General features: G+C 32.9%; 15 protein-coding genes, 2 long non-coding RNA genes and 1 other non-coding gene across 34 annotated transcripts; 8 read left to right on the plus strand and 10 right to left on the minus strand.

Annotated features, from left to right (window-relative positions):
- Nucleotides 1-978: 978 nt before the first annotated feature.
- LOC100813613 (uncharacterized) lies at nt 979-5,794 on the minus strand. Its single transcript, XM_003523240.5, has 3 exons — nt 4,550-5,794; nt 4,100-4,372; nt 979-1,588 (listed from the first exon to the last, which is right to left on the minus strand). The coding sequence occupies exons 1-3, from the start codon at nt 5,018-5,020 to the stop codon at nt 1,319-1,321; spliced, it is 1,014 nt and encodes a 337-aa protein (XP_003523288.1). The 5' UTR covers nt 5,021-5,794; the 3' UTR covers nt 979-1,318.
- Nucleotides 5,795-6,078: 284 nt separating this feature from the next.
- LOC100815571 (60S ribosomal protein L10) lies at nt 6,079-8,602 on the minus strand. Its single transcript, XM_003523244.5, has 4 exons — nt 8,449-8,602; nt 6,891-7,392; nt 6,514-6,595; nt 6,079-6,323 (listed from the first exon to the last, which is right to left on the minus strand). Exons 1-4 carry the CDS (start codon nt 8,456-8,458, stop codon nt 6,246-6,248), a joined length of 672 nt encoding a protein of 223 aa, XP_003523292.1. The 5' UTR covers nt 8,459-8,602; the 3' UTR covers nt 6,079-6,245.
- Nucleotides 8,603-11,185: 2,583 nt separating this feature from the next.
- On the plus strand, nt 11,186-15,257 carry GLYII-2 (glyoxalase GLYII-2). The gene is made up of 7 exons (XR_003266850.2): nt 11,186-11,328; nt 11,519-11,641; nt 12,403-12,564; nt 13,279-13,357; nt 13,566-13,679; nt 14,458-14,634; nt 14,965-15,257. It is a non-coding gene; the product is annotated as a glyoxalase GLYII-2 (long non-coding RNA).
- A 2,186-nt stretch (nt 15,258-17,443) lies between these two features.
- On the plus strand, nt 17,444-24,203 carry LOC100816630 (E3 ubiquitin-protein ligase RNFT1). 2 transcript variants are annotated; one of them, XM_003523246.5, is made up of 8 exons: nt 17,445-18,503; nt 19,459-19,535; nt 19,660-19,828; nt 21,680-21,768; nt 21,871-22,035; nt 22,156-22,233; nt 23,001-23,104; nt 23,808-24,203. In XM_003523246.5, exons 1-8 carry the CDS (start codon nt 17,897-17,899, stop codon nt 23,911-23,913), a joined length of 1,395 nt encoding a protein of 464 aa, XP_003523294.1. In that variant the 5' UTR covers nt 17,445-17,896; the 3' UTR covers nt 23,914-24,203. The 2 variants fall into 2 exon arrangements, with proteins under 2 accessions (XP_040870952.1, XP_003523294.1); XM_041015018.1 differs by having other exon boundaries at nt 17,444-18,503; nt 21,680-22,035.
- Nucleotides 24,204-30,681: 6,478 nt separating this feature from the next.
- LOC100817169 (autophagy-related protein 18c) lies at nt 30,682-41,828 on the plus strand. 9 transcript variants are annotated; one of them, XM_041015024.1, is made up of 8 exons: nt 30,682-31,031; nt 31,878-32,142; nt 32,789-32,952; nt 36,077-36,161; nt 37,205-38,049; nt 38,622-38,880; nt 39,640-39,763; nt 41,391-41,828. In XM_041015024.1, exons 5-8 carry the CDS (start codon nt 37,267-37,269, stop codon nt 41,482-41,484), a joined length of 1,260 nt encoding a protein of 419 aa, XP_040870958.1. In that variant the 5' UTR covers nt 30,682-31,031; nt 31,878-32,142; nt 32,789-32,952; nt 36,077-36,161; nt 37,205-37,266; the 3' UTR covers nt 41,485-41,828. The 9 variants fall into 9 exon arrangements, with proteins under 9 accessions (XP_040870958.1, XP_040870957.1, XP_040870959.1 ...); XM_041015023.1 differs by having other exon boundaries at nt 30,682-30,974; nt 31,878-31,974; XM_041015025.1 differs by having other exon boundaries at nt 30,682-32,518.
- MIR319I (microRNA MIR319i) lies at nt 32,031-32,224 on the plus strand. The gene has a single exon (NR_048890.1). It is a non-coding gene; the product is annotated as a microRNA MIR319i (primary transcript).
- A 1,336-nt stretch (nt 41,829-43,164) lies between the features above and the next one.
- LOC121174805 (uncharacterized) lies at nt 43,165-44,501 on the minus strand. Its single transcript, XR_005891209.1, has 2 exons — nt 43,404-44,501; nt 43,165-43,313 (listed from the first exon to the last, which is right to left on the minus strand). It is a non-coding gene; the product is annotated as an uncharacterized lncRNA (long non-coding RNA).
- A 1,790-nt stretch (nt 44,502-46,291) lies between these two features.
- On the minus strand, nt 46,292-50,294 carry LOC100817700 (quinone oxidoreductase-like protein 2 homolog). Its single transcript, XM_003523248.5, has 6 exons — nt 49,709-50,294; nt 49,517-49,625; nt 49,311-49,402; nt 48,763-49,021; nt 48,249-48,392; nt 46,292-46,684 (listed from the first exon to the last, which is right to left on the minus strand). Exons 1-6 carry the CDS (start codon nt 50,050-50,052, stop codon nt 46,592-46,594), a joined length of 1,041 nt encoding a protein of 346 aa, XP_003523296.1. The 5' UTR covers nt 50,053-50,294; the 3' UTR covers nt 46,292-46,591.
- A 2,696-nt stretch (nt 50,295-52,990) lies between these two features.
- Nucleotides 52,991-54,599, minus strand: LOC100818230 (uncharacterized). The gene is made up of 2 exons (XM_014774911.3): nt 53,826-54,599; nt 52,991-53,610 (listed from the first exon to the last, which is right to left on the minus strand). Exons 1-2 carry the CDS (start codon nt 54,280-54,282, stop codon nt 53,066-53,068), a joined length of 1,002 nt encoding a protein of 333 aa, XP_014630397.1. The 5' UTR covers nt 54,283-54,599; the 3' UTR covers nt 52,991-53,065.
- A 154-nt stretch (nt 54,600-54,753) lies between these two features.
- LOC100792685 (uncharacterized) lies at nt 54,754-56,754 on the minus strand. The gene is made up of 4 exons (XM_014774912.3): nt 56,152-56,754; nt 56,011-56,069; nt 55,314-55,370; nt 54,754-55,239 (listed from the first exon to the last, which is right to left on the minus strand). The coding sequence occupies exons 1-4, from the start codon at nt 56,647-56,649 to the stop codon at nt 55,140-55,142; spliced, it is 714 nt and encodes a 237-aa protein (XP_014630398.1). The 5' UTR covers nt 56,650-56,754; the 3' UTR covers nt 54,754-55,139.
- Nucleotides 56,755-61,691: 4,937 nt separating this feature from the next.
- LOC100818766 (cytochrome P450 714A1-like) lies at nt 61,692-69,182 on the minus strand. The gene is given in 6 exon segments (XM_014774913.1): nt 61,692-62,278; nt 62,896-63,280; nt 63,826-64,022; nt 64,024-64,080; nt 65,508-65,734; nt 68,588-69,182. Coding segments are annotated over 6 exon segments (1,599 nt in total). The 5' UTR covers nt 68,895-69,182; the 3' UTR covers nt 61,692-61,852.
- A 4,275-nt stretch (nt 69,183-73,457) lies between these two features.
- Nucleotides 73,458-77,974, plus strand: LOC100819305 (uncharacterized). Of its 2 annotated transcripts, none has more exons than XM_003523250.5 (8): nt 73,458-73,946; nt 74,632-74,779; nt 74,886-75,036; nt 76,061-76,186; nt 76,288-76,368; nt 76,595-76,787; nt 76,865-77,135; nt 77,433-77,974. In XM_003523250.5, exons 1-8 carry the CDS (start codon nt 73,746-73,748, stop codon nt 77,702-77,704), a joined length of 1,443 nt encoding a protein of 480 aa, XP_003523298.1. In that variant the 5' UTR covers nt 73,458-73,745; the 3' UTR covers nt 77,705-77,974. The 2 variants fall into 2 exon arrangements, with proteins under 2 accessions (XP_003523298.1, XP_006578853.1); XM_006578790.4 differs by having other exon boundaries at nt 73,459-73,946; nt 77,436-77,974.
- Nucleotides 77,975-80,269: 2,295 nt separating this feature from the next.
- LOC100793207 (protein stum) lies at nt 80,270-88,073 on the plus strand. 3 transcript variants are annotated; one of them, XM_006578791.4, is made up of 11 exons: nt 80,270-80,529; nt 81,282-81,389; nt 83,171-83,356; nt 83,445-83,556; nt 83,637-83,670; nt 83,853-83,893; nt 84,045-84,079; nt 84,165-84,317; nt 84,448-86,933; nt 87,426-87,515; nt 87,661-88,073. In XM_006578791.4, exons 2-11 carry the CDS (start codon nt 81,319-81,321, stop codon nt 87,726-87,728), a joined length of 3,276 nt encoding a protein of 1,091 aa, XP_006578854.1. In that variant the 5' UTR covers nt 80,270-80,529; nt 81,282-81,318; the 3' UTR covers nt 87,729-88,073. The 3 variants fall into 3 exon arrangements, with proteins under 3 accessions (XP_006578854.1, XP_006578855.1, XP_014630400.1); XM_006578792.4 differs by having other exon boundaries at nt 80,273-80,529; nt 87,444-87,515; XM_014774914.3 differs by lacking the exon at nt 80,270-80,529 and having other exon boundaries at nt 83,136-83,356.
- Nucleotides 88,074-89,569: 1,496 nt separating this feature from the next.
- On the minus strand, nt 89,570-101,077 carry LOC100794609 (SET and MYND domain-containing protein 4). 2 transcript variants are annotated; one of them, XM_006578793.4, is made up of 14 exons: nt 100,845-101,077; nt 100,468-100,767; nt 99,702-99,906; nt 99,195-99,313; nt 97,742-98,131; nt 97,506-97,640; nt 97,130-97,270; nt 96,844-96,999; nt 95,681-95,893; nt 94,785-94,945; nt 94,459-94,573; nt 93,700-93,780; nt 91,010-91,414; nt 89,570-89,915 (listed from the first exon to the last, which is right to left on the minus strand). In XM_006578793.4, exons 1-13 carry the CDS (start codon nt 100,971-100,973, stop codon nt 91,190-91,192), a joined length of 2,370 nt encoding a protein of 789 aa, XP_006578856.1. In that variant the 5' UTR covers nt 100,974-101,077; the 3' UTR covers nt 89,570-89,915; nt 91,010-91,189. The 2 variants fall into 2 exon arrangements, with proteins under 2 accessions (XP_006578856.1, XP_006578857.1); XM_006578794.4 differs by having other exon boundaries at nt 91,019-91,414; nt 100,845-101,060.
- A 1,737-nt stretch (nt 101,078-102,814) lies between these two features.
- LOC102659580 (uncharacterized) lies at nt 102,815-110,529 on the plus strand. 2 transcript variants are annotated; one of them, XM_041015017.1, is made up of 6 exons: nt 102,815-103,363; nt 104,287-104,868; nt 105,247-105,426; nt 105,823-106,179; nt 106,720-106,839; nt 110,480-110,529. In XM_041015017.1, the coding sequence occupies exons 1-6, from the start codon at nt 102,946-102,948 to the stop codon at nt 110,512-110,514; spliced, it is 1,692 nt and encodes a 563-aa protein (XP_040870951.1). In that variant the 5' UTR covers nt 102,815-102,945; the 3' UTR covers nt 110,515-110,529. The 2 variants fall into 2 exon arrangements, with proteins under 2 accessions (XP_040870951.1, XP_006578858.1); XM_006578795.4 differs by lacking the exon at nt 110,480-110,529 and adding an exon at nt 107,472-107,899.
- LOC100795129 (uncharacterized) lies at nt 108,103-110,461 on the minus strand. 3 transcript variants are annotated; one of them, XM_014774917.3, is made up of 3 exons: nt 109,831-110,461; nt 109,664-109,739; nt 108,103-109,205 (listed from the first exon to the last, which is right to left on the minus strand). In XM_014774917.3, exons 1-3 carry the CDS (start codon nt 109,896-109,898, stop codon nt 108,417-108,419), a joined length of 933 nt encoding a protein of 310 aa, XP_014630403.1. In that variant the 5' UTR covers nt 109,899-110,461; the 3' UTR covers nt 108,103-108,416. The 3 variants fall into 3 exon arrangements, with proteins under 3 accessions (XP_014630403.1, XP_006578860.1, XP_014630402.1); XM_006578797.4 differs by having other exon boundaries at nt 108,103-108,381; nt 108,471-109,205; nt 109,664-110,461; XM_014774916.3 differs by having other exon boundaries at nt 108,253-109,205; nt 109,664-110,461.
- Nucleotides 110,530-112,816: 2,287 nt separating the features above from the next.
- Nucleotides 112,817-113,536, plus strand: LOC100820369 (protein RESPONSE TO LOW SULFUR 3). Its single transcript, XM_003523252.5, has one exon. The coding sequence runs from the start codon at nt 112,986-112,988 to the stop codon at nt 113,349-113,351; it is 366 nt and encodes a 121-aa protein (XP_003523300.1). The 5' UTR covers nt 112,817-112,985; the 3' UTR covers nt 113,352-113,536.
- A 9,848-nt stretch (nt 113,537-123,384) lies between these two features.
- LOC100775460 (chloroplastic import inner membrane translocase subunit HP30-2) lies at nt 123,385-127,361 on the minus strand. Its single transcript, XM_003523253.5, has 6 exons — nt 126,935-127,361; nt 126,681-126,796; nt 124,377-124,503; nt 123,916-124,064; nt 123,771-123,833; nt 123,385-123,685 (listed from the first exon to the last, which is right to left on the minus strand). The coding sequence occupies exons 1-6, from the start codon at nt 127,220-127,222 to the stop codon at nt 123,646-123,648; spliced, it is 783 nt and encodes a 260-aa protein (XP_003523301.1). The 5' UTR covers nt 127,223-127,361; the 3' UTR covers nt 123,385-123,645.
- Between the last annotated feature and the right edge of the window lie 1,742 nt (nt 127,362-129,103).

A 129,103-nucleotide genomic window follows, 5' to 3' on the forward strand; every position in this document is an offset into this window, starting at 1 on the left:
GGATGCTTCTAATATTATGTTTGAATTACATAGAGTAAAATTTTAATTTGCTTGTAGTATTTTTTTTAATCAATATATTTTTATTGATGATTAACTTTATACATAAATAAAGTCTGAGTCATGAGTGTTGGCTAATATGAGTATATAAGTATCCCATAGATACAAAAATGATAATTAAAGTTATTATGCATGCAAAAATAAGGTCAGATATAAGTATTTTTTTAAAAACACCAATATAGAAACAAATACTATATGAGCCTACTCATATTCTATCCATTATCTTTCCTACCTATGAAGCTGTTGTTTAATGCTTATCATTCGTTTGATTTCATATTCATTGATAGTTAAGTTTTTTTTGTTCAATATTGATATTTGAAGTTATGTCATACAAATTAAGAAATAATTAAGTGGCATATACTTGATAAAAATACCTTTATTTAATCTTCTTCCAACTAAATCATAAATTGCATTTCAGATTTTCATATTTTTTTTATTTCCTACTAAATCATAAATTGCAGTGTAACATCAATTCTCTTTATTCTAAATAGGACTATATCTGGAAAATTATTCATTAGGTCTTTAGGTTTTTTGTTTCGACCGAAGGTCTTTAGTTTTTAAATACATCAAAGTTTCAAACCAAAATGAAAAAAGTTAGACATCAATAGATATGGCAAGAAAAAAAAAAAAACCTCTTGCTATGTTTTTCATCAAAGGAAAGAAAATAAAGAAAAAAATTAAATGAAAGGAGAACCTAAAAGAAAATCTAGTTTTTTTTATACTTTTCTCTTCAATTAAACAATGAATTTTTTCAAATTTTCATTATTTTACCATTTTCTTGCTTTACACCCAAACATACGTGAGTTACAATTTTTAACGCTGCACTGTATATTTAAACCTCTTGCTGAAATTCTAAGTGTGAGCTACATTTTTAACGCTGCACACTGAGAATCCTTTGGATATTGGAGGAAAGTATAAGAGTACTAGAAACAACTTTCCATTCAAGGGGAATGGGCCAGGTGGGTCAAAATTTAGGTTCCTGAAATGACATCCAACCATGGCAGATAGTAACTATATCGTAGACAAGGATTATCCACTTGAGACAAGGCTACATCGAAACCAACAAATGCCGAGTCCATTCCAATGCACGTTGATCCCTGTCAGCTTTATTTTCAGATAAACTTGGTCATTTGTGGTACAAGGGTTTCTAAATCTAGGGAAAACTCGAACTGATACAAAACAAAATGTGTTTAAACAACATCAACCTCCTGTAATCAACAAGAGAATAAATCACAAGAGAAACATCACGAAAGTCTATCCACTAGGTGCCACTACTCTTTTCAAGCTTTTCAATCTCTTCATGCTCCTTTCTTTCAGCCTCTTGCCGTTCTCTTTCAGCATCTTCCTCTTCCTCAATCTCATCAAGATCATCAAATTCCTTGGTTGCTGCCATTGCTCTCACTACAGGGTCTCTTAGCTCAGATATTATCCCCCCACCGACCCTGTACTCTTCTTCATTCCCAATTAGATACAACCGCTGGTCTGGACCAGAAGCCATGGGAACATCAACAGCCAGCAGCTTCATATGATACTGCGTGTGAACATAATGGTAAAGGCTAAGTAAGCAAACCCTGAAGTACCAATTAACTCTTTTACATTTATTTTTCTCGAGACTAATTCTTACTAATTCCACCATATAACTATTGCGGGAAACAAAGAGGCTAGTTATGTTATGCAGAAAACAACAAAACGTTCTATAGGTAGTACTTAGATAAGGGATGGGCACAAATATAGGCAACTACCTAGGGGGATGAAGACAGAAGGACCCAGTTGAAAGAGGAGCCAAAGTCGAACACTAAAAAATGTTATGCAGCCTTTCAAATTCTATAAATTGGTACAAATTTTCTCTGTTTTTTAATAATCACTAGCATCACTTCAGAGAAAAGCATTATCATAATAAAAAATAAATTAAAAAAAATCTAAAGCTAAAATCTACTTGATTGCACTAAGTTTTTCTATTTGAATTGAAGGTAAGTACTAAAATAATATTAAAAATTGGCATTGTACGACTGCCATCAGTAGAAGCCAGAAAAACCTCATTACAGTGAGTGCATAGTGTGAGGAGGGCGGTAGAATTACTGGATACTTAAAAACAGTTTTTTTTTCCAGGAGGGCTGCCAAAGTGCTTCCTAAATTATGAGTGCAGCCATTACTAGCCCATGCTAGATTTCCATTTTCTCTATATAGACAGAGCAGATAATTAAGCCCATTAATTCTGGTTAATATTCTTAGGCCAAGCACAATCCTACTTCGGAAATGAAAAGAGAAATTAAGAAGATATACTGAAGATCAGAGATACTACCTAAACCTGTTCTAAAGTAACTCGGGGGACATTGCTGGAAACAAACCCATGTTATTTGCACATATAACAAACTTCTTAGGGAATATCTAGAGCATGCATTTATCTTCAAAGACTTGGACTGTACTTTCAGTTCGGCGAGAATTTTAGACTAGAATTAAACACTATTTCATCCATCCTAATCATTAAACCAAAAATAGGATTTAATAATCACAAAATAATATATGTTGAATTTAATTTTGTATTGTGAAAATGTTATAATCACAATAAAGCAAATATCAACAGAAACATTGGCATCAGGAAGTGAGATACTTCAAAACAATCAACCGATCCATAGAAATAAGACATCATTCACTGCATTTGAACCCTTTAGAATGTAACTTCAAAATAGAAATCCCATCACAGTTGGGTCTTTCAGTATCGCCTCAAAAGCTTTAGTTCTCATTAAATTTCTGCTCTGCTCTCACTTCTTTTAGATATATCATAACATATGCATACACAAAAAATTGAAGCAAGTCATATTTACAACACAAAATGATCAACATCATGATACTTCTATAGATATCTAACTATGTCAGTGTATTACTTCTCAGCTCTGGGTGATTTGATGAACACCAGAATCCAGATCCCCCTCCTTCTGCCAGTAATGCAAGATTCAGGTTAAAGCATGTTTTTTTTCTCATTAATATTTCTTCACGAATCCATCCTAATTGAGGTAACAGAGAACCAATGGCCATAGCATCCCTGCACAGAAAACTCTTCTGCTATCCTATGATTTTTTTTATAGATATAAAAGAAGAAATTTCTAAAGACAGAGAACTAAATTACAAGGAATTTAGACCATAAGGAATCCTCCTGTGGGAAAAAGTATGTAGCCGACCCCATCTAGTGGGAAAAAGCTTGGTTGTTGGTGTTATTGTAAACAGACACACACACACCTGTTAGGTAAATGCTTTTAAATAAAACCTGCTTTACACCAAATTAGAAGCTAAATGCCTAATAAGGCCCTAATCAGCTGCAGAGCCAAAGAAAACTCCCTCCAAACATGAGCATTATGCTCCAAGACTCCAACCGAATGTGCCAAAAAGTACGTACCATATATTGCACATTACCTTAAAGATTTAGTTCAATCTATGCTCACTGAAGCATATACTATTATCAATTTATCATATGCAACATCAAACTCATCCACAACAAGCCAAGTTTTGCAAAATAAACCACCCAGATACATATACATATCTTCCTGTGCGGACATACATAAAAGAATCCCTCATTTACATTAGTAACTACTGTATCAATCTATTGATTAATTTGATTTACAATATGAAAAATAAAAGTAGAAACTCTATATAAAAATGTTTGAAGCTGAGATTCCCTGTACATACTCAAAGCGAGATATTTTGTATGTTTATATTTGGTTGCTTACATAGATCTTGGGTTGGGAAATTTATCATCTGCATTCATAGACTGAACGAAATCTGATGTAGTTATTTTACACAGATGAAGGTGGAAATACTAATCACCAGGTATGAATTTTTGCAAGAAATCAATCTAGGATGTAAGTATGTAACTAGCAATTCTCAAAGACATGGAACAACAAAATGTACCTAAATCAACAACATTAGTAATATTTGAAGTAAATATATGATTTTGAGACAGATAAGAGAAACAACAAATGCCAACGTAAGACTATCAAATTCTGTTAAGTAATTTACTAACATAAACCGAGGTGAGTTGATTTACCTGGCCCTTCTTTTTCTTGACTTCAACACTGACTAGACCCTTTTTCTCAGACCCTCTTATGGGGAAAATGAGAAAACACCGTCGGCCCCTAACACTTGGCTTGAACTTCTTTACAGTGAGCCCACCCCCTGACATGACATAGGCTCTCAAATCAGTTCCAGAAAGAGGGGCACCCATAACTTCAAGAATCCCAGCCGACGTGTTAAGTTTCGTCATGGCCATTCTATAGGCTTTATCCGGGTTGATCGTGAGCCTCGCACGGATATACAAGCCCTAAAAGACACAACACACATATAACAATTAGACAATGCTGCATCCCATACACCATTCATTCATTCATAACAAGTTCCACCAGCAGCAGCACTTTCAATCCAAAATGAAGGAGCCTAGAGCATGTATTGAATAATAATAATTGAAGTAGCCTAGAGCATGTGAAAGAACTTAACTTACAGTAAAAGCAACGATAGCAGATGAAAGGGCAAGGAAGCCATACTTGGCCATGCCTTCGGAGAGTCCAACGAAGAGGTTAGCGATCCCGAAAAGGATCCTCCACAGAAAAGCGCAGAGGACAACGCCACCGGCGCCCCACAGAAAGAGAGTATTCCTCTTGAAGAACGCCTCGATTTGCAGCCCAATTGCCTCGCGGTAACGCGAGAAGGCCGAGGTCACCGCGGCGGCCGGTTTATCAAATACCTTCTGCGCAAAGCCTTTGTCGAAATTGGATGAGAAGAATCGGAAGGTGCTATTGCCGAGGCGTTGTTGCGGGTGGAACACAGGCGAAGAGGCGCGGAACGCGGCGGCATTAGAGAATGAGGGTTTTGATGCAAATGAAGAATCGGCGACGGCGGGGCGGCGGAGAGGGGAGCGCTGGTTGGTGGTGCCGCGGAGTAGTAGAGCTCGGAATTGGGTGATTCTTGACATTTGCGTTTCTGATTATTTTTTTTTTCCAATTAAACGCAGCAGTGCACTTCACAAAGCCACTCCTGTCGGGTCAACCCTTTCTATCTAAATCTAACTAACATCCCCGGCTGCGCGACCCGACCCGTTAACAGCCAGTAATAACTTCAATCAATGGAGGTGGAAGAAAACGTGCAGAAGAAGACAGGACTATTTCGTAATCGTGCATTTCTACCATGGGACGGTAACTTGGTTTAAACATTTTTTTCTTAATGGTAACTAATTGGATTTCTTTCATGGGAAGGTATTGCCTCAAAAGCCAAGATTATGGTCAATATGTGGCTATTTTTTTGGAGACACTGATCTCTTGGACAAGTTCCTAAGTAACTTCCTATTACAAAAGAAACTGTAAGCTTTTAATAAAGAACTAAATCTTGTGATGATCCAATTGGTTATTACTTAAGTTGTAGTCAACCATGTATGATTAAATACCAATATAAAATTTTGATTGCTGTAACTTTTTGCTATTTTTATCCAAGTCCAAGCAACCTGCTAACTGTTAAGCTGGAGCATACTATTTGACTGCAGAGAATTCTGTACTTCCTGTTTTTTTTGTCATGCTAAATGCTCTCATCCTCGCTTAACTACGTTTGCACTTTGCAATCTTAAAATAAAATGAAAGAATTTATTTCATTTATTTATAAACGAATTCTTGTATGTAAGTTTTGGGAATTATATATTCATTTAAAAACCCAACTAACTATTGTCTTCTAGTATTTCATGATTTGCATCCGTTTCATAGAACCGTGTCTGAAACACCTATGGATGCATTGAATGATTCCTGATGTGGACTGTGGACTTGAACCCAAATTTCATCCTCTTTCCCAGACAAACTTTCGTTTTTTCTAACCTGCTCGGTCACTACATCAATGATCGCTATTATGTTAATAGCAAAGAGGATGAGCAACCGCTTGTTTTCACTGGAGATACAATGGTGGTAAGCTTGTCTGATCGGGTCTTAATCTTAACTTTCTCATTAAGCAATTATCAATCGCCAAACAAAATCATCAACAACAATGAAATACCAACAAAATATGACATTCATTCCATTTAAGATGGTTCATAAAAGATTAGATAAACTTAACATAGTTTAATAGTTTAATACTACGAGTAGAGCAATTAAGAAACTCAAATTGAGTCAAACACAACTATTGTGGTCAAAGCCCACTGTTTCCATGTAACAAGCCATCTAAGCAGTAGCAGTAGCACTAGATAGAAAAGCTTGTCCTGGTTGACGGTTTGCCAGTGGTCCATGGCACCCAAGAAGCTGCAAGGCCACGAGAAGGAACTTGTAAATTAGATAAGCTAAAAATAACTTTTAAAAAGATCAATTGAATGCAAAATATGCTTCAAACAAATCCAGATCCAAGTATAAATAAACAAATAAATGTCTTCAAGCATGAAGAAAACAACATGCAGTGAAATTTCATCCACATGCAGGTGCAGCTTTCCATTACCTTAGCATTCACACCATCAGGCACAATCCTGCTCTCTGACTTGTACTTGAGATAATCAGCACGGCTAAACTTGGTGAAACCCCTGAACAAGCATTTAAAACAACTACAGTTAAACCAAATATGTAAAAGAGTCACGTAGGACAAAGGACCAAAATAAAGAAACTAAAATCAAATACTTGACAAAACAGGTAGTAATCACAACCCAATAAAAATACAAGTTTTTTTTTTCAGGAAATATAAAATATATTGCTCATAATTCAAATCAAGGTACAATGGCAAAAACCCAACTCAAGTCTAAAACTGATTTAACTGATCTATAAGTATTCATGTTCAGAAACAAAAGCTTACTGTCAAAAGAATTAATAATTAATACATACCATTTCCGGCTAACTATGATCTTCTGACGACCAGGGAACTTAAACTTAGCACGACGAAGAGCCTCCTGTGCATGATGACTGTTGCTGTCCTTGCAGCGGACAGAAAGAAGAACCTGACCAATGGCGACTCTAGCACATGTTCCCTGTGGCTTTCCAAATGCACCTCTCATTCCAGTCTGAAGCCTATCAGCTCCAGCACATGAAAGCATTTTGTTGATCCTAAGAACATGGAATGGATGTACTCGGACTCTCAAGTGGAAAGCATCTTTTCCAGCAAATTTCGCCATATATTTGTTGCATGCAATTCTAGCAGCTTCCAATGCTTCACTTGAAACATTTTCTTTTTCCCAGCTAACCAGATGAACACAGAAGGGAAACTCATCAACACCTTTCTTCTTCATACCAACATCATAAATTCTGATCTTAGGATCAGGAACACCACGGCAAAAGCGTGATTTGGGGTATGGCTTGTTTTTTATCTGCCGATAACACCTTGCAGGCCCTAAAATCATACACCATTCGTCATTCCCATCATGCCATGAATATGACACATAAAAAGTCAATCCTTTTCATTCTGACACCATTTTCAATAATTACAGTATACAAACACATATTATCATTCAAGTGATTCAACCATGATACATAGGACTGCACTGTAGTCACAGAGAGAACGCAATTAAAAAGAAGGACCTCCTAACTGATATCAATACTATAAAGCTCTAAATACAAATAACATTGAGCAAAACATACGAGTCATAAAAGGATTGATAAACAATATACCATTGTAAGACTAAGTACTACACAATTGACTTGATAGTGGTTTTTCAAGGAGAGAATAAAAACTGTGTAAAGGAATAAAAAATGACATGTTCTTGAAGCATGAACCCATAAGCAACAGCAGACATATACCAATAGTGTAACTCCTCATGTAGGAGTCTATGATATGTAACTTTCAGGCAAGGTTATCAAGCAAGGATGACCATGAACACAAAATTAAAGGGTATACAAGCTTCAATAAATGGACTTAGAAATCACAAAATATGCGTTTAAAATCTTAAGAAAACAATTAATCTACTTGAATACATTGATTAAACCCATACAATATATGGCCACAAGACGATGTATTCAAGTTACAACCACCTCCAAGTTATGTCAAATTTTAAATAAACAAAACAATCAGACTGCCAAACCAATTATTAACCGGTTTTCTAAATCAAACAAAAAACATGGAATTCCTCGGTAAACAGAATTGCACATATCATAAATTTCATTTACGCTTATAATCAACGCGCTGCCTATCATAATATCCACCAACCACAAACCAAATGCAACAAGGGAGCTTCCAGGTTCAAACAAAAAAACTAAAACGGCTAAAATTATTCTCGCTTTGCATACAAAGATTCAACATATCGTTATACAAAGCATATTTCAATCTAGCTATCCTTCGAATCGAATGAATCCTCAAGATCGAAGAACAAAAAAAAAAACCCAAAACGCATACGCAACTACGAATGCAATATCATAATCACAATAGATAACAAGGAATAGAGATGCTTACTCCTCCCCATTGCGACGTCTCTCTCCGAAACGCGGTGTGTTCAAGCTGTGCACGGAAGAGGGAAGACCTAAATCTAATAATAACCCTCGCAACGATGCTACATAAGTAAATTTGATCTTTGCTTATGGGCCAGCTTCTGTTTCGGCCCAATCTAAATAATGTTAAATTTCGTTGCTTGCCTGTGAAAGAAAATGTTGTAACCAAAAAAATAAAAAATGAAATATTAAATTTATTTTATTTAAAACTAGTGCAAAATGAAATTAAATAGTATTAATTTTTTTTACTTACGTATAAAAGATGACACTAAATGGGTTATTTCCTTTATAACAGTTATAGATGATTTATTTGAATTTTAATTAATAATTTCTTTAAATTTTAACTTAAATATATTTGTAATTTGTAATTGTAAAGTTCTAACTTTGTTTCTAGTTCTTATTTGAACATTTCATTTAAAAATTAAAATATCTAATTTAGTTTAATCTGTTTTAAACATTAAAAACAATTTATTTTATTAAAATGAATATTAAGATTAAAAATGAAAAATAAAGATTAAGGGATTGTTTGTTTTATAGAATCATATTATATTCACATGAATCATATCCCAGGTATGAAATGACTAGGAATATTATTCCTGCATATATTTAAAACACATGTTTGGTTATATTTTAGTATTCTTAGGATTATTTTTTAAAATTAAAGATAACGTAGGTAAAAAATAAATAAAAATATACTAGCTTAATATCTTATGTCTTGCACGGGTATTAAATTTATTTATTTCATTTATAGGAGTAATTTTTTATATTATTTTAAATTTTAATATATTATTAATTATTTAGTTTAAATTTTAATAAATATATGCTAGTATATATGCCAATTTAAATATATCTATATATATATATACTTTAAAAAATTGTTATTATTAAAAGTATTGTCCTAGATAGAATTTTCTTTACTTTAGTAATGTCTTATATATTTCATTTTGACTTTCTAACAATAAAAAATGATTTTTAAGAATTAATGGATTATTTGTTAACGTCAAAAAGTTTAAATTACGATTTTTTAATAGTGATTGAACCAAATATTCAAGAAACGTATAATTAGACTAATTGAATAATTATTTTATATTTATTATAATAGAAAAAAAATCATTTTTAATATTTAATGGGTTGATGAACTGATTTTTAATGTGATTGTAAAAAAAATATTTGAATTGATTGCAGAGAAGAATAAAAGAAATAAAATAAATTAATTGCATTTAGTATCCATTAAAATCTGAATATTCACAGAATGGAAATTAAAAAAATAGAATAAATATAAAATCTAAATGTTCTAATTAACATGGTTATATTAATTATCATAGTTATATTTGTTTGAATTAAAAATAAAATAATTTTATTTAATATATTTTGGAGGAAATAAATATGCAACTATCACACACCAACAAGTCGTTTGTTTCGAGTAGTCATGAACTTGATCTCTTTAGATCTTAGGTTTTAATCTTATGAATGAGAAAAATATGTTTGGAAAAAGAGAACTAATATGTATTAAATTCACAATTTTCATGAAAATATTTCCATTTCCATCCCTCTTCATGAAAATAATTAAGAAAAACATGAAAAGATATAATAAAAAAATAATACATTTTCAGAAATCAACAATATTCAAAATTAATAATTTTTTAAATTTTATAATAAATATGAGAATGTTATATTTCTATGCTTACATATCAAAAATAAACTTTCAATTCACCGAAGATAAAACACTTTAAAAGTAAAAAGTAGAAGGTACTCTATTTTCAATTTTAGAAACCAAAACCATGTTTTGGGTCAAAAGGGGACAATAATTTCAAATTAATACTCATAAAGAGGTAAGTTATACAATATTCTATAACTTTTGAATATAAAATCATAAATTAATTCATGACTTTTATTTTTATTTATTTTATTTTTTATTAAAGTCATAAAAAAGTAAATAACTTTTAATTCTTTTAATTGTGACTTTAAAGTCGTAATAGTTTTAATTTTTTAAAATCGTTATTAGAAGTCATAAATGATTCACTACTTCAAGTCATAAGTTTTTAAAATTAATTATTAACAAATTTAAATTTTTTTTAATTTTTATTTTTATTTAATATTTTTGTATTATTTCATTTAATATTTTTATATTTTGTGTATTATTTAAAATTATTTTTTAAATTATTATTAGAAGTCAAAATTTATTTTAAAATTAATCATTAAAAAATTTAAATTAATTTTATTTTTTAGTTTATTTTATACTTTATATTGTGGTGGGATGATATCAAATAAAAAAAATATAGAAAATATTAAATAAAACTATAAATTAAAACTAATTTAAATTCATTAATAATTAATTTTTAAAAAAAATTATGACTTTCAAATCATAAATTATTTACGACTTCTACTAACAATTTTAAAAAAATTAAAACATTTACAACTTTAAAATCACAATTAAAAAAATAATAAGTTATTTACTTTTTTACGATTTTAAAAAAAAATTATAAATTAATTTATAACTCTGTATTCAGAACGTCAATGATCCTACAACTTATTCCTTTGTAGGTTTAATATGAAATTTATCCCATTTAACAATTTCCAAAAATTATTTACTCTTTTGGTAGTTTAGCCCCCATGTTTTGATTATTTTACAATTACGTTAAGTTGCCCATTATTTTACAATCACAAAGTTACAGTCCTATTCCACCTCAAAAAAATTAAACTAGAAAGAACCCGAAGCTACGTTGTGTAGTGATAGTGATTATCGTTGCTTCTAAGTGCCTACACTACACACAGTCTATTTTCCTTCTCTTCGAACCATGAAAATCTATCACGTTCCTTGTCTTCGAGACAATTATTCCTACTTGTAAGTCTTATATATGTTGTTCTCTGCAATCCTAAACAAATTTAACATAAACACACGTGAACATGTATAGTTACAGCACAACTTGCATATTCTAGTACTTCTGGCCTTCCAAATGATGCTTCAGTGTTTATTATTATTATTATTATTATCAGGCAATCCTTTAATATAATTTGGTTTTGCACTGCTGCAGAATCGTTGACAAGAGCACCAAAGAAGGTGCGGTGGTGGACCCTGTAGAGCCTCAGAAAGTTCTAGAAGCTGCCAATTCACATTGGGTCAATCTCAAGCTTGTCCTCACCACACATCATCACGGGTGCTGCTGCTACTAGTTTCCACTTTTTTTTTTTTTACCATAGTTAATTTCATTTTGGTTGGTCATGTGTAGAATCATGGTTATTTGTTTAGGATATTTTAGAGTCTCCTTTTAGATAGATGCTGTAATTTGGGTCCATATAGTTTAACTCAGGGCTCTTATTACTTCTAAATTAACTTTACCTAGCTTAGAACTGTGGTTAATATCGCCACTTTGGGATTTTAATATCCGAATATGTACTACTACTATCTATGCTTAAATAGGGCTTCTTTTATCCTAAAAAAATGAATGTAGACTGACTTGGTCTTTTTCATATAGATTTTTTTTTCATGTTATTTCTGCTTGTGTTGATAGTACAAAATTGTGTACGAATAATATAAATGGAATTACTCGGCTCAGAATTGCAGTTGATAATATAAATGCTAATAGCACCTGTATACTCTGGCTTCTAATAACTTTTGAAGCTTAGTAATCTTCATATACTTTTGCTTCCAATAACTTTTAAATGCATTTATTTTCTGTACGATTATTCATTTATCATTTGAAATATCTGTACTTAATTTGGTGCATTTTTCTGACTGTTGTCACATGGATTAGCTGTTATGTATTTATCAGTTTCTTTTTATATTTTTTATTTTATTTTCTGATGTTGACTGTTGAGAAAGAAATATGATCAATGTACAGTTTATGCAGCTGTACTTGGTTATGAACATCAGATATTGGCTGGTTATGAACGTTTGTAAATTTTGTCATCATGGCAGGGATCATGCTGGTGGAAATGAAAAGATAAAGCAATTGGTGCCTGGAATCAAGGTCTATGGTAGTTTAATTGATAACGTCATAGGTTGCACTGATAAGGTTGAAAATGGGGATAAGGAGTCCCTTGGGGCTGATATTTATATATTGTGTCTTCACACACCTTGGTATGGTTAATAACTTGTCAATTGGATATTGTTGTTAGTCCCTTTTCCACAACGTAAAACTGGGAAGTTTGGATTTACCTACCAGCATTTCTGGAATAAGACTGTAACTTTGTGGTCTTTCCTCCATTTTGTATGAAATGACAATAGTCTAAGTGCCTTGATAATGCACTGCTGGAAGGGGTTTGGAAAACTCATCAACCCGCTACTATTTGTTTGCAACAAATTGTGCTGCAGTGCTGCTTACTGAATTTTGTCGTGCTGCTGCTAAGTATGCTCGTCCTTGGTTGCAAATTTACCTTAGTTGGGAATCCTTAAAATGAAAGAAGTGATTTTGTTTATAAATGAATTATTGTATAAAAGTTGTAGGGAATGATACTCATTTAAGAATCCAACTCGTAGAGATCATTTTGAGGTTTATGATTTGACATCTTCGCACTTCTGATAGGTTCTAAATCATTTCATTTTAATTCAAAAACTATATTCCTCCAAGTACAAGAGTATTGTTTCATAGCATTGTCTATGTATGGAAACCAATAGATGCATTGAGTTTAGTTATAAGCCACCAATGAGGCATTACCCTGCTTCATTGTCTTTATTATTAAATACATGTTGTTGCTTGATGATTCCTTATGTGGTTGGACCTAAATTTCATCTTTTCTCAAGACACATTTCGCTCTTTCTTGTTAACACAAACCATTTTTCTGCCTGCTTCAGCCACACCAAAGGTCACATAAGCTATTATGTTACTGGCAAAGAGGAGGAGCAGCCTGCTGTTTTTACTGGAGACACACTGGTAAGCTGACTGATCAATCTTACCTTTCTCATTTATTAAATTGTCATGAACCATGTTCAAAAGATAAGAGTTCTTAGGAAAGGATACAATAAATTGATTCTAAAAGCTATGCCAAGTGCTTGGAGCCAGTGTATATATGACTTACCTTTTGGCCTCTCTCTATGTGAATGCTTAGATTTATTTCGTTATTACCTTCTTTTTTTTACAGTTTATTGCTGATTGTGGGAAATTTTTCAAAGGAACTGCAGAGCAGATGTATCAGTCACTATGTGTAACATTAGGTTCATTACCAAAGCCAACACGAGTTTACTGTGGCCATGGGGTAATGTAATACTAAAATCCCCTCTACCAGAATTCTCTTAGCATCATGGTTCTATTCATGAAACAGATGAGCATATATTTAGGATGCATAGTGCCCCAACCTAGGAATGTTTGGTTGCGAAAGTTATTGTAGATAATCCCAAATAATTTTAGGCCAGGCCTTACTGGTAAACTTGTACAAATGCAAGGGTTACATCTCCACTTGGTTGCACAGATAAGTCAGACTGATTTGAATGTAATGAAACAGAAATTATTGACACTTGATCCATGTACCAAATTTAGGTGTAAATTAAGACTATTAATGGTTCCAAAACTTATTAATGCTGGAGTCCCTGTATCCATGTGCTTAAAATGGACACTTAGGTTTCTTGTCAAGAAGCAATTGCTTCAGGAATCCTTACGCAGTTAAGCATGACAATCCATAGATCTTTAATAACACAAGGTTTTGGAGATCCAATAGCCAACTTCATAATTATAATTGGAAAAAGGAGTGGATTTCTCTTGATACTCCTTACTCAATGAATGTAAATAACAGGTGCATTTGTACCAAACCAGTTGTACAATACCAAACTAATTATTTAGATTTAATCAGAAGTTTATAACCTGAGGCATTCAAAACGTACAAGGGAAGAGAAGCGGATACTCTAGATTATTTTATTATGTGCTTGTGGACTTCTGACCTACAAAAGCTTAAATTCTTGTTCATTTATTATGCTGCGCCTCTTTCTTATAATTTACATTATTAATCAAATGTAGGAGTTTGAATTTCTTGTGTCTAGTATGCAGTGAGGAACTTGTAATTTGCTCTGACAATTGAGCCACATAATTTGAGGATACAACAGAAATTAACATAGGCTAAGAATCAGCAGCAAGCTGGTCAACTTACAATTTCCTCCACCATTGAGGAAGAAATGGAAACCAACCCATTTAAGAGGGTTGACCAACCCGACATTCAGGTTTACCTCCTCCCCACTTACCAACTCTTCAAAAGAAAAAAATTACTATTAGGTAGTTCAGGATTAATTGTTCATGATCTCAATCTTTTACCTGACATGTATTTAAGTTTTTTTATTTAGGAGAAAAAACTAATGACAATTAGTTAAATGTTATGTGATAGTAATTAATTAAGGATTATGTGGTTTAGGACTATCTACTAATTTCTCTTTCAAAAGGATATACTTAAGAGAGTACAAATTGATAGAAAGAAGTAATGAAAAAGATGTACCAATAGATGTACATTTTTATTTGTTTGTTTTACACACTGACAAATGTTATAATCCTTGAAGGAGAAGGTAGGGTGCAAGTCTCCCGTTGAAGCTTTAAGAGAGTTACGGAAGCTGAAAGACAACTGGAAGGGGTAGTGGAATTAACTGATTACTGCATACTCCATGTGAAGGTGTTTTTATATGCATCTTGTTACTGTTGCTGAAACTGATCGAAAAGAAAGATATGAGATAATTGTCTTGTCATGTTAGGGGAGCGGATTGTGATTAAAATTTCCAATTCCTCGTATTGTCATCTAGACACGTATGTTACGTTGGTTAGTCTAATACTAAGATGTTCCATTTCATTCATGTCATATACCTGTGAACTTGAAAAACATTATTTTTTTCCTCTCTCTCTCTCCCTCTCTCCAACCGCGAAATTTTAATAAAATCAAGCACAGAAATACAAATATGATTATTTTTTTTATTTCTACCTGTGGTTGTCATAGAAAATTATGGCCTGCTTTTTACTGATTTATTTTGTTTCATGCCATCTTTTTTTTTTAATAAAGTGTTAATGTTTATTTTGGTACTAATAGCTCTCGCGTGCCGTGATTGCGGGGCTCCTTTTATTTTTGTTGGAAAAAATTTAAATTATATTAAACCCAAAATGATATAATAATAAATGAGACATCAAAAGTCTCTTTAATACAAGAAAACCTATATGAAGATGTTAAAACAAATGCAACAGGGTGCGCCTGTTTATACATAAAAAAACTTAATTTTACTAATAATCTCTATTACAGAAAATTGATAATATTCACAGGAGGTCCTCGTACGGAGTCGCACACTTACTTGAGCAGTGCGGAAGACTGGGGAATGGGTTGAGTAAACTCCCCTGGGGCCGGAAAAATAACAGACGAAGCTTTACTTAGATAGAGCTTTGATTGGTATTTTTTTTTTTCTTAGTGATTGGAAAGGAGGGCGTCTGGGTATGTTACAAAAGGGGAAGGCAGAGGTAGTACTTCGAATGGCGAAACGAAGGGCTAAATAGCGCCAGTGATTCTCTGAGCCGGTCTGGATTTTCAATTCCTAGAACAGATGTAATAAACTGTAATTCCTATACAAGAGGGGCTCCTTTTATTTTTGATTGGAGTAAGTGTGGCTCAAACGTAGCAAAGTGGACATTAAATTAGTGGCAAAACGCAACTAGCAACTGCTGAGGCGGTGCCCATTGTGATTTCAAAGTCGGCAATTGATTAATACTAATTTTGCAAGTAAATACAAATAAAAAGGACATTTTATTAAGTTCATTTTTAATAACAAATAAATATTTTTATATTAAATGATAATTTGGAAAATGCAAAATATTTCTAGTGATTAATAAAATGAAATTTTTATCTATATATAATAAAGAAATCAATGTGATTACATAAGATGATTTTGTTTTAACATGTTTCCTAAATGCGGGTTTGTATCTTAATAACTGTGTGATTCCCTACGAAAACCATATTTACCTAATAGAAGTGTTTGTGATTTTAGTGTAACTGCAAATAAAATTTATATATATATATATATATATATATATAGTCTAGAGCATCACATACAAACCTAGCCTCTATGGTTGGTTGTATCACATAGTTTAGCAAGACTTGGATAACAAGTTGGGCAAGAGTCGTCTTTCTTGCTAAAGGTGGCAAAATGGGTGGCCTCGGTGGACCAACCCTAACAACTCGTAAAAAAGGTTGAGAAATTTGAGCTGAGTCAAACGTTCCATTTTATCACTTGTACTTCTCGCATCTTATAAATCTCTTTCCAAATTTCCACGAAAATACTGATTAAAATTATTTATGTTTCAAATTCTTCACCATAATTTTATTTAAAATATTCAAATGAAAAGAGTAATTTGAGAAATTTAAATCAATAAGATTGACAAAAGAATCACACTTGCTTACTTTAATTCAATTAGTAAAAAACTTATAAAATTAAGATCGTAGGCAGCTCAGTTTCTTTAATTTTGAAAATCTAAAATCACAATTGGATTAGTCTAGATAGAGGGAGTGACAAAGACTAAAATCACACCTAATGAGAGACCCGTAATTAGGAAACATGTTTAAAATGTATTACCAAAATAATCACCAATAATGCTAAGAAAAAAGTTATATTTGATAAAATTAGTTAAAAATTAAAAACAAAAAAATTATTTTATTAAATCATGAGTGTTTGATAAGATGATTTATTGAAGTGGTTAAAAAATTATAAAACTACATAAAGAATAAACCTAATAAAATATTACCTAGAAAAGATTAAAAGAAAATCTAATAAATATTTAAAGATAAAAAATGAATAAATATAAAATTATATAAATTAAAAACTAATATTTTAAAAAATATTACTTTAAGTAATATATTTAAAAAAGTTATAAACTACTAAAAAAAGATTATTTATCAAATAGATAAAAAAAAGTTAAAAATTAAATAAAATATGTTATCAAATACAATAAAATAGTTTGGTCGAAGGACAAAAAATTCTAATAAATACAGCTTTGGTCCTTTGGAATAGGAGGAAGGCAAGAAAAGTAATAATATCCAATCAAACGCGTTTGTCTATCATCAATGTCAAGCTTGCGTCCTCTCTCTCACAGGCTGCGACACAGTCACACACAAAATATCGAAAGAGAAGGTTTCAGCTTCCTGACCTTGACTTTTCTCCTCTCTTCCTCTTCCACCATGTCCATCGCACGATCCGCGTTCACATTAAACCCTCTCATCACACACTAACCCTCTCGACATCTTCTCTTTTCTTTATTCACAAAACTTCATCCCCTTTCTCACAATTAATTCCGCGCCAAATAACCTAATCCTAAACCGAAATCTTATATCATCACGAATGCTTTTGCTTTTCCAGTATTTGCGATCGGTATAATCAGAGGACGCCGTACGGAAAAAGGAACACGCACGGTAGGTGAAGCGAAAGCGAAAGAGGTTAGTTAGTTAGTTAGGGTTTCGGCGAGATGGAATCGTCACCGTCCTCGTCGTCTTCTGGAAGCGACACCAGTGGTGGTGGTGGTGGTGGTGGTGGTGGTGGTGGCGGCGGCGGCGCTGTCACGTGGTTCGGGATGAGTTTCCCATTCCGTTCTCCGCTCTCTCTCGTGATGGATTACTGCGTACGCGAGGATTCTGCGGAGCCTGTGATTATCATTCCCCGCACGCGCCCGCGTTTTCAGGCGCATGCCGAATCGGACGCTGCTTCGGCCTCTGATTCCGATGAGAATGCGTGCAACGGCGCTGCTGAGGAGGTTGCGATACGCATAATTGGGGTCGGCGAGCAGGAGAGCGGTTCATCGCCCTCATCGTCCAGGGGCCGGGGCGGGGAGCTGGGCGGTGAGGAGGCGGTGGTTGGGAGGAGCGGGATGCTGTCGTCTCGCCGGCGAATGGCGGAGGAGAGGGTGCCGTTGGTGTCTTTGGATGATGGGATTGTTGGCGCTAGGGATTCTTCTTCTTCATCATCGTCCTCTACTTACCAGAGGTATGATATTCAGCAGGTTGCGAAGTGGATTGAGCAGATTCTACCGTTTTCTCTCTTGTTGCTGATTGTTTTCATCCGCCAGCATTTGCAAGGTATCGCTTCTTCAGTTTAGTTTTGTTGTCTCGACAATTGGTTTTTGCATCAAATGCAAAGTACGTGTTCAACTCGTTGGATTGGATTGGATTTATATTGTATGTGCTAGAGTTTGAGGATGTGGGTGGAGCAAGTTGTTTAACTTAGATATTAGAGAGATTGTATATGGTTGACTTGTTGGCAATATTTTGATGATATTGTAACTTGTTTGGGGTTATGCTTTTTTGCATTATGCTCTTGATACAGATACTTTTTTCTTCGATATAGCATTCCTTTGTCTGCCTCTTGTATTTGGAGGCCTGTCAAGGTTTTCTCATGGGATGTGCTTAGGGGAATAATAGTCTGTTAAAGAAAGGTTGCTTGCCTTGTGGAGGGGATGAAAACTATGAAATTAGCATTCACTAACATACGTGCTACCCAATTCCCCAATTAAATTATTTTTTGATGTTTCTGCTGCCATGTGGCTTTCAACACACTATGTTATTGCCAAGGAAAGAGGTAGAGTGAAAGAAAAGATTACCCGAAACAGTTTACTGCTTCTCCTACTTGGAGCCTGGAGGTGCCTCTCCTTTGTAAGGAAATTGGACTTTCCCTATCATAAGAGATGTGAAGATGATTTTGTAGAGTTAATTCAGAGATAATCTTGATCCCTTGTGTTTTTTTAAGATACTATTTGATTATGTCAGTTTTACTTGATGAAGAATACTGCACTGCATGCTTTGTATGTTCCCTGTGACCGTGACTGTATCTTATCTTCTTTAAATTTCATCCCTTCTGAATAGGGAAAGAAGCAATGTGGTTAGTTTTTTGTTTTTAATATGTTGAATTGGTTGACTACAGTTTAGGAGAGTGGCACACTGGTTCTCATGCATAGTTTCAGTTTGTTCTGAATTTCTACTTTTGATTTGACTCTTTCCACATAACTTTGTGATATTCATTTCTGGGAACTTGCAGGTTTCTTTGTCACAATTTGTATATCAGCTGTGATGTTCAAGTCAAATGAAATTGTTAAGAAGCAGACTGCCCTGAAGGTGCTATACCTAGAATTTTGCAAGTCCTTTAAAGTTTCATTTTCTATCTACATGTTGAATCCCATCATCCTCATAAAGAGATGAAAATAAAACTGGAGATCTCATTTTAAGTTCTATTTTGCAGGGAGATCGGAAAGTCTCTGTTCTTCTCGGTATCTCTTTTGCCTTTATGCTGCATGTGATAAGCATTTACTGGTGGTATCGAAATGATGATCTTTTATACCCACTGGCCATGCTTCCACCAAAAACACCGCCACCTTTCTGGCATACAATATTCATCATTTTGGTGAATGGTATGGATTTATTCTATGTGGACTCTATATGCGATCATTACATTGCTACAGTTTGTTTACACTAGACAGTTTTATTTTCTCTATTGGACATAGAGACATCAAATGTCTGTTAATAGTATGTGATTGAAACAGAAAATTGTCTCCTTAGTGAATAACTAAGTAGTTTGTTTTAATTGTTGAGTGCTTGATTAATGTGCAAGGGACTTGAAAGTTTTAGCAGAATAGTAGGGCTATTTGCTTGATTCATAATGATGACATTGAAGACTTCCTTTTTTCTTTTCTCTTGTGCTTGTGCTTCATAATTTCTAGTTTGGAATATTTTATGTTTTAAAAATATATCTTGAGTGTGGAAGAATCCAATAATTACGATAAAATGGGTTGTTTAGTTTGTATTTAATCAGTTGCCCTGGACCAAAATTGAATAAAAATTGTTTAAAGATAAAGCTAACAGTTAGTTTCCAACTAGGGCTGCATGAATTGGGTTTGAATCTTTGGGTCCCTCATTGCTGGGTGATTTATAATCTCATTGAAGGCGGTTTTCCTTGGCCTTAGAATGGGGAGAGCCTTAATTACCCCAAACTGTTATCCATCAAAAAGGTTAGCCATTCTTTTTTTCTTTTCCCTCTGACATAGAGACAAAGTCTGCCTTTTGTGCTTATGCACAGTCATTGCTTGATCACTTATGTTGTCCACATGTCAGTAATTCCTCGGGAAAAAAAGGAAAATCACCACTGAATTTGTGTTCAAGATCCAAAATCCCTTAGTGAGACCGATTTTGAACTCCCAATTTGTATATCCACTCATTTCTGGCCTCTTTAAGGGGTATTGTGAAGAGCTTTTATGGCGATTATTTGAGCTTATCTTATCACATTCAAGTATTTAAGTTGAAAATCAAATTGAAGGTGTTTGATTAAGCTTATAAAAGTGGCTTATGATCCTTCTATAAGCTCTGTTTAGCATATTTCAATGAGATTTCATGGTGAAGGTTATCGAAATAAGCTTATTGAATTAAGTGTTTGTGATATAGGCTCTCATGTGATAAGTTTTTTTTGTTCAAGAAGTGTTTAATTAAACTCTTACCCCCAGATGTGCCATTAGATGAGCTGTTGTAATAAGTGCTTATGTATTAATGAGTCTTACATTCACACTTATACAACTTTGCAATGGCTAGCTTCAAAGCTTATTCTAAAAGCTTGAATAAGTTTTATCTTGTGTCTAGTATTAGCTGAGCTTGAAAACATGTAGCCCTTCTCTCCACTTCTTTCATTTGAATTGATATTGTCACATGAATTGTGGAATTAATATCAATTGTGTTGCTACTGTCAGTATTGTGGATGGATTTCATGCTTATCTCTGAATTTTTAGGTTGCATACTACTGTCTGCCATGCAGCCAAGCTTGGTGGAACCTAAATGAGTTAATTTTTGCAATATTAAATGTGTTTTTAATGATGAACCAAGATTTGTGGGTCTTCCAGTATGTGCCATTTGATGTATTTTCTATGTTCATATTGAAAGAAGAATTCTCAAATTTGGTTGTTTGCATCATACTTTACTAGTTCTCTTTCATTAAATGTTGTTTTGGAGGAAAAAAATGTAGCCGCCTATTTGCATTAGTGAGATATTGTTCAACACTGATAATGAGTAGTATCTTTGTAAATCTCTTTAATGCTATATCAATATGTTTTTTGGATTTTTGGGTGTCCTGGTTGATTGTTTCTCAGTGTCTTTGCTATCCTTTGATATTGGTATCTTTCCTGGCATATAATATCATTTTAATTTTGTTTGCAGCAATTTTATTTTATTTTATTTTTTTGGTTGATATTGACTTTTCAGATACATTGACTTTTCAGATACATTGGTGCGGCAAGCAGCAATGGCTTTCAAATGTTTGTTGCTTATTTACTACAAAAATGGAAGAGGCCATAACTTCCGTCGGCAGGTTTTTAGTAGCTTCCTCACTTTTTCCAACAAGCATAGTAGCATATATTTTTCAAGTATAGTTTCCTCCTACAATCATCTGATATTATTTAACTTATTTCAGGGTCAAATGTTAACTCTGGTCGAGTATACTCTGCTGCTGTATCGTGCCTTGTTGCCAACACCAGTTTGGTACCGATTTTTCTTGAACAAGGATTATGGAAGTCTCTTTTCCTCACTGACCACAGGATTGTATCTAACTTTCAAGCTAACATCAGTAGTTGAGAAGGTATGTTTTCATTCTTTAAAATTGGCATTCTTACTTCATACTTCATAGTGCTGTATTTAACAATTTTTGTACATGAACCTAAATTATTCCATTTTATTCAACCTTCTATGTATTTATTAGGTCCAGTGCTTCGTTTCTGCCTTAAAAGCATTATCAAAAAAGGAAGTTCATTATGGGGTTCATGCCACAACGGAACAGGTAAATAATATGTAAAATGCTCTGATTAAGTCTGAATTCATAATTGCAATTATAAGTAATGCTTCTCTCTCCTTTGTTACTATGCGTTTATATTGATACTGTTATATGCTTCTCTTTTTTTCCGGAAATTTTAGCTTTCTTACATTTGTAACTGCATACAAAATATATTTAAATTTGGGCATGCCTTTGTGTTTGCATTTATCTTGTGCTAAATTTGATATATTGTAACAATTTCTTAATTATGAACCATTAAATTTCTTTATTTGTATTATGTTAACTATTTTCTCTCCTATAGTTTGTTTGATGAATGTGGAGATAAAGTAATATAAGTTAATGCAACTGTTTCCTATCATATTCCTTAAAAATATAATTACTATAGTATGCATTATGAATTTTAGTGAAGTGGACATGTATCATGGAGCTGATAAAATTACTATTTAAGAATTTAATGCACAGGAGTATACAATGTTGATTGTGAAATGAATGTTGATTGATTAATTTTTGACTCAATGTAATTATCCTTTCTACTTTGATGCTTGGTTAATGGTTTCTATATATGGTGGTCTTTGACACATTGACGTCGACTTTATACTTTGATTCTGTATTATGTTTGCTATTGATCTTTTGTTATCCGATGCTGTGTATTCATTTATTCCTTTATGATGTTTTTTCCTGCCTTAAAGGAAAAAACTCTTTTTATACCAATATTGGGATTTGTTGAAGAATCCTTTTTGGCAGCCTTTCTAACAGTGATTATCTAAATGCAGGTGAATGCTGCTGGTGACATGTGTGCTATATGCCAGGAGAAGATGCAGGCTCCCATATTGTTGAGCTGTAAACACATGTTCTGTGAGGAGTGTGTATCTGAATGGTCAGTTAATAGTTTTATTTCTTGTTTGCACCTTTTAAATTGAAAGCTTACTACATATTTAAGAGAAATGAGCTATAGGATTCTAAAAGTAATAGATAATTGTTTAGGGTGGACTAGCTATCTGTCAAGAGTTTATCCCATAAGCTGCATCAATTAATTCTCTGTAAAATAAATTCGATATAGTTTGTTGATCTTGGCTATTTGTTTACAAATCTCTTTCTCCTAGATATAGTTTGTTGATCCTGTTATTTTTTTTCCCTGACAGTTTTCAATTTCTTTCTTTATGCTTTTCCTTAGTATCTAAGTTTTGCATGGGTAAGTTTAGCTTGTAATTTTATGGAAACACGATACTGGGGTATTTGGGAAAGAGAGGTGCTCTCCTGCATTATACTAGTGAGTGAAGAAAAAAATGTGATGCTGATGGAAATGAAAATTTTTCTAGAAAGTGCACTCTGCTACTATTCTGTGCGCTTCATGGTCAGAAGTACTTTCCTCAAAATTTAGGACTCCGACTCTATGAAAAGCTTTTATTTTCTCAACGTTTATATTCATCAATTGTTTCTACCTATCAATAACTGTCTATGATAAGTATGTAGATGCCTTTGACTTGTACAGGAGTCATTTAGATTGTATTTTGATTTGTTCATAGTCGTCCGTACTTATCAGTTCTCTCTTAACCAACAAAGATACATTTGTTTTTCAGGTTTGAGAGAGAACGAACTTGTCCATTATGCAGGGCATTGGTAAAACCAGCTGATCTGCGGACCTTCGGAGATGGATCAACAAGTCTATTTTTTCAGTTGTTTTAAGTTCATTTTCTTTGACTTGTTGGGTCATGTTTTTGAGCCAAAATCTTCCTGGAAAATGTCACCATCTATGGTTTGGTAAAATTTTCCATTAATGAAATTGAGATTGAAAAAAGAATAAAGAGATATTTATATGTATGGTTAAAGTATATAAGTTCATTCTAGAGTAATGAGGTCAGATGTACAAAGGGATATAGATAGCTGGCATTATACTGAAATCCGCGTGGATCTCTTAACCTGATATTCGTCACGTCACACAATGGAAACTTTTGTTTATAATGTTACATTTCAAATTAATTTCCCTCTTCCTCCCATGCTATCCTGCTGTACGGGTTACTCTACAGGTATACGTTGGTAAATTTGTTTTAGAGCAAGTTGACATTTTATTAGGTTATTAAATAAATGTTTATAAACATTGAATTTTGTCAATAGAACCAGTGCTGAAAACTTTATATGGGTAAATGGTATTTATTTATAAAACTTTATATAATAATTTTTTTTGGCGATTTAATGTAGTGCTTTATTGCGAAATCTATTTTTTTAACACAAATATTGGCTATTGGTTTGCAAGGTAATAAGGTTGCATTTTAGATTGGTTAGATTTGGATTCAACATAAAGTTTGAACATGAAGGTTTATAGCAGAAATTCTTCACAAGATTTTTTCAACTGTTCTTTTTATGTAGTAAAATAAAGTTTTGAAAGTTTTGCATACTATTCAAACCCTCCAGTACTCGTGTAAAGTAGCTTGCTTTGCAACCTTTTTGTTTAGTTAACTTTTTTCTCCTTTAAATTGTTGCAAAATAATTGAAGTTGTTTTTCTATAAAAATACAATACTGGAATTGGATTCTCTGCAGTTCAAATAAAACTGCGGTACAATGCAATTCAAATTCATTATTCATACTTGTAGATTTGTAGTTATATTTTTTTCTTCACTCCAAATTAATTATTTATGGCTTATATGTTCTAAAGTTAATAAACTTTGGAGAATCCTAATCTCAATCTATAGGAAATATTCATTGCTTGATTACATAATTATTACATATTGGTGATGCTTGGACATGTGATCTTTCTTGTTTTCCTTAAATTATCCGAAGTCTACATCCTAGATTTGTTATGTTGTTTACATAGGATTATTCAAGGAAAGAGCTTGTTTACATAGGATTATCTAAAGAACTTCGATTGACTGCATGTGAAAAGAATGTGATACTAGCAAATCAATGTATATGAAAGTGAGGGAGAAGTTTTAGTTCACTCGGCTAAGATAAAAACAAATAGTATAAAATAGAAATAAAAAATTACATGTACACTCACCAGTGCTGGTGGATGGAGAATGACAAAAGGATTAAACTATATATAACTTACAATGTGGCAATCCTATACATACACAAAAGTGAATGTGGGTGGCAACATTAAATTAATAACTAAATTAGGGAGCAGAAGAGGGACACGTTGAGAAATAGAGGATTGTGCAAATATGGTGATGGAAAAGTGGAAATAAATCTAAACAGAATCTGGGCAGATTTAAAGATTATGAAGGGATATCTTTGGTGGCCCAATGATGGTCTGGCTGCTGCTCCCCACTCTGGCATTGTGGGAGAACACATTATTCACTGCATCACTTCAACTTTTGACTCCCCGCTCACTATAAAGGCCAACCCTTCATGCCTTTCCATTATCACTTTCTTTCTCCCTTTTGATTCATAATCTTCATCATCGCCTTTTTTATGGGACTTCCTCTCCTTTTTTTCCCCCTTTCCTTCTTCCACATGTCCATTTCTTTAATCAGTTTAGTTTGTACTCCATTGCTCCCTGCTTCGCTGTTACTAGTTTTGCTTTTTCATTCCCATATTTTCACTGCAATCAAAGTTAGCACAACACTGAATTTCATTTTCTAGTTTTCTCTGAAATTAGAATTTGTGTCTAACTCAATATTACAAAATTGATTTGTAAAGTAAGAATTGTTCTTATTAATACATACAAGTTTAATAATCATTCAATCATAGATTATTATTGATATAATTTTTAAAATAATTATTATAAAATTCTATAAATTTATGATATATGGTAAATTATGATTAAATTACAATATAAAATTATTTTATATAACATATTTTTCCTATACATATTACTTTGCTTATATGACTATTAGTAGTAGATCTGGAGATCTCCGACGTATATAGAGAGAAACATAAAATACACATTTATGGTAAAATCATTTGAGGGTTATGACTTATATTATGGTGAATAGAAAAAAAGGGACAACAAAGTATATATTAATTATTTAATTTTATTGATTTGTTTGCTTAGTTTGTAATAGGAGGAAGAGAGAAAACTAAAATTGATTTATCACACTCCAAACTATACGCTAATGCAATTATGTTTGTTCTTTCATTTTTCTTCTTTTTTATGATGTTGCTTTTGAGAATCACTGTTCTGTTAATGTTAGCTAGCTGGTTAGCCCAGTGGGGTGGAATGTATAAATAGTTATAGTTCGCAACGGCTTATATATGTACGTAAAACATTAGATCCCAAATGGAACTTAAAGGAATTGAGTCGTGGAGCACAATGCACGTGCTGATAAGGTTCTCTGACAGTTTTATGGAATGTTGATGATGAGGAATAAGACTAGGAAAAGCACAGCTGAATAATGCATACATTGCATATATGGCTGGTCTCCATATGTAAGGAAGAATATAGCTACTGAACAGCTAAGGAAGCACATTGTGAAATTATTTATGAACAATTTTCGTGATATTTTTAATATTCTTAAGAAACCTATCGCGTTTCCTAGGGTTAAAACCTTTATACCTTATTTGAAAGATTTAATTTTAGTTCTATTCGGACAAAAGACATGATAATTTTCGTATTTAAAAAAGATAGACTATTCATGGATGTTAGCTTTTGATATTTAATTTGGCAAACGGTCATGCTATTCTATGCAAAAACTATTTTTATGGGTCAGCTTAAAGTTTAGTTATTTGGGAATAAATACATTTTAATTAATAAAATTATTGCAATTGATTTCTAAATAATGTTTTGTATATTTTTTGAGATATAAAATTAAAATATTTCATGTATTATGTGATAATTTTTAATTAAGTTAAAATTAAAATGAAATAAAATAGAATTAAAATCATAAAATGAAAATACATATTTAATCTAAATAAATAAATAGAAAATATAAGTATCTTAAATTTAAGGAAAAAGACTAAAGTTAAAAAAGTAAAAAAAAGAGAGAGAGAGAGAGAGATAATTAATTTGAGTGTATAAATAATTGAGATGTGAGATAAAAAATGAAATTTCAATATAAATATATATTAAAATTAATATAAATGAAAAATTTAAAACAAATTATAATTTTATATTTTTATAGAAATAAATGCTAAATAAGAAATCTCATGTCGCAAGAAGAAAGATGGTATTATAAGAAATGTCATCATGTGTAAGAGTGAACATTCTCACTTATAATATAGGGTTAACTATGTTTTTGTTTCTTGAATGTTGTTAATTTTTTTTACTTTTAATCCTTAATAAAAAAATTGACTAATTTTAGTTGCTGAAATTTTTTTCCTTACCATTTTTAGTTCCTCCCATAAAGTCTTGTCGTTAATGGAAGATGTGACGACTTCTATAAGCCTTAGGAGCTTACGATTAGGTGTGCCTTTGTTTTTTATGAGACTCAACTTTTTCTTTTGTAGAAGAAACTCAAATACTATTTTTTTCATATAGTTTTTTTTAAGAAAAAGGGGGAATCAAATCAAATTGGTTTTATACAGGTTAATGCATGTTTAGTTGAAAACTTGAAATTGTTTTTTTAAATGAACACTTATTTCATCAACTTTCTAATAAAGCTTTCAAATAAAAGTAATTATTTCTGAAGTTAATTGATTACCAAATGACACTTGTAAGTTATAGTATACTCTAATTAATACTACTTGAAAAAATTGTTAAAACATTTTTAGGATTCAATACATTATTAAATAATGAGTGTAATAGAGAATGTGTTACGTTCAAGAGTAAATATTAAAATTCATAATATATATATATATATATATATAAAGATGAATTACACTATGTCATTTCATATATAAACTTTGTTTGCCATAAATTTTGCAAATCAACATAATCTATGGTATGTAGGATCACATTCTCGATCGTCAGGTAGTCAAGTGCGGCAAAACTACTTTTTAGTTTAATTAATTTGAGTCGGGTTATTGCCATATCTTTTAAGATGATAAAATTTTCTTTTGGACTATTCTTTTTAAAATAAAATCTTGTTTAAAAAATTAAACTCCTTAATCATCAGTTAGATCAAATGATGTACACTGGTTTATTTAGACTTAATTTAAGATTTTGCAAAAGCAAACTTCTTATTTTGTTTGTTTATTAAACACTTCAAAATAATTTCAATGACTTTCTAATTAATTGGTTAATATTTTTATTTTTTATTAATTACGTTACTTTAAAATTAAACAATAACTTATCTAGGAATATTGTTTAATTAGGTTTAAACATGAATACTTTAGTTTTTTAAACATGAAGATTAAACAATAATTTACCTAGTATAATACTTTATTTGTCTTCTGTACAATTTCATATGAAATGTACTTATAAAAATTGTTTGCATTCTTTAGAATCATGATGCAGTTTAATTTAAAGAAAATGAGATCATAAAATTGAAACTTTTGTTCAATTATAGTGTTTAAGACTACGGAAAAACAAATGATACTAACTTGTTCTTTTTGCAAGTACGAACAATAAACACTTCTCGTCGCTTCCTTCCCCATTCTGAGAAAGAAGTTTGCCACTCTGACAACAAAAATAAAAGTTGTCTACATATGAAATCTCAATAATAGCCTTTGCATTTTTTTTAATTGTCCGGAGAGGCTAAGTTTTTATTTTGATTGAAAATTAAAAAATGTTTCTAGAAAATACTTATGCAACCTTCAACACACCCATTCACACACAAAAGTGACACAACATATATAAATCATGTATATTTGACGTGGTTTCAAAGTCTCTATATATGTTATCGGTTGTCTTGATCTATATAATTAATTAATATATTCTTATTAAATCCTCAAGAATTTTTAAAAACCTGTAGTGCGTGAGATATAGGAATTAATTAACAAACAAAATGAATTTACAATTTCTAAATATAGATTGTTTATTTTATTTTAATCTCATTTTCCTTTATCAAATGCAGAAAATTGCATTGCAGATAATTAATTTCCAATATATATATTTCTTAATTACTTCTCAGTCTTGAAAACAAAGCAGCATTTTACTTTTGGTTCAAACTTCAAATCCATTTTCATCACATTCCCAGTTTTCTCCACTTTTTCTACTAACTACACACTTCACACTTCAATATATAGTTGATTATTTATATCAAATACATTTGAATAATTATTATATGTATAACAATTGAATAATAGAATTAAAAAGAGAACGAACAGAAAAAGTATTCTGTATTTAAATTGTGATATATATAAACACATTTTTTTAGCTAAATTACTTTAACAATTAATTAATTAATTTCACATATGCAATTAAAACATAGGAAGATACTAGCAATTATTTGAGCAACAAGAATGTTTCTAAAACAAATGTGTGGTTATGAATTCGTGGTGCCTCACCTTGTACGTATAGCACAAACTTGTGAAAATTTACATGCGAAGACAAACATAAACAAAATAGGAGGGAATCTAACAGTGTAAAAGTTATAAAGAACTACCATCCACATTGATCTTGATAGTATGTTGATGAGGAATTGGAAGAAGCTTGTTCGGACATCTGAACCATATTCTGGATCTGGTTGATGATGAACCAGTGATGCCAAACATGTTCGATTCTAAGCAATTACTGAAAATAGCACTCCCTTAATTTCATCACATCGCGTTTCTAAGCAGCCAGATCAAATTATACAGTCTCTCAACACATGAAAAGGAAGCAAAACACTATCTCCAATGGACATAACATACATGATAGTTGGTCAAAGAAATAGGAAATTTCCTTCAAATCAAGGATTAAAGAAAAAACACATGTTTGAGGTGTTTTTTTTATATTAAGAATGATTAAGAAGATTTGTGATATTCATTATTGAGGACTTTTTTATTTAAAATAATTAAGAATATTTGTGCATTCATTAACAAGACTTATAAAAAAGTAAATAAAAGAAAAAACCAAATTACTGAACTTCAGTAAAAAAACAACTAAACAAACTACAAATTAATTCAACTAATAATCTATTTATAATAATAACATTATTGATACGAAAAGTCAAGTCAGGGGCCAGGGTCCCTACAGCTCAACGTTACTGTAACATTACTAAGAGTGAAATTGAATTGTAAATACAGTGTAGAAGCAGCAGTCAAAGTAGTCATCTATTAATCTCTGTCAGAGTCGTAATCTATAAATAGAAAAAATGAAAATTTTATATGAAAATATAATATATAAATGTCGATTGTATATTGTTCATTTTTCTCTCCTGTATTTCTTTGCAAAAGAAGGCATCTAAGTGTCACACAATTATATTTATTTCTTTAGATATTGGGCTTACTTTCCCGTCTCTGACTCTCATGGGGACAGTGACCCATCATGTGTCCCTACTCTATGAATTCTGCAAAAACAATAAATAAATAATAAATACATAATGATAACCTTTTCTTATTTTCATTATTGATCATTTTGTCACTTACCTACAAGTCTTTTTTCGTCTTTACACTTTTTCACTTCTTTATAACTCTCGTTTTCTTTCGTCAGTTCAGCGCAGATACCCATAAAAAAAATACCTGATTTAGGGTTTCTGCCACCATCTCCCTTGCTTCTTCTCCTCTCATCTTCAATCCCTCTTCCTACTCAATTCTAACTTCAACTTTGTGTTCTATTCATTTCTCATCCAAACTCACTCAATTAACATCCTTTCAATTCGTTCATATATATGTATACGCCCTTATCTTTCAAAAATTTAAATTACTGTATGTGCTTCCCGTGGCAATTCTATATATATTTGGGTTGGATTAATCTTTCTTCTTCACTGATCATCTTGCAATTCTCAAAGTAGGGTTCCCTATGCCTACTTCCTAGCTATTTTCTTCTCTAGGTGTTGGATTGATGGTATATATATTTAATTATATAGCCCTATATGCTGGTACCAATTTTCACCAAAATGTTTTTCAAATGAAACTTGATTCCCAGTTTGTAAGCTTGCATGTACATACACATATATTTATACACCTTCTTGTCCAACCTCGTTTGGAATTTGTCGTGCCTCTTGTTCAGCTCTTTTCCTTTTCCTAGCTGCAAGTTTTCTTTTATTTGAAGCTGTCCTTATTAATTTTGGGCCTACCAGAAGTGCCTTCCTTTTCCAGTTATTTCTTTTCTTTTAGTTTTATGTGAATTAATAATTAAGCAGTCAGTAATTGGCTTTGCAATTGCATATTAGGTAGATTAATTTGGGTTCAGAATCAGGATAAAAGGGTTTTGTAACTTTAGCAAACAATTCTGTCATCTGACCTAATATTCATTGATTCATTTGACAGAATCTGGATATATATATATATATAATTGTCCACTTTATCATTAATTGAAACCTTTAATTATATATACTTTAACCCCACATATATTTGTTTTTCATTAAACCTATATAAACTATAGTTTAGGAAAATGATTTCTAGTGCCAATTGCACGTACGAATTCTAAATATAGTTCATAATCCATGATTTTTGTTAATCATCCAATCTCCTTTATTTTGAAATTTACATATTAGTCAATTACATTATATTATAACAACTGTTTCGTAAGAAAATTCGCATCATGATACCATTTAACACTACTCTTATTAATTTCCTGCTAGCAAGCATACATATTACTAGTTCTTAATGTATTTTTCTAACCCTTATTTTGAGAATCTTTAATTAGTTAACTAGATTGATTTATTTACTATTTATCATCATCTCTCAGCTACCATCAACAACATTACCAAATACACAGTACACTCCTTCAACCCCTCATCAATGTCATGTATGATGTCTCCTGTCTCGGAAAGGAAACTGAAAATGTACACACACAATAACAAGAGATGTGCATTGACATGTACAGTAGTACTGGGAGACAAAGAGAGTGAAGGAGCTTCCTTCAGCCCACGCATGGGTTCGGGGGATTGAAGGGTTGCTGAAGCATCTGCTGACTCATTCATACACACAGAATAGTGATTCAAATTGCTAAGGTAATTGTGTGAATGAAGCAGGAGATATTTTGCATCCCTCTTTCTTTGTGCTTGGACTGAAGGGGAGCTCCTTCTTTCTGTTGCCTCCACTTGTATTAATATTAATCTCTTCTCTTTGTCTCCAACACTATCTTAATTAGGATGTGTTTATTTTACCGTTGAAATCTGTTGGCACATGTTATAACAATGTAGTATTTTATGAAAAAATAACAAATTGTTACTCTCTTTATTAATTTTGGATCTTTTCTAACGAAAAAACAAACACACTTAATCTCTTAATATACATGATCTACTTAAGTCGGGTACAAATTAAAAGGGTGCAGCTAGCTAGCCACAACCACTGTAGCTGATGTAACTTATCGTCTTCTAGGTCTTTGTAAGTATTAACTCTTCACCACTAGCGCTGCCCAAGATTCGGCAAACATCCGCAACACTTGCATATGATCACTTTTATTTATATAGCTCCATGCCCGGCCCACCTAGCTAGTACTTTTTCACTTTGCCTGCAAAATCATCATCACCATCATCACGTCCTATATATATATATCTGTGTGTGATCTGTTCAAATTAAAATGATTGCTCTCATATAATATAACTTTGTGTGTGATTAGTGATTACTTAATTAATTGCCTAACATGTTTTTCAGGAAGCGAATTAGCATTCAGTACTGTACATGCTACTTTACTTTCCGGTTCTTGTACAAGCTTACCTTCTCCCCCATCATCATACTTTCCTTCAATTCTTTTTTTTGTGGCTGAAAAAGCAAAATTTAGGTCATCATGGGTCCAACACTTCACTTGCCAGTTGAAGGTACCAATCATTCAATCTAAACCTTAATTCTTTCCCATTCCTAATTTAAGTGCATTGTATCTATCTATCTATATGAATTTGTTAACCTACACAGATAGATAATATATATAGATAGATATATTATTGATATATTTTAAAATATTTTTTTATTATAATTTGTTAACACATTTATACTAAAAAAAAAAATCCTGTATATGTTAACAAATTCGGCCACAAACATTTATTAACATATATACTTTTATTTTTTAGTATTAGTGTGTTACTTAAAACATATATATATGTGGATGGGTTAATTAATTTGGAGCTGGACTTCATTTTATATTCAATGTCCTTGGCATAATATAACATGTCATACTTAATCAAGCGTGGTGAGTCAGGACCGATCGAGTAAAGTATAATATTAGTACTAATTTATAGATATGTACGATTTGACACACTCAGCAGACAGGATATTGAAGCAGATTATGATGTCAGACAAAATATCAACGACAATTAAATATTTTTCTCTAACAAGTAATTAATGGGTGGTTTTTGAGCACTAAATTTTCTAGTAATTGAACTACTCATTAGTGTCTTATTATTTTTTTCTCAATTCTTACTATATCAAAAACAAAACTGACATAAGAAATGAGGTGGTAGTTGTTACGCGCCAGGGAGTAATTAATGAATAAGAATTTATCGTTGGCGATTTTTGGGGTAGTAGGGGTATTTCGATTCGATCCCATCTAAAGGTTTTGCATGGAGAGTGTTATTAGATAGAATACAAACGAAAGCCAACCTATGACAGAAATATGATGTTAGACGATAACAATATCTTATGCCGGTTTTGTTGTCAAAGGAGTAATCTATACAACTCACCTTATGATTTCATGCACCTTCTCTTATCTATTTGTAGGAAAAACATTGCTATAGGTGGGTAGGGGTTCAAGCGGTAATGTATAAAGACCGTAGGAATCATTTTCGACAACATTGTTACCATTTTACAGCCTGGAAAAATACTCAAAATGGCTTGGTGGGTTGTATTTATTTTTTGTTGGATAAAAGGGAATATTGTGGGTTGTATGATTTACCTCAATATAGACTTTATGTTGGGTGTGTATGTAAGCATTATAAGTAGAATGTTAAGTGTACTTTTCATGGGGATACCTATTGTATATTTTGGGTGTGTTTGATTAGCTAAAAAATAATGAATTAACAATATAAATATATTTGTCCAACGTTTGATTTTAAAAATAATTGAAAGACAATATAAAATAAAGAATGATAAACCGGATAAATATCCAAAAATTTGTAACTCACTAAATTTTGCACAAATTTTTGTCCATCTAACAAAAGTAAAAACATAATATTATCCCTATTTTTTGACTTTTCATTATTCCACACCTTTTTTTCTTTTTTCATATATGTTTCTTTCTCTAAACTTTCCTCTCCAAACTTCGTATCTTGACCACCAGCGAGGCCTGCATTGGCCATTGGCATGGGCACCTTGGCCCCCGATGAGGGTATTATGAATTGTTATTATTTTCTTTTTGCTCATTATTTTTTTTCATTGTTAATTTATTCAAATGTTCTTATCGTCATCTTTCTCCTTTTCACCGTGTTTTTTTTCTTTTGGTCAACTTCGGTGAGACCACGTTGGGCCGTCATGTCGTCACTGCCATCACCGTGACCCAGTGGTGGCCTTGCATCGGGTGGCGTCAGGGGCCGCAACTCCTTCATGGAAATGTCTTTCTTTTGTTGCGTTGTCAAGGTGCTGCTAATGCACCTAAGGTTTTATAGTAAACTTTATATTATTTTGTTCAGTACATGAGCACATCAAATAAAATACAATACAAAATTACTTATATTGTGCATCGACCACCAAACAACATACAATACAAAAAATTATCTTATGATGCAACTACCTCTTATCTATTGCTTTTTTGTCCGTCTTGTCTTTTTAGCAAATTAAACACACCATTTGTCTTTGCTGATTAAAAAACCCAATAATTAAGTAGTTTTATTTCAACTAGTTTTTCCCCTATAATTTTGCCAAACACAGCAACCATGTCATGTCAATGAGATTGACTATGTCTAGAGCACTAGTAATCTAGGGAAACAACCCTCTCCATCCACCCCCCCCCCCCCCCTTCTTTTGAAAAAATAAATAATATTTTTCATTCAATGTGTATCATGTTCATTTCAATTACATTTCAATTATTTCTCCAAAACTTTAGTAATAAAAGAAATGTAGGAAAAAAATGAGGAGGATGTTGACCCATAACTAAAACACTTTTGATAGTAGAAATATTTATAAAAATAAAATATGTTTTAAATCTCTCAATTTTCAACTGCAATTGATTTTAGTTATCATATTTTAAAAATAATATTGGTTCTTGATTTTTTTAATTGGTGAATTAATATCCCTCCTTAATATCTTAAATTTTTATAAAAAGGAATAAATTCATCAATTATTAAAAATACAAACATCAAAATTGTCATTTTAAAAAAATATAAAAACCAGGAATAGTTTTAATTAAAAAATTGAAAGAACTAAAACAAAGTTTATCCTATTTATTGATTATTAATTATATTTAATAAATTTGCATGTATTTCTTAATCATGTTTTTATTAATATATTTTTATATAATAATTTTCATTATTATTTTCCTTCCGTTAATAAAACAAACCAGGCATGAATATGGACGGATCCCTGAAATTCTCCAATTAAAAACTTAGAAAACAAACAAACAGCTAACGAAGGAGGGGTACAAACGGGACGAATCACAAAGAAAAAACTAAGAAAAAGAGGCAGAGATGTCATATGATTATGAATTTGCAACAGAACCCTCTGCCTCACGCTTACCATTCTGATCTCCACTTCTTCGCTGTCTGTAACACGTTTCATGCAATTTAATTTTTCTTCTTCTTGTTATTTATTTGCTTTCATGATTTTATGCTTCCCTTTTTCTTGGACACCCGTTACTGGGAATTTCAATTTTCATTGGTTTTGTCAAATTGATTTTCCCAAAGTCACCCGCCAATTTTTTTTTTTTTTATGTTTTCGTCAATTCTTGCTTGTTAGTTGTTAAAGTTTGCATCTTTCCTTTCAATTTTGAAACTTCTGATCATGGGATATGTGTAGGTGCGATGAAGTGAAGTTTCATTGCTGCGAAGAGTGAGAATTTGCTGTCTTTGGTCAGAGTTGCTCCGAGTGATTGCCTCCGCTGGTACCCTCTTGTTCCAATCACATTTTTACCCTTACTTGCAAACATTTCAAGATGTACAACACGATGCATTTTATTGATAAACACTTATAATGAGCATTTTTTGCTGGGTGGGAAGAATTGCAGTTTAACTGCATACTGCATAGTCTTGGTTTCATACAAAACCCTGTATAAACAGAGAAGAAATAAATATGGTTTCAACTTATGTTTATTGATTGAAAGCTTGACATTAATATATGTTATGTGGTCATTTTGGTTATTTGGGACACTAGATAAATTGCCTTAAAATTGCTCTTTCTGTAACACTTGAATGATTGGTCTGTTTGAACTCTGATGGGCATCAAAATCTAGGGCATAGTTGTTGCTTAGATAAGTCTAATGAATTTGGGTACTTGTCATTTTAAGTGAGATATAGAAGCTAGGGGATCTGGTGGTGCGGGAACTGGTGCATGAAAACAGAGCTTGTAGAATTAGTAAGACTTGTAACTAACTATAAGATAAATCTCAGGCATATAGGTTTATGGAAGTTATGAATAATGACCCAAGCAATGAGCTTAAATGTGCTACACTAAAACTCTGATTGTGGTTTAGAGTTTAGATGCCGAATATATGTGATATATTATCAGGAAAATGAGGCCGGAAAGGACTGAGCTGCAGAACGAGTACGAAAAGTGTGTGTTTCTGAGTTGATGTGTGTGCTACTCTTTTAATTGAAAAGTTCTGAGTTATTGTGTGTGTAGTGTGTACATTTAGTTTTCATACCAAACATAAAAAATGTGAATTGCCTATAATCTCGTGGACTACCTTGCCTTCCTATTTATTTCTTATTTCTTATTAGCCTGTTTGAATGACCATTAAGTAAAACACTCAGCTATTGTTGAATATATATGAAGACAATTATAATATAATTTTTTGCATTTGGTAGTATCTGATTAATTCCCTCCCAGTACTTTAATCCCCCAGTTTGCAACTTGTAAACATTACAGAGTCTGATTAATAATTTGTTTCAAGTAATATCAATGAATTTTTCTTGTCTGTTGCAACAGAAATCTCCTTTTGGCACTTCACTTACTATACCTTGGTCAACTGAGGTTATTGAGTGCAGCAAATGCTGGCTGGTGCCCCGTCTTCTCATATGAGTTCATCTGTCTCAACATCTCAAGGAATATTTCCAACTTCAAGAATTGGAAGTGGTGAATCCCCCAATAGTGGGGCCTCTTCTTTTACCCAGCCTATTGCAGATATGAATGAAAATGACGAAACAGACTTGCTCTCAATATCATGGAATCAGGACTATGGTTGCTTTGCTGCTGGCACAAGTCATGGTTTTCGTATCTATAATTGTGAACCTTGCAAAGAAACTTTCAGACGTGATTTAAAAAGCGGTGGTTTTAAAATTGTAGAGATGCTGTTCCGCTGCAATATTCTAGCACTTGTTGGTGCTGTAGCTAATTCTCACTATCCACCAAATAAAGTTTTGATATGGGATGATCATCAGAGCAGGTGCATTGGTGAATTTACATTTAGGTCTGATGTTCGTGGAGTGAAATTAAGACGTGATCGAATTGTAGTTGTTCTTGAGCACAAGATATATGTTTATAACTTCACAGATTTGAAGCTTCTTCATCAGATTGAGACTCTGGCAAATCCTAGAGGGTTGTGCTGTCTTTCACACCATTCAAATACATTTGTTTTGGCTTGTCCAGGTCTTCACAAAGGACACGTTCGAGTTGAACACTTCGGACTGAACGTGACAAAATTGATCAATGCTCATGATTCTCAAATTGCATGCTTCACTCTGACATTGGATGGGCTCCTTCTTGCAACTGCTAGTGTGAAGGGCACTTTAATTAGAATCTTCAATACAATGGATGGGTCTCGTTTACAAGAAGTAGGTTACTACGAAGTGGATTTTATTATTGTGATAACTCTATTAATTTATTATGTCTAACTTCCTGCTTTGTATTTTTCTTTTTTGGGAATTTTAATTTTCATGTCTGCATAGTATAGTATGGATTGACTAAAAAATGAACTTTTTTCTTCTGTAACGCTGTTTTATTCAAAGGTTTTCATATTCCTCTTTTGATTGATGAAAGTAGGAAATCAAAACAAACTATCTCTCTCTAGAATTAAACATCTTGTATATAAGATATATTCATTATTGTGAACCATTTATTGTTTTGTTTGCACACTCCCACTTGATCATTTTTAAATAATACTGGGATATACCAATTTACTTTGCAACTTTGGATATCTCCATACAATAATAATGTTTTAGCATGTTTTGTAGTTACTCTTATTTGTGTTGTTTATAAAAAGAAGCTTTTGTGCCTTAATAATCTTGGATTGTCCACAAAATTTCCAAAAGTTATAACTTTTTTTCCGTAGGAACTGGTTTGATCTTCTCTATCAAATTTTCTTCTTTATTTTCATGTTCTATGATCCATTTACTCTTGCTTGTAGGTAAGAAGAGGGGTAGATAGAGCTGAAATCAACAGTATAGCTTTGTCTCCAAATGTCCAGTGGTTGGCAGCATCAAGTGACAGAGGCACTGTTCATGTATTCAGCTTGAGAGTGAGAGTGTCTGGGGAGGATAGTTTGACTCAGCCAAATGCTTTTCAAGGGCCTGCACTGTTTCATCAGAATTCTTCATCTTCTTTAGATCCCTTGATTTCTCCAAATACTGGTGCTAACCCCAATTCATCATTATCTTTCATGAGAGGTAAAATAAATTTTCTTGAGCAGTTGAAATTATCATAACTTGGAGATTCATTCATTTTATCCAGTTTACTCATTGCAAACACTCTCTCTAACACTCTGCTATTGATTGAAATTTTTTGGAAATCACAAATTTTGAAGGTCTCACTTCTAAATCAAGAGAGAAGGTCATTAAATGAGAAGTGGGACCCACCCAAAATTGTAATTTTCAATAAAATTCATCCAATAGTAAAGATAGTGTTGATGATACCTTTTATAGATTAGAAAACTTGATGGAATTACTAGATCCACTTCAAACCATCTATCTAAAGGTCTACTATTTTTATATAAGTGCTAGGTAGGATCACCTCCCAAGAACTGGTGTATGTGCATGCTTGTCCTGTTCTGATTGCTAATTGCTTAGACACACAAAAAGCCAATTTCTTCACCTCCATTAAGTTTACCTTTGGATTTCCACAGGGTTATACTTTTCTGCACAAATCTAGATGAAACCAATGGCTCTGCACATTAGTTATGCTTTTTTGGGGGGTTATATAACAGTTGTTGATGTAGCATTATCCTTTTTAAGAATCAAATCCTTGTAAAGCATTGCTGTATTAACATAATCTTTTCTAACAGAACCCATATCTTTCAAGGATACAGGGTTTCTGTTCTCTAAATCTACTCATGGTTATGAAGTTTTTCTTTTAAAATGGGATATTGCACAATATTCATGGTACATGTATCCTTTTATGCTTACAATTTTTCCTTGACCATATTGTAGGAGTTTTACCAAAATATTTTAGCTCAGAATGGTCATTTGCCCAGTTCCACTTGCCTGAATACACTCATTTCATTGTGGCATTTGGATCTCAGAACTCTGTGATAATTGTTGGTATGGATGGGAGGTATGTATATTATCATTGTCCTACTATTATTGTGAACTTGTCTGAGATATTGAATCGTTGATCTTTAAATTTTTCATATAAAGTTGAGATAAATGTAATATCTTAGTGTTTGGAAAGCTATTGGAATGCACTTAAATGGCCAATGATACAATTTTCTCCTTCTCTGTTTGATACCTGGGAATGTGTTAACTGCCGTTTGCAGCATTCCAAACTTCTAAACATGCCTTTAATGAAGCATGCTGTTGAGATTAATAGCTAATTTAGATAATATATTGTGGTGATCCAAGTAAGACTTGTAACATATATCATTGATATTTACTTATCATTGAATCATGTTCATGATGCCTTTAATGATGAATAACCTTTTGTAAAATGCAAACTTTATGAACTTCTCATTCAATCATGTGATATTTTTGGTGTCTGCATATCAAATTTAAGATAAAGCAGAGACTCAAGTTCTAATTTAATAGTTGATATTTACTTATATTTTTAAAGTATATTGTTTGTTAAAATGAGGGTGAGCCTTGGCACAATCATAAGGTTGCTGCCTCGTGACAGGATTGAATCTTTAGAAAGAATCTGTCCACTTGGAGGGGTAAGGTTGTCTACATCTATGCTTCCGAAATAACACTAGGTGGGGGCCACTTTATTGTTTGTTAATTAGATTAAGAAGTTCCACTTGATTCTAAAATTCTACAAAAAGCTATTTATGGAGTTAGTGGATTCTCACATATACACATATATAGTGTACTTTCAAATACATGCATGAATGCAGAGAAAGTTTCAGGAGCTACTTCTATACAATTATTGTTTCTGTATAATTACTTTGAAGTTGATCTCATGTTAGGATTCATTAGCCTAAAAAGGAGATATATAAATGTATAAGACTATTCAGTTTATGTCACTTCTCTATCACTTATAGCCTTGTGAAGGAACTTTGTTCTTGTCAACCTTACTCACAACTAGGGGTGAAAATGAGTTAAGTTGAGCCGAACTCAGTTCAACTTGACTCGGCTCGTTAATATTTAGTTCAGCTCGAAGCTTGACTTGAACTCGACATGAATCTTTTTTTTTTTTTTCAGCTTAAACTCAATTTGGTTCAAGCTCACGAAACAGCTTGGTTCAGTTCATTAGCTCGAATCACATGAACCAAAGAGTTAAAATTTTTAAATCCTATACATCTCAAATTTTCAACTTATTAGTAGATTTTAGATAAAATGATTATTTAATTTTTTAAAAAAGAAAAATTGAACTAATTCTATTAACTTTGTAGTGCCACATGGTATGACAAAGAAAAACATAATTATAAGCAAAGTCTGCATAAATAAAAACTACCCCACCTTGCATATATAAAATAATAAAAAATCAAATCAATTATATATATATATCGAACTGATTCATAAACCAAACAAGTCAAACTATATGCAACTTAAGTTTGACTCATTTATTTAATGAGTTGATTATCGAATTGAATTTCGAACTATTTTCTAGTTGGTTCGGTTCATTGTCACTCCTACTCTCGAGCTGTGCTCTCTTTTTTCTTTCTTTGATATCAGTTTATTTAGTTCTCATAATTCTTGTTAACCTCACTCACAACCTTTTGCTCTCTTGTTTTCTTTGATACCAGTTTCTATAGATGCAGCTTTGATCAAGTACATGGGGGAGAGGTGGTGCAGCAGGAGTATGTTCGTTTCTTAAAATTTGAAAATAGGCCCAAATAAAAGTTGCTCAACATCCTTGCCATGCAGCAACTATCCTCAAGCCGCGTAAATATGTGTCCAGCACCAGGCAATAAACTCTTCTCATTTTGTGTAAATATGATTCCCCTGTTTTGGAGGATCTGGAGATACATTGTTGTATATCCTGTATATTTTGGGGGGAAATTGAAATTGAAAAGGAGAAATACCGATAGCATCAGCTGCATCACAAATAAATGACTTACTTTTTATATCACTGTAGCAGTGGCATGTTTTGCTGGAGTATATTGTCATGTTACTTGGGTACATTCATTCAGATGTATAGTTGCGTTTGGGACTCCTCAATAGTATTGCATTTACTTGGATAAGGTTTGATAATACAAAGAAACTGAAACTCCTCAATAGTATTACATTTTGTACACAGCGTAAGTATCCCATTTGGTTGAGCAGCCGTTGCTTAAATAAGTGTCCCTTATATACAATCGTCACCTCAAATAACTCTAATGGTGAAACTTAATTACCGTTGTTTTTTTATTAAATTAACTAAAGTAACCATTGTTGAAGATGTTCTAATATCAGTTGTTATTATCATTCGTCATCTCTTAAAGTGCAACTCGAGTTGTGTTGGACCGTGAATTGGTTATGATTTGTAACTAGGGAGTTGACGTGTAAGAAAAAAATGGAATCTTTAGAATTTTGGGATTTTGATCAGTATTGTTGCAATGTTTTAGTATTCGTTTGTTTTTAGATAGGACACACTTCAGTGTTCCTCTCCTCCGTTGAGAAATTTGGTGGTGGAATGAAGAAGATAATGGTTATAGCAATGATGATGATGCTTTATTTACCTCTATCCTTGATGCAGTGAAAAAATTGTACATCATCAAAATTGAAATTGCCATCAGACTTGTTGACCTCATATAGTTAAACATTTCCCTTCACATTATTCATACATAAATAAAATCAATCAATCCCAAGAGAGAGAACATACTTATATAGCTGTGTAGCTTGTTGTTAAGAAGATTCTCAAATTCATGAAAGAACACATGGTCTCACCAAGAGTCCAAGAGCAAACTACATATCAACAGATCATATAACAAACATACAACAAAACAGTACACAGAATCCTCATGAAGTTCCTTCTGAAACTTATAAATGTCTTCCTTATTGAAACATGAATACGATCTCCCTACCAAAAATATAAGAATTTAGAAACCAAGCAACATCTTCAGCCAACATTTTCATCTACAATTTGGCTAATCTTTACAATGCTTCAGTATAAAATTGACCTCAGCAGTGGTACACAATTTTTTTCCCAACAAATTGAACAATTGTATGCATTGAGGATAAAGTACAAACGAATATCAGAATTGCCTTCCCCCAATAAGGTGACAGGTAGTTCGAAACCTTCAACTGGGTTAGAGCATTCCTTTTCCATTTCTATTGCTGCAACCTGATATGCAAGATCATGCACGATGGAACTGCAAAAAAATTATTGGCGTTTCCTTTTCAAGTGTCATGCTTCTAGTGTTGCCTGCGCCTTGGCACCCCACTGTAACTGTTAAACATCATAGTAGATGCTTGAGAGTTGAGATATGAATTCAATTTCATATGCTTGAATTAGTCCAAAATGCTTCCTAGCAATTTTCAAGTACTATGCATGTGTAAGTGCAAGTTAAAATAAAAAGAGAAAGAGAAGCACCTTAATTTCAATAATCAATTTATACATTATCCTAAATACAATTTTTCAAGTACTATTATATGCAAATACCACAACTTTAAATCAAAATCAACAAATAAAAAGATGAAATTGGGAATTTGGAATATGATCCTTCTTTTGTCGCCAATCCTCATCCCTGATAAAAAAAAGTAAAAACAAAAGAAAACCACAATAAGTATAATAAAGAATAACATTAGACAACATAAAATCTTATTACATATATTACCTTTGATGAGTTGGCCTAAACCTGCAAATGCAAAATGAATTAGGTGAAGCATATTATTATATAAAGGAAAATCTCAGCAAAATCAACACAGTACACACCAACCATTGTCGTATCACCCTAGCCATGATATTTAAGTTATCCTCCACAAGAGAAATTTACAAAAATGGATTCAAACTGGTTACCCACAACATATATGTTTGATCTCGCCAAGTAATCAGTTAAGCATAACCACGTGAGAGACGAAAAACTATTTAATATAGCAAAATTTGGAAAGCGAGAACTTAACCATGGCGCTTGGGTTCCTCTCTTTTTTATGTACCCGCTACCAAGAAGCTGACATACCAGTTCAATCAAACTTACCATTATAACTTGGGAAAGGCATTGACCCCTCTTAAAGATGAAGGTGTATTGATCATGGGTTCACAAGTTGAGAGCACTTGATCGTGATCCTAATGCCGCGGCTTCTCCATGGGCTCTAGAATTTGATAATTAGTCGAAAGAAGCTCTTCTTGATGTTCAAATTTGCAAAATGCATAGTTGACTTTGTTATGGATGTTAAGCCATTCAATGTCTTAGAGTTTGGCTCTTCATTTTCAATTGCCTTTCTAGATACGAAGATGTAAATCATTATTATGAGCAGTGAATTAAAATCAAGGGTGAATGCTAAGCAAACTAGCTGTGATGTGTTTGTGACTTTACCAACCGGGGTGCAAGCTAAGCAAACTAACCATATATGGTTCAAAAGTATGTATTAAAACAGGTTGTACTGCAATTATGCTTGGGATTTTGCTCATTCTTCATGTATTAAAATCAAGGTCTGATAACTGCATCCTTGCATGTTGGATTTCCTGTTCTTTTCTGAAGAGGCCAGCTAATATGAATGTGTATTCAGCGTGTCTGAGTGGATTTTAATTGGTCGGCAGCAATTTACTGTGATGATCCAAGAGAAGACTGATTTATGAAACATGGTGTGCTCTAGAACTCGTTGGCACATAATATTGGTGCAATATTTTGGGAGGTTTAGGCCTAGGGGAAGTATTTCTTTGATACTACTGGCACTCAAATTCGCAAAGGGAGCCTTTTAAACATTAAATTATTAACTTTGACCCATCTTATCAAGAGGAAAGGCTAATTAAGTGATAAACCTACATATATTCGTGCAGAAAATGGAATGTGGAAATGCTCATTTCCACTGCAGAGCCAGGTTTGAAGAAGGGTGAATCGGATTTGGATTTGCCTTTGTCCACCATTCTCACTTCCTGCCTGCCTTGGGTTTTTGCAATTTGATCTGTACTTTGAAGATTTATCGTGGGTTTATCTGTTATCAAAATTTCCATAGGGTGATTTATTTAATATTTGTTATAAATATTTACTCTTTTTTTTTTAATTTGAACTTCTAAAAAAGGATTACTCCATATGATTAGACTTAAATAATTAAAATCAAAATTATTGATTTTATTTTATATGGATTACAATACAATTACAATGACTATATACTCTAATTAAATCTATCAATTAAGTAAATACATTTTATATTCACAATAAGAAAGTTATTGAATCTTTCATGAATGTTGATTTTATAAAATACGATATTCATCAATTATCGTTATCAATCAATTAATTTTCTATCTTTTTTCCATCTAAATTCCATTAATATTTTTGTTCCATCTAATATATCAAATTTCCATCTAAATTTCATCAATATTTTTTTAAGATGATTTTAACCAATCAATATATCAATCAATCATTATATAAAAATACAGTTACCAACTAAAATTGTTGGTAGTCGTGTCACCATCTGCAATTTTTTTTTCTGATTTTTTCGTATCCCTCATTTTCCTACCATTAATAATTATTGGCACAACCACAGTCTTTATATATAGAAATTTAATAGATTTATATTTCTCCTTCCAAATTTTAATAACCAAATTAAAATATTATATGGTGATTAGCTTTATATTTTAAAATAATATCGTGATAAGCAAATTTGAAAATATTATTTTGAATGTTCTGATAATCTGCACAATATATTGATTATTTTAAAAATTCAAGAAGAAAAAAAATTATTTTTTTCATATATACCAATCATTGATTATGTGACTAATTTTAACAATGATAGAAACGAAGAGACTTAATATTTTAATAAAATTATTAACAGATTTTTCTGCCATTTTTTTTTTATAGAAATTCAAGTCACATCAATAATCATAGAGAAGAGGTTAAAAAATTATTTACGGATAGGGTCACCCACATAGTCCAGACTCCATAGTATTACTGTTTTTATTTTATAGATGTTAGAGTGAGACTAGCGGCCATCACAAGATAACTAAAGAACAACCTCTGGATAAATTTCTCAAACTAGGTTATTTTTAGAAACTAATTCTCAAAAGAGGATTGTTTTGAAACTTTTTCTAGGGGGTCTGTTTTTTAAGGGGACTCGCCAGTGGGACTGGCGAGTTGGACACGTGGCGACGCCTGATGGACTCGCGAGTTACTGTCCACGTGGCAGGTCCCGCCACTCGTACTGGCAAAATGCTTTTTTACGGAAAATTTTTTTTTAACTTCAAACGGGTATAACTTTTGATAGGAATGTCCGTTTGAGGCCCATAATATGTCAAAATGCTCGAAATTGAATGAAGAATCCCTTGGCAAATTCCCGAAGGAGATTTGGTCAACTCATTTTCCCAAAAAATGTCTCTAAATAGCTCAAAAATAGGATTTAAGATTAAAAAAATGGATGGTTGAATCTTAAATCCATTGACACTTGGCAAAACGTGGCCAGACAGTTTTAATATATCTATTGATGAGATGCTTGAATGGTTTAAAGAAAACCAGAAAATAAAATGAATCAAACAACCGGTGGTACCTAAGTTTTTGTATCATAGAAGTACGTAAAAAATTAAGTCTCTCATTAACAATAGAGTAACAGCTTTGAAACATTGTATAGAAAATTTTCTGTAAGCAGTACTACAACTTGAAAAAAGAAAATCAATCTTAGCAACAACGTAAAGATTTTACATAACAATGTGAGGGCTTCAAGGGTAATATTTTTTTTCCACATAATTTGACAATGATTGCTCCTTTTATTTTGTTTCCGTACATTAACATCTCTGGGTTGCTAATATAGGCCTTCAATCCTTGTGTACCCAGAACAAATTATTCAACCATTTAGCATAATTTTGGCAGGATCACAACTTAGATCTTGTAGTTTTTTCATCAAAAACAATCATCACCTTCCCAATAACTTTCCTATCTTTGATGGCAGAAAAGGCGAGGTAGGCCTGCAAAGATAAGAAACTGTTCACACCAGATTGTACTAGCCCCCATCAAAATTAAAAATCTATGAAGCACAAAAATAGACAATGAGGCAAGTGATACGAATTTCTAAATATATATCAATTTCTCATATATACATATATATATATATATATATATATATATATATATATATATATATATATATATATATATATATATAATATGATACTTCAATCAATGTATGAAAATGATGTAAGAGAAAAATGTGTTTTTAGTCTTTATACTTTAGCTCAAACGTAGTCAAAAACCCTTTGCTTTCACATCAATGAATTTGGTTCTCAAACCTTAAAAACATGTGGATTCAGTCTCTCCTCTCTAAGAACTTATCATGTTTTTTAAAGTTAGGAGGGATTAACTACTCGTCACTGACATTACAACCAGTAAATTAGAATATTTAGATAAATGCTTTTGTCATCTTGAAGCCTATATTTCAGAGACACATGTATAACCTTTCCTATTTTCCACCATGACCTAATTGCTAATTTTAACCTGATGAAACAGGACCCCCAAGAAAATAACATTCAACTACATATTATGAACAGATATTTATATCTTCAATATTCCCACACATATCTTCCATACTGAGTGCCAAACGGCTATCTAATTTTGCAGAACAATAAAGGAAACTATTTTTCTAGACTCAAGGTTCTTTTTTTTTCTGTTAATATCTCTCAAAAAAAGCTTTGTCCATTCTGTTATTATTACAAATATTACTCTAAAATGTTTCCAATTTTCATTGCATACACATGCTGGGTTCCTTGATGAAAATCCTGTCTATCTACTAAGCTATATGGTGTGCTGCTATAAAGAACAAAAAAAGCCATGTTTTAGCTTTACCATGTCTACATCAGACAAAGGAAATTCACTTATGCCTTTCAATGTTTTCCTTAAAAGAGGGACCTTGGTAATTGCCAATTTGATTGCAAAGTGGTAACGAAGCAAAAGTATGCAACTAATTTTTTTTTCATATTTTCTTTAATCCCTATGTCACTACGAAGAAATCAAATAGATCCTTTATTTCACCTCCTTTCTTGACTTTAGCCTAGCTCAATACTTTTCAAAGACTTGACCTCGAACTAAATGACCCCAGTGACCAAGTCTCTTTTCAATAACTATACTACAATCTCTGATGGTGTCTTAGTATAAGTGTATAAACTAGGCAAATCTCATGACAATTCCATATCACGAGTCGTATAACACTTAAATGAGCAACACAACAACTGCAGTTTGAAAGAGTAGCATTAAACCAGCGCCCAAACCACAATAGTGATGGACAGATAACAACCATTGCCACTCCATGTGGCAAGTTAAACTGAATTCACTGTTGAACCTGATTACCTGAATATGGCCACTAAATATGTTGATTTAGCTGTAGTGAATAGAGAAATATACTTCCTTGTAAAGGGTTACAGCAGCAGTAAAATCTCTTTAAAATAAATGGTTAAGTCTTGGAATATGTATAGAATTAAAGAAAAGAGAAAGAGAGACACAAATTAGTAGAAAAGTTTTAACAAAGAAATTCCTGACCTCTGACAAGGGGTAAGAATGAGAAATATGGATGGAAATCAAGCCTCTTGCCAACCAAGACAGTAGCTCCTTGAGTGAATCTTCGAGAACACCTGGGCGGTGTATTTTATAGCTACCCCAGTAAAGCCCATGCACTGTCCAATTCTGGTACAATAATTTTTAATAAAAGCAATCATAACCCAGAAATCATAACCAAAAACTTATACCAGCTATGGCAGAATTAATGTGAATATGTAATGCAGGCAGCAAAACCCAAGAAATAAGTTTAAAGATCCAAAGTTATTGGGTTTAAGGGATCCAATCAATGTGGCAGCCAATTGTCTGGCACTCTCAGTTGTGCTTCCCCCCACATCCCTTTCTAATTAATTTCAAATTATGTCTTGCGCAATGTGATTACAAATTTAATAGTTTATGTGAATAAAGCATGATCAGATTAAGCAACAAGCATAAAATAATTTAGCAAATGAGGTTAGACAAGATAAATTCATGGTCTGAAACATCATTCCGGCCATACCTTAACAAGAGCTATGTTAGCAGGGATGACAGGAATTTCTCCACTCGCAAACCCAATTATGAGAATGTGAGCTCCCCATTTCAGAAGCCGCAAAGATTCTTTAGTGAGCTTGCCTCCAACTGGATCATACAGGACATCAATTCCCTTAAGCCTTCTAGCCTGAAGGAACTGTTTGATACTCTGAGTAACATTTTCATTACCCAAGTCCACCACATGATCAACCCCAAGAGATTTCAAGAGCTGCACCTTTTCAGCTCCCCTGACACCAGATCATGCAAAAAAAAAGACTCAACTCCAAGGGATATAGTTGTTTGTGACGTGAGACAAGGATTCACATTCAATGTGCCTCATAAAGTGTAATCTAGCTAAAACAAATTGTGACGTGAGACAAGGATTCACATTCAACGTGCCTCAGAAAGTGTAATCTAGCTAAAACAAACACAACCTTAGTAGATGGAGATAACTAGTAAAATGCCATTATGTCATTTTATGTCATATCATATGCAACCCATATATATAATAAAGTTTAAAAAAAAAATATTCACTACCTAGCAACAGCAATGACAATGGCCCCACATGCTTTTCCAATTTGCACAGCAGCAAGTCCCACACCTCCAGCTGCACCCAAAACCAACAACACCTACAACACAATTCCACAACCCACTTAACCACACAAAAAGACAGAACAATAAGCATTACCAATTACCATACAACCATGCATATTGTGGGACTTAATAGATACATACACACATACCTGACCGGAGCTCAATTGGGCCCTATGAACAAGTGCCACGTGAGAAGTGCCAAACGCCACAGCAAGTGCTCCAGCAGCAACAAGATCACAACCTTGGGGCACTTGAAACCTTAAAAAGACAACAACTTTACATTAAGAAATTCTAAAAAAACCAACATTAAAAGGTAGTAGCAGGAGCAAACGGAATCTCACAACTGGGACTGGTCAACGACGATGAACTGAGCGAAGGAGCCGAGGGCGGCGAAGGAGCAAACGGCGTCTCCGACTCGGAAGTTGGAAACTTTGGGGCCAACAGCGTCGACGAAACCGGAAAAGTCGGAGCCCGGGATGAAGGGCAAAGAGGGTTTCTCTTGGTACTTGCCCAGTATCTGCAAGTAGTTGGCGAAGTTCAAGCTTGTGGCTTTGATTCTCACTCTTACTGCAGTGGGAGAATCGAGTTGGGGAATTGGGTGATTCTTTGACAGAACTATTGGGCTATTGTTGTCTTCCAAAGATACCGTTGGATCACCCAGTTTTCTGCACAACAGTGCCTCCATTTTCTCTCTGTTGTTGTTGTCTTGGATTTACCAGAGGATTATTTCAAGTAAAAGAAAACTAACAAAAACAAGAAGAAAAAAAATGACGTCAAGGGAGTATACAAATAAAAACAAAAGAGATACAATAATTATTGGCCGAAACAAGGTTACCAACTTTCGATCAAATTCTAAATTCTAAATTAGTTAGCTCTCTTTCTTTCTACAAAATGAAGGATCAAGAAGAAAAAAAATTTAATGATTAAAAAGTAAAACTTATCAGAAACGTGTCCTATTCATAGTCGAAGTTAATATGTTGGTAGTTTTCATAATTGAAGTTAATTAAAAGAAGAAAAAAAACAAACAAAAATAGCTTAATTTCTATACCATAAAAATCTTATAGTGTGAAGTTAAGATAATATAAATTATGGTTAAATTTAACAAATTTATTATACATAAACCAAATTGAACAAATAACTAAGTGTTAGATGTGTGGGATTATTTTAATTATGATTCTATTGGACTTGAATAAAATTATTTTTACATGTTGTTTAGGGGGAAAAAATTGAATTGAACGATAATATTTTATAAAATACGCATGAATCATTTAATCCACAAGGAACTAAATTAAAGAAAAAATAATCATATATTCATAACATTTTCCTTAAATATCTTGTTTCTGGTCAAAACTAGTTAGTGTAATACTGTCAGCTTTCCGTGGCACTGTTGTTTACTTATTTCAGTGTTGCTGGTAGTTGTATTGTATTATATCCGTTTGAAAAGCATAAAGCTTGAGCTGATAGGAAATTGGAGCAATTGGGTTGAGATGATGATGGTAAGGATAGGGATGTGTTATGGGGAACTGGGTTTGCTTACCCCTTCTACTTCTACTCTTTGTTTATCCCATCGCTGCAATAACTCTACATTTTCACATCCTTCTCCTCTAATATCTCCGAACTATGCTACTCACAATCACAACAAACGATGGCATTTTCCGTGCTTGCTACCCTGCACTTCATTAAATTACTAAATGCTGAGAAGTTGATTTTAGTGGGGTATGTGAATATTCTATCTTCTGTTCTGTTAAGTCCTTTATTTTTCTCGGGTATCAGGCAGTTTTCAACAACACAAGTAAAGCATACTTCCCGCTGTATTTATAAGATGACAACTGAATAGGTGATTATAACTTATAAGTTTCATCCCTGCATCTGGATATGTATTTGTTTGATTATCTTACATTTATGAGTTCTGCATTAATTTGATTGTCATTTTTCAAACCATAATTGTTAAATCGATCAGCTTTTCTTTTTCACCATTCTGAAGTAGTAGTCATGGTAATACAAAATCAGATGTTTTCCTTTTTTTCATCTTAACCTTTGTCCATTGAAGCAGATCTTAGTGCTGTATAGATTATTAACAATGCAAATAAATATATGCTTATATGCCTCTGCACCATAGTCCCTTTTGTAGAAGCTGAGATGTCTCCAAAATGACGTGCCAGGCACTCAGCTGGTTCACTTATAGCAGTTAATACTTATTTTGAAGCTCCGGAATGTGTTGCTGCTCTGATCCTAGTTGCCCCAGCAATTTTTGCCACACTTACTACACCGAAAGTTGTTAAAGAAAATCAATCAGGACATGATAACCAAACGATAGAAGACAACAGTTCCATCAGAAATTTAGTGGCAATGAATAGGTTAACTGATCTATGCTCTCACCAGAGATTAATCAAGATGGAGTGAGGCTCAATGGCTCACACCTTATTTATTCTCTGTTCAATCCACTCAATACTTCTGTGTTAAGATCAAATCTGGATCATTAAAATGTTAAGTTGACAGAATCTAACTGCTAAGTGCCAACCTTTGTTACTAGAGATTTTCTATAAACTGGGAAAATCAATTAGCACATATTTTTTATTTATTAATTTGTTATTTAGTTATTTGTTTATTTCCTTGGATTTATGTGTTATTGTTCCCATATTCATGTTGAATGATGCAAATCTTTCCAGTAGCAATCTAAATCTGCTTGATAGCTGAGTTGAATATTGAGCATAATTGGCGATGGTTGTTTGAATAAGCAGTTATGATTGCAACTGGTGATACTGACCGAAAAGTCCCTTCATGGAATGCTGAGAGACTTTCACGAGTCATACCAGGAGCATCGTTTGAAGTAATTAAGCAATGTGGCCATCTGCCCCATGAAGAAAAAGTGGAGGAGTTCATTTCAATTGTTGAAAACTTCCTCAGGAGATTAGTGAGTGATTCAAACGAACAATATCTACAAGAGGCAATTGCATAGAAGATTCATATAATATAGGCAGATGCTAATGCAGTTTGATAAAATGGACAAAAATCACTGAAGGCATATTGATGCACACTCATTAAATTCATCAAGCTCGGTGATCTCTATCTAGAAGTTGGAAAAATGCTGATAAGCAATAACCTATAACTCATTTTTACACTATATCGCTGCTAGCTTGCTATAGTACTTGAAATCCTCTTTATGTTTACCTGAATGAATGATCTGTAACTACGTTCATATCATAGGCCATTGAACCTAACATAGACATCTCTCGGATGTAAAAAGACTTATCATTTAACAAGTAATTTCTAAATTATATATTTGATTTTGGGATGTGGATAACTGCAGGCATTGCAGTTCATGATCGAGACATTCAATTTTTGAATTGCAGTTTTTCTTTTAATTTAATATAGAATAAAACATATTAATAGACAGGATCTCGTGCAGTTCATCATCCATGATTTTGATGTTAAGCTACCTTTTTTCTTGTGTCAAAAATGTTAGCATGAAGCTATTAAAGAGAACAAGTTCTCACTGAAAGAAAATATTGCCAGTTAGAAAGAAATGTAGTAAACAACTTTATCTTTCAGCCCTATCATATCAAAGAAACTCAGCATTTTTTTTAACAGAATTATACTTAAGAATGTGAAAGTGGAACCTATTACAATGACATGTAGGTTTTGCTGGTATGCTGTGTTCAGCCAAATACAATTACTTAAAGCTGATCAATGCTTGATCAGAAAGCAGGATCAATTCCTCTGTTGAAGCTAGAATCTCCTATGCCCGGAGGAACATCAAATCCTGACATGAAGTCATCACCAAATATTATAGCACCAGCAGCTAGTGCTCCAGCACCTAACCCCATTGCAACTCCTGCAGGTACCCTCTGACCAGGAGCTGCCCTGGATGTTGACATCTCTGTGTAGCTTGGAGACAAGCCATCATTTCTTGGGAGAAAAGTTGGAATATAGCCAACATTTGATGGTGGGGGTGGTGGAGGAGGCGTTATTGTTCTAGGCAGTAGATAGCTTGGTCCAGCCACCTCATGGTAGCTTGGTTCACCCATCTCATGGTTGCTTGCTTCACCCACATATGGATCATAATAGTCTGTAGTGGCGAATGGCACTGAATGGTAGTCTGGGACATTTGTTTGTACATGATCTTTTTCTGGCTGATGAATTGAAACTTGGGGCTTCTGTGGATAGACTTGCCTTATTCCTTCCTCTATGGTCAACTGGGTACCATCACCATCATCTAAGAGCAAAATTCCTTCCTTGCTACCTACAGAACAAATTTACGGCACCAGATAATGCCAAGAATTTTCCAAAAAAACTAGGGTTAAACTTAAAGCATACCTCTCAACTTCCTATTAAACTAGGCAATCCATTGTAAGGATGCTGAAATAAGAGCTCGCTGAAAGGAGAGAAAAAATTATGATTGTAGATGTAGAAGAGCAGCTACATTGATAGGTTGTGAAATATGAAATTATCATATACCTGGGTGGGAATTTGGCTCTTTCTTTTTGTCAGAAATACGAATTAAAATATCAATGAAACCTCTTGGTTTGCTGGATTTTTTCTTTCGTAATTGGTAGCTTCCAACTTCCTTTTGCCTAGGTTTTGACACCTCAGAATTCTTTACCCGCTTGACAAGAAACTCTCTCAGAAAAACTGTTGCTGAGCCTAGAAGCTTTTCCGTGAAGAAAACGGGGTCTATACTGTAAACTTCCACGTTCAGTGCCAAATCTTGGATGTTTGACACCGAGTCATCAACAGGAATGACAAACTTGGTTCTCCATACAGGATTTGCATTCCCAGAATTAACAACTTTGGTGCAATATTTGCTATTATGATCAATCCACCCAACAGCAAACCATTGACGCTTCCAAAGTGAGGTTGAAAGCTGGAGTCCATGTGCAGATATCAAGCAGACCTCCACCCATATAATCCCCATAGAAAGTGCAGGAAAGAAAAAATGAGATGTTCAAGGGATGATGTCTCCTGTAAGCTTCTTTAGATAAGGGTTGGGCAGCAAAAGAAATGAACGTGTTTTACGTTTCGAAGGATACTTTACTTTGATATCAGAATTTTTTTTATACCAAAACTCCGTTTGGAGGTGCCCTCATGGCTCATGCCAAGTTGCTAACTTTTCCCCCCCCCCCTTGTTATAAGTGCATCATCACAGCGACAGGTATCTTCTACACTCGTATTAGGTGGGCATATGCAAAGGTAAAAAGTAAAAACTAACTACCTCAGAAAAAAATAGGCCATAGAGTGCAAACACCTTTACAATAGTTCTCTGAAGATTTTTTTTTTTTTTACCAAATTAGTCTCTCAAAAAGACAAATCCGTTATCAAATGTATTTATATTTGTCACACCACTTCTTTAGTCTTTTATACAGATACATTTTACAAGAGACTGATATGAGAAACAAAATTTTAACGGACTGACGTGAAGACACAGATCTTTAGACAGACAATTTTGGCAGTTTATTCCATATTCGGTTGTGCTCTGTACAAAAAATGTATTTTTCCAGAAGCCACAAGTTTTCCCACGTTTGCACTGAAAGCATGGGAAAAAAATCTTGCAATTACATGTTTTACCTATCCATCAATTGAATTTAGATCTACAATGAAATGACTTAAAAAATGGCAATGTTGAACCTCCTCTAGCTGATCAAGCAACAATCTTGTTCATTGTTATTTATAAAATGCAGCTTGACTCTTTTCCTTGAAGATTCGTAGGAGGGTTCCTCAATAATAGGTGGAATCAACAATAGGCAATAGCTTTCGGCCTGCACGTGTAACTGTCTATTCACCTTCCTGGATTGTTAATGGAGCAGTTCTCCTGTACATCATGGTAGTAGAGCCCAAAATGTCATTGCCAAATCCACACGCCTCAAAAAATAACCTGACAAAAGTTAAGAACATCATGTGCTGTCCACAAAGGTATAAGATCAAGCACTCTAGAGGACAATGAACAACCTTTCATTCCCCGAACAAAGGGCTGCTATGTCATAGATGTCTCTATTTGTAAGCATTCTGCAAAAGGATGAAATCATATTAAGACATTTTGAAGATTCACGTGTCTATCTGTAATGAAATAAAAATAGCAAGTACCAGCACACTACAAAGGTCTATGGCCAAGAAAAAAAGTACAATGATAACAGCATGTGATCAATCATAAAGATAACAATGCTACAACCGGTAGACTTGCATGATCAATAATTGTTAGTATGACTTTTAAAGAAGTTATGATAAAAGTATGAATGTCACTGGATGGTATTGTAAAAGCATGATTGTCAACTAATTAGAAATAATCGTTGGTGTGTAACTTTTAATAATTATTATAAAAGTTACAACAAACTTTTAGTAACAGTTTGTGATATAATAACCTGTGATCGGATGATAATGTAAAAACCTATATGTTGTCATTGCATATACTATTTACTCTTTTCTATATTAATCTTCAATCAAAATTGAAATTTCACCTCAATAACCTGTGCCAGTCTCTACCAAAAAGAAACACTAATTCTAATTGAAAAGTCGCTCCAAAATTGGCCAAGTAACTTCGACTAAAGTTTTATTTTATCCATTCAAAACAAAAGTTCTATATCTGCAACAACTGAAGCATAACAATAACTTGATGATTAAGAGTTAAGTCTCGTCCACAACTGCATACCTAACAATTTTTTTAACTATCATCTGACCAATTCCCATTCTCTGCAGGGAAGGAATAACCTGCAAGACACTGAACCAAGTTGATACACTAACTAAGAACGAGCGTTTATTCATTTTCTTTCTTTCTTTCTTTTTTCATTACCATGACATCGTAAATAGAAGCGGTGAGGCCATAATCGGAAACGGCGCGGCCAAACCCGACCAATTGATCGCGTGAAGGAGAAACCGGCATGAAAATATCCGCGATTGAAGACGACGATGAATTCTGATGGAAAACGGCGTTTACATGTTGGGGGTTGTAGAAGACGGAGACAAGAACGGCACTATGAGACAGTGCAGTGCGGAGCTTGCGGATATCCACGGGTTCGGGTCGGGTAGGGAATCGGTGGGTAGAGTGGTTGCAATCAGCGAAGAGGTCTCGGAGACGGTGCGGGTCCACATGGCGTGGGTCGGTGGAAATGTAAATTGGGAAAGGTGGTTTTGATGATAGCTTCTTCGTCTTCTCGAGCTGAGAGCTTTTGCTTGTTCTTCGCCTTACCCATTTTAATTCCATGTATTTGGAACCGAAACCCTCTATCATGTGTTTCTTCAACTGTAACTGTGTCTGGGTTTGTGCTGCGACTCTCATTATTGTCACCATTTCTGTTCTGTGTGTGCTTGGGCAACGCAAGAAGTTTGGAGTGGATAATGAAACTGGATTTTGCTACCTTTTAGGCGAGCCAGGTGGGACTCTAATTTCCACCAATGTTTGATTTTTTTGTCTTCTTTTTCTTTTCTTTACTAGAATATTTAATTAATTTCTTGTATATTATTACACTTTCAAATATTACATTTTCACATTTATTTTCACATTAAGTGATGAAAAGATATGAAATGGAATAAAAGTGTGAGGTGAAAAGAAGTGAAAATGGATAAAAGATAATAAAAGAAAAATTACTTTAGTTAAGAAATTAAAAGATAAAGTATTTAATGTGAAAATTATAAAATAATGAAAAAAATTGAGTAAAGTAATTTTTTATATTTCAACAAAAATATTTCACATTTTAATTTCTTAACTAATACTCTTACGACTTTAGCATTTTAGCATTTACATATAGAGGGCAAACAATTAAGGTTTTTTTTTTTTTGCAATTTACCATTTGGGGATAAATTTTAAAATAATACAGCCAAAGGGATAAGTTGTAATCAATGTTACTACTTCTGAATTGAAATTAATAGCATTTGTTATGATTTTTTTTTTACATTCGTAAAATATTTTATGATTTCAATTTTTTTTAAAAAAAATACCACTTTAAAGTCATAAAAAAATTATGACTTGTAAAACATAATTTTTTTTTGGAATCGTAAATAAATTTATGACTTTAATCTTTTTTGCATGTATATTTTTTTAAAAAAATTGTTATTTATTTTAATTATTTAATGAATTAATGTATGTTTTATTTTATTTAGTTTTATTTAATATTTCTGTTTTTTTATATGGTTTTGTTTAATATTTTTGTATATTATTTTATTTAATATATTTTTTATATTTAATATTTTTCTATATTTCTTAATAATGTTCTGATACAACTTCCCTCTATTCAAAGATATTTCCCCTATCCACATGTCATCTCAAAAAAAAAAAATTCTCCCACCTTTCACCCAGCATGGCTATCAAACCAATGTCTTTTTTTTTTCTCACCCACATGCCCCCATTAGATCTCTCTACTGTAAAGAATTTCTTCCTGAATATCTTTCCCCCAAAAAATAATTATGATGACCATATTTAGACACCAAAACTCCTTTTCACATCCCTTAAGTTGGTTGTAGCATCATTCACCTCCATTTACCTAACAAAGCTTCATTAAACAAGAAAATTTTTTTTATGCCTAAACCTCCCTTTGACTTTGGTTTGCATACATTACTCGAACTCACTCAAGATATTTCATGCTTTACTTGTTCTTCCCCCACAAAAATTCTCTTTACAATTTTCCAACTCCACTCAGTAACCTAAAGAAGGAAAAAAAAAAAAGGAGAAGAAGGAGGATAACACTGAGTTAATAGAGTTACCCTCCCTCTTAGGGATAAAGATTTACTTGACCACATTAAGAGTCTACTTTTTGATTTTATGGATAATAGGACTCCAAGTAGCTTCTCTTCTTGGATTAGCACCAATAAGGATACCCAAAAATAAATTAAAGGTATCTCCATGATACCACAATTGAGTAAACTGACAAAAGTTCTCAAGCTTCCTATATCCACCATCACCCCTATCAACCTACCCTTATGAAAATTCATTTCTAATCCGGACGCCATCTCAAAGCATCTCAATGTAGCCTTTATGCACATGACATTTTGCACCAAGGGCTCAACAAAGAAAAGATTATCATCTACAAACTGCATTAATGACACCTCCACATTATTCTCCCCTACTTTGTATTCTGAAAACAAGCCACCCATATGAGCCATCCTCATCAAGCCACTCAACCCTTTTGCCACCACCAAAAACAAAAATGGTACCAATAGATCACCTTGTTTTAGGCCTCTAGACATTGTAAACTATTCAGTTGGATTTTCGTTCACCAATACTGATATAGTAACAAACTCCAAGCATCCTTTCACCCATTTATTCCATGTCTCACAAAACCATAACCTCCTTAACATGTAATAAAGAAAGCTCCAACTAATTGAGTCATAAGCCTTTTCGAAATCCACCTTAAAAACTAAACAACCCCTTATTCTCCTTCTAGTATCTTCAACTACTTTATTTGCCACAAGCACCCCATCAAGCATGTTGCAACCTCCAATGAAAACACATTGTCTTTCATCAATGATGGCCTTTAAAACTCCCTTCATTTTCTTAGCCAACACCTTAATGATTACTTTATAAATGCCAAAGATATAGGTCCCAATGTCATTCAAACCTAGTGGGTTATCTACTTTCGAAATCATAGCTATGAATGATGGATTCCCCCCTCTAGGAATCTTACCATGAGCCCATAACTCCTTCATCATCAAAATAAATTCATGCTTCAAAGCCTCCCGACATCTCTTCATAAAATTGAAGTTGAAACCATCTGCCCAAGACTTTTATCACCCCCACAATCTCATACCACCTCCTTAATCTAATATTCACTAAAAAAATTGACATAACTGAGAATTTGCCTCCACACCAATTTTAGGAAAGTCCGCCCCATCTAATAGGGGCCTTTCACCCAAGGCTCATAAAATCTCTCACAAAAGAACTCCTTGATCTTGTTTTTTACTCTAGTAGAATCCTCCACCGAACTCCCATCAATCTATAACCCTCTTCATTTATTTTTTTCCTCTAGTTAACCAAAGTGTGAAAGTACTTGGTATTTTCGTCCCCCTCCCTCACTCATTTAGATCTAGCTTTTTAATACATCAAGGAACCATGCCTTTTGGAAAGTTTTTAAAATTCCTTCATCATTTGTCTTGTACATTTTATCTCATCCTCTTATAAGCCTTCATCCTCATCTTTAACATCCAGAATATGGATGTTAACAACTAACTCCTCAATCTTCTTGTTTAATTCCTCATGCTCCTCCTTGTTCTAAATCCTTAACTCCTTTCTAAGCTGCTTCAATTTTTCCTTTTGCACGAAAGTAACCCACCCTTAAGCCTCTGATTCTTTCCACTTGGTATCCATTGAGAACCTTGGAGGGTTTAGGGCACCAACCAATCACCACATTCTTCATGACAATTGGGCAATGATGTGACAGATTCCTATCCAACTCGTATTCCTCAGACACCAGGTACTTGTCCAGTCTACTCTTAGAATAAGAGTTAGACCTATACAGGTAAAACTCCTACCAATCAACGGAATATCTTCAAGCCTCATTTAAAAAATAAAGCTATTAAATGCTTCCATCTCCCTCCCACCTGTTGGATTGTTGAAGTTATCCCCTCTTTCTTCTAACTTTATAATTGAAGTTACCTTTCTTCCAAATACCCGTAATTCCCAAGAAACCAACCCCCGATAAATGATCAGTGACATCAAAAACACCTTTTTCTCCAAATAGTTAATAATCCACCAGATGAGTTGATTGTTGAATGTTGGTAGAACTCCAACTATGAATCTCCCCAAATAGATGAACACACCGTGAACGAAATTGTTTCCAAATTAGTCTCTTGGAAACATGTCAATTGGATCCCTTTTGCTCTAATAAGGTCTCTAATCCTCCTCCAATTTATCCCCCCCAGCAAATATCTCATGTTGTAGCTTAGAACAATCATGAGCACATCTTGCCATCCCTTTCAATGTTGTTGTTTCCCAGGTCTAGTTTCTATCTAACATCTCTCATTCCCATTTCAAATATTCTTTCCTCCATTTTTCTTTATCACATCTCCCTGTAACCCCCATAACCTTTTTGCCTCAGCCTAGTCATCCTTAACAACCAAGGAACTGCTGTGGAAAGACCTAGCCTATCTTTATTTAGAGACTCAATCCCTCCTAAAATCTTTTAATTTTTATTTTTTGTACTTCCTTCCGCTTTCCCTTTAGCACCTATCCTATAGTTGTAACTGGGCCCTCCCCACCTTCTCCCACCCCTGTCTCCTTTTCATTTGTCAAACCTTTCGTCTTCTTACTTGTCGCTTTGTGAGAGCATGATGCCTCTGACCCTTTCCTACCCCTTCTGTGTTTCATTCCATCACACATATGTTCTAAACAGAGAGACCTCTGTTGTATCTGCTCAACAAATCCCAAAAAAGTGGATTTGTTTTTGAATTCTAATAGACCCTTCCTCCCCCACCTCCCTGCATACCATCCTTACTTGGCCCTCAGATTGCTTTTCTGTACCATCAGCATTAAATGCTTGACAAAGACTATCTCCATTACCCAAACTACCCTCCTTGCTAACGTCCACTTTCGTTTTTCCGTTCACCGTCGCCGGCAATCGATCACCCTCCGGTTTCTTTGTCCTCCATATCTTCCTCCTTACCTAGACACTCTGAAAAGCTAGATTTATAACCCCTATGATTGATGAGCCATCAACTGATCTGAGTCTCTCTTCACCATAGCATGTGTCAATAGTAACCCTTTGTATTTCCATCTCCTCTACGATCCTCACTGTATAAGACCTCCCTTCAATCTCAGACATCTGGTTGTGCAAATATTTTTGTAAAGAAAGTGTGAATAAGAACTCTGGCATACTCTAAATTTGTCATGTTTAGAGTATCCTCATCCACTGATAGCATCTCCCCCATTATCTCTACCATATTTTTAAAGCATTGTGGATTCCAGATATGGAGTAAAATGCCAACAACATGTATCCTCACCTTTTGGTTTCCTGTGGCTTGCTCTAGAGACCACGGTACAATATATTCAAATATCTCTTTAAGCCACTCCTTTGCTCCATCAATCATGTTCTTCAAATCCTCTCCCACCAGAGGACTCAATAAGACTAGGTTATCCCCTAACCTCGTAGATACTAAGTTTAGTCCTTCCATGAAAAATAGCTCTTGAATACCCTCCCTTTGTATAGAGACATGTGTTCTTTAACCACTCCAAATGAGTTGCCTCCACCATGATGACTTGTTCATGTCTGTCACCCTTTCTGCTGGTTTCACCAAAATGTGTTTTCCTCTAAATCCGTCACATGCAAAAAATATCTGGAACCTGGTTGCTTTGGACTTGACTTAATTATAAATATAAATATATACACATCTAAAAGCAAAGGATTAAAGTAAAGAAGAAACTTTTCTATAACCTAAACAATAGTTTTATGTCTACAATACACATACAAACATATGCAAAAATCTTTGTGTCATAAGAAAAACTAAATGCTTGCACGTTAATGAAAATAAAAGTTGAATTATTTGTGTCATTAGCTATGAGCCGATCAAATCTCCTGAATGAGAATATGTACACCATGTCCCGGTTCTACAATCATTCTATATGCCGGAGAATGCCTATAACTAGGAGACAAAGAGAAGCTAAACTTGGAGATGATAAGTGCTAGCACAACCTTCAATTGAACCATTGCAAAGTTCTTTCCCAAGCACAAGCGAGTACCCAATCCAAATGGCACATAAGCATGTGGAAACCTGCAAGCCTTGGAGACACCCTCGCTAAACCTTTCTGGTTTAAACTCATTTGCATCTGGTCCCCAAATTTCAGGATCTCTATGCAGTGTTGGGATCAGAGTCCATAAACAAACGCCTTTAGGAACATTGAGGTTTCCAATTTGGATATCTTCATATGCCTCCCTTGAAACAAAGGCTGCTGGTGGGTATAAACGTAGCACTTCTTTAATCACCATAGCCACCTGTAAACAGCAATCAACCAGAATGAAAAGGGTTTATAAAGTGTCAAAAAATGTGAAATCAAGTGGGATTTGAGGCAAGTTCTTCCTCCTTTAGAGAGGGAGAGTACATTTGTATGTAGTGAGGAAGAAAATGGTTTATTTCTTAGTGGATTGTCAAATTTTAACATGATAAGCTTATGTTCATAACTTTTGTTTATCTTTTTTCTTAGTAAACAATAAATAGGTACATTACAAAAGAAAAAAAGTAATTTCAAAAGTATATATGTATATGACTTGACTTGACCTTTGTTAACATATATAGAACATGTTTGGTTTGCAGTTGTGAAATTACGTTTGAGGCAAAAGTAATTTTGTCAACAGATGAGTACTGTTGCTTTTGCATTCGTTTTACTTTTATCAATTGGATATGCATTGGAACACACGCATCGTAGCATTTTCAACTGCAAACCAAAGATACACCCAGTCTGTTGTCTAATAGAAATTAAACTTAGTATAACATTAGGGATCCATACTAACATACAAATACAACAAGCTAATATAGTATAAAAAAAAATACATATTATCAATGACATGCAAGACTAATTATATGCTTCCACAAAATCAAACTGCATGTGTACCGTTTTCAACAGAGGGACAGAATCTGCATCTGGTACACCATTGGGGCAAAGTTCAGCCACCTCAGTCCTTATACGGGTCTGCCATTCAGGGTGCAAAGCAAGAAGCATCAGACACCAAGAGGCTGCAACAGCTGTGGTTTCATGGCCAGCAAAGTAAATGTTTTTGCAGTTATCCACAATGAAACGCTTGGAGAAGTCCTTCCCCAGACTCTGATCAGTCATTGCTGCTTCCAACAGCAACTGCATCAAATCCTTCTCTGATGAGGATGTCCCTGAGCACTCCCTCTTGCGTTCCTCCACCAACTCCCAGATCAGTGACTCTATCTCTTTCTCCAAACTTGCTATCTCGTTTTGCTTCTTTGACGACAAATGCTTCAGTTTGTCACTGCCATTAATTAATAATCAGTAAGTTTTAGACTACAATTAAATTCACCATTCTTAGTTACTTTGTATAAGGCTTTAATGACACACTCAATGTTATATAGATTTTAGATAAAGCTAATTAGAAATTTAATACTTGTACCACACATTATATGATGGTTTTTGGTTTAACTTAAGTGGCACTCGTGAATTCAAGTGTCACACATACAATTATGCATATGTACGTGTATGAATGTAAGAGTTGTACTATAAGATAGTGGAGTTTTAAAAGAGAAAAATGTATTTTAAGTCTCCCAAATTTTGGGCAAATTTAATTTTAATTCTTATATTTTAAAAATAATAGTGGTTTTGGTGGCTCTCGTATTCTTATAATGTGGTAGCTATGGTTCAGAGTCCTGTACTTTATTTTAACTTGTCTAAAGATAATATCTAACATAATTTAAAATACAATAACTAAAATCACCATTTTTAAAATGTAAGAAGTAAAACTAACTTTGATGAAATCTTGAGTGACTTAAAACACATTAGAATAATACAGCATTGGCATACCGGAAACTGCTGAGCCCAAAAAGGAAGCCACCATGCTTGGACATGGCCTTCTGTATGCTTCTAAGCTTTGAGAAGACTTCTTTTCCCTTGGAATAAGAATGGCCAAAGCAAACCCTTGAAATAACATCAGCTGAGAAGCCCCTCAAATCTACATCCACTTTAACTTCAGCTGTGGCACTTCCTTTGGCTCTCAATAAATTGCTCCCATTTTAGTAGTAATGGCTGTGCTGACTCTATCATTAGGCCCACCATACCCTGCCATAGTTATTAGGAATCAGAGGTGAAGAATTGGTGAGGGAAAAAGAAGCTCGAGAGCTTGAAGATTGAAAATGCTCAAAAGGAATCATATTGAAAATTAATAAGATGAGAATTATACAATGGGGGACTCTTATACACAGAGCTAATTGGATTAACCATTCCTAACTAATTTTGTAACTTCCTAACTCACTAACTTTCTATTACCTCTATTAATAGTGATGAATTTCACTTCAGATACACTGTTGACTGTCCTACCACGTTTTCTTTCTGCTCACCAAGGATCATTTATTTAATTTTTTCTTTTATACAACAACGACGACGAAGATTAAACTTAAATTTCCATACATACTATCTAAACTTCATTATTAGACCAATTCTACTGGATTGGATCTTATTTTTAATTATTCAAAGAGAGGGCGAGTCTTAGCACAGTGGTAAAATTATGCTTTGATAAAGTTGATCCATGTAGCCGATCCCACCTAGTGGGATAAGGCATTGTTGTTGTTGTTGTTGTTGACTGATTGAATCTGAAAACAGCTTCTTTGCATATGCAAGAGGAAGGTTGTATACATTGACTCTCCCTCATATCTTGGAATAACTAGAAGCCTCATGACACTGGAATACTTACTTTTAGACATATATTCAAAGCCTGGCTAGATTATTTGGTTGATAACATAAGCTCTGCGACGGTTCAGGTGGGGTACTTTCCTATAAAGTAAACAGGTATAGAGGGACTTCCCTATCCATGCTTTAATTCACTTTCATTTCCCTCCAAAGAATTGAATTAAAAATTAATTTCATCTTCTAGATAGAGCAGGTACAATTGCTACTAGCAGGTGATAATTTTTTATGTGGGGCAGGCACTGCATATATGTGCAAATAATGTACTACTATACTCTTCTAGAAATATGTCACAAAGCAAGTTAGGTACTGAAAATAGGTAAAATTACCAGAAGAAGGACTGCATGTAAAAACAAACCAAGATAATTGTTGTCTTAAAGACAGAGGGGGTGCTCACAAAAATTTATCGTTTATGATAGAGTTAACTTGAAAAGTGTACTTTAGATAGTATGGACATCACAAGGACATGAATATATGATACCGGATATATATACCAAATTTTAAAAATTACTAGTATAAGATAAAAATAAATATAAACACAATGCATAAATTAGTATAAAATAAAAATCTTAAAAATACGAATTATTATAGTTATCGTAAAATAATAAATCTATTTAATTATTGTGGTACTCCTATTTGTTACATTAATATAAAAAAAATATAAAATATAATCAGAAGTATTTAAATTGTTCCTAAAATGTCTACTTACAAATACATAAACGTATATATCCAAGACAAATAAGACTTACACAGATAATTAAGTTGAGGTATTAACAGATATATAGTTACAAATTTATATATACCTTAACTTTGTCCATGAAGAACTCAGCTGCAACAAGTTTCCTCTGTTGGGCCCAACTGAGCCCGTTGGCTCTCAAAATGCCATTGCCAAGCATAGGAGCAAGTTTGTTTGTTATATAAGTAGGCTTACCCAAATCCAAAGTGATGCACTGATTCATTTCTCTCACTAGATCTGGTTGGTTCACATACAGGTGTTGCTTCATCCCTGTGGAGTAAGTGTACAGTAGACCTGCATGACCAGATATTCATATTCATGTCTCCAAATCATTAATTGTTAGATGCATAATGCACACCATTTTGTACAAATTTTGATCTTATATACTCACTCGAGACTTATGTATAAGAAAAAAATGATCCGGTATGTTGGATTTAAATATAAATAAATATAATTAATTTTGTTTTATTTAATTTTATTATTTCTAAAACATTTGTTATTGAATTCTAATTCTATTTTTAATGTCTTATTTTTATTCATGATAATAAGTTTGAATGAATGATATTTTAGAAATAATCTTATCTTGAGATTTAGAAAATTAAATGATGTCAAATAATTTTTTTAATCAGTGTAAAAATAATTAATTATTTTTACTTATATATTAATTTAAAGAAAATAATAATGATAAAGACACTCAATGTTAGTCCTATCATTTAATGGCCCCCATTTTAGATAACCCCGATGCTATGCTCTCCCCATTGGAGAAGTACAAGTAGCAATACATTCATTAAGATTTTTTTTTTTGTTTAAGGATCATGTATTAAGTATTAACAATATAAAACAATTTTAGATTGTCAACCAATAACAAATTATTATTGTTGTAATTTAAAAAATGATTATTATAAAAGTCAATCATAAATGATGATTATAAAATTGTTTAAGTCTCATTTTTTTATTTAATGTATCTTTGTGATTTTATAGTTTTTAATAAATTTATAATGAAAAGTGGGTTAGAAGAAATATGATAAAAAAAAGGTTTTATTAACTCTTTCAAAATTGTATATGTATATGTTTTGAGTATAATTTTTTCGTTCAATAAAGAAAGAAAGAGAAAATAGAAAGTATGAGAGAGAATAATTAATAGGATAATAAATAAGATAAATCTTGACTTGTTATATATAGACTACAGCATAGGCCCATGAGTACCCAAATTGAAACACAACAACAGCTGTAAAGTTGACAACTACAAATGTATAATAAGAATTTTGCAGATCAGTCTAAATATAGAAGATAAGATACTCATGTATCTTCTGGACCCCACATTGGTCAAACTTATTATCTGTCTTTATTAGTTATGTTTTTTTCTTAATTTTTTTTCTTTTGCATTTAATTGCATATACCTTAAGAATAAAAATTCAAGGGAGTTGCTATGCATATACAGAAATCTAAAAAAATTGGTACAATTATTTTTTTATCAATAGTGGAATGAGAGAGAAGGGAAGAAAAAGCTTCTCTCAATAGTAGTTCCAAAACCTTTAAATTTTCAAAAATGTCATAGAATTTGTCAAATTTCAATCCAATTTTTGTAACAAAATATGGATTGTAGCAACAAGTGAAGAAACCTCTTGTTTTTTTGTTCCGTAAGTTGCAAATACAGGCAAGACAATTATACAAATGATCAAACAGGAAGGATACAATAACTGAAATCATAAATAATCGTCAATTACAACTTAAAAATGAAAGATTTATATTGTGTAGATTAATTCAAAAAAATTGAAAATGTTTAACCATAATGCATAAATTACTTAAAAGAAGATGAAAAGGATATGATCCTTCTTTTCTGGTTCATCATCTATTATTGGCTTTTAAAAGTGTCAAGGTCATGTTTACTTTAGAAAAATCTCGGCTTTTTCTCTGCCATCCCAATCCCAATCTCAATTTTTCCCACTTGCAAACTATATACTCCACCATAAAGACGAGACGAACGAGGAATGTTCAAAAAGATTGCTGTCATGTCTAAAACTCAACCAATTCGGTAACACCAAATGCATAAACACAGGGCTTTTTTGCCCCTTGGATCTTGGTTCACCATTAAAGAAGAAAACATTGCAAAAACTGAAAAAAAAAAACGTGATAGCACCATGTCTTGTTGAAATTAGTGCTCCAACAGAGTTGCACATTTAGGCACAGATGCACCTAGCTAGACTTTCGGCAAAAGTTAATAACCTATCTTTAAATTCATGATTGCCAAATTTTGAAACTATTTGACACGCCCATAGTTTTTTACTCCATACTTTAGGATAAATTTCTTCCTAAATTCTTATTAAGAAAAGAAAATAAGAAGTTAAAATCAATTGAGGGTGTATTTGGATTATAATTCTGTTGAACATAATCAATGGTTTTTTTTTCAGTAGTGTTGTTCTTTTTTGGTTATGTGCTTTGGAAAGTGTGAACTAATGTTTGGAGCTTCAGAAACGACAAATTAAACGCAGCCGTTATAGTGCATGTTTGGATTGGTGGTGAGCTGAACTCACCATGATTTTTGGAAGCAAAAATCATAGAGTCTCACCATGATTTCTCACCACACTAGAGAGTAGCTTTAAGGCTACCATGATTTCACACGGCGGTTCCAAACACGCTCATAACCTGTTTGAGTGGTTGAGAAGGAGGGTTTAAGGGGAAGGAATAAGAAAAAGAAAAGTGGTGAATTCGAATTTCCTTAATAACATTGGCTTCATAAAAATAAAAAAAAACTTATAACCTGTTTGGTTCAGCATTTGAGGCAAAAGATCCCAGTCCATTGAGAAGCTAAAAAGTCTAGCTTCTCTGCCTTTTGAAATTCTTGACGCAAAAATCATAGGATACTCACGTCTTAGACGAGTAAACAAGCATACACTTATACACTTCAACTTTTAAAGAAATTAGATGAGAACACTTATATAAACATAAGTCCTTAAGTTATTTCTTTATTTTCTTCTGTTAAGAATAAATTTATTCAAACAGGTCTAAATCTATAATAAAAAAATGCAGAATTTTTTAACCAGGTTTCTAGTTATCCAACATCCTCAGCACCAGATTTGTTTACATACATAAAACATTTTAAAAAAAATGGTAAAGATTAATAGATCAAAAGTAAGAGAAGGGTACCATATTGTTTCCTCCAGTGTTCAAAATAGGGGAAGAGGGTTGCAGTGTAGTCATGTGCTAGAAACTGATCAGAAAGGTCGGAGTTGCAAGTGGAAGCAGCTTTGGCCTGAGATTGAATTCTTTGCATATCAGGCAGATTCCCATGTAGAAAAGAAGGTGGAGGCCCTTTTATACCTTGCATTTGTAGCCTCTTCCTCAACCTTTGAGACTCATGCCACAAATTACCATACACAGAAAGAATCCAGCTTAGAATCCCCACAACAGCAACTGAAAAAACCAGTTTCATTGCCAGAAAAAACTCCTCCATATCTCTCCCTTCCTTTCTTCTGCCTCTTGCTTACACTCTTGTAATCTAAGTGCTACACAACACATAAAAACTATAACTAATGTGTCAGGGAGCAAAAAAGCTGATTACTTTAGCCAGTTGCAGAGTTTTATTATATGTATTAGAGCATAGAGAAAGGGGTGGGAGAGAGATAGAAAAGTGGTTTCTGTCCAGTAAGAGGTGGTGAAAGAATCTATAAATGCAATCGGGGAATGAATCGCTAGGAAAGTAGACAAGAAGCTGAGAATAAGGACTACAACAGGAGGAGCCACTGACATATGCAAAAGCTTTAAATATATGCATGAATGAATGTTACTGTGATATTATATTATAGACAAATGATAAGAGTCTCATAAGAATATTAGTAAAAGAATTTAAACTATAAATATTTTTATTGAGGTAAAAATTATATTATTAGTAAAAAAAAATTGTTTTTTATATCATTTACATAATAAATATTTTTTTTTAATTTTTATTTATGTTAGGACACTAAGACTCTATATTATATGTGCACATGCTTTCATGAGTGGAAACTCCTATGATAATTGACCACGAGTCAAATGATTTAAAGGAATAAGCATTTGTTTATTCATTAAATTAAATTATTATAAGTAAATGTAACAAATTAAGGAGATATTTACAAGTTATATTATTTTTATATCATGTATTATTAATACATTTTACTCAATAAAAATCATATATGATATAACTTATCAATAAGTTATAGTCCAAGTAATATTAAAGTTAATTTTTTAAATAAAATTTTGAATTCAAATCTTATAGATAAAAAATATATTTGGAAGAAAAAAAATTATTAAAGGTGATTTTTTATTTTCCGACGTATATTTGTTATTAACAAAATTGATGAGTTCGTTGACACTAATATTATGGATAAAAAAATATAAGATATAACTGGAGTTACAAAACAAAATGACTGTATAAAAAACTAAAAAGTATATTATATTTATAATGTTTTTTTTTATGATATGCGAACTTAGTAACTTTTATTTGGCAATGCACTGGACGCTATTGGTAGCATATTCCTTTCAGCTTTAAAGCTAAAGAGATACCAAAGTACAGCGTACTTGATGTAGAGAGATCGTTCCTATTCGTCTTTATTTATTTTTTTCTCTATGTCAAGTTTCTGTATATTATTTTGGTAAAGAATGATATGTGATGCTTGGTTTATGAAGTGGGGGAAACTTAATGAACTTGTTGTTGATGACACCTCCCCTGTCCTCTGTCGATTATTTGGTGTGATGCTTGGTTTATATGTTTAATTATATATTTAAATAAACTGTAAAAAAATATACATATATGTTTATATATATATATATATATATATATATATATATATATATCTTCGAATGTATAATAATAATAGTAATAATAGAAACAATAATATATCTATTAATTTATACTTTTAATTATTAATTTAACAATTTTTAAAAACAATCAAATTAAAAAATATAGATATATAAGTAAATTAAAATTAAACATAATTATTATTTTTTTGCTGAAGTTTCTCTGATGAAGACAAAAGTATTAATTAATGTTATTAATATAATATTTATATAAATGCATAAATAAACCAATTTTCTTCTATACAACATTGATTATTATAATTATTAAATATAATATATATTAATTTAATATTATATCATCATACTTTTAAAAATATTTGCAAAAAACCTTTATATCCCATGCAAAAGCTAATCATAGAATACAACATTCATAATTAGTGAATAGGTTAAAAAATCACTAACCTCGAGATCTTTCATGAGTACAATGCTTTATAGACATAGTTTTGTACCAATATTAGTAAAAAAAATGTTATCTTAATGAAATATTTTTATGGCAAATTAACACAACATTAAGAACATAAGAAGAATAATAAGTTTTTCACTTTAATCATTACAAAGTCTCAGGAAAAAAACATGCAAAACCTTTAAAAAAAAATGGAGAAGCTACTTCAAATGTAAGGATAACAATAAAATTTCATTTCATCAAATAAACCTTTGGATTTCAATTACATTGTCTATCATGCAATTAGTCTCAATGGAATCAAACATTTATTATAAAGGGTAAATAGATTTTTGAACTAACATCTATAATTTTAAATGATTGAGATAGTAAATAACAATACTGATAATTATACAAAAATTTTAAACTTACACAACAATGCAAACCTACACTACAAACATCAGTTTTGGACCTCCACTTGACTATTTTTACCTTTTATACAACATCAGTTAAAACACTAAGAATTGGTTTATGGGAATGTACGTGTAAAAATGAAAACCCTAAAATTAAAAAATTCACAAAAAATCGATGCTCATAAATAGAATGAGAAAAAGATAAGATGAAGGTACCAATATACTAATTAGTTACCAACCAAAAATGATGTTGAAAGATGGAAAGGAACAAATGGGAAAGATGCTAAGGAAAAATCAATTAAAGCCTTAGAGGAACAAGATGTGAAGGTTGAAACTCTTAAGGAATGAGAGGGTGAAACTTACTCAACAATGACTTTTGCTTTAGGGAGACAACTCTGTAAGAGTTGAAAGAAAGTTGGAGGCAAATAGTTGTGATGCTAGGATAAGGGTTATGTTAAGGTTAAAATGAAAAAAAAAAAGAATATATTGATGGTTGATAAAATAGACTCCAACATGACTATATTGATGGTTGGTAAAAGAATATACTAGTGCTCAAACCAACTTCGGTCTATTTATTGGGACTTTTGCTAAAAGATTTTGTTCCTCGTATATTTTTCAACATATGCATATTTGCCCATATGATGTTCTGAAAAAAGATAAATGCTTATTTCAATTCCTTCATGAGAAATTAACAATAAAATAAATAGTTTATTTCTCATATTGATGGTGTCTCTTCCACCATTTTTTGCAAGGCATTGACCATCTCATCCTCAGATTATAAAATTGGTGGTGGTGATTTATTAGTAAAAGAAAATGGTTACCTTCTACATGTTCACCATTCATCATTTCAAAATATTTGAGATGGGGTATTAACTTTTGACGTAAGATGTAAGTAATTTGTATTAGGTACATCATTGTATGAAATAGTTTAGAGAGTCATGTAACCCTTTTCACGCTCACGAGCAACCTCCACAATACTAATATATGTGTGAATAAATGTGAGCCCTGATGTGTGAGTACCATGTCCTTCAACTTTGTAGAATTAAACTATTTTATTTTTTATTTTTTGCTTAGCCCACACCATTGGTTTACATGGTGTAGTTGTGGGCTCTTGATCGAATTGTTTTACCCCTGAATTAATGATTGGTTTGTTTCGTTTAACTATCGAATCACTTATATCCTAATTATTGGCATAATCAATCCCATTGAAACAATTTATAATTTGAGCTTTCTCTCATACTTTTAATTCCATCCTTTGCCAATTAATGAAGGTTTTTTTTTTATGTGTAGCTATGCAAATCTCCCTTCTTATTATTGGCACATGCATTAATTATGGATATATCATTAATTTGTTTGGTAAGTGTTGTTGCCTACTTTACTGTCTCATTATGATTTTGTGTTGTCTTTTCATGTTGATGGTGGACATCTACCGAAGTTGTCATTGCCTTCACCACACATTTGTGAGTCACGCCATCATAATAGTCACAACTAATGCAATTGATGTGCATTCCTTCACTTTCAACCTTATACCAATGCCTACTTAGATACACTTTGCTCGCAACTAAATGTGTCAAGTTTATTTCAATACAAACCCTACTAGATCTCCTCATTTCTACCTTTATCAACTTCCTCGTTGCTAATACCACGACTAGTAAAAAATTTCATCATTCTACACCAGATTTAGACTATGGAATTTGATTCACACCATGGTATAGTCAACCTTCACTATAGGACAGACGAAATATAGACTCTAGTTTGTGATTGTTAAGTAATGATCAAATATCATCCATGGGCTTTTATGTATCACCATTTTTTTGCCCTTTGCTTTATCAAACTCTATCACATAAAAACTACAATCCACATGCATGATATTAAAAGCCTTCTAAGTGCCATCATTTTTCAGTCTATCCTTCATTGTATTCAAACCAACAATCTTTCACAGGACTTTAATCACAAATGAATTCTATCAGGGGTTACACAATTCCTAAAAACTCGACTATCCAAGAATACCTTAAGCAACAATCGATCTCTTCCCTTGTGTACCATGCAACCATCTTTTGTGCAAAAAGAAAATCTCGCATAAGTGGACTTGGCTTATTTTGATGGACCTTGTCCTAAAAAAGTTATTCTTTTCGTTCTATTAACTTTCACCATCTTCTTATTCAACTGACTTCTGTGTTGTCTTCTCTAAAGAAAATCCCGACCAGTGTCATTTTGCGAAAAAACACAAATCCTTCCGTATCATAAAATGTCTAGATTCAATTATATAAAATCCCATCATTCACCAATGCAATCAACAAAAATAAAAAATAAATCAAAATAATAAACACATAAAGAAGAAAGCGATGATGACTTGATTAAAATAAAAAGAAAAAACACCAAGACCTGGTAAGATATTCAATTTCTCTTTATTTTAATTTACATATTTATAAGCGCTCGCAAAGCAGTGAGACTCGAGAGACAAAGAGAGAGAATCCAAATTCGGATTTTTGAAACGGGATCGACTCCATTTCTCTTCTTCTTCTTCACTGTCACACACACTCACACACTCCTTTTCCATCGTTTCTCCCCACCGATTCACGAAACCCTAATTTTTTTGGTTCCTCTTCCGGGGAGCGAAGATTTAGGGTTAGATTGAGCTGAGGTGGCAGATGCAGCAGCATCTCCTCTGAGAAAAATGGAAGGTGGCAGGAGAATTACGGTGAGTCCTCGACCTTGCTGCGGCCGCAGAATCGTTGCCGCAAAGAAGAGACCGCGTGCGAACGATGGCTTCGTCAACAGCGTCAAGAAACTCCAGAGACGCGAAATCAGCTCCAAGCGTGATCGCGCTTTCACCATGAGCGATGCTCAGGAGAGATTCCGGAATATTCGCTTGCAGGTCCCATTCTCTTAACCCTTTTTTTTAATTCACTTTTAAAAAAGTTTGTATTCGAATCCTCCGACTGTGAATGGAATATTTGGTTAGGGCTGTAAAAAATTTCTGGTTGGATCGGACTTGGAAGTCGTGTGTTTGTGTTCTGTGATACCTTTACCCTAACTTCGAAGCTAAAGTTTTTAAACAAATTAGCAGAATCTTGTTTTTTGTTGGTAATTTGTGATAGTTCAGGGCCTGCAGATTATTGATGGACTGAAGCATTGTTTCTTTGATACAGAATGACTCTGTCGACTGTAGTTGACATAAAGTTTGTGTTTGGTTTCAGTAACTCTTTTGTTGTGTACTCTATTTGTATTTGGTGATTTAACAGGTGGTAAGGACTAGACCACTGACCCTGCCGCCTGATTGTGTTTTCAATATTCCAGTCCGATACAACATGGGATAACTGGGATAGAAAAGTGGTGTGGCGTTTTTGTTTGTATCAATCCCCCTATGCTTGTGTGGGGTATATTACATTTTAAACTTTTGTTTCTAGTGGTATAACAATCCTGCATTGCTTATTCTATTTTAAATCATTGATGTTGAAGAGTCTTCTGTTCCTCTTTTATGATAGTGAGATGTGTACTTTACTGTACGTACGTATGCCCATTTCCCTGCACTTGTATATGTCTGATGGTTCTGTTTACAGGAAGAATATGATACACATGATCCAAAAGGTCCTTCATCTATGGTGTTGCAATTTCTGAGAAAAAGATCAAAGATTATTGAGATTGTAGCAGCACGCGATATTGTTTTTGCTCTTGCACAATCAGGTGTTTGTGCGGCATTTAGCCGAGGTAGTATTAGTATCTGCTAATTGTATGCTTTTTTAATTCCATTTGTGACTAAAATGGACATATTGTATATGTGACGTCACTGATGTGTTTCAACTGTTTGATGCAGAGAACAATCAACGGATATGCTTTTTGAACGTCAGTGCTGATGAAGTTATAAGAAGTCTGTTTTATAACAAAAATAACGACTCACTTATCACAGTTTCTGTATATGCTTCAGACAGTTACAGTTCTTTGAAATGCAGAAGCACAAGGATCGAGTATGTATTGTTCTTTGTTTTTTGTAACATTTACTGTTACTCCCAGTAATCCGGGATAGCAGTGGGCCACAAAAATGCTATAGTGGGATAGCTGCTATTCTGAAATCTTTTATATAGTTTATATAATGTATAGGTTGTCAATAGCGGCAAATAGTGCTATAGTGCCGGAGTGCCCCCTAGTCGCTACAATAAGAATGTAGCGTCTTGGTTTACTGGTGTGGCATTGTAGCTGCTATCCGCCTATCCTGGAGTGGAATAGTGGGTGCAATTGCGGTGGTGGAGTGGGAACAACTCCAAAAGTTGAAAGAAATCCCTAAAATGCCCTTATTTCATGACTGGAATGGGGGGTATTTTGGGGATTTTAGTTGTGCACGAGCCTTCAAAGGGGGAAATACCCTCGACAAGTTATTTGTCCCTCCTAGTCTCCTGTCCGTGTGATGTAGCCTCTGTTTCCAGTGACCCACTTTGTTTCCCAGCAATCCTCTCTGTTTTCCGGCAACCTACTGTTTTCCTCCCCCCCAATCCTGCAGGCTGAAACCCATTTTCCTTCTTCATTCTCTTCTTCTTATGCCCGCTTTTTTTCTTCTCTCCTTTCTTTTCTAGATAGGAATCGTAAATCAGGATCTTCTAAATCCAAGTCGTCTTTATCATTTTCACCACTATTGTAGATTTTGTTTTTGGAAATTGAAATCCCAAAAGTAGCCCCCCCAAAAGTCCTAATCTCTCTGTTCAGAGGGACTTTTTGGAACCAACACAAAGCCATTATCCTGTTCACTGCAGCTGCTATTCAGCCTGCTATTTGGTCTGTGGCTATAGCCACTACATTAAACTGCTCTGCTTCAGTGTTCAGGGGCCACTCTGCCCTGCTATGCACAATAACATGTTATTTGAGCCCTGCTCCTCACTCTCAAAAGAGAAGGATAGAGAAAACAAAATTGCTCAAGTTGCACAATAACTAAAAGAAAAGCAGTTGGATGCCCAGGTTTGAATTGTGTTCTATGCTAAGATTTTGTGTCATTGTCAGATATATAAGGAGGGGTACACCAGATGCTGGCTTTGCTCTTTTTGAATCTGAGTCTCTGAAGTGGCCAGGTTTTGTAGAGTTTGATGATGTAAATGGGAAGGTATTAACATACTCTGCTCAAGACAGGTATGTGTTTTACTGTTCTGATATTTTTGCATGGGGATATAATTATGTAATATGTCAAGGCTTCTTGATGGTGATACTTGTCTTTCTTTTTAATCCTGTAGCATATACAAGGTATTTGACCTAAAAAACTATACAATGCTGTACTCTATTTCTGATAAAAATGTCCAAGAGATTAAGATCAGGTAATTTTTCTTACCGTGCTTGTATTATTTTTACTTTTAGAAAACACTTCCATCCATAGATGTGATGTTCTATGGTCAATTGGTCATGCACAACTTTCTGAAATTATATCACATTAACTATTAAATTTTTAAGAATATATTAGTTTTTTCTACATTTTATAGTTTCTTTGGGCGATCCTGGTTTCTATACAGACTCCTTTGCTCTTGTTTGATGATTTTATTTTAGCCCGGGAATCATGTTGTTGATTTATGCTAAAGCAAGTAGCCATGTTCCGCTTAAAATCCTTTCAATAGAAGATGGTACTGTTTTGAAGTCATTCAGCCATCTCCTTTATCGGAATAAGAAGGTAGATTTTATTGAACAGTTCAATGAAAAGCTACTCGTAAAGCAAGAAAATGAGAATCTCCAGATTCTTGATGTAAGTAATTTTCTCCTTTACGTGCATTGTGTATACATGATTCTACATCCAGTCATCTGACTTGTAATTAATTTTAGGTTCGGACTTTTGAACACACAGAAGTTTGCAGAAGTGAATTTATGACACCATCTGCATTTATTTTTCTATATGAGAACCAATTGTTCCTGACATTTCGAAATCGAACTGTGGCTGTGTGGAACTTCCGTGGAGAGCTGGTAACTTCTTTTGAGGATCACCTCTTGTGGCATCCTGACTGCAACACCAACAATATATATATAACCAGTGACCAGGATCTTATCATATCCTACTGTAAAGCTGATTCTGATGATTCATTGTCTGAAGGAAATGGTACTTTCTGTATTTTTTTTTTCCTGTCTGCACTCTTCGTAATTTTCCCTTTGTAATTTGCCTTGTGATGGAAGGTACAAAGGGAGATATATTTTTTTATAGTTGTAGCTTGAGCACCAGACCAAAGAGTTAATTTAGCTAAATGTTTCACATTTTGACTTAATACGTTAAAATGTAAAACATGATAGCTAATCGTATTAAATATAGTTTTCAATGTGGTGTCTGTGATCATTATATATATTTTGCAAAGGAGCAACTAAAGGTGCATTACTGATGGGCTTTGTTTCTTTTATGCAGCAGGTTCCATCAACGTCAGCAACATCTTAACTGGCAAGTGTCTGGCCAAAATAAGAGCAAGCAACAGCTTTCCAGTGGATAACAATTGCAGTTGCAGTGACAAACCTTCTCGTAGCTATTGTTGTAATTCAAAGAAGAGAAAACATGGCTCCAAGATGAGGAGCACAGTTGCAGAAGCTTTGGAAGACATTACTGCTCTCTTCTATGATGAAGAGCGCAATGAAATCTATACAGGCAACAGGCTTGGGCTAGTTCATGTCTGGTCTAACTGATGAATGTAGTATTGAATTTACTGTTGCCCTGTGTTATTCTTATTGGATTTTCATAGTGGGTACATTGATTATTCTGATCTGCTATTGAGAACTTTTGGGGGATGTAACTATAAGTGACTTTGAATCATTCAATTTTTTTTCCTTGTCATTTACGCCTTAGGCGAGTTTGTTCTGTAGTTGTAAGAGTTGTATGAAAATATGTCGGTAACTCACCGGATGTTGCTTCTGCTGTAATCTATATTTTACATTAATGGAGCGGCTTCGATGGAATGTAGCATGTGAATTATGCCAAATCTGTTCTCTTTCTTTTTCTCCTTTTGCCCCTCGTGGCATAGTGGATTGATTCATAATTCCTTTGCACACATCACATGGATTGTAAGGGCCGCGATGCCAAATAAGAGGTAAAGGTCCAAAAGCAATCAATAATCAGTAGAGTGGTAGCTTTACGATTTGCCAACCTTTCCTTCTCAAGTTTCTGGTACTCCAATCAAATTCACTTTTTTTTTTTTTTTTTTGTGTGTGTTCTATTCTATCCTACATTTTCCTATAGTTTCTTTTCTGCTAGCTACCATCTAGTTCTTGGAAAAGCTGACACACAAGACTTTGCCTTCCACTTTCACTGAACGGTCGGTTAGGGATGAAATGGAATCCACCTTGGTCGTGGGCCGGTTTCATGCGAAGGACATTTGATAGGAAGTGACATACGAAGTAAGGTATATATTACTTACAATTGTTACGATTCGAATTTTACATCAAAAAATTCAGGGTTATCTAAATTTATATCATTTGTTAAGCACACGATTAAAAGTACAATTATATCCGTAAAATTACTTGTCAGGGTTATAATCTGTTCATGGGTATTTATGTACAGTATTTCAATTTCATTTTTAAAGTTGTATCTTAATTCAATTCGGTATAGTTTTGTTTTCTTTCGCTAAAGATAATCAGTATACCTTTTTTTTAATTTTTTTATAAGAATCGGTTCATTTTTCTCTCTCTCGGTGAAGAAAAAGTTGATATGATTAATGATTCAGATCTTGGATCTGGTCCCTGCTGCGCTTCATGCAGTCGTTTAATCATCTAAGCGGATCCTAGACTGACTGATATAATCAAATTTTGTGTTACATGTGCGACATGGACACAAACAAAAGTTAGGTGATTTCTTAATTTAATCTCTTACTTTGTTCTCATCTCATTTAAACGAAAGTTCGAGCATATTTAATAGAATAAAAATATGAAAGTGAATCATTTCAAAATTGTATAAAATACAAGTAACTTACTAATAGTGTTTTTTTTTTGGTGGAGAACTTAATAATAGTTTAAACTTTCAAAATGCTTATAATAATGACCCACCGTACAATAAAGTAACCAAATTCAGCATAAACAAATAATGGTCAAATTACATTCACACCCCTAAGGTTTAACAAATTTTTAATTGATACTTTTTTTCACCCCAACACAAACTTCTCTTAATTTGTATAAAAGTAGAATACAATTACTTGACCCAATTAAGTTGATACTTTTTTTAATTCCTTATCATTTCAATTCATATTTTCAACAACCAATTTAGGTGATCAATACTTTTCTCAAAGACTAAATTAATACTCATTTAATTTTTAGAAATTAAACATGTATTAAAAATATAAAAAATAATAAAAAAGCTAAAATATTTTACACTTGTAATATTAAATGATTATACCATATTTTCAAGTGATTTTTTTTAAAGAGTAGATTAGGTGGTTATTCTAGATAAATAAATATGGGAAAACCTTTCGCTATATGTCTACTTCGTACTTTATCTGACGAGTGACGAGGAGAAGACGAGAGAGGGACAAGATAAATAACGGATATGTATATGTTGTCCCTATATATCCGTTTCTTAAATAAAAAGAAATTAGAGGGATTTGTACCAAAAATGAGGTCTACTGGTATATTATAGAGACATTTATTTTGTTGGATTTGAGGGGCATGCATGATGCACAGCACACACGTAAATTACCGACAATGGACAAGTTATCTTATGGGAGTAGATACAAATTTCAAATTAGACGCGGTTGCGGTGAGAATTGTCGTTTAGGCTTATTCTCATTTCTCAACCCCAATCTCTTTCTCACTCTTCATTTGTCCACCTACCCGTTGCAAATTAAATTATTACTAACACTAATGTATTCATCCCATCTCATTCTCATCCATCAATGCAAACATAATACACCCAACCCCGATAAACCCCACAAACATAATTAAATAGAAAAATAAAAGTAAAGATATTTTATTGGAGTTCCTTTTTTTTTTAGTAACTACAATAATGATCGAATTTAAAATGAATCTATCCAAGTCTCTGTTAGATTAATCCTAATAAGTATGAGAATTAATCTTGTTTAACTCAAATAGAGTCATTATTATTTTTTAAATATTTGTATAACACAGTTCAAATTAATTAAGTTAAAATAATTTTATATCAGTTGATTTATGCTATTCATTTATTTTATTTTTTTGAAAGGAGGAAAAGAAAAAATGGAGAGAAGAAGAGAGGTATAGAGCGTGAGAGCACGCGCGGGAAGAAGAAAGCATATTTGAGAGCATGGAGTAGTGTAGTTAACTTGGCGGACCACAACACACATCACTTAGTCTTTGTTCTTACATTCCTGGCTCATCCCTCATTGCTCATCTGGCAGATTCAAATTCGCCTCACTCACTCGCTCGCTCTCTCTCAGTTTCGAAAATCTCTTTCTCTTCATCTCTCTGTCTCTGATATTATAGACAGCAAAACTCGTTTTCAGATCTCAAACGGTGCTAGTTAGAAGAGCCGACGTGAGAGGTGAGAGGTGAGAGTTTCAAACACCTTTCTCTTGCTCCATCATCTTATTGTTCTGTTGCCATTGGTATTTCGCTCCCTCGCTTTGGTCATTTTTGAAGAATCCAAGATTTTCTCGCTTAACCGCTTCGCTGCAATTTACACTTTCTGCGATTTATCTTATCTTTTTGTTTTTGTTTTTTTTTTAGAGATTGTAGGTGTCGTGCTAGATCTGACTTCAACGCACGCATATCTAGCTGTTTCGTTTTCTCTCTTGATCTGGATATCGCTTTCTGATTGTTACTGCGCGTTGTTTTATTGTGTTTCGGAGCCTTTTTTTCTTTTTTTGTTTCCTTGCGCTGATATTCTTTTTTTTTTTTTTCGTTTTTCAGAAATGAGAATTTTCTGGGTTTAGTGTTTTGTTTTTGTTTTTTTGTTCGCGGTAATTATGTGAAGTACAAGAGTTTGCTGATAATCAGACTGTCATATTTGAAAAGAAAACGTTTCACAAGTTTTTTAAGCAGTTTTTATTTACATTGTGTCTTTATCGACCTTTGTTCTATATTATATTTAATTTAATTGTAGCTTGATTTCTCTGTGTTACTGTTAAAGATGGTTTAAAATTTTATATTTTAAGATAGTGAAGTGTGATTTAGTTGCTTGGTTATGGTGGCTGTTTATTAGTTCTCTAACTCTGGTTTCATTTGTTTAATGGTCAGAGTATTGAATAAATTCAGAATGGAATTGATCATGTATTTTGTCTACTTGCTAATTTCCTTTCAGGTTCACGTTCCTTTGTTTTGCATCTAAAATTTTGGAAATGGAGGACGCGGTAGATGCTACAGCAACTTTGGATTATGTTTCAATTCAGATTTTTCCTAACCAAAACAGGTTAGCTTTAATGCTTCGTGGAGTTAGAATGGGGCTTCACATGCTTTTTTCATTTTGTAGCAATCTCGTGGGAACTTATTTTAGTATTATATTTTGATTTTGAAGTTGTTTAAGGATGTCTTATCCTCCTTTTAGATGTTCTTTTCCTCTCTTTTAGATGTTCTTTTCCCCTTCTCTTCTTTGTAATAGTTTTACTCTTATATCCAGAGAAAACAACCGTTCTCAGTATTTGACTTTAATTGCAAAATGTGACATTGCTGAATTAAAGACTTCGAAAATTTTCATATTTTTGAGGAAATAGTAGTCCATATGTGTATTTCTATTGTTTAATAGTAGAAAGCAGAAATGAAGGAACAAAGGGCATGATTTTCCTCTAATCGTAAAAGATGATGTTTATGATGTCCTTTCAAGAATTTCAAAATGGAATATATTCTGTGGCAGAATTCCAAATCGAAACCTAATCATAAAATGAAATGAAATATCCCAACTATACTATATGGTAGTCAATGATGGGCTTTAAAGGGACAACATGTGAGAAAAATGGGAGTAGTAGAAATGAGAATGTTAAGATGGATGTGTGATTATACAATAAAAGAGAATATGGAATGCCATTATATGAGAGACGATTGGTGTAGCACCCATTGAGGAAAAGATGACAAAAAATTGGTTAAGGTGGTTTGAGCATTTACAAAGAAGGCCACAAGAGGCGCTAGTTATAAGAGTAGATTGCATATCTTTTAGCCCAGGAAAAGGAGAAGAGGGAGACCGAAAAAGACGTCGGAGGAAATCATCAAAGGAGATCTTAGACTTAATAATATTTCTTAAACTTTGGTTTTTAACTATGTTGTGTTGTGTGATCCATGTAGTTGACCACATCTAGTGGGATAAAACTTTGTTGTCGTTGTTATTTGGTTCCACCTCTAGCTCCAACCGCATCATTCAAAAGGATTCTATCAATTTTCATTGAGGTTAAAGGAGACCTGTAAAAAAAAATTGAGGTTAAAGGAGACCTGTAAAAAAACCGTGAATAATTTTCACTTTCAAATCAATAATACTCCCTCTGTGTCTAAATATAAGATTCTTTTAACTAATTCACATCCTTTAAAAAAGTTGGTTAATATAGTTAATAGCATTAAATTTATCAACAATCTATATTATTTTGTCAAAATAACCCTTGAGTTTGTTGGGACTCATAATCTCTCTCGTTCCACTTAATTGTTTTCACACTTAATTAATCGATGTGTGCTAGCCTTTTTATCCAATCCTTATAAGAGAGATAATGTATTTATCTTTTAAATATATAGCATTTATTGTAATAAAGGGTATTTGGGTCAAAAAATAATCAATGCAAAAGATAACTTGGTAAGAGTCTTATACAAAGGGACAGAAAACTGAAAAGAGTCTTATAATTAGGAAAAGAGGGAGTAGATTATATCATTAGTTATCCTGCATCTTTTTGTACTGTTTTTTTCTTAATTTTCTAATGCATTTTTTTTCCTGGAGAAAGGTTATGAAGTCTGATTTTTTCTTAATACTAGTGTAGTTGTTGTCTGACGCAACATGTCCTTACAACTTAGAAGCAGGATTATTCTTCTAATATATCACAGACTCACCATTGTATGTATGTAATTTATTAGAAGAGTTATTATGGTTCCCTTTGCTAGGGAGTTCTTCCTGATTGTGCATTGAGTAGTTTATGCTTAATCTGCTCCTTATGCGAATGTTATACATTTTGTTTTTTGCCAGATATTTACATATTTCTCTCTGTGGTGGTGGGATAGGTATGAGGCATTTGTCTGTAAGGGGAAACAATCTGATAAAGTGGCAGCTGGACATTTGGAACATTTGTTGCCTCATTTACCTGCAATAAATGATTTGTATGCTGAAGGATTTGATACAAACTTTGATCTTAAATTACCAGAAAATCTGCATGGTGCTGAATGGTTTTCCAAAGCAACTGTTCAAAGGTTTCTATCAAAGAGTGTTTTATTTGTTTTTCCTTTGCGTTTACTTGTAGGAAAATCTTACTAGCTGTAATATTATTTTGCCTCTTAGGTTCCTTCATTTTGTTAGTTCACCGGATTTGATACATGCCATCAGCAGTATCCTGGATGAGATGTCTCAGTTGGAGGATTCAAAGAAATTTCATGTTTCTTTGTATGGGAAGGTGATACACTGTCTTTTATTAAATCAATACTGGAATTGGATGTTTTAAGTTTCTGATTAATGTTTGTCTTCTGAAATTAGGGCAATCAGGATCATCTTGAAAGTGGGGAAAAAGGTAATTTTCACTAAATTCTATGTAGTTTGGTTCTTGATTCTTGTTTGTTACCACCAACCAATGGGACTAGGTGTCAGGTTTCTGATATATTTTATATGATAATGTTTTATTTGCCATAAATAACTTTATCATTGTTCTCTGTAGTTTCTGTTGATTTTAATTGTATTTCCCAATTTTGACAGATGGTACTTATAGCTCTCATGGTGAAGCACCAACCTCCAAAGTAATTCCTTTTCTCCAATGCTTTAGAGTGGGTTTATTTTGCAAATTCATTCACACTATTAGTCTATTATAAAAAAACAACTTATTTAATTGTCCCGTTTTTACTTGATTTTCCATTGTGTTTCCACTAACAATTTATTGCATATGAACAGCCTGAAGTTAACATTGTGTCATCCGATGCTTCAAAGTATGTTCTTGTGACTGTTACATTACATTTAGCAGATATAGATAGGCTGCACCCACTATTAAGCTTTCTGAAAATATGCTGCCAGGAATGAATTGTTACGAGCAATGGATCTAAGACTAACAGCTTTGAGCGAGAAGTTAGTTGAAACTTTTAACAAGGCCACTGGTGCTACATGCTCCCCTGAAGATCTGAGTTATTTAGGAAAATTTTCTCAACATTTTGATGCCACTAATATAGAGTAAGTTTCAGACTGATTTATATAATATGTTCATTGCCCCTAAGAATGTATACTTGCAAGTTTTGGATTGCACTTGTATATTTTTTTTTAAACATTGCTAAGCTGCTAAGCACGTTGGTTATGTTCTCAGGCATTCTTTATGCAAGTTTATAGAACTTACCCAAAAGAGCCAGGATGTTGGTCCCCTGAGCAAAGAAACAACCTTGCACTCATGTGATGTGACCAAAGATGATGCAAACAAGGCCGTCAAAACCCTGCAGATTGCAAAACCATTACCTTCAGATACACCAGTTAAGTATGGTGTTTCACCAGCAAAAGCGGCCCAAGTTGAGAGACACAGTTCAACAGAAAGTGAGGAATCTTCTAAATCTAGTGATGAGGATCAAAGATCTGCCGAGAGAAGTCGTTCTCTAGTAAGATCTGCAACACCCAGAAGGTCAGCATCCCCAATGCGAAGGGTTCAAATAGGAAAAGCTGGACCCCGCAGAGCCGCTGCATTAACTATCAAGAGCCTCAATTATTTTCCTGGCAGAGAGAGGCCAATATCGTTTAGAGATGCTGCTGAAAATGACTTTGAAGGGGAAGTATTTGAACTGCCCAATAAAAAGTCAGAAATTGATGTCAAGAGGATAACTGTACAAGATGCCATCAGTCTTTTTGAAAGCAAACAGCGGGATCAAACTACAGATGTTCAGAAGAGGAAGTCATTAGTAGATGTTTCTGTTAGTACAAATAAATCTGTATTGAGAAGATGGAGTGCCGGTATGGGGGAAACCTCTGTTCAAGACCAGGCAGAACATGTTCCTGAAGATCCTGTTCCAGTGACTTCTAATGATGTGGTACATGCTGAGGCTCCTACAAATTCAGAAGTAGGAGTGGTGTCTGATTTTATTACCGAAAGTCACAATAATAATGATAACACTGATCCCGACGTAAAACCAGAAAGACAGGAAAATATAGGTTCTTTTGCTGCAGATAATCCAGATGAAACCAACCCAACAGTGAAAGGGGAAACTAACAAAAAGTTAGCAGCATCAGCAGAGTGGAATCAACGAAAGCAAGAAGAGTTCAACCAAATTCTTAAAAAAATGGTCGAAAGCAAACCTGTTTTATTTGGGAAGTCCAAGCCCAGCAGAAACCAGAATATTTCATTTGAGCAGAGAGGAGGGTCTTATGATAATTATAAGGAAAAACGTGATGCAAAACTTCGAGGAGCAAAGGCTGGAAAACAAGTAGAAAAAGAAGCACAATTTCAACAAATGCAGCAACTACTCGATAAGAGGAAAGTTGAAATGCCCAAAAGTGTGAGTGCAAGTAAAAAAAGTTCTCCAAGGATGCCCCAAAATTCTCTTAGAAAATCAACTCCACCTGCAAATTCCACAAAGGAAACCTCTAAACCTTTAACTACGAAAAAAATATCATCTAGAACATCACCCATGCCTGCTACACGTAAGTCTTGGTCAGCAACACCTTCACCAAGGGCAGCTGGGACATCCCCTGCCAAAGTGCGTGGTGGAATTTCATCAGCTAACACCACCCCAACACGTCGTAAGCCAGTGTCAACAACATCTGTTCCCCAACCAACCTCCCAAAGGGAAAAATCTATGCCCTGGAACAGAAATGAGAAAGAAACTCAGACCAATAATGCCAGGAGCCTCAAAAGCATGGATGAGAAGCGGCAGCCAGCTGTCCCGAACAAGAACAAGGCAATCAAAGCAAAAGTGACGAAAGCTTCTGAAGAAGCCTCTGTTCCTTCAAAGACTAACATTGGTAACAAGGGAACCAAGAAAAGCAGTGTGGTGCCATTGGAATCGAAACCATTTCTACGCAAGGGTTCTCGAATGGGGCATGGAACTGCTGATCTTAACAAGAAAAAAGGTCCTCCTAAGATGGACAAATCTCAGAGAGAGAGTGCAGATCTTATTGAAGATCAAGAAAGTGAGTTGGTTGTCAATGCTTCTGACTTGGTCAGTCAGCATTCAGATGGGGACACAGTGACACCTATTCATCAGAATGCTGCTACAGAACCAGACCCACAGATACATAACCAACTGCAATGCAGTGAGACAGAAAACTTAGACCAAAATCCTACAGATGGTGAGGTCTTAACATACACAGAAGAGTCTTCCTTAAATATAAGGAATGAAGAATCAACCATATCACCTTCTGCCTGGGTGGAGACAGAAGAGGATCTGGAAATGCCCAAGCCGTGTGAGGATGACACATTTCAGTCTGTATCTCTAGCCAATGCTGCCCCAGTGGGATCAGCTAGTCCTCGTGTTCGTCATTCTCTGTCACAGATGCTGCAAGAAGAAAGTAGTGAACCTGACACATGTGAGTGGGGAAATGCTGAGAATCCTCCTGCCATGATATACCAAAAAGATGCACCCAAAGGTTTTAAAAGACTCTTGAAATTTGCTCGGAAGAGCAAGGGCGATGCAGGTTCCACTGGCTGGTCTAGCCCGTCTGTTTTTTCTGAAGGAGAGGATGATGCTGAGGAATTTAAAAATTCTAATAAAAGGAATGCTGACAATCTACTGAGAAAGGCCGCACTCAATGTGAAAAGCTATGGACAACCAAAAAATTCAGTACATGAAGGATATGAAAGAAATTTAGGTAGTACATTTTCCCCCTTTGCTTTGTTCTGATTCGAATCTGATGGCATTGCAATAAAGTTTGGTATCCATCAATGTTGTTCACCTTTCTCTTTTATTTCTTCTCTTAACATATTCTAGAGAAGCTCAAAACATTAAATGCTTTCCTTGTGCTCATCCATATCTGTACTCTGGTGAAACTCTTGGCTGCATTCCTGGTTGCAACATAGTTAATTAGCGATACCCTACTTAGTTGGTGCTTAATATTATCTTGAAGTCTCTGGTTCAGTTATATGGGGCACATCTTGGTTAAGCTTATGAAAATGAACTATAGCACCCTTAGGAACGAGGAGCTTAACAGGGACCGTAAGTCAACTCGAAAAGATAATGCTATGATTATTTTAATGCTTGTTTCTACATGCTGTTGTTTATGTTACTCTTGACTGGTTGAGAGTTAGTAAGCTGTTTTTTTCTTTCTAATTCCTAATGTCAATAATATTCTCATCATCTATAGATTTTTGCCATGCTGCAGGCAGAGATGATGGCAAGGGTTCTTACAAGATGCAAGACGGGCGTGATTTAGGTGCTGGTTCAACCACAAGAGGTCAGTCATTTACTCCATGACCCTAAGACTTGTCTATGTGATTTTAGTGCTCCTTTATGCCATGGAATCGCGCACATTTTCCTTTTTCACCAATGGTGATCCTTATTAATTCCTTCCTGTTTTGTTTTGCATGTCCATGTTACAGCGTCAAGGTCATTCTTTTCTCTTTCAGCTTTTAGGGGAAGCAAGCCCTCCGAGTCAAAGTTTCATTAGTGCTATGGGAACCTACCATTAATTTTGCCATCATCCCCTGACGTGGTTTTTGTCAGGTTTAATATGGAGTGTTCTCCCTATTGCATCAACTAAAGCTAAATCAGAAATAATTTCAGTGCGTTGATGATATAAATTATATGGCAAAGTGGGGTCTTTGGTGGAATGCTGTAAATTCATTAAATTGTGTCGCGCTATTACAATACATTACCCGAAAATTATAATTCATATCATCTGGCTTTTCCCTAGGAAATTTTCCTATAGCTGGATTATTTGTTGTAATATTGTCCCCAACGTTCATTTCATCGTATGTTGCTGTTACTTCGAAATATTAATCATTGTAGATAACTGAATTATAGTTCTCTCTCTCTGTCTCTCTCTCTCTCATTTATCCGTGACCCTTGCTAGCCGTTAGGGTAGTTACGAAGAGAAGGAAAAAAATACAAAATTTTTAAGAGTGACGAATGCTTCAATATATTAAAACAGTTCTGCTTCATATTCTTATATAATAAAAATAACATGCATTGTTTCAACATCTAATCATTGCAAAGTAGACACCAAAAGTAAAATTTCGACGAAAATCACTAATACTGAAACTGAACACAATGGATCAAAATTGGATTGAATTAATTTTTTACATAAAAATCCAAACATGATAGATTTATATTCTTTTGTCAACTCAAACTTATACCACCACCTAGCTTGATAATTTACATTTTTTAAAATGAATTTAGCCGAATGGGTTTTTAAACGTTCTTTTAAAAAGGTGATTATTATATTAAAATGTTATTATAAGACCATATACGAAGAATATTAAATTCAACTTGATTAAATTTGACAAAAAAACAAAGATCAATCCAATAACCAAGTCAAGTTAAACTGAATCGGGAGTTATAAAATTAATCTAATCACTCAATGCAGATCGACTAATCGGGAGTTATATATATTTACTTGTTTTCTAAAATGAATATTTTAGCAAGTATATAATAAGACATTTGATATTTATTCTAATTTATTTAATTTAATTAATCATTAAAATTGACATAATATATATTTTTAAGATATCTTATTGTTTAATTTATAACAAAATTTGACATAAATAACCAAGATAATATAATTCAATAGTTTGATAAAAAAAATTCATTCCATATGGAGTTATTAATGTTATAATACTAGTGTAAATATATACACACAAAATACTCTTGAATTCATAATGTGAGTCTCTGTTTAGTACAACTTATTTATGTAAAAATAAGTTGTTTATTTTTATCAACTTTGTATGAACTGAAAAAAAATATCCTGTTTTCAAAATCCAGCTTAATGAACCCAACATGAGATTTCACTCAACGCATTACACAAGAGATGTATCAAATTAAAAAATAAAATTAAGTGGAAATAATAGACTATTGAATTTTAAATGAGTAACTAAATTGAGACTTTTTAAAATAATCATGTAATCAAGGTTTTCATTAGATACGTACTCACAAATTTATAGACTATCAAGTGTATGAGACATATACTTACCATTAAATTTCATCACAAAAAACTCATTAAAACACAGATTACACACCTTTTTAAACAAGTCACCTAAATTTAATCCTCCATAAAATTGCCCCTTTATTTTTGGATATGTAGAAGTTTATGGGGAGAAGGGAAATTGATATATCCCACAAATAGATTATGAGTTTGTTAAATTTCTATAGATGCACACATCCCAAAAGAGTATCATTCCCGCCTCGTAATCTGGGCACCATAAACTTATGCACTATTTGATTCAATGGTAGGGGAGAAGAAAGGGGAAAGAAATTTAAATGATTAACAACTTTGGTTTATACGGGGAGGGAAAGGGAAAGAGAAATAAATTTATCATTATATACTTTGAATAATCAAATAAAATTGTTAAGATAATATAGTCCAATTAATATAAAAATTTATCTCTTTCAAATTCTCCCAATTTTGGAAATTGGGTAAGAACTAAGGAGATATTTAACCCCCTCCTGGCCTCCCCCCCTTTCTTTCACTCTATTTTTCTCTAACCGAACACCATATTAGTGGGCAGATTATGGGGTACTCAAGTCACCAGCTTTGCTGAAACCTTTGAACTTGCCTGAGGTATCCCAGCTAAGTCACAAATGCCCAGAGCATACCTAAAAGCCAGCAACCACGTGCAACACTATGCATCGATCTCACCTGAGACAAGCACAATCAACAACGATCCAATTAGGAAATTAAAAAAGTAACAAGACATGCGAAAGTCAACAATCAATCCCAAGAAAAGAAAAATAACTGGTGGTAAGCCGATCAGAGACTCAAGTTCCTGGAGATGAAAATAATGCATTCAAATTTCTCCAAAGAACTTCTATAGGCTTGGTAAGTAACCAAATATCCATTGATGTACTTCATAAGCACATGCAAGAATTAAAATATCTTTGATGGGTTAATGGGATCAGAGAAACAATTTCAGGCAGGGAAGAGAAGGAAAAAGCAAGAGCCAACAAAATATGAAATATCAATTCAGTAGTGCTCCGACGAGAATAAAAGGAGCATCACCCAATAATCAAATCCTCTACCACACTAATTTCCAAAATTCTTTTATTTATTCCTTTGCCGTTCCTCAAACTATCATTTGCATTTCTTTCCTAACTTCTATTTCCTTCTATTTGCCCCCCTTTTGGAGTATAGATTTTTCTCATTTTTTTGTTTTTCTTTTGGCATTCAATTTTTTCTTTTTCTAGTCTCCGATTGTCTGAGTAGCATAAAGTTTGAAGAATCTGTTCGTCTTAAATCAATCCCTGTGACTTTAATGCTTGATACTCTATCTCACTGTTACTTGTGCAACAAGTATAAATGCATCATAGAACTAACATATCTTTCACCTATCCAAGTCTATCAAGAAAAAATGAAAAAAATCCTGCCAGCCTTGCCATCATTCCTAAAGCTTTGCACCATACGTTCTAAAAAACAGCACATAAAATATAATTATCAAAATTACATCATCTACTAGGTTTACTGCTCCCCACTTTCACAAAACCATTAAGATAGAAAGAAAATCCTTGGTTCGATTTTAGTACTAGTAGGTATAACTTACTGCAAATAACAACTTTCTTTGGGAACCAAAGCTATAACATGAAAAGTGATTGTTGATACCCATTGTAACTAATTGAGGTTTCATCCGCTGGGATCTCAAGACAATCTTTCAAATATATCTCCTCCCCTTTAAATTTGGATTAATCTTATATCAATGAAACACAGGTTCAAAAAGAGAGAGCAGTTAGAGAACACACCTGACTGACCTGAGTTCAAAGCCCCATTCTTGACTGTCCTGACTATCAAACAGCTAGGATGAGCTTAGAGTAATCTTTCTTGAGGTCGTTGACTATAGCATATCTTTAATATCAAATGACCTGTCATTTAAGCTGTGATATACCTCACATTTTATAGCTCACTTTGTTGCAAAAAGCATTTTATTGGAGAGCCTTCACTGAAAATTTCTTAATTTCTCTCCTAAGGTATTGAAGATAAGGGAAGACCAAGTCTGCATGAAGTCCATAATAACGTGAGAAGATATCATCTATTCGACTTATACTTTCCACAGCAGTACCATCACCCAAGGAAAGTTGGATGGAAGAAAGCTTCACAAGTTCATATGCAATAACAATATCATCAGTATCATATAGCTTTTCCAGAATCTGCAACAAATAAAAGAACAGAATAGTTTAGACCTATTACTTGGAAAGACTTGTAAATTTGATAACAGGACCATATTGGAAATGCATTCATGCACAAGTAAAACATCAATTGTGGGAATATCAGTTTAAATTTCCAAACTTAAATTAGTGATTCCATATGCATGGTAAATTGCTATGTTCCAGAAGTTATTTATCACAAAGTCAAAGTATTGATAGATTGTGGTGCCACCCATAACTTCATTTCCAAGGAACTGGTGGAAAATTACAATTAAAGGTGGATGACACTCCGTCATACATGGTAGAAGTTGGAGATGGACACAAAATTAAATGAAGGGAGTATGTAGAGAAGTTCCCCTGAAAGTGCAAGAAGTACCGGTACAGTAGCAGTTCTTCTTGTTTGGCCTTGGAGGCGTAGATATGGTTTTAGGTATGGAGTGGTTAGCAAGCTTAGGAGAGATTAGAGCCAACTTTGAACAACTAACGCTGGTCCTCAAGATTGATGGCAGAAAGGTGATTATAAAGGGAGAACCCGAACTTTTAAAGAAAGACGCCTCACTTAAATCTGTGTTGAAAGCTTTGCATCAGGGAGAAGGGTTCCTTATCGACTATCACCACATTCAAACAGAGATAAATTGGAAGGATACAATTCCTCCAGAATTAAAACATGTGCTACATGATTTCCCCTCCATCTTTGAACCTCCAGAAGGACTTCCTCCACAACGGCGTCAGGACCATGCCATTCACCTCAAAGAAGGAGCCCAAATACCAAATATCAGACCATATAGATATCCTCACTATCAGAAAACAGAAGTTGAAAAATTGGTTGCTGAAATGTTAGAAGCAGGAATCATTCGACCGTCCACGAGTCCTAACAATTGCCTTGAGGGATCCACCATTCCTTCCCGCCTTGAATAAGTCAATAAACTAACAATTGCTTGAGATAAATTATTGGCTACTCTAAGAGAAAATTTGTTGAAGTCTCAAGATATCATGCGAACAAATGCCAACAAACGCCACCGGGACATAGAATATGCAGTCGGTGATTGGGTGTTCTTGAAGATGCAACCTTACAGGAGAAGATCCTTGGCTAAAAGGATTAATGAAAAACTCTCCCCTCGGTTTTATGGTCCTTTCCAGGTGTTAAATAAGGTGGGTGCTGTTGCTTATAAGTTGGATCTTCCATCTCACAGTAAAATTCATCCGGTCTTTCATGTCTCTCTCCTCAAGAAAGCCATTGGTGACTCATTCCAATCCCAACCTTTACCACCTATGTTATCTGAGGATCAGGAATTACAAGCTTATCCAGATTTTGTTTTAGATATTCGTGAATTACAACCTGGCAACGTGGAAGTTTTAATTCAGTGGCAAAATCTCCCTCCCAATGAAAATAGTTGGGAATCTGTGACTATATTACAAGAGGTTTTTCCGACGTATCACCTTGAGGACAAGGTGAGTCTTTTAGGCGGAGGTATTGATAAGTATAAGCATAAGCCACACATCACCAAGGTGTACACCCGCAAACACCCAAGGGGTGCAAACCACCCAACCGTTACAACCCACCCAAAGGGTGTAAACCACTCAATAGTTACAATTCACCCAAAGGGTGCAAGGTCAGAAGATGTGAATCAAGGAGACATGACCCTTGGGAACAGTCACAACCAACTGTTATGATCCGCCCAAGGGATGCAAGGTCAGGAGATGCGAATCAAGGGGGCATAACCCTTGGGAACAGTCACAACCAACCGTTATGATCCGCCCAAGGGATGTAAGGTCAGGAGATGCGAATCAAGGGGGCATGACCCTTGGGAACAGTCACAACCATTCAGAATAATTGTGTCCATTAGATGTAGTATAAATAGAAGTAAACCAAAATGGGAAAGACACTCTGGAATTAGGAAGAATCTGAATTGTGGAGAGACAGGCTCTTGAAAACCTGTGTAATGAAATATCTCAAATTATCTATAAATTTCTGTTTCATCTTTTCAAATCTGTTCCATTTTTATCTGTTCTTATCAGATACACTACTTGGTGAGTGTTTTTCATGTTTCACAAAACTTGAAATCTTGATTGAGATAGTAAACAATTTGAAATGTTTTTGTAGATATAGGCAAGAGGTGTCGAATCACACAAATTTTGTCTTCACTATTTTGTCTGTGGTGGTGTGTGTGTGAATTTGGTCCATGAATATAAGAAATAACAAGGATTCTTGATCTCTCAATTAAAAAATATTATTAATAAAAAAGATTAAGACATTTTTCCAGTAGGCTTATTAATAAAAGTTTTACCTGGATAGATGCTTTACAATAATCCAAAGATAATTGTAATTCTCCCACTAAACAAAATGCCTGGGCAATGCTGTCTTCTGCCTGCATGCATCATATGTTCAATGAAAGTTATGAGACATTGTTTGTCTACCAATCTATGCCCTTCAATAGTTGTTACATGCACATGCACACACTTATTTTCACCAATCCAATCATTGTGCATGTTTGGATTAGCTTATTTTGTGTTCAAAAAGATTAATCAAGCATCTAGGGAGAGCTTGAGAGAGGGGCGGATGGGGGCAGGCATGTGAATTGTAGTATTATTGTCATAATCACTTGTAACTAGTTTGAGATCAATCAAAAACTCATTAGCTGATAGTTGCATATATTCTGAAATACATATTATATATTAAAAACAAAAACGACGCTTTCACACCCCTAATGGGGTGTATACATACTTGACGGAAGAGAAAGAAAGAAGAGAGAGAAAGTAATAAATGTAAGGGGAAAGGACAAAAAAGAGATAGAGCTATAAGGTGAAAGTAAAAAATGGCCTTTGAAAAATCAAGGTTGTTTATTAAAATGGAGTAATTAAGTGCAATATCAATTTGGTTTTAAAACTTTTAAAGGCCTGATTATTTTAATTTCACGCTGGTAAGTTCAATGCTGATGAAGTTATTGAACATGGGTATTCCAAGACTACCCAACACACACCTATTAGCAGAAACATAAAACTAGAACTCGAATGGAGTTTTTAAGTGTAGGGAGGCTGAAACTCACCTCTGCAATAAGCTTGTTGTATGCATGCAAATTTAATCTTAGCAATCGAAGAGATTTCAAAGCATCAGAAATAGTAATACTTGAAATTTGTTGTGACAATATTGCATCCTGCAACCTGTAATTTCCATATTTCAGAACGTAAAGTGCTCAAATTAAGCTGCCGTCTACTATTTACAATGAGCTCATGCAGGATTCAAAATCGGAGGAATTTATCAAGCTAGCCTCAAATTGGGAAATATTCAAAATTAGCTGTGATTATATTCAGAGTAAAAGAAAAGCTGTACTTCATGACAAGGTTACTAGGAGCCAAATTGAACAGTGCATACCTTTTTATGCATGTTAAAGCTTTACTGACTGCAGCACGTGAAGACTCCAAATCACAGTAAGAACCACATTTCAAACAGTATCCAGGTTGAATATCAATAGAGGCACCATTTTGTTTGAAGACACGAAGACATACTTCATAAATGTCAGCATTTTTGTCAACCTGAAAGAGTGAAGAATTTTTAAAGGGAAAAAATATTTCATCCCTGAAAGAGTGAAAACATGCATCATAAATGACATCTATCCAAGTTTTCCAACCCTTGAGCAACTTATGTGTCAGCAGGAAAATGCCAAGTCGTTCAATGATAGTGATTTGTTATAAAATGGTAATTGAAAGAATTGCCTATTCATATTATTTTCTAGTAAACATCTCCATAAATATGGATGAATAAGAAGACTTGATTATACCAAAATTTAACTGTATTTAATTCATGATTTGGTAGACATTTTCAGAACTCTGCCAAGAATGAATAGAAGGTGAAGGTAGGCTGCCTGATATTAAGATAGGAAAAAAGAATTGTTGTTATACATGAATTATTCACTTAAGTTGTAGCACAAGATTTGTTTCCTTATTTGCACAGACTTCTTCCCTTATTTCCATGTTCCCTCTATTATGTACAGATTTGTAGCCTAAAATACCAAGTTAGCATTTATTATGAGGTCTCTACATATGTTGTATTTAGCCTCAGTACAGATCATCAGAAATAATATTCATTTTTTCATATAATGTTATACGTCTCAATCACAAGAATGGTTTCCGTATAGTTATTTGTTAAGGTGATTTCAAGAAAATCAATACACCACTTAAGGCAAACCACACAATTTAAACTTTACCTACATTTATAATGCAAAGAACAATGGTAATTCAGTATCTACAAATGTCCTCTAAAGGGCTTACATGGTCAGAAATAGGGAAGTGCTTGATTTTCTGCTTCTCACTGTCATGTACTCTGCTTTCCAACACTGTGCCAGAACAATTTGTATTGACACAATGGAAGGCATTGAGGACAATGTCAGATAGATTAACTTCTGAACAACCAGTACACTGACAAAGAAATGCATACTCGTCTTTGAGAAAATTAAGGCGATCTTTACAATCCCACAACCCAACCTGCAAGACAAAACTGTATATTGAACAATTGAACAACGACATTTATACAGAAGACTTAACATTTGGAAGTCTGAGTAAATCACTTTTTCTTTACTGGTTTTTGCTTTCTTTTAGGATGTAGAGGGGAAGGAGGACTTGAACCCACAGGTCATACAAATACAATTCCAGACCCAGTAACCAGGGAGGTATGTTAAAGCCTAACAAACTGTTACCAAAATACCTAAAACTGGTTAGCCAACATGCTTGATGTAATTATACTCAAGCGAGTCCATAGAAGAGTATAAGTTCATTTAAAAAGTAAATTATTCCTTTTATCCTTCACTTTTATTTTAAATGGGGGACAGCTGCATTCTTTTTCCACCATGAGAGAGGATCTTCCATTGCACGTATCTTCTACTAGTGGGCTTAGGCTTGTACTGGTAGTTATAATACAAGTACTTGACCTAATTCTTGATTTATTAGAATAAAATAGACGTCTCTTTATCATAACACATGATACAAACCAAATATTATATTATTCCAAGTTTCAATTTTGCCTATCTGAGCAAAAGTTACCCCCTCAAAGCCATCATAGCCATAAAATTCATGATCCTCGTTTCCTCTCTCACTTTTGGAATTGGTTTCTTGACAAGGCAACAGAGCCTCTTCAATTAAGTTGTCAAGAGCTCAATCCATGCAACCCTATTCTAATTAAGCTAATATTCCAGTACAAAGTTTGGTGGGCCCTTGTTTTGTCTATGCCTCAAGAACAAAGGGAATTTAAATGAGGAGGCATGTTTGAGATGAAAATATAAAATCATTCTTTAACAGTTTACGCTGTAAGGATGCTTGATCACTGACATTCTTTATCAAGAAAAAAAGTATAGACAATTAGCCATACCTGAAAAGTCTTCAGCAAAAAGGCTGACTAGCAATGTTAAATACAGCTTTTAAATACAAAAGGAAGTTACCTGTGGACCATAAGATAATTCTAGTTGACTCTCGGCTGCTACAACATTTGTGGTTCGTAAATAAAGAGTGCGTGAAAGAAAATATGCATGAATATTTGGCTGGCAAGAATGGTTGAATAAACTGCCAGCTTTATAAATAGCTTTACCCACTCTGACCTAAGAGAAATAACAGAATATGACTTAGAATCACCAAGGATATAATAGTCACTAAGAAAAGATTACCATCACCAACAACGTCCAGATTATAATTGTAGGATTTGCAATAATGTTCACAAAAAATATCTACCTGTTCCACATTACTAGTTGAATGAGCACCAGATTGAAATGGAAATTCTCCAAAGCGACCTGATAGTCCATGGGCGTCTATTGATTTTAAACGAACGACAGTCATACAATTTACTTTAATTTGAGAAATAATTATAACAACCTGCAATGATAAAAGATGATGAAACCAGATTATTTAAATGATTCAAATTTCAAATACAAGTAACAAAATATATTACATATTTCAACAAATACTTGCTTGGTTGTATTGGAAAAATGTTCTACTACACATGGTGCATGATGGTACTGTAAGTTTTGTTATGAATAGAAGTACAAATAGATACATCCACATGCACATGCATATTGCATGCACACACACAAAAGAGTGTCAAAACAACCTGTGATATGAAGACTTCGTCTATGGAAAACATAATTCCACAAGAGTGTTGAAGACAATATAATAATACAATGGCATATATATGTGAATCCAACTTTCTTTCAGATGACATTTGTTTGTAACAATGAGAAAGCTCCTGCACGAGAAGAACAGAATCCATAAGCATGCAGCTACTCATAATCAAATGACAATGGCGCAATCAACTGAACTTAAAAACTGCATGCATTTAAAATATACCAGCCTTTCCACAAAGTTTATAATATCTTCAGGTGGGATATTTAGCAAAAACCTAGCTAGGATTCGACCAGCCAAAACTATCTCAGACGGAAGTACCATAGGCCAATGTACACCTTGACATTCATGTTTATGTTCAGTAATATCCCCAATTTCCAGTTCAGAATCATTGCATTGAATAACTTCAGCAGCATATTCTCCAAGATCACTGGGTAAGTTTTTGAAAAAGCCATTATACTCTGGGTAAATTTTGAACATTTGCCCAGTTGCCCGTATCCGGCATTGGTGGGAGCAATACAATGGTATTGAACACAATATACAAGGAACTCTATCAGCAGGTAGGTCGTTCAAGCAATAATGGCAATGGGTTTCCCGACATTGCTTTAATATTATCTGCAGAATAAAAAAAACTATCAAGTTAACTTCCAAGAATAAGTTTGTTTTCCTAAAGTAATACAAATATACAGAATAGGAAAAAAATTTATCCATTGACATCAAGAAAACTGAGGATTCATGTTTATAAGTTAAAGCTACTGACAACAAAGTCTTCTGTTAACCAACTATCCCAAAAGCAAGTTGTTAGGCGAAGACACATGAATGATTTCATAGTAGTATTGCATTTCTAACACACCCCTTCGCGCAAGAGCCATTTAGATTTGAAATGTAAATAATGCACAAGTCCACCAATTTGTGTTGAAATTCAACTTTTATTAGAAAAATAGGGGCAGCAAAAATCAAACCCTTGATCACTTGGTCAAAGAGGTTTTGATACCATGTCTAGAACAAAGCTTAAGTTGTTAGGTGAAAACACATGGATGATTTTATATATATTTTAACAATGTCCTTATTTTCTCAAAAAATAATGAATGTAGATTGCAGTCAGGAGTCTCCAGTTCTCTGAAAAGGAAATCATGTACTTAAAAGTCAAAGAAGTTGAAGCCAATTTCATCTGCAATTGCAGTCAGGAGTCTCCAGTTCTTTGAAAACGAAATCATGTACTTTAAACAATTGACTCTTTTATTTCCAGTAAAATTTCTTCCTTTACATCAACTCTATTTGAACATCAATCTCATCTCATAATAAATGGGAAGAAAGAAGACCTGTAAGTTTTTTTCCTGACAATTCTCTTTGCTTACAGTAGGTCAAATGCACTATCATGTATATAAAGCATTCAGAATTTCATAACTATTTAAACAGAATAGTAAACAGAATGTTTGGTTTACACAACAGCAATGATATAGGTTTAGGATGTTAATTGCTTCAACTGAAAGCTAATAGGGAAAATTGCACATGAACCTAAGTTGAAGGGGGTAATGTATATTTTAGCCAGAAAAAAATTAATTAAAAAGCTAAATGTGCACCAACCAAGCAGAATGAAGCCATTAACGTCGCTAAAATTGGACATATAAATACATTTATAATTCATGATATTACAGAGAATGTAGTTGTTTCTTACCATAGCATAAGGTTCTTCAGCATGAACCAAAAAACCTGGTGAAATGACACATGATGACACGATGCCTCTTCCTTTATCAGGTGTGGAGACCCGCTGTAGCTTTATGTGAGGCATCTCACCTGCCACAAATGCACTTTACCATCTTCTTATCTCAGGAAGAGTGGAAAAAAAAGGTACTTTCAATATATACTAGAATAGCTGATAGGACCCATGAACATGATAAAAAAAATAAAAGGATAGAAGGCAAAGTAGATAGAGTTGGTTAAAAGTAGTTAGTGACAGAATTAGGCATGTAGCTAGCTTAAATAGCTAGAGTAGAAGATCACTCATTCTGTTTTGTTATCATTTGAGAACTAAGAATTAGCTCTGTTCTAACTTCTAAGAAAGGGGAAAGCCTTGGAAGGAGAATTCTCTTCTTAGGTGTATAACTACAATAACTTGACTTCAAGATAGTTTACTAGAGTCTGCATCTCAAGTTCTTAACAAGGAAAGCTTCTTAGTTCTTACCCACAGTATTGCAGTTGTTCTCTGTATGTTGTATTTGTTCTACTGCAGTCGTGCTTTTGCATTGGTCTAAAAGAATTTTCAGTTCACCTTCTATTTGTCTCTTCCCACCCATTGAAGGTTCCACACTCTTAGCCACATTTAGATCACAAATTGCATTTTTATAATTTCCCAATGAAGCATTTGCCTTACCTCTCCTGTACCATGCCTGAGGCCAAAATAGTAAATTACTAAAAGAAGAACTGAAACTATAATTAAATAAGAGTATTTTGTGTGGTTTGATATGACAACACAACAGTAAATAATTCTTACAGCATCTATATCCTTTGCCACAACAACCTACATCAACACATCCCTAAAAATTCATTTGCACCACAACAAATATTGATCATTTGGATGAAGAAACAAAGCATGTCAAAATATACATGTTACTTTGAGTTATCATGTTAATAACTGAAATCCCAAGACAACCCCAATAAATTTGCAAATATTGCAATGAGGCAAAGTTCGAAGAAAACTAATCACTTTTTTTGTTGCTAAATTCATTTTATGTATTATGTATCCTTCCATCTCGAAGTATGGAGAAAAAATAAATATGATATTGATATTTCTTGAACCACTCATGAATGACTTGATCTACGAACATTTTTTGCACATATCAAAACAAACCTGGTACAAATGCAAGAATTCATCCGTTCTATAATGGTGTAAAGCTACATAAAAACAAGTAAACTTGGAAAAACAGTTAACCACTGAAACTGATTTTCACCTTAGCATAGCTTGGACAAATTTGAAGAGCTCGAGTGCAATCTCGTAAGCATTCTACTATAAGACTCATTTTATGCAATACAGTAGCACGATTGATATATAATGTTGCAACAACAAGATTACTCTCCATATCACTGGCGGTGTCTAATGGAGCCTCGCGCAATGCCTGAGTGTAGCAGTCCAAGGCCTTAGCATAATCTGCGTTGGAGAAGCACTGATTACCAAGCAGCCTGGATTTCAACGCAGCGTCCTTGTTCTTGGCGCACAGAGCATACTTTGGATCTGCGAGTTCAGTGATCATCTGAAGAAGAAGAAATTAGGGATTATTGGTTTGTTTAGTTGGTTGGGAATGGAGAAGGTTTATATTCTTATTCTTACCTGGTGAAATGGGTGGAAGTGGAGAAAGAAGCGGTGAAGAGAAGAGCATGTGCTGCGAAGGTCATCGACATCGCTATCCCCTATCGCTCGCTTCAGGTTTTCTGGAATTGCAGCTTTCAGAGTCTCCATCTTCTGCTTCTGCTGCACTCTCTGATGAGAGTAGTTTTATCTTTCTTTGGTGACAACAGAACAGGAGACACTCTTCCAATACATATTTGTTACATAGTCGAACTATCTCATTGTCTTGTATTATTCATTAAAATATTAGAGAAGTCTTTTAAAAAAATTAATTTTTAACTAAACATGTTTTTCCCAAAATACACAAAAACGTCATTATGGTCTTTAAGAATGTGATCCCTAAAAATGTAATGTTTATACCTTAAAACAAATGTCTTTTTAAAATTAGGATTAATGTAGGAAGTTTTTATTTTTTTATTTTGAGACGATTAATATATGGAGTTACAAGGTAATTATAGAAAATCCTCGTTCATGGATATCAAAAGAGAGAAAGATGATTGTAGAGGATTCAAACTCTTTAATTTGTCGTTTTACCTTGGGTGCAAGAGAAAAAATCTTGTTAATTTGTGTTATTTAGTATTCAGTTTTAGCATGAGCCTTTTTTTTCTTCAAGAAAGTAAATACATTTAAATTAAACTATGGTTGAGGAAGTGGTACAAACTTTTTTTCTTTTATGGATGGAGTTTGATTTCTTTTGAAGTTAATAAAATTTTTTTTCAACAACTTATTCAAATAGTTTAAATAACACTTTGAGCAGAAAAAATATTATCTAAAATGATATAAGGATAAAATCCCTAGAGAATTTATCATTATTAAAAATATTACATGTCATTAATGTTTTTTATTAAGTCATAAAGAATCATAAAATAAGACAAATTAAATACTGTGTATGTCACATGCATATCACATAAATTTTATTATATTTAGAATTTAGGATTAAGTTTCTTGAGATAATGGTCACTTAAAGTAGACAAGTACTTAACAGAGATTATTAACTCTAGCAACTATTTATAATAATGGAAAATCTTTTAAGGATTAAATATTTTTTTTAAAATAATTTAGGGATAAAAAATTCAAAACTTTCATAAGTTAAGGACTAAAAACTTAATTAGTCAAAAAAAACATAAATATAATTTACAAAATTAAAAATAAAAATAATTTTATAAAAAGACAAAAAAATACTAAATTGTTAAGAAAAAAAAGTATTTAAGCTTATAATTTCTATACTTGGGATATTGTTGACTATTCAGTTCATGATTCTAATTTAATGCTTTCATGTTTCAACCCAAATGCATTTGTCCTCTCTCTGCCCGGACGGGATGTTTCAGTCCCGCGTGCTAATCGCCGTTGGCTTCACACGCACACTAGACAAAATAGCACCTGAACCAAATAAATAAAGACAAAGATGAAGATAGATAGTATTTTGGATTTGTTAAGCATGCAGTATGTGCCTCTATTTTATTTTATTTATTTTTAAGAAAATTATATTTTGATTCTTTATATTTTCAAGACTAAAATATTTTTTTCATAAAATTAAAATTATTTAAATTTTGTTTCCGTACAATTTATAGTATATTTTTTTTTTATCTTCGTAAGATTAAAATGTGTCAAGTTTTATTTAAAATTAAGTTTGTGTCAAATTGAAACCGTCATTGTTCAATTTTTAATCAACAAAATATTACAATTAGCGATAATTTTTTGGTAACCTTTAAAGTAAAGTATCATTTAAAGAAAAATTTCTCACTCCATATATGATTAAGGGGATCCAAACACCTTGCCCGTAAAACATAAATATTTTTTCAAAAGGAAATATTGATTATTAAAATATAGAGATATTTAAAATGATCATATGAATTTAAAAAAGAAATTATGTGATACCAAATTGGCAATTTGCTCGCATGCATTTAGTTTAGGAAAGAATTGTGAGTAATGACTAATGAGTGGAGGGAGCTCAGCATTATCTACAGAGATAGTGTGTGAGCATGTTAAAAGCAGCCTTCACATTTTTCATAAATAAAAAACTTTGTCGTATTTTCTCTTCCTTCTTTTTCTTCTTCTGCTGCTTCTGAACAAGCCAGCTTCGATGGAACATGTGCACTATCACTTGGTAATGAAGGAGGAGGAACAACAACAACAACAACTGCAAGATAATGCTGCTTTGAAAGGAAGGCAATCCCTGCAACATGGGAAGGTTCATAGTAGTATTGTCACTGCTGTGCCACCTTCCTTTCTTTCATTGGAAAAACAACCTCTTCTTCAGAAGGAGGAATTATTTCATACTCAAAAAGAACAGAAAGAACAACCTACTCAGAAAGTTGAAGAAACAAGCAATGTTGTTGCTGAAAATGACAATAACTTGAACGGTGAAAGTGAAACAGCTGGGCTTGGAAGCATAGATGAGTTTGTAGAAAATGCAGTGAATGGAGAGGCTAAAAGAAGCGCTACCATAAATGTTGATGCATCGCAGAATAAGAATAGTGTTTACTTTGACAAACAACAAGGTATCATACTATTACATTTCACTTCATTTGTGCTTCTTTTTATCCTACACAACAGCAATGTTTGCGAGACCTCAAAGTGTATGTCTCTCAATAATACCATAAACTTTTGAGCAAGGGTATTCTTCACTATATAAGAGTTAATTATATCTTAGTAAACAATATGAAGGATGATATGCTTATGGCACCCCCCTTGGACTGAAATTTCTGGGAATTCATTTTTGCCATTCCGGTTTTTGCAATAATAGTAAGCATACATTTCATCACTTTTTTATGCGTGAAGAGATGTGGAAATGTCACCACTGCACATGGACCAAGAAATTTGACAGTCCTTGGAATGTGCCGCGTGGGAACCTTAATGGCCACTACTCTGACTTGCTCATGAATCTCAAAACTATGATTCAAAAAGGACCATGTTTTGTTTGTAAAACTTAAGGTCTGTAGGTGCGGAGATTTCTAAGGCACACATTAGCAGTTAGTTCTGATCCGCGTTGTTGCACAGTCTTCCAATAGGGTGGACTCTCCATGTTGACTTGGACAGACCTTGCAGTAACTTTTTTTTATATACCACTTAATTTTTAATTTGTTGGGTTAAAAAGCTTCTACTTGTTGGAATGTCTGCATGAACCATGCTCCACCTTTGTTCTGATGTTTTATAAATGCAGCTTTTTACTTTGTTTTGGAATTTGCTTAAACATATGATATGGTCATAATCGCAAGATTGATAATTATCTCATTTGGCATAATGCAATTTTGTTCTATAATAGCCATATCTTTGAAACTTATTTTTGATATATATATATATATATATATATATATATATATATATATATAGTTATGAATGTAACATTTCCCCCCTCCACGATGCATGGACTTTCATGTGTGGCAATTTGGTATTGAAAAGTTTGTCTGTGGCATGCTTGCAGGCAATGATATTGATGGTGCAAACTCTATTCTTCCAAAAAATCTTGGGGAGGGAGACTTTGATGCACGGGTTGAAAATTCTGACATTCAATGTAATCCATGCAATGAAGTCAACAATCAATGCATGGAAACTGTTGATGAAAAAGAACCTTTACTTAATTCATCTGAAATACTGGCTGCAACTGTAGACAATTGTGGTGATGAAAACAGTGCAAAAGTATATCCTAACTTGGGAGAAGAAATAGACCAGCAACTAAAAGACTACGATGTTGAGGCAGTGTTGGCAAAACAAGAGACACATGACTTGTTTTGTCCTAATTGCAAATCTTGCATTACTAAAAGGGTTATCCTCCGGAAGAGAAAAAGGAGTACTATTCCTATTCCTAATTTAGACACCAAAGCAAAGCGTGACAAGTCAGCCACTGAGGTGGTTAATGGTTCCATAGACGTAACCAATCAAGGTGATGAGACAATTGCAACACCTGATGTTGGTAGAGTAGAGACACCTGCTGATAATTATGAACCTGAAAGAGAACCAGAAGTGTTCAGATGTTTATCATGCTTCAGCTTCTTTATTCCTATGAGTAAGTTGATTACCTTTCCTCATCAAAATAACGTAGTCTGGTCTTAAATTTTCAGTTTTATTCTACTGCCTTTGTGTGTTTTTTTTTTTTTATCAACAAATGTTAGTTGTTAGAATATTAATTTTATTAACAGAGGGGATTGAACTCCCCACCTTTCCCTCCTTCCATTCTTCCTTAACCATTCCACCCACCTTATATCTCCAACTGCCTTTGTGCTTTAAAATGTTCCATTGAAAGATATCTGGTTATGAATATTGAAAAATAACATTCACATGTTTTGAGAGATGGTTAAGGAATAAAGGTTACCATCCTAATATTTGCAATGCATATGTCATATAATCATCTATTGTGTGCTAAAATATCTAGTTACTTTGGCAGGAAATGGAATCAAACTGTTCCCCAGTTTTGGTGGTACCCGTGAGCCTGAAACTTCACAAAAACCTTTGGTCACACCTTCATCCAATGTGGAAGATCCTTCAATCGTAGTAGCGGCTTCCAATGCAAATTGGTTCTTCAATCTGTTTACTTCAATCAAGGGAAGAAAAGATAGTGCGCAAGGTAATAAATAATAATAGTAATAAATAATATATAATTGCTACTGGGTGGAGCCACTTTCACGATGATGCTCACATGAACATAGGACCCGCCAAGGGGGTGGGCTCCTACCCATTTTTATCGTTGTCATTTTTAAAGGTATTTATACAGTAGAACATTGGTAAAATTTCAAGACCAATATTCATTTTTTATATGTTTGTTTGACTGTGATATTCAGGACTGAAAAAGTTATTTTCAGGACACAAAATATAGATCCTAAAATTTCTTATCTCTCTACTTTCCTTGTGATCTTTTTCCCCTTTTTCTCTATCAGAAGATATGTGAACCGACAGTTATTAGTAATGAGATCTTTCAGCCTCCAACTAAAAAGCCTGTGTTCTTGACATGTTGTTGTTGTAGTTGATGCTTCAATTGAAGATTCTAGAACAGATCCTGCTTCAATTGAAGATTCTAGAGTTGATAATCCAGAAAGTCCACTTGCTAATACAGCTATAAGTCAGAGTGTGAATCTGTCAGCAGATATTAAGCCTGGACATGGAGGTGTAAATTCTTCAATTCCCTCAATACTTAAGTCGGTAATAAAGATTGAATCATGGATAGAAAAAAGCAAGAAATCCAATGTGGCATTGCAGAATGAGCCATTGGTTGATCAGAATGATTCCTGGGATTTTTCAGCAAAGGAACAGCTTCTGACTGAAAATGTTAAAACCGATGTGGGAGACAAAAATCGTGATTCAGTGGTTGGGATAAAGACAGGTAAGCTTGAAATTTAAAAATGAAAATTCCTTGATTTAGTTTTAATTTTTGGACTTGTTTGGATAAACTTCTCCATAAACACTCATAGGAGAAGAAAATAAAAATGAAAACTGAAATAAGCTTCTCCATAAATTAAAACTAGCTTATCTATAAGCCAATTTATAGAAACTGTCTTATATTAGCTTATTCAGAAGATGTTTTTTAACTTACATATAAGCTAATTTTAGCTTATAGAGATATTTATTTATTTTTTCCTTATTATTTTCTCCTATTAGTGCTTATGGAAAAGTAACACACACTCATATTTTGTCAAACTACGCATGATGAATTTGGCAGCATAAGTAAGCTATCTGCTTTAAGAGGTATTTCCTTAGTCATACAGGTTCCACTGTCACGTGTTCAATCTTTGAAGACCATTAGTTAAAAATCAAGCATTATGAACTTGTGGCTATGATATTTAAGTAATTCCCTACATATTTTGGTAAAAATGTTATAAAATTTCAAAACCTGCAAAATTGTCTTATTGAATTATTCATGCAGATACTGTTGCAGATATATCCAAGCGTGATAGTGTTTTATTAACAACTGTTGCTACCACTGAAAATGTGAGAACCGATTTGGGAGAGAAAAATCGTGATCCAGTGGAGGTGATAAAGACAGGTATGTTTGAAATTTAAAGATGACAATTTCTTGATTTTGTTTTGATTTTTTGTCTTTTCAACACAAAATCATATCGTCCAACTATTCATGATGAATTAACATAAGTTTGTATCATTTATATATGATTTATAACCTAAAAATTTTATTACTTTTTATAAATTTACATAATTTTTATTAATAACCTAAAATAATTTACATATTACTTTATGTAATTTTCCTGATTTATATAATTGGTATTAAAAATTATTTACTAAATGAATTTTTACATTTCAAAAAATATTAACATGTAATTTCCTAAAAATTTAAGAAGAAGAAAATAAGAAGGAAAAATGAATGATTTTGGCTTCTTCAAAGAGAAGATTCTAAATTATGAATAAACTAACTTTATCTTAAATTTAATTTTTTCTCCTTATTTTCTTCTTCTACGTGTTTATGAAAAAACTTATAAAAAATTGTCAAAGTCCTTTATGTACTGAATTTTCATTAACAATCGAGCTAAGCTAACCATCATGTATTGAATTTTCATTAATAATCGAGCTAACCATCATGTGCAATCCATCTACTCACTTCTCCCAAGTGGAGCTGGAAAATCCTCTGTTTTGGCCCTTTTACTAAGATTTTATGATCCACAGGCAGGAAAGGTATTAATTGATGGGAAAGACATACAGAAATATAATCTAAGATGGTTAAGGACACACATAGGACTGGTACAACAAGAGCCACTGCTTTTTAATTGCTCCATTAGAGACAATATTTGCTATGGCAATAATGGGGCTTCTGAAAGTGAAATAGTGGAGGTTGCTAAAGAAGCAAACATACATGAATTTGTAAGTGATCTACCACTGTCAGCTTTCCGGAGGACAAAAGCAAAGAATAGCCATTGCCAGAACATTACTATAGAAGCCTGCAATAGTGAATGCTTTAAAAGCAATACAACTGAAGGAAGACAGTGGCTTGTAAGAGAAAAGAATGAAGGCGTTAAGGAGCAAGGTTCTTACATAATTTCTGGATTCTAACTGATTTTATACAATAATAAGAACAAAAAACTCTATTCAAGTAATCTATTTGCACTTCACAACTTTCTCTGCCTTGGATCTTTTCCGTTGTTCTTGACATTATATGTATATTCACTTATTTTCCATGAAAATAAGAACGATAAGTAAGAGCCCTGACTTCCCTGTTTACATAGCATGAATTTTAAATCATCACTATAAATTTTTGGATCATGGAAAGAGACATATCTCTTGATAAGACCTCTCTGGCTAATGCCAATTTTACAACATTCTATACTTCTTTTTTTCTTTAGTTTCTTGACAATGATAGAGCTACAAATATTTGTATAATATGCAATTACCCCAAATCATCTATATGAAAGTTATGGAAATAGATATTAATAACAAAATATGAAGCTAGGAATGCAGATAAATTACATGAGCAGGGTCCAAAACTAGGAGATTATATTGAAGATGTCCTTTTTGTTGACAGTTGACTTGAATTCCAACTATTGTTCTTGAGTGACCATTATGTTGAAAGTATAGAGGCCTGTCCAAGAAAGAATTACAAAATTAAAAAACAATTTAAGAAACAAAATTATTTGAGGTTAAAAATTTGTATCTAAAATATGCCATAACTGGCGTTTTCTCACTGATCACAACATGCTGCTGGCAAAATAGGATTGAGCTTTTATCAGAAAAGTAATTCCACACAAAATCCATGAGAACTTGATAACCCTCACTCTTTTCAGCTTTTCTTTTTACTATATTATGAATATTTGCTTTATCCCTCATGTTATCAACACTTGAACCTGTGAGGGATTGGGATTCCTTAGGACCAAAATCCACTACTCTTGCCCGAAGAGCAAAGGAACGCAAAAGAGCAGTGCACTCAGTAGTTCCTATCCATTCTTTTGAACCACAAATAACATAATTGAATTGAGCTGATCCAGGCGCATCAAAACCCTTTTCCCAAGCAATCTCAAGCCATCTCTGGAGCGACAGGATATCAGGAACAAATCCAGAACCACCAAACAAAGCTTTCCTTGCTTCTGGTCTTTCCACTAGTAAGTGAGAGCAAAGCATCTGAATGTTACACCAGCCACAACCCCATCCGGCATCCTCAGATTCAAGGCACTGGAAATGATCAACATAACCTGACAAAATACTATAAGAATTTCCAACTTCAGAGTCTAAACAGTTTCTCAACAATGCCATCAGACCACCTTCAACTTTGTAAAAATTGCTCCTTGTCTGCGAACCAATCAAGCAAGAGATTTTGTCATTCACTTTGCATTCCCCATTATCACTATTAGTCTCACCACCACACGAATAGTTTGCTCCGGACCGTGAGCCATTGGGTGCTTGCTCTCTCTGCAAAATATGACATAAGACAATCTCTAGCACAATTGAACAACTCATATATCTCTTATCTGGATAAGCAGAAAAAATCCTTTATTTTATATCACACATTATCTACACATCAAAACTTGTAAATGGGAAAGTTGGGAGAAAAAAAAACATCAGAGAAGATTCACACGAGTTAGTGTTTAGCACAGCAAGTTATTATAAACATGCACTCACTCTCTCTTCCATCTCGTTTTCATCCTATATCTATCACTTTCTCTCTCTACCTTTTCTTTTTCTTCTTCTTATCTCTCCTTTCCTTTCACTTTCACCGCGGATACACCCATTAGAGTGAACGTTTAGTTAATTTCTGTAGCAGCAGATAGTGTTAAAGTTTAACAAATCAAATTTTATGGGCATGCAAGACACATTTACATTCAAAATCAAAACCTCTTTAAAATGAGAAAGAAAGGAGGAGATGGTACCGGAAGAGATTGAGATTGAGGTGTTGGGGGCAGGTCAAAATCATCGTCGAGATCCCAAAAGTGCGTCTTGAAGTGCCTGCGTTTGTTTGCAGAATCATAATATTCAAATGCGGGTAAGAAATGGAAATGAACATGCATGTTATGTACAAGGACAGAGACATGCATACCCAGTACGTTGAGAAAAGGGTACTTGTGAATCGCAGAAGGGGCAACTAACGAATGAATCTGAATCCATCTTCCCATTGCTATTACCACCATAATGGTGAAGAAGAATTCAAATGCGCTTTACTTTCCTTCCACAACAAGTTATATCACAGTTTCAATAACACTTGTGTTTGTAGTACTTTGTACCCGATCCGCTTCTTCAATCATTCTTTGCCTTTTCTATTTTTAGTTTAATTTGATTTACCCATGTTTTTTTCATTTTTAAGATTGGTCAAATTACACATTTACTCCTTTATTATTATTTTTGGTTAAGATTCAGTTTAATCTCATACTTTTGAAAAATTCAATTGAATTTGGGTCAATTTAATTTACTCGATCACTGTCGGTCACGTGCGTTGGCTCTTCTACACCACATGTCTAATAACAACGAAAGTACCGGGGCTGCGTTTTGTTACTATGGTATGACATTTTGCTTCTTTCTTGCTACCAATTTTTTACTTTTCTTATTTTGAACTAACTCATGTGGCATAATACTGGATTGGATTAGTCAAATGCATATTCTGTTATTTGAACTACAGATTTTAGTGCTTATTATTATTACTTGTTGTTATATTGTTATTTTGATTCAACTGGTTGCTATTTGAACTACAGACGCAACAAGTGGCCCTGTTATTTTTGGAGGCTAGTATTTTCTCTCCATGCTCACCACTTTAATTTTATTATTTGGGTAGTATGACAATAGTATATGTTATGTGCTTCATGATACAGATGATGTGACGAAAGGGCAACCACTTAGAGCAAAAAGGAGATATCTTAGGAATGACTTCTGCCCCTAAAGGACAATCAAAGTCACGGACAACATTTCCTGAGCACACAACAGGTTAGTGAAGTTGGCAAAGGTAAATTTTTATTGTTGCTTTGAATTTGATGAGGGAATTGAGAGGTAAAAATGAGACAGAGGCCCAAGAAAAAAAAATATAGGGGTTATTAACTTATTATAGCATCACTATGTTTTAACTTATATAAGTAATCGTAGCTTAAAATATTTATATTATAAATGACATAATTTTTTAATTATTGGAGTAATTTTTATGTATAATATTTAAATCGACCTAGAATTATAAGGATGGCAGAATTAAAATAAATAATTCATGTATATAATTATACATTATAGATTCCAAGAATATTATTTTGCATATAAATACATAAGTTGATCTTATATGTTGCTAGCATTAAATATTACCTCTATAAAATATTTTTCATCAAATCAATGTACTGCTATTTGTTATTTCATCCCACTTCTCACCCCCACTCCAACCACACTGTCGGAAACAAAATGTCGGAGCCGCTGCATATGGCCACTGGCCGAAGCAAGTAGCAAACCACAGAAGGGTGATGCAACATTTTGGGTGCATTCTCTGCAAAACGTGCACAGCAGCACTGAAACACACATCACATCACACATACAACTTTAATAGTTTTTGTATGAATGAATTTTTATGGTACACAATTTTTTTAATAAATGACATTTTTGTTAGCTTATTCGCATAATAATAATAATATAAAAAAATTCAAAAAACTTACACGTATAATTAAATACCTCAAATTATTTTGAGTTTTTTTAACAGGTCCGTTAATTTTTTTTCTCTTTTTAAAAAGGCCAAGGACCAGTTTTTTATTTTCTTCTTTGGTTTTTTTTTCTAGTTTGTTAGGGCTTAAAAAAATATTCTTAACATAAAATAGGATAAACTATATTTTTAGTTTTTAATATTTTTTAAATTTGGTTTTATTTATTCTTTTTATTTTTTTCTCTAATTTTGAAAAATATCACTTTTGATACTCAATGTATTTTAAATAGCACTTTATAAAGAAACCAAAAATATTTAAATTTTAGATAGTTTTTGAGAAATAAAAGTGATTCATTGATTTTTGGTCTCCATAATTTTTCATGATTTTACTCTTCATGTTATAGAAAAAAAAATCCATAAATTTAGCTTAATCCTCAAATTTGTATATATTTTACTTCTTTTATTTTAGTTCAGTTGAACTTTAAATTTGAAATATTTATTTAAGGTAACAAAAGAATAATTTCATTAATTAAAATATTAAAAAAAGAAATAAACGTTCACAAAATCATAAATTTGATCAAAATTATACATTTTTTAAAACAGAGAGTAAAATTTAAAAAAATTAAAAGAATCAAAATTATAGATCAGAAATTAAATGATACGAAAATTACAATCATATATATAATAATGTCTCAGGAATGTGGATAATTTTGGGGAAAAAAATGTAAATAGAGGTATATGTAACAATCGTCTTAATTTTTTCTTGATATTATCTCATTCACTATTTTGAATTAAATAGTTAAATTTATAGCAACGCTATCTTTTAAGTACACTCTGTTATTAATTAGTTTTTTTTATTTAATTTCATGTTTAATAATTTTTTTTCTTCTAATTTTATAATTTTTAATGATTTTTAACGAATGATAGAATGAATGTTAGAAGTGTGTTATAGAGTATGTTCTTAATACTCTTCACATTGAAAATAACATTCCTTTCACTTCATTTAGCAGTTATTTTTTTAATTTTTATTTTAAAATAAAAATAAAAATAAATTATTTCATTATACTTTTGTTGTCACCTATATAATTACATTTAATTCTTTCAATAAATATTTTAGTTATTAAAGTTATCTAATCATAACAATTTATATAATTAATATATTTATTAAAAACTCATGTACTACTTAATTTTTTTATAAAAAAAAAGTAAATTACACTTTCACCCCTCTTATACTTTTCTCAAATTACGTCTAGTACCTCTCTTCTGTATCTTTTTCCGTTTTTTCCCTGCAATGAAATGAAAAAAAAGAAGGAAAAAATAACGTGATAGAAAAGAAATAGAATGCAAGCAATTACGTCAGCAACTTTGAACGGGATTCCCGGGTTAAAAATCTTCGGGGGTGAAAACCAGGTTCATTGAACCTGGACACATTGATTCCGCTCTATTTATATCCATGTGGCCACTCCACACAATGCAACCCTCTCTCGAATAAGCTACCTTGCTAGTTTCCATCATCGTATCTGTTAGTATTTCCAAATATACACATTTTCTATTTTATTCATAGAAATCTTTAACTTGAGAAGCATTACATGGCGCTGACGATGATGGCGGCGATCGGCATCGGCATGAAGCAAGAGAAGAAGATGCCGGCGACGCCGGCGCCGGAGAACGAGCTGAAGAAGCGGAATGAGGAGCTCGAGAAGGAGCTCAGAGAGAGCAAGGAGAGGGAGGAGCAGATGAAGCGCGAACTCCAGAGCGCGTGGGAGAGGCTGCGCGTGGCCGAGGAGGCTGAGGAGAGGCTCTGCTCCCAGCTCGGAGAGCTAGAAGCAGAGGCCGTTTACCACGCGCGTGACTACCACGCGCGCATCGTCTCCCTCATGGACCAGCTCTCACGCGCCCAGAGCCTCCTCCTCAAGACCGGTGCCTCCTCCATTTCGCTTCCTTCCTCCTCCTAAATCATAATCACACACACACACATATATATACAAAGATTGTAATAAATTTTTTTCATTTTCTGGTCAGAGTCATTGTGATTATTAGATGTATATGATGATGATCATGATCAAGATGATCCATATCGCCGTGGATCGAATGTGTTGTAAAATTTTGGTGGATGATTGAGAATAGTTTGATTGGTTTAGAGATTCGAGACCTAATTAAGTAACGTTCTTCACGAGTTTTTCCGTTCTGTAATTTTTTTACTATTTTGTTTTGGTGTCCAGAAAACTCAATTGCCTCATTTTGGAACTTGTAAGTCAATGTCATTATTGGATTAATTCTTGGAATTAAAGGAGATGATGGAAATGTCGAGTTTGTGAAAACTTAAAAGGGAATTAACGGGTTTTGAATTGTTCAGATATCAATTTCAATTTTCAATGGGAGGATTCGGGACGCTACACCACCAAAATTGGATGTTTGGACACGAAACTCTTTGAAAATAAAAGAAATGGTTATAATTTCAACGTGTCAATATTCTTTTTAGATAAGAAACAAACAATCTGTTGAAAGATCAAAACCAAATTTAAGTCATTTCAGGGAATTTGGTTCGTACTACCAACACGTTCTCTTTTTTCTTGGAAAAGAAATATGGAATGGTTTCAATTTTCAGCAGGTTATTGAGTTTTTGTTTTTATGGATTAATTAATTTATCGGAGAAAAGGAAAGAGAAATAAAGGAGGAAGGAGAAATTCCTCGGACGATCTCCGCCGGTACTTGTAACCGGTGAGTGCCAATTATCTTGGAGTTCCTGCGAATCGTATGTTGACACGTGGAAAATGATCCCTATTTCTCTCGCGGATGGATGGACTTGGCTTGTCCTTTTTCCGTGCTTTCAAAAGTGTTTTTAAAATTATATTATTCTCCACGAAAAAAGAACACAAACCAATCTGCGGATGCATGATGGGAGGGAGAGAACAATTATTATTATTATTATTCCATGCGTGTCTGATTATAAAAGATAATTTTTTAAATTTTTCTTTTTTTTTCCTTCTAATTTTTATATAAATAAATTACTTTTTCTTATACATTTTTAATTATTTATTTTTTCCAAACATTAATAAAAAAATAACTAAGTAGATAAAGGAATAAAATGATAATACTAATGATTTAAAGAATAATAATTTTAAAATGACAATATAAATAATTCATATAACGTGATTATATTATATTATTTATTTTTTGAAGGACGTAAATTAATTAAAATGATGTTATGGACGAATTTAGTAGTACTTATCAATGTAAAAAATAAATAAATAAATTGATGGAGTGAGGTGGAGAATTGGTCCAGCATTGTGGCACTGAAAGCTACGACCCGAAAACGTTAAATGGTATAGTAGCAATCAATCATTTCGTTGTGAAAGGTTCTCCTTTCGCATTCTTAATCCATCCATAATCCCTTTATCTCTTTTTTTTTCTTCTTCTTTTTTGGATCAGACTTTTTTCCAATTAATTTCCTTTTTAAAATAAATAAAAATACTTTTTTTTATTTCTTTTAAAGTGCATTATAATATTGGTTTATTAAAATTTAAAGATGGGATCATTTTTATTTGCTCAACATGATTTTCTTTGAATTTAATAAACATGAGTTGTCACCGTCAATATAATTTTTTTATATTATTAATTATTTTTGACAATATTTATAAGATAATTATTATAAAACTAACAAATTTTATTGCATTTTTTATAACACATTTCATTGATAAGGGACAGGATCCAAGCAAAATACAACTTCATCCTACGCAATCTAAATTGATTTTATCTTAGTGGAGAAGTTTAATGTATGTTTTTTTTTTTTAAAGTACTTGGTTACTTGTAAAGAAATTCGTAGCCTTCGTAAAGTGAGTTACACGTAACCTCAAGTCCTCAACATGCAACAAATTTCCTCGTTAAGATTGGTGTAAACTCTAAACTACCTAATCATTTTGAAAAACTATCACAAAATCTATGTTTGCTTTGCTTCCATTGGCACCAGGGTCGTGTTTAAACGTTTCCAGGCTTCCGGCGAATATATTTAAAGATTAATTTAATATAATTTGTTCAATTTCATTCTTTTTTATTAATTACAAAATTACTATTCAAAGTTTATATAATGAAGTATTTCCAAATTTTATTACTATCAATATATAAAACCATAAAAAACATTCAATTTATCTTTTAACATAGTTAATATCAGAGAAATTTTTTAGTAGTTTTAATTTCGAAAAACAACTTTCAACAATAACAAGTACTACCAAATAACATTTTTAAAAAACAATGTATATATTTGAAAAATAATATTTTATTAAAAAAATAACTAATATTTTTTAATGAAATATAAATTTCTTTTCTCAATAGCAATATCTTTATTTTTAAAAATAAATTTAAATCTTTGATATTATAATACTTAGAACTTAAAATATTTTTAAGAGTAATACAACATTCATCTCAATTGATATTCGTTCAAAGTTTTCAATTGTTCAATTAATGCAAATTTAAAATTACAATCTTACTAATAAAAATAATAACATGTAATAAATTTAATGTAATATTATTATGATTTAATCACATATCACCGTTTGAATCACCATTTGAATTACATAAAGATAATTATTTTAAAAGTTAATAAATTTAATATATATTTTAAATTATGATTGATTGATTATGTAAAAAAAATTACACTACCTGTATATAACAATTTTTCTCATATACAATATAACATATAATAATTTAAATTAATAATTGATATATATATTTATAAAAAGTATACAAAATTTTAAGCCTTAAATAATTTGAGGCTTAAGACAACCTAAATGGTCTTGTTGTTGTCACGGGGATTGGCACGCGTCGAATCTCTCTTTTTGGAGTAAAATTCCTCCATTGTAGAAGACTAGAATATGAATGAAGAATTGAGAAAGTCTTGTTTGATCTAGACGACCCAAAATCATCGTCGTGGGAATCTCTTTTTAGAAATTTCCTTGACCATCAGAAGATTTACAAGATAATTTTTTATATATATATAAAAATAAGAAAATAAATTCATACCCCTCTTTCAATTCTCGAAGTCAATTTAACCAACCGATGAGTTAATTATCCGTCGTCTTAGCAGAAGAAAAGAGTGGGTCCATTCTCATTTGATTTACCTCTTCAGATGTATTTTGTTTGTAACATTTTAAAGTTGCGTGTCAATCTTATAGCTATAAGCTATGTCATTGCCATACTTTTCAATTGTAAGATATGTAAAGTTCTGAAAAATAAAATACTCGTTAAACCAATGTGAAAACTAACCTTATGCTAGTATCCCTTGGCTCGAGTTTCGTAATAATATGTGCTAGATTTTGAAACTTTGGCGGATAATTTATAACACTTGTAAAATAATTATTTAATTGTTCATTAGATTCTGCAATCCCGCGACATCACAACATGAATTCTTGGATTTGTTATTTACACTCTTTGTTTTATATTTTTTTATTTTTTATGAAACTCCTTGCACACTAAAAATAAAATGTCCTGAATTTTATTTTTTTTGGACTTAGCTAGGTGACTTCTTGTGGCTCTGCTATTATCTTGGTTGGATGTAATGTTTTGCTTTTAAAAATAAAATAAAAAAACATAAGTGAAGAAAGCAGTATAATATCATCTCTCAGGAGAAAATGTAATTTATTCTAAAATGTATTAAGAATAACATTGTACAAAGATAATAAATTACAAGTTATAAGCTTATCTGAAAGCTTATAATTTATAAACTACTAAAATAGGACAATTTATCAAACACTTGAATTTAACCTAACAAATTAAAAAACTAATTAAATAAGCTATGAACTAGTTTAATGTGATGTCAAACACACTCATTAGTAAAAAATGATCTCTTGCACTATTATTATTTGACTAAATTATTCTTAATTATTTTAGTTCATAAATAACAAATATTAAGAATTATCTCTTTCTCTCGAAGTATATTGTCTTACCCTACTAGCTAGCTAGTTATAAACAGACAACAAAACAGTAATATACATCCAAATATTTAAAAATCACATCGTACTTTTCATACCATATCATAATCTTTTTTGCAACCATAATTGGTGGAGGTAAGCTTTTTAAAATGTAATAGTTTTAGTGACTTGGAGAGTGAATGGATACCAAAAAAAGTAGTACAACTTGGTGAGTTGTGACCATTGGCGCAAGCGAAAAGTCAGGCTTGCACATGAGTCATAAGTGAGTGAGATACATCAATGGTAGACCCACACATAAATGGCGTCCAAGTATTTGGCAACCACACAAAACACGTTAGCAAATAGCAATAATTTATAATGGTCATTTGCAACCCGAGGGAGGCAAGACTTTCATTTTAGTAGGTGTTGCTATTGGACATTTTTATTCAAACCAATTCAAATTATTTTCTCTCTTATATTATAATTATAGTCTAATATTTTAGTTTTTCAACCTAATATTAATTATTTTTTATAATATTAATGATAAATAATAAAATTTATAAATAAATTAACGACAATATAATGTTACTTTGAAAATTTGTTATTCTCTTTTATTTATTTATTATTATTTTTATACAATTTAGGACAACAATTATTTTAAAATAAATAAATGATTGATTTAAATTGTTTTTCTTTGTAATAATAACTTGAAATAAACCAATTAACCTGATCATAAGTTTGTAATTTTAAAATTTAGATAGACCTGTGAATCCAACCAATTCAATTTTTGTCTTTCATTTGGCTTTAAAGTTAAACCCATGATTATCCATATGCTTTACTATAAAAATAATTAAGTAAGAAATTATAATATTTCTTTGAAGTTTCTTGATCTTGGCATATGAATTCGTACTTTTTAACTTTTTAATAGGAATCAATTTTTGTAATGTTTTTTAAATAATCAAGAGAGTTAATAAATGTATAATGAGTATTGGTGTATTATTTTCTAAATAATTAACAAAATTAGTGTAAAAAAATCAAAAGAAATATAACAATTTTTTTAAAAAAATAAGTAGGTTCTGAACTAATTAATTTTTTTTTAAATAGATCCTTAAATTATTTTTTTAATTAGGTAATTGATTTTATTAAAAAATGTGAGTCTTTAGAAATTTTAAAACCGCTATAAATTGTCTTTTTTTTTTTACAGTTTCAAACCCAAGTCTAGACTCTAGAGACTTACTTTTTTTTTTTAGTTTCAAAACTCAATTAAAAAATTTAATTTAAGAATCTATTTAAACATTTACAAATAATTCAGGTACCTACTTAATAATTTGATAAATGATCGTATAATTTAATATAAGAAAAATGTAGAACCAAGCATAATTCACAACCCAAATGCCCAAAGTTAATATTACACATCACAAAGGAGAGTTAAATGTATGCTATTAGCATGCTTAATTTGCTTTAATCCATGGAAATATATAGTTTTTAAGGTTCGCTTTATTTTTTTAATTAGAATAAATTTAGTATAAACAAGTTAATGTAAATACATATTTAATGTGTATTTAACAAGACAAAGGAGTTTATTTTAAATTTATTATACTAGATTAAAATTTATTTGGTTAAAATTTGAATTCTACATGCTCAAATAATTAAATACATTCCTTTACATTATTTTATATTTATAAGTTGGTTAAGGATTAAATGTATCAAATACTTTTAATTAATTCAATCACTTAACTTATCTCAATTTATTAGCTGGTCTGCTAATTTCACTGTACACCCTTATCTGCTAATTATACAATGCAAACCATTATTCTCCTCTTCAAACTACTCTATCCATCATCGCAATTTGCAGAGGATTTGTCTGTCTATTTAGGAGTTATTTTCTTTGGGATGATTATTATCGTTGCTTTGTTTTGGCATTTGATGTACTTGTCTTGTTGCGATATCCAGCTTAGTTGCGTCTCTTATCAGTTTATTATTGAAGATAAATTAGTTTTTTAGCTTTCCACTCTATATTTAAAATGGCATATAAGTTCATTTACTTAATATGGCTACAAATGCCCTGGGTTTTTATTGCCCTGAGTTCTCAAATGTGGAAACCCCAAATTTGAAATATACATTTGAAATTTTCCAATTTTTATCATCCCACTCACAACATTGATAATGACCAAATATTCATTATATGCAGGGCCCTGTCTACAATATTTAGGGCCTAAGACAAAACCTTTAAAGAGAATAAATTATAATATTAATCATAAATTTTTATATTAATTTTTTAGCTTTCTAAATCCCAAGATAAACACAAAAATTGAAAGAGAAAATGTTGCAAATTAAGTAAATAAAAGGAAATGATGAAATGATAAAACCAAATATAATGAAAAGAATTATCTACTGTAAAATACATGTTGATATCATCTAAAGCAATAATGTTATATCAGTTTCAGTCAATTTTCATGTCTAGAAAATAATTCAAAAATGAATAAAAATAGAGAGAAAAGAATGAGATAGTGAAGAGAATTTGAAAAGAAAAATAAAATTTTGGAAGTGTTTATAATAGTTTGAGTTTTTAAAAAAACATAAAAAATATGCTGACTGTGGAAACATGTGTCTTGCACTTTGTTTGGAGCATAGGAATGAAGGATGGAGGGATGTAGAAAACACTAGTTCTCTTCCTCCACTCGATCCATTGGTATGTTTTTAGACAGAAAGGACGAAAGCATTCGAATGTTTTTTTTTATAAGTCAATACAATAGAAGTAATTATAATAGGGTTAAAATATGTTTGTCATTATAAATACTCAAATTTTATATTTGTATCCTAATAAATACTCAGCATATGTATCTTTGATTTTTTTTCCTGGTGGTTTTTAATGTGATGGCTTCTGAGGGGGCCTAGGCCCATTTACTTCAAATAAAAAAAAACCCAAAACAACTGCAAATAGAGACCATTACATAATACCCAATCATGACTGCATAATCCTAGATCAGCAATAACACCAAGTTGGATCGTGAATCCACCCCATACTCAGCCTTCCATATTACTTAGACATAGATCTGAACTATTAATCCATTCAAACATAGAATAGGAAAATCCTTTGACATTGGTCTTCAGCCACATCCATGTTTTGATTCTTATGCTTTCCAACAAATCTTCAGAAGCCAAAATCCTATGTCTAAAAACAATTTTATTTCTAAAGTTCCATATGCAACACATGATGGCAACCCATACAACCTTCCACGCAGTAGCTTGTGCTTTACCTTTCCCAACCACGTTATGCTGACAGAAGTGTGAGATAGTATCCTGCGGCAAAACAACCTGAACCTGTAGGCCCATCCAAGAATAACAATATGACAAATGCTAACAGCGTGTTATGTTTTTATTGGAATGCTAAAATTTGAACTATCCATGACCATTTTTGTGTTCTATAATTTTCATAATTAATATTTTTTTTAATTCTTTAATCAATGTTCTAAGCTTAGCAAACCCTAATAATATTTCCATATTTGATCAGTTATACAGCAAGAGAAGAATAAATGTCCCGCAATTTCTGCTTCCTTATTACACAGAAGGCAATTATAGTTATTACCTTGCGGTCTAAGGTCCATAATGTTGATGTATAAATTAGTCCCTCTTAGGTAGTAGCATCTTAACCAACACCCATTTTCTAATTGAGTGCATTTTGAATTCCATGAGTAAAGAATCCTTTTGAGGATAGTTTTTGGATAACTACACCAATATGTGCACTAAACGGATTAGTAGACCATACCTTTTTGGAAACTGGTTTTAAAAGGAGTCGTAGAAGAAATTTGGGTGTTTTGCTCATTCCTGATATTTCCAAATAAAGCATAAATTGTTAGATCGTAGTTACACGATTCTTTTAGTTAAAGTACAGAAAATTGAAGACATATGAATGGAGGTTTTACAATTTACACTGTTCGATTTGTGTTGAATATTTTGGGTTATTTTTACAAATAAAATACCAATATGGATGTGTAAACTACAATAAATTTACACGAGTCTTTTTTGACTGCTGATGGATTAAAATTACTAGTTTGACTAACAGATTTAAGAAGGATAAGTCACTTATTATATTTTTCTTTTAAATATGACACGTCATGTTCTCATAAATTTACTAGTCAAATTAATAATTTTGACTCGATCAATTATATTAAAATAAATTTATTGATATTTTGTTTATAAAAATGTCCCAAAATGATCAATTAACATTTGACATATAAGAAAATTAAAAATGCTTTTTTTTATTCATTGTTTAAAGACAACGAAGGTGGTTGCATTTACACAAGTTAAACAGTGCACAATAAATGTTAGATGAATGAAAAACCTACTAGGATTGGCCTAGCAGTGGAGTTGTACAAACAAAAAAATGCACGAGAATTTATATTCAATCTGTATTGTTGTTGTACAAACAAAAAAATGCTAGATGAATGAAAGTAGCACATTCAATTTTTTTTACTGCTAGACTGTTAGAAACATTGGATATGAGTGAATTTGTAAATTTTGCTCAATATAATAAGAGAAAAAGGATTTTGTACTGTATAAAAAAATTTATATACTCATCTAATTATAATTTATCATATATAATAAGTTTGTTGACTTTTAGAATAATCATCTTAAAATAATTTAAACATGTAGATTTGTGATTGAGTATTAAACTAATATAATTAAAAAATAAAAAGTTGTTTGATTATTCTCCAAGTTAGAACCATTGTGATATAGATAGCTGGCTTCTCTGAAAATCTGTTTAAAAGTTTTGAACCATGGGATCTCTTAGAACTGCACAATCCTTCCCAGCGTTTGTTACAGGCTTACAGACAATCCCCAAAATTGCGATGTGATGGTCCTCCACTAAAATGACATGTTGGCCTTCTTTTGTCCTTCCCTTGTTTTTAAATGACCTGACTCAAGAACCATTTTTTTTATTTGATTCTGGAAGGGTCGACTCAAGAACCATATTGTTGCATACACACGACCGTTGTATAATTCAGACAATTCACACATCTGAGTTATCCATAAAATAGAACACGATGGAAAAACAGTTCCTACCTATTGTAATTTGTTTGTGAATCAAATGGACAGAGTTGTAATTTGTATAATTTTTTTAAGTAGTAGATGTTACTGAGAAAAAAAAAGCTCAATGACATGAAACTTCGAATTTTCACTATCCATGTTTGGGATAAAGCTTGTCTACAACACAAGAATAAAAGTTTGTCAATAACAAACAACACTGTAATTTGTGTGTAAATCAAATGACACGGAGTTGTAATTTGTGTAGTATTTTTCAAAAAAGCAGTACAACACAAGAAGTCAAGAATAAAAGCTCAATAATTCTCTTTTTTTATTTCAGTTCTATCCCGCGAAAAACAAAAAAAAAAATACAACACAAAAAAGGAGAGTTTAGTGACTATAAAAATCACCGTTAAATTATTATAAAAATTAACAAATTTATTATATGCATAATAATTTATAATTATTTGATAATATAAAATAAGTAAATAACTTATTTTCTCCTAAAAGTATGATCATAGATTACATTATTCTATTCAGTAATCCTACATATCAATTAGTAAGTAACAGATAACACAGTTTTTAATACATTGGAATTAATAATAATACCTAACACAAAAAAAAGAACTGTAGTTTTGGCCCAACCAACTGTACTGTTCCTTAACATGCATCAAACAATTCTATTATCTTACGCCCATTGGGGTTCTTCAGATAACATTGTACCTTTTACACATAAAATTAATTTATCTAAATTTAAATATACGATTAAATTTACACTCAAACCTTTGAAAATGGACCAAAAGTCAACGACAGACGTGAAAAAGATTAATTACTTATCAAATAGAAACCTCATATACTTCTTAGTTATAAAAAAAAAAAAAACATTTGAGAATAGTAAATTACTTATCATTCACTTCCACAAACGATTCAGGCGCTATTGTTAAAAGGAAATCACTCCCAATAATAATAGCGGCGCAAGTCTTCTTCCGTTCCGATTAGCATTATCTATGTGGAACGAATCATTGACTGAACTAATGAAATCAAACGGTAACAATTCCTCCACAAGGAAGCAATAACTTTTCTTATTTTAGAGTGAACAAATTCATGCTCCCTAATTTACTTTCAAGCCATTTACGTTTCATGGCACAACTAAAATATAACTGATTGGTTAACCAAATTGTATCAAGTATTCTGCAACAACAATTGAACAGAGCTAACAAACAAAAAAAGACAAAATTCATTTGGAACACAAACTTCCTACTATCCATTTTTCAATGGATTTCAAAGTTCAAAGGCAGCAAACTCTTCATATCAGTCACTTTCGGCGTCCTCGCTTCTCTTTCAAATCCGCGTCCCTGAAACCAGACTTCAGTATCAAAGCGTATGGAAAATAAAGGATATGGTATATGATAAATATAAAGCAGAACTCCTAACTCCTACCTCTGGATATGGTCAAGAATCAAAAGCCTAGGTCCAGGAGGAATCCTGACATCTCTGAGAGCACTGAAACACAACATAGAGAAACAAAATACATGGTAAACAAAATATATGGGAAAAAACTGACAAAAAAAATTGAACTTCCTACCTGTCTGTGAGTAAAGGCAGAGTGTTGTCTGTTAACAAGCCTTTCTTGAAATTCTTTTCGTAACTCTGAAGGCCAAGATTGTTCAGCATATGTCTTGTTTTAGCATAGTGAGTATCTTCAGCAGGTGGGTTAGAAAACTTTTGTCCTATCTGCGTAATTAATGAATAATTGAAGACATGCCACTTATGGGACACCAAATTATAAAACTCGCATTACTTATGAAGAACAATAAGTCATGTTCAAAATTTTAAACCATAGCTAATATTAGAAGCCCAACAAGGATTACCCCAAGATTTTTTTTTAATAAATGATACCAATAAACAGTAAGACACTTTCCCTTGGTATGTTACCAAAATGGAAAGCGGAACAATCATTGTTCTCACTGATCACAAATGAAGGCACAAAATAACAAGTGACTACAAAAACTGTGAAAGAGACATTAGCTTTTCCTTCATGCCTACCTGGAAAAGTCCACCTTGAACAAGTGCAAAGAAAAGTCCAGAAGTGACTGCATTTGTTGCTTGATTTGGTCCACCCATGCCACTTACTAATGAAAACATGGCCCCTGAACCAAAAGCTGCCGCCATGCTGCAATAGATAATTTAGTGGATTCTCAAAAGTAAGTCAAGTTTAATTGCTATATACCAAACATTGGTTGTAACAACGTAATAGCAAACCAAGATACTGAGCAGACCATTACAAAATAGGAATTAAGAAATGAACAAAAGCTTTCATTGGGTATAATTCAGTCACACATGATCCATAAACATTAAAGCCCACAGGAGCCATTTCATTTGCTGTAATCATCAATACATGCTGGACACTTGGACATATTCTCAGAACACTGGCAACTGGAAGACCCTTCAATGACTTTCAAGTTTCAAACCAGAGGTTGAATTTTTATAGAGGCCACATCTTAAAACTAGAATATGTTTTGATACCTCTGAATTTGCATTCATTTGAGCAGCATGGCAAGTTGACAGCTTTAAGTAACTGTTAGAATATCTAGAAAATATCTCAATATTTTAAAGTATCTTAAATGAACACTTAGTAGGGGGTTCTAGATTTTCTTATATTTCCTCATTTTTTTCCTATAAATTCAGGGTTAGTAATCTTATTCTATTAGTGGTTTTGAGCATTTACTAGTAAAGTACTTGTCCCAAGTATCTAGTATAAATAGGACAATGGAGTCAGCATTATGTAACACATTATTTCACATCATATCAATCATATTCAGAGTTTTTGACAATAGATATCTCCATCAACTTATGCAATTTTTGTTTAGCTTACACAAAGTAAAAGAAATATAGACCTCATTCTGAAAATAAAACTATTTTCACAAGGAAGATCACAGCTAAAGGGAAGACAACAGATATTAATTAATTATATAAAAAAATTTCATAAACTTTTTTTCTATTTTTAAATGTTTAAAATGTTTTGTTTATCCTTATAGATCCTGCAGATAACAAAAAATATAGCAGGTAAGATCACAGTAAAAGAGGAAAACTACATATATAATATACTCATACTTCATTGCATAAAACCTTTTATTCTACTATTTCTTTTACTTCTCTTTATTTTTCACAAATATTTTCTTTTGATAAAAATAATTATATGAAGGAATAAATTCTCAACTTTCCCTTCAGCGAAAAAAAAAAATTATCAACTTTATTACTAGTGATTTCACTAGTGTGAGAACTCCAGAAGTTCAAACTAAGGACTTAAGTCCTTGTTTAATCAGTCTAGAATGTACTTACGACAAACATACAAAAGATTATTCCAAAATGCATGTTTTTTGTGGATGATTTAGTTTTGATTGAGAAATCAAGGAAAGCAATTAACTCTAAACTTGAACTTTGGGGACAGTCTTTGGAAATAAAGGGTTTTCACTTAAGTAAAAGTAAGACAAAGTATATAATTTTAATTTTAACAAGAGACGAGAAAACGACTTAGAAGTAAAAATGGGAAGTGTCATACCACATGATTCTAAGTTTACATTTGGGATCAATGTAACAAAATGATAGAGAAATTAATGAGGATATCCCACAAAGGATACAAGTGAGATGGTTAAAATGGAGAAAGGCATTGGCGGTTATTTGTAATTGCAAAGTCTCTCAAGTACTACCATAGGTTTGATTATACTCTATGGTAATGAATATTGGCTTTAAAGTGTCAAGAAAAAAAAGGTGGGAGTAATAGAAATGAGAATGATAAGATGGATGTGCTACCACAAGAGAAAGAACATGATACAAAATGATTATATATGGAGATATTTATATGACATCAATTGAGGAAAAAATGACAAAAAAAATTAGCTAACGTGGTTTAGAAACATACATGGAACTGGAAGGCCACTAAAAGTACCAGTGAGGAGTGTAGATTACATGAAATTTAGTCTTGTAGAAAAAAGGAAAGGGAGACCAAGAAGGAGTTGTTAAAAAGAATCTCATGGTGAATAATTACATTCTTTCCATGGTTTTTTGTAGCTGTATTACCAGTGATTCTAAAATGATTAAAGTGTGAGTAAGATTTTACAGCAAGGTGGCTCAAAATGATTCCAAGTTACGATCCATCTACAGCACTACTTCATCCATATATACATAGACCTTTGTATCCTATAATCATCTAGGGTAGGAACTGCACATATCTAATATATAAATTACAAAAACAATTGGAGTTAGAAAAAACAAGGGTAAAAAGTTTGGAAAACTCAACCGATGATAGAAAGAAAAAAAAAGTTGGATCATTTGAGGCATAAAGCTCACCTGGACTGGACATCTTCCTTGCCCCTTATCCTTTTCAAGACACAGGAAATCCCAGCGTTCACTCCCGTCATCACAGCAAAGTTTCGCGCCTGAACTAAAGGGCCTCCAGCTAGAGCCTACATAATAATATTAAACAAAACCAAAAATTACACAAACAAAGAAACCCTAAGATTTTTGTCTCACACATATTAATTAAAACTATTAACCTAATTGGAATAATAACAAAATAAAAAAAAAAAGAGTAGAAAGAATACCTGAGCTTGTTTAAGAGAGGCCATGGCTTGGGGGTTGAGAGAGGCGTTGGGCGGAGGGGTGGGGAAGGTGGAGGAGGCGTCGGCGGTGAGGGTGCCCATGAAGGCGCCGATAGCGGCGCCCTGGGCGGCGCTGGTGGTGGTGACGACGGCGGCCTCGACGGGGAGGGACTGCTTGGAGAGCCAGAGGCGGAAGCCAGTCTCCAACTCCTTGAAGCGCGCTTGGATTTGCTCTATAGGGTTCTGACTCTGAGACGTCACCATAATTCCTTGCTTCCCAGCTTGTTCCATTCAAAGAAAAGCAAAGAAGGGGATATTACTCTATTTCGTTTTGTTTTTATAACGTTGTCTTCTATATCGTTGTTCTTTTTTTATAGTCGTCAAATTAGCTATGCAGTCCACAGTGTCACCCTATGAAACTACGAGCGGTGTCCCTTTTGTACTTTGCTACCAACTAAACACTAACCAGCCTCCTCCCCCTCCTCCTACTCTCAAATCTTTTTTTCTCCTAAATAAATTAATAACTTTGTTAATATTTTTATTAATCTTCTTTCCTTCAACATAAATATAAGATTTAGTTTTACAGAGTATAAAAAATGCAGCAGATAAAATGAAATAGTCCATATTAAAAAAAAAGTGAAATATGAAATATATTTATCTTTTATATTGATATGTAAAGATTTATAATGATTGGTACTGTTACAATGTTTTATTTTGGTGAATTAGTATAATATTTATTTTGGATAATTTTCATTGTGACATAAATTATGATTAATAATCAATATCACTGTTACTATTATGTTTGTTTTAAATTATGTTTGTGAATATATTTTTTTAAGTGATTATTGTAATGATATGTTTATAACGATAAAAAATGAAAAAATATTTATTCTAAAATTATATTTTATCTTTAAATGAAACAAAAATTCAAGTAGGACAAATTAGTTCAATAAAAACATATTAATATTTAGGTCTAATAAAAAAAATAACATCTGACATTTAGGTCAAGTAAAACTACTTACATTTTCATCCCATAAAAAAATATTAACATTTTTGTCAAACAAAAAATGACTAACATTGATGTGCAAAAATGATATCTTAATGAAAATTTTTATCTAATTTAGTGAACATAACAACGTTGACAATGATTTCAGTGACAAATTTACTATTATGTGTTATGTAGACTATTTAAGAAAGTTAAGAACCAAATATATTTATAGTATTTTTTACACTTTTAATAACTAAAATTTATATTTTCATCTTAGAAAAATAAAATAGTTGCACGTGTATAAAAATTTAGGTACCGACCAGATTGTTTGTTTATTAAATTGAATTCTTACAAGTTGATAATAATTTTCATATCATATTATCAGATATCATATTATCAGGTGATAATATTAGAGAAACTTTATTTTATTTCTAAAATATTTTTACTCTCCCAATTTTTAACAAAAAAAAATAGTACAAATAAATTGTATAATTATTATATCGGTTTAGTTCATAAATTTTGTGTTAAAAAATAAGAATTTTTTTATACACAATCAGTATTTTGTACAAATACTTAATTATTTTATATTTTTTATACAGTAATGACAATGAAATTCAAGTTTAGTACTTATGCATCTATCCTACCACTAATGGCTTAATTTTCTTAATTTAAATCAACAAATCCATTATTAAGGCAAAATATTAAGCAAAATCAACTCCAATTATTTTATTTGATTTAGGTTGTTATATTTGTTGGGTAAATGATTTAGGTTATTACATGTGTGGTCTGATTAGGTCATTTTTTTATTAAGAATTTTTAATTTAATTGTTGAATAGTGTATGTGAATTATTATAAATCTTCTTATATATGTGTGTTTGATTTTCACAAATAAAACATAAATTAGGTTACTTTTGGTTTAAATATAATTGATTTTTTTAAATAATGATACCGGAAAACCTTTCATTTCTTATTTATTGGAATATATATTGACTATTCATTTATTTAAATTTTGATAATGCATTTATTTTTAAAATTTTTTGCTCTGTAGAAATGTCTGCATTTGACAAAATAGTTTATTCAACTATTCATCTTCTCTTAAGTTAGTCAACTTATCTCTAATTCTTATTGAGTAATACTAAATGTTAAGCATCAATCATGTTATAATTGTTGGAATTCTTTGACTT

This window comes from Glycine max, chromosome 4 (genome assembly GCF_000004515.6).
Source record: "Glycine max cultivar Williams 82 chromosome 4, Glycine_max_v4.0, whole genome shotgun sequence".
In the NCBI taxonomy this organism is placed as follows: Eukaryota; Viridiplantae; Streptophyta; class Magnoliopsida; order Fabales; family Fabaceae; genus Glycine; species Glycine max.

What these genes read in the sequence shown, in the direction of transcription:
- LOC100794609 (XM_006578793.4), bottom strand. Translation starts at nt 100,973, where the DNA reads ATGGAGACTCTGAAAGCTGCAATTCCAGAAAACCTGAAGCGAGCGATA. An exon ending in CAACTAGTAATGTGGAACAG is followed by an intron (nt 97,000 to 97,129) that starts GTAGATATTTTT and finishes TATTTCTCTTAG; the next exon opens with GTCAGAGTGGGTAAAGCTAT. An exon ending in ACTTCCCTATTTCTGACCAT is followed by an intron (nt 94,946 to 95,680) that starts GTAAGCCCTTTA and finishes TCACTCTTTCAG; the next exon opens with GTTGACAAAAATGCTGACAT.
- LOC100817700 (XM_003523248.5), bottom strand. Translation starts at nt 50,052, where the DNA reads ATGGAGGCACTGTTGTGCAGAAAACTGGGTGATCCAACGGTATCTTTG. An exon ending in GTCGTTGACCAGTCCCAGTT is followed by an intron (nt 49,626 to 49,708) that starts GTGAGATTCCGT and finishes TGTCTTTTTAAG; the next exon opens with GTTTCAAGTGCCCCAAGGTT. An exon ending in CTAACATAGCTCTTGTTAAG is followed by an intron (nt 48,393 to 48,762) that starts GTATGGCCGGAA and finishes TTATTGTACCAG; the next exon opens with AATTGGACAGTGCATGGGCT.
- LOC100819305 (XM_003523250.5), top strand. Translation starts at nt 73,746, where the DNA reads ATGGAAGGTGGCAGGAGAATTACGGTGAGTCCTCGACCTTGCTGCGGC. An exon ending in TTGTGCGGCATTTAGCCGAG is followed by an intron (nt 74,780 to 74,885) that starts GTAGTATTAGTA and finishes TGTTTGATGCAG; the next exon opens with AGAACAATCAACGGATATGC. An exon ending in TTCATTGTCTGAAGGAAATG is followed by an intron (nt 77,136 to 77,432) that starts GTACTTTCTGTA and finishes TCTTTTATGCAG; the next exon opens with CAGGTTCCATCAACGTCAGC.
- LOC102659580 (XM_041015017.1), top strand. Translation starts at nt 102,946, where the DNA reads ATGGAACATGTGCACTATCACTTGGTAATGAAGGAGGAGGAACAACAA. An exon ending in TTACTTTGACAAACAACAAG is followed by an intron (nt 103,364 to 104,286) that starts GTATCATACTAT and finishes GCATGCTTGCAG; the next exon opens with GCAATGATATTGATGGTGCA. An exon ending in AGTGGAGGTGATAAAGACAG is followed by an intron (nt 106,840 to 110,479) that starts GTATGTTTGAAA and finishes TTTGAACTACAG; the next exon opens with ACGCAACAAGTGGCCCTGTT.
- LOC100817169 (XM_041015025.1), top strand. Translation starts at nt 37,267, where the DNA reads ATGCTGGCTGGTGCCCCGTCTTCTCATATGAGTTCATCTGTCTCAACA. An exon ending in ATGGGTCTCGTTTACAAGAA is followed by an intron (nt 38,050 to 38,621) that starts GTAGGTTACTAC and finishes TCTTGCTTGTAG; the next exon opens with GTAAGAAGAGGGGTAGATAG. An exon ending in ATTGTTGGTATGGATGGGAG is followed by an intron (nt 39,764 to 41,390) that starts GTATGTATATTA and finishes CTTTGATACCAG; the next exon opens with TTTCTATAGATGCAGCTTTG.
- LOC100793207 (XM_006578791.4), top strand. Translation starts at nt 81,319, where the DNA reads ATGGAGGACGCGGTAGATGCTACAGCAACTTTGGATTATGTTTCAATT. An exon ending in TCCAAAGCAACTGTTCAAAG is followed by an intron (nt 83,357 to 83,444) that starts GTTTCTATCAAA and finishes TTTGCCTCTTAG; the next exon opens with GTTCCTTCATTTTGTTAGTT. An exon ending in TTTGATGCCACTAATATAGA is followed by an intron (nt 84,318 to 84,447) that starts GTAAGTTTCAGA and finishes TTATGTTCTCAG; the next exon opens with GCATTCTTTATGCAAGTTTA.
- LOC100813613 (XM_003523240.5), bottom strand. Translation starts at nt 5,020, where the DNA reads ATGTCAAGAATCACCCAATTCCGAGCTCTACTACTCCGCGGCACCACC. An exon ending in CTGCTATCGTTGCTTTTACT is followed by an intron (nt 4,373 to 4,549) that starts GTAAGTTAAGTT and finishes TGTGTCTTTTAG; the next exon opens with GGCTTGTATATCCGTGCGAG. An exon ending in TCAAGAAAAAGAAGGGCCAG is followed by an intron (nt 1,589 to 4,099) that starts GTAAATCAACTC and finishes GTTCACACGCAG; the next exon opens with TATCATATGAAGCTGCTGGC.
- LOC100816630 (XM_041015018.1), top strand. Translation starts at nt 17,897, where the DNA reads ATGGAATCGTCACCGTCCTCGTCGTCTTCTGGAAGCGACACCAGTGGT. An exon ending in TAACATCAGTAGTTGAGAAG is followed by an intron (nt 22,036 to 22,155) that starts GTATGTTTTCAT and finishes TGTATTTATTAG; the next exon opens with GTCCAGTGCTTCGTTTCTGC. An exon ending in GAGGAGTGTGTATCTGAATG is followed by an intron (nt 23,105 to 23,807) that starts GTCAGTTAATAG and finishes TTTGTTTTTCAG; the next exon opens with GTTTGAGAGAGAACGAACTT.
- LOC100792685 (XM_014774912.3), bottom strand. Translation starts at nt 56,649, where the DNA reads ATGGTGACAATAATGAGAGTCGCAGCACAAACCCAGACACAGTTACAG. An exon ending in CTTCTATTTACGATGTCATG is followed by an intron (nt 56,070 to 56,151) that starts GTAATGAAAAAA and finishes AGTGTCTTGCAG; the next exon opens with GTTATTCCTTCCCTGCAGAG. An exon ending in CTTTGTTCGGGGAATGAAAG is followed by an intron (nt 55,240 to 55,313) that starts GTTGTTCATTGT and finishes AACTTTTGTCAG; the next exon opens with GTTATTTTTTGAGGCGTGTG.
- LOC100795129 (XM_014774916.3), bottom strand. Translation starts at nt 109,921, where the DNA reads ATGGTGGTAATAGCAATGGGAAGATGGATTCAGATTCATTCGTTAGTT. An exon ending in CTCAATCTCAATCTCTTCCG is followed by an intron (nt 109,206 to 109,663) that starts GTACCATCTCCT and finishes CATATTTTGCAG; the next exon opens with AGAGAGCAAGCACCCAATGG.
- LOC100815571 (XM_003523244.5), bottom strand. An exon ending in ATCATAGTTAGCCGGAAATG is followed by an intron (nt 6,596 to 6,890) that starts GTATGTATTAAT and finishes ATGCTTGTTCAG; the next exon opens with GGGTTTCACCAAGTTTAGCC. An exon ending in CTGATGGTGTGAATGCTAAG is followed by an intron (nt 6,324 to 6,513) that starts GTAATGGAAAGC and finishes GTGGCCTTGCAG; the next exon opens with CTTCTTGGGTGCCATGGACC.
- LOC100775460 (XM_003523253.5), bottom strand. Translation starts at nt 127,222, where the DNA reads ATGGAACAAGCTGGGAAGCAAGGAATTATGGTGACGTCTCAGAGTCAG. An exon ending in AAGGAAGATGTCCAGTCCAG is followed by an intron (nt 124,504 to 126,680) that starts GTGAGCTTTATG and finishes TATCTATTGCAG; the next exon opens with CATGGCGGCAGCTTTTGGTT. An exon ending in TTCAAGGTGGACTTTTCCAG is followed by an intron (nt 124,065 to 124,376) that starts GTAGGCATGAAG and finishes TTAATTACGCAG; the next exon opens with ATAGGACAAAAGTTTTCTAA.
- LOC100818230 (XM_014774911.3), bottom strand. Translation starts at nt 54,282, where the DNA reads ATGGGGATTATATGGGTGGAGGTCTGCTTGATATCTGCACATGGACTC. An exon ending in AGAGCCAAATTCCCACCCAG is followed by an intron (nt 53,611 to 53,825) that starts GTATATGATAAT and finishes TTTGTTCTGTAG; the next exon opens with GTAGCAAGGAAGGAATTTTG.
- LOC100820369 (XM_003523252.5), top strand. Translation starts at nt 112,986, where the DNA reads ATGGCGCTGACGATGATGGCGGCGATCGGCATCGGCATGAAGCAAGAG.